At 43.7% G+C, this 143,607-nt stretch overlaps 5 protein-coding genes across 9 annotated transcripts in view; 2 read left to right on the top strand and 3 right to left on the bottom strand.

The window, feature by feature from the left end:
* Nucleotides 1–5,079, top strand: part of TP53INP1 (tumor protein p53 inducible nuclear protein 1) — an 11,085-nt gene extending 6,006 nt beyond the window's left edge. For all 3 annotated transcript variants that reach the window (XM_033155603.1, XM_033155604.1, XM_033155607.1), the window contains exons 2-4: nt 1,223–1,508; nt 2,615–3,035; nt 4,799–5,079. In XM_033155603.1, coding sequence (XP_033011494.1) covers nt 1,397–1,508; nt 2,615–3,035; nt 4,799–5,048 — 783 coding nt within the window. In that variant the 5' untranslated portion in view covers nt 1,223–1,396 and the 3' untranslated portion in view covers nt 5,049–5,079. The remainder of the gene's footprint in view (nt 1–1,222; nt 1,509–2,614; nt 3,036–4,798) is intronic.
* A 10,377-nt stretch (nt 5,080–15,456) lies between these two features.
* CCNE2 (cyclin E2) lies at nt 15,457–31,429 on the top strand. Its single transcript, XM_033155602.1, has 12 exons — nt 15,457–15,541; nt 18,149–18,186; nt 18,346–18,448; nt 19,521–19,571; nt 20,085–20,236; nt 22,495–22,630; nt 23,144–23,290; nt 25,160–25,255; nt 26,257–26,391; nt 27,688–27,799; nt 29,640–29,794; nt 30,500–31,429. Exons 2-12 carry the CDS (start codon nt 18,173–18,175, stop codon nt 30,596–30,598), a joined length of 1,200 nt encoding a protein of 399 aa, XP_033011493.1. The 5' UTR covers nt 15,457–15,541; nt 18,149–18,172; the 3' UTR covers nt 30,599–31,429.
* INTS8 (integrator complex subunit 8) lies at nt 31,276–59,078 on the bottom strand. Of its 3 annotated transcripts, none has more exons than XM_033155599.1 (28): nt 58,978–59,078; nt 57,909–58,092; nt 56,809–56,986; nt 56,191–56,331; nt 55,394–55,465; nt 54,838–54,889; nt 50,361–50,543; nt 49,891–49,998; nt 49,427–49,576; nt 48,240–48,340; nt 46,345–46,486; nt 45,244–45,314; nt 44,483–44,658; nt 42,696–42,829; nt 41,213–41,323; nt 40,013–40,214; nt 39,279–39,400; nt 38,270–38,454; nt 37,809–37,842; nt 36,646–36,702; nt 36,494–36,555; nt 33,871–33,989; nt 32,849–32,952; nt 32,488–32,538; nt 32,252–32,325; nt 32,114–32,178; nt 31,754–31,797; nt 31,276–31,619 (listed from the first exon to the last, which is right to left on the bottom strand). In XM_033155599.1, exons 2-28 carry the CDS (start codon nt 58,036–58,038, stop codon nt 31,503–31,505), a joined length of 2,985 nt encoding a protein of 994 aa, XP_033011490.1. In that variant the 5' UTR covers nt 58,039–58,092; nt 58,978–59,078; the 3' UTR covers nt 31,276–31,502. The 3 variants fall into 3 exon arrangements, with proteins under 3 accessions (XP_033011490.1, XP_033011491.1, XP_033011492.1); XM_033155600.1 differs by having other exon boundaries at nt 56,809–56,983; XM_033155601.1 differs by having other exon boundaries at nt 56,809–56,983; nt 57,909–58,090; nt 58,970–59,047.
* Nucleotides 59,079–61,028: 1,950 nt separating this feature from the next.
* LOC117050435 (neural-cadherin-like) lies at nt 61,029–115,818 on the bottom strand. The gene is made up of 34 exons (XM_033156101.1): nt 115,782–115,818; nt 113,081–114,502; nt 105,096–105,290; nt 103,265–103,490; nt 102,257–102,461; nt 100,814–100,925; nt 99,067–99,316; nt 97,614–97,756; nt 96,712–96,884; nt 96,183–96,351; nt 92,636–92,806; nt 90,428–90,600; nt 89,928–90,095; nt 89,023–89,272; nt 88,795–88,922; nt 87,084–87,270; nt 86,811–86,954; nt 84,964–85,247; nt 82,730–84,347; nt 80,879–80,972; nt 79,199–79,383; nt 77,359–77,591; nt 75,788–76,065; nt 73,784–73,998; nt 72,822–72,949; nt 72,399–72,526; nt 71,783–71,906; nt 71,499–71,679; nt 70,803–70,969; nt 69,702–69,966; nt 68,837–69,017; nt 66,445–66,698; nt 64,320–64,474; nt 61,029–61,838 (listed from the first exon to the last, which is right to left on the bottom strand). The coding sequence occupies exons 1-34, from the start codon at nt 115,816–115,818 to the stop codon at nt 61,449–61,451; spliced, it is 9,033 nt and encodes a 3,010-aa protein (XP_033011992.1). The 3' UTR covers nt 61,029–61,448.
* Nucleotides 115,819–117,621: 1,803 nt separating this feature from the next.
* On the bottom strand, nt 117,622–137,685 carry DPY19L4 (dpy-19 like 4). Its single transcript, XM_033155598.1, has 19 exons — nt 137,652–137,685; nt 135,931–136,038; nt 134,161–134,285; nt 133,215–133,305; nt 131,868–131,989; nt 131,165–131,310; nt 129,604–129,727; nt 128,790–128,924; nt 128,429–128,560; nt 127,328–127,426; nt 126,893–126,966; nt 125,596–125,754; nt 123,719–123,838; nt 123,042–123,162; nt 122,286–122,342; nt 121,579–121,661; nt 120,794–120,926; nt 120,063–120,221; nt 117,622–118,507 (listed from the first exon to the last, which is right to left on the bottom strand). The coding sequence occupies exons 1-19, from the start codon at nt 137,668–137,670 to the stop codon at nt 118,343–118,345; spliced, it is 2,172 nt and encodes a 723-aa protein (XP_033011489.1). The 5' UTR covers nt 137,671–137,685; the 3' UTR covers nt 117,622–118,342.
* Nucleotides 137,686–143,607: the final 5,922 nt, after the last annotated feature.

Raw genomic sequence — 143,607 nt, 5'->3', positions numbered from 1 at the left:
ACAATATGATGATTCAAGGGGCAGAGCTGATTACCCCTATGAGCCTGGTTTCACCTATATGGGCAAGTTTAAAGATGAGAGAGATGAGGAATTTCAATTGCCCTGCAATTTTCTCAGATTTGTTATAGTGGTATTGTTTTCTCTTTTTTTAAAAAAAACAACAACGGAACTAATGCTTTTGAAAAGCCACTGGGTGTTTTGTACCTGAAGACACCATTGGAACAAGCTCCCCTCTATAGAAATTTGAAATTACCCTTTTATTGTGTCAGTGAATCTACAGTGGTACCTCTGGTTAAGTACCGTATATACTTGAGTATAAGCCTAGTTTTTCAGCACACTTTTTGTGCTTTAAAAGCTGCCCTCGGCTTATACTCAAGTCAACCATTCCTTAAGAAGTGTACAAGAACGGTGGTTCTTTACTCTCCCCAGGCAGCTTGTTCCATTCCTGAACTGCTCACATAAATGCAAACTTTAGACCCCAGAAGGCAGAAAGCCTATCAGTTAAGGAAGTATTAAAACCCCACAGGTGCTCACTTTCCCTGGCTCCTGCTTAAACAGGACAGGATCCCAGCCTTCTCTGTATAACACAAGGGAACATTGCGCTGTGAGTTAAACCACAGAGCCCTAGGGCTTGCTGATCAGAAGAATGGCGGTTTGAGACCCTGCGACGGGGTGAGCTCCACAGCAGCAAAGAAGGAAGAGGAAGGAGCAGCCCAAAGGGCTGCTTTGGGCTGCCCGTTCCTCCTCTACCACAGTGGCAAAGGTAAACCGGCTTATACTTGAGTCAATAAGCTTTCCCACATTTTTGTAGGGAAATTAGGTGCCTCGGCTTATATTTGGGTCGACTTATACTCGAGTATATAGGTACTTAATTCGTTCCGGAGGTCCGTTCTTAACCTGAAACTGTTCTTAACCTGAAGCACCACTTTAGCTAATGGGGCCTCCTGCTGCCACTGCGCCGCCAGAGCACGATTCTGTTCCTATCCTGAAGCAAAGTTCTTAACCTGAAGCATTATTTCTGGGTTAGCAGAGTTTGTAACCTGAAGCGTATGTAACCTGAGGTACCACTGTACTTGAAAATGGTGTCTGCAGCTCCACATGGCTCAGTGGCAAATACGGGTTGCTGCCATGTAATGTGTGGAATAGCCCCTGAACAGTATATGTTTTCTGTGTTTGCCTGTAGCATTAAGACTTATTTCCCCCCCCCTATCTTTTTTTGCAGGATTTTGTAGCAACCGTTTACAAAGAAAACCATGCCTCCCCATGTTCTGTGCCTAAGCAGATAAAAGTATTTGTGCACTTTAATCTTCTACCTGCGCCCTTGGCTAGTACATTGTGAACCTGTACCTCTTGCATACGAAGACGTTCCAGCCAGAGTCTTGTTATTGCCTTAGCAATGTTCCAGAGGCTGAATAATATGTTCGTGGGAGAAATCAATAATATGCCCAGGCAAGAGCCAGAGTTCAGCGAGAAAGAAGAGGAGGAGTGGATTCTGGTGGATTTTATCGGTAAGATCTCTGTTTCAATATAATTTCCGCATCAGGAAGCAAGATTTATTTTCTGTTTACAAAGGTATTTTTTTTTAATTGCAGGGAATATTTCATGTTAAACATGAAATTGTGTGTGTGGGGGGGGGAGAATAAAAAAGCAGCTTGTTCAAGCTGGGAAAGTATCTTGCCCTCATCACAAGGCTTTTTCCTGGGCCAAGTTCCATACTGCCAACCAATTTCTACAACTCAGTAATTAATTATAAATGGTTGATCTCTCCTCTCTTCATCCCTTCCCTTGCCCCCAACTTTGTTCAGCTATTGTAGACTGTAAGCCACCCCCACCCTCTGCAAGGATTTGTGGGTTGGTTCAGATGCTTACCATAGCGTAAAACAGCCAATGACCAGTTGACACGCTATCACCAACATGCGGGTTCTTTTGGACCCAGAAGAGGATGGTGGCGGGTGTAGCAGGGCAATGCATTGGAGCTATGATTGGAACCCCCATGCAAAATGGTCGCCACCTGTATCCTTATCCCTATAGAGGAAGAGTGGGCATTTATGCCCTGCTCTACCATGGAAGGAGAATCTTCATCCCATGTAGGGATCTGAACAGGTTTTGTCATTCCTGTGTTTTTACACTGCCTATTGCACTAGTGCCCCTATTCTTGTGCTAATAAGAATTAGTGCTAGCACAATGGGATTTTGCCCCCAGGAACAGTCCCTAAACCTGCTCCAGAGTTTGGGGGAAACCCCAGGACACATTTAAGGGGGGGAGGAAAGGGAGAATATTCCATAGCACTACTAAAAAAAATTGCACTGACAACAATAATCATAGGTGAGTACAACCACTTATTATATTTATTAGACACTTGTTACCCAAGCATCCATTAGTGGTATGAAATTGTGGATATTTTGTTCCTTGCAAACTAAGACTGGGGAACCTATGGATGTTCTTGAATTCCAACTCTCAGACATGGCCAGAATGGCCAATGCTTGCGGAGTTGTAGTCCAACAATATCTTGAGGGGGGGAAATATTATTTGCACCTACTGCAAACCATCTGAACTCTGGCTGCGTCAATCAACCTCGCCCATCTATCTCAATGGCTGTTGTAACTCCCAATAGACACCTGTACTAACTTCTCAATGATTGAAGAGGAAGAGGAGGAGGTGGAGGAAGAAGAAGATACCCATAAAGCATCGCCTGTGGACAATTCACCTGTCTGCTCTTGTCTGCCTCCTTCCTTGGAATGTTTGGCTGATGCCAGTGAATCTTGCTTTATCCAGTTTGACTCGTGCCCCATGGAAGAGAGCTGGTTCATTACGCCACCTCCGTGTTTCACTGCGGGTGGCTTGACCGCTCTCAAAGTGGAAACCAGCCCCTTGGAGAACCTTCTGATCGAGCATCCCAGCATGTCTGTATATGCAGTCCATAATACCCGCCACAGCCTCAACAAGATGAGCTGTGGTGGTAATGAGGAAGAAGAGGAGGAGGAGGAAGAAGAAGAAGAAGAAGAGACACAGCCTCGTGATGTAAGCAATCCTAGGTAAGATATTTGTTCCTTGATTTGTACAGACATCAAATAATGTTCACTAGGGAGAAAATATTCCTTTAAAATTAGCACATTTTGGAATACAGTCAACTTCATCAGACGTATGAAATGTTATCCTCCATTGGTGGTGGGGTGAGCCCAAGACACCTAGCAAAACTCCCTGTGTGCAAAATAAGCTTTTCAAACATGTGCAGAACGCCCCACACATCATCCCATGACTAATCTCCTTAGTATTCTCCATTTTCCTTCTCTTTCTCTTCCCCTCACCCCCCCGATTCTTCCCACTGGTACATTTCCACTATTTCCCACCAAATTTCCCATTTGGTATATGCCCATCCTCTCCCCCTGTGATTTTTTTTCTATCCTTGGTACATCCAAGGATTTTCCTCTCTTCTCCTTATGGTACGCCCTCCTTCCTACCCACCCCTGTCATGAATGCTCCTACTACAAAGTTCTGATCTAATTTAATGAACCCCATTTCCTCTCCTGCCACATACACACAATGCATGTCCCCGTCTCTTTAACAAGCACACTCAGACAACACATCCCTCCTTTCCAGACCATATATGCATACATAAATCCATCCATCCATCCTTTTGCAGGCACACACAAAGAATACTTCTGCCCATCTATCTCAAGAGTACACCTTCACATGATGAAGAAAGAGTCCACCACCAGATGCATTCAGGCCACATGCATCCAGCGCCAGCCCAAAGGGGGTTCATGTACATTGAACTCAATAGCGAACATTGATCTGTGCAAGCCCTTTGCCTAAAGCAGAAACAGGGCACAGGTTCCTCCATATATTGTAGGATTTTATCTCCCATCCATCCTAGGGAGCTTGCACTAGTAAATCTTTTGGATGGGCAAAATACGGACTGCAAGAATAAGGATCTAATCAGCTTTCTTCTATTAGCAGCTAGTTAATTTTCACAAGATGCTGGAAATATTTGGAAAATTCCACTTTAGAATATTGGTAGGATAGAACCGTGAACTGGACCCTATCTGAATAGTTAATCCAAAGTTCATGTGTTTACATAAAGGCATAACAAGAAAGATATATTTAACATGGTGTGATTTTTAAAAAAATATATCACAGAAGAAACGAAGGCTTCAGTAATTCCAGCTAGGTATGGGAATATGCGGCACTTCACAGCAGCAACAGACCACCTCACACTTAAGTATTTCCCACTTCATTTGCTGAATAGTGCCAAAAAGATGAAACAGTCAAAACTATAAACAAGATTCATTTAACTTTATTCTTTTATGTAGTAGGATAGGATAGGATATTGGAAGGGTGTATTTGTTTTAAACATTTTGTAATGCCAATCCACAACCACCACTTTCCTTTTAAAAATCTCCCACCCGCCCTGACCATTGGCTATGCAGGCTGTGACTATGCATCCAGCAACCTCTGAAGGGCTCCATGTTAGCTCCCCGGGGCCTTTTCATTTGCCTCTCCCTCTGGACCCAATCCATAGCAACTTCCCGAGGAGAGGAGGCAAAGGCATATGTAGAGGTCCCACCTTCCCTCCGAGACACACACACACACTGGGGCATGGCAGCTATCCAACCATGCCCACCCTTGATGCTGCCCCTTAAACCCACAGGACCAGATCTTTACCACACGACAAAGAGCTACCTTTGTGCCAACCACAAACACACACTGACTTGTGTCGCTGTTGCCAGAGCGTCTTGACACGCAGGCCATCAATGGTTTTGCCATAACCACTCTCTCCTTACGCTTTGAATTCTAGATCGGAAGCCCAAAGTGAAAGGGGTCAACACATCCGATGCTATTTTGCAGCAATCACTGCTCACTCAACCTTTCTCGAACAGACCAAGAGTTTTCGTCCTTCCCAGTGGATAAAAGAACACAACAAAAGACAATATCTGAACAGAAACTGCCTCCGTCGCCAAAACCTCACCAGGGATTGCTACTCTCGGCAACTCAAGAACAACGGATTGTTTGTTCACCAGCCTTGCCACCGTCAGTATAATTACTGAGGGCATCTTGCGTTGTTGTTTTTTCTTCTTCAAAAAAATATTATCGGTTGACTTGCTGTTTGTATTTTTCATGTGTAGGCAATGAAGGCGAGATCAATCTTAGGCTGATCATCAATTATTTCTACACAATCACTAAGTGTTACATTTAGGTTGTAAACCACGTTGTAACTGTGTGCGCCTCTCAGAATGACTTTACTACATTTTATTAATGGCTCGGAAACATATTAATACAATAGTGTTTGTGTGATTGGGGGTTTGCTCTTTTGTTTTTGTACATGACTTTCTAGAAACTTTTTATGACGGATGGATGGATAGGTGGGCGGGCTTGTTTTTATATTGGTCTTTTTAACCAAGGCAAAGCAGGCGACACATCACTTTGTAGTCCAAATGCAGTTACAGAACTTCTCAGGGTCAGCCATACACTTGCAACGATCGGTGTATACTGTATATCCTCTTAACCTAATGGGCGTGGCTAACCTTTGACCTGCCAGGTGTTGCTGGGCCACACCTCCCATCATTCTTGGCCGTTGACCAACCTTGCTGGGTCTGATGGGAGGTTAGCAACTTCTGGAAGGTCACAGGTCCCCCACCCTTGCTGTTAATTTTTGAACACAGCTATTAAAATGTGATAGACTGTATGGTATTGAACTCTGAATGATGAGCGAATTGTCTATGGGGCAGGGGAAGAATGTTGTGTGACCTGACTTCCTCCCATCAACTTCTACTTAACCTCCATTGGTCAGTGTGGTTTAGCCAGCTTCCTCCACAGAACAGAGCAGAGCCTGAAGCAGGCATGCAAGTGAGGGTCATTGTGGTGTGATGGACCTTCTAGACCCAAAAGACAGCAACAAACATTTACAGTGTCTCAGGCTATAAAAATATAAGTACAGAGACAGATGATCACTTGACCAATACTCGCCTTCACTTGAAATACTACCAGCTTAACTTTTTTTAATGAGTTAAAAAAACAACCATTCTACTATAAAGTGGTCTAATTTGACCATTTAGTCCAAATAACTTAGCAGTTTTAAGAAATATGTGGTGGCAGTCTTCATCTGTCTACAAATTAATATTTGAGTCTAAAGCTTGACATCTGGAGTTCCTCAGAGCCATTTTTGTTTACTTTCATACTAGGATATCCTGAATTTCAGCCAGTTGTTAATTTTTTTAAGTTACACAAAGGTTTTACCTTATTTCAGTGGTTACCCAATACTGTTAAGCTTCTCTCGGTTTCGTGGACAAACACCACAGACATGTTTATAAACTCAGGAACGCTTCAGTGTTTGACTGTGGTTTTAGGTACACTTGTTTAGAGGTTTGCCTAACTGAAATAAAGTATTAGCAAATACGGTAGCTCTTTGTAGGTTCTTAGCCTTCATCTTTTGTCTCCAGAAACCATTCTCCTTCCTGTTTATAGGAATATTAAAATGATGATTACCTTGCCCACATTATTTGTGTATGTTAGCAAACATTTGAAGTTAGGCTTTCTAGTTGAGATATACAAATTATTCCTTACCATTATTTTACTGGATAACTTGCTAGTGATGGAAGCTTATCTTTTTTTGAGGTAGACACACAAGCTTGTTGCACAAATATATGTGCTTTTTGGTTCTTAATATTGGAAATAGTATCGTTGGGAAAGGAATGATTGCATTACATCATTATGTTTGACTGTTAATTGTCTTGCATATTTATGTTACTAGTTCTATAATGTGCCTGGAAGTCTTGGACTGTTAGAATTTTTGTGCTTTTCTAATGCTATGTGTTTTGTGAGTAGGTATGACTTTTTATATAGTGTGTGGTTTTTTTATAAAAAAAATGTATTAACTTGTAAAAGTGGGGGCCTTGTGCTGTACTGAATGGTGATTCAATAACTTTGCTTAAACTGTTTTTTCATATGTATTGTAAACAAAACTGTGCCTTTTTAAGTGACTTGTATACAGCAGACTTGAACTTGAAGACTTTAAAAAAGGGATATTTCTGTTGGGATAAATACTGTACACCAGTCTATGCATTACCAATGGCAGCTTCTTTCTAGAGACATTTTTTTGTTTTGTCCTTGTAGCAGTTCTTTAGATATTCAAGGTTCTAGCACCCTGATTCTGCAATATACAGTAATATCTCAATGTAGCTTGTGCTTGAGTAGTTACTGCAAGTCTGTTTCCTGTGCAGAAAATGAGACAGAGATACGCTATTATGGTATTTATTAAACTTAACCCCTTTGGAAATGGTTATTGCAGTATAGCAGGTGCATACTTCAGCTGGTTCTGTATACCATTTACTTTTGTGGTGGGAACCTGTCTCCTCCTGAAGTTGCTGAACTGTGACTCCCATTATACCTGACCATTACCCATGTCTGCTGGGATTGATGTCCAACAAGCAGCTCAACCGCAACCAGTTGCCTATAGACTTTGATGTGTTTATATATTTCCCCCATGTTCCATCACATCTATAGGCTCTGGTTTATACTGGGGAGGGATGTTTTCCCATTTAATTCCATATTAAGTTTCATTTTCCATTTATATTAATTGCATTCCTTTTGTTTCTTGATGGTTATTCATATTTCTTTTTCTGCATTGATTTCAATGGGAGATCCATCCAATCTTTGGCAGACTGCAACCTTTTGGTGATCACCACCTAAATGGCATAGGATTTGCCTTTGTTCATATATACAAAAAATATCAGATCTGGCACATTTCAGATAGCTTAGACTCTCCTGGCAGCTGCTGATGGGTTTGTAATTCAAAATATCTAAAGCGCACCAGGGTGGCCAAGGCTAGATGAGGAACCAGCAAATTTTTTAAAGCACCCAGTACAGACATAACATAAAAGTTATCCACATACAAGGTAGAGCTTTACAGTTTGTCTTACTTGATTTCACATGCTCTGTATGCCCCCAGAGATGCGCACATATCCATCACATTTCAGACTACGTAGCCAGTGCAAAGCAACTTGAAAATGAATGAGGGGAAAGCCCTAAGTCAGGCACCCCCAAACTCGGCCTTCCAGATGTTTTGGGACTACAACTCCCATCATCCCTAGCTAACAGGACCAGTAGTCAGGGATGATGGGAATTGTAGTCCCAAAACATCTGGAGCTCCGAGTTTGGGGATGCCTGCTCTAAATGGATTTCATCTCCCCCCCCCTTTCCCTACTTTGCAGTTTGTTTTCTCCCCCTTTCATTTTCATTATAAAAATGTTTCACTGTGAAAATCAATGCACATCTCTTACAGAATGTGCCACCACAACTTAGTGACTGCACAAACCCACAGTCTGGGTAGGATGGGGAGGGGAGAGAAATCCTTACACCTAATAAACCAGATGTGATGAGTGTTTCCAGCAGAGCAAGACTTTGGCTGGATATTCTTGTACTCTGTGCGGAGGGACTTCTACCCCATTACCGGCTGTCTGTTTTTACTGAAGCTTGCAAGCAAGAACATTCCCTTAATAGCGCCAACACATGACAGAACATTGAGTAGCACTCCTGCAGGTGGTCTGCCCCCTCACATTGAGAACTTAATTCCTTTGAAAACTCAGGTAAACATAAGCATTTCCCCAGTCATTTTGCAAGGGCTTCATCTGTAAGACTGCCTTCGAGTGGTTTGGTGCTGATATAAAACCAGACATTACCTTAACATGTCTCTTGGGACAATGAAACCTTAGCCATGCACCTGATGTTCAGCAAGGAGGGTGCTTGTCTAATTTCAGGTGGCAGAGAGTACCACAAGCTTGGGCCCACAACTCTGAATACACCGAATTTTATTTTTTTGATGGCATTAAAAATGTATTAATGAAGTTTATATCATGCCAAACTGACATTCTGAGATAGGAACAGGAGATGAGCCCTGCTGAATCAGACCACAGGCCCATCTAGTTCAGCTGCTCCTTTCCCACAATAGCCAGCTATGCATCTGGGAAGTCCACCGGGACATGGAAGGCAAGATACCTCTTCTGATTTTGCTCTGCAGCAGCTTGTATTTAGACAGGTATGCTGCATTTGAATATTTGCATACTCTGTTCCTGTAAATGGGCGTAGAGGGAAGGGATGGTGTTGCAGAACTGAAACATAACAAGATGTGTGTTTATCTCTACATTTCAGATCTAACATTGTTATCCTTATACTCTTGTCGAAAGACACCAGTATGAATCCATTGATCTTTGCAAAAATATTAAATTACTGTCTGGTTTCCACAATCATTGTTGCATTTACTATGCACCCTTCACCTGTAGGTCCCTGGGCAGAGTACAACAATTAAAAACTAAAACCAGGTGAAACAGATTACAATCACAAGGATAGGGTGGAAAACACACACCTTGGGTATCAGATAACACTTGTCAGGGTCACGAGACTAGCACAGCACAATCCTAACCATGTTTACTCCAAAGTATTCAGTGGATCTGACTCCTAGGTAAGTGGATTAGAATTGCAACCTTAGTGGGACTCAGAACTTTATGAGCTGAACTGTAAAGGTAAAGGGACCCCTGAACATTAGGTCCAGTCACGGACGACTCTGGGGTTGCGGCACTCACCTCGCTCTATAGGCTGGGGGAGCTGGTGTACAGCTTCCAGGTCATGTGGCCAGCATGACTAAGCCGCTTCTGGCAAAACCAGAGCAGCGCATGGAAATGCCGTTTACCTTCCCGCCAGAGTGGTACCTATTTATCTTCTTGCACTTTGATGTGCTTTCGAACTGCTAGGTTGGCAGGAGCAGGGACCGAGCAACGGGAGCTCACCCTGTCGTGGGAGTTGAACTGTAGTAGGGCTTAAAGCCATCTGAAAAACAAAATAAAAAATAAATAAATTCCTTCTAGTAGCACCTTAGAGACCAACTAAGTTTGTTCTTGGTATGAGCTTCCGTGTGCATGCACACTTCTTCAGATACTTCTTCAGGTATCTGAAGAAGTGTGCATGCACACAAAAGCTCATACCAAGAACAAATTTAGTTGGTCTCTAAGGTGCTACTGGAAGGAATTTTTTATTATTTATTTTGTTTTGACTATGGCAGACCAACACAGCTACCTACCTGTAGCCATCTGAAAGTTAGCCTTCTCTCCCCTAAACCTCTTCTTAATGTAAGTTGATGGAGAGCCAGTTGATGTGATGGTGGGAGGAAAATACTTCTAGCATGCATGTTTATTCTTTCTCTTCACCTGTTGCCAGCTTTCAAGGATGGTCTGTGGCTGATTCTATGACCTTATAAAACTTACACTCTTCCTTTTAACCAGCCTTCTGGCAACCAGGTGACCCCTGGATGTTTTGGATTACAAATCCTATCAGTCCTATGCAGCTGTGGTTGATGGGAGCTGTAGTATGAAGAGTGCCAGGTTGGAACAGGCTGTTTTAAAGAGAACCAGAGCCACACTGATAACTTTTTCAGTTGCTGTTTCTCTCCCAGCTATGAGTCATCACAAGTTCTTTGTAGCAGCTTATTTTTGACAGCGTTATCTTATGATTGGCCAGGCTAATCTCCTTATCTGCAAACTGAGCCACATCAATGTACTTCTTATGGCTAAGGCAATGGAATATGGGTGACCTTGATCACACCTTGCTGTAGTATTTTGGTCACACCCAGGAGGCTGAGTTCTGTTAGCATAGTTATGCAAATTGCTCTGATGGGAATGACTTCTTCACCAGCAGTTTCATGTGAAATTCAGCTGTTGTTTTTAAAAAAATGAATGTGAATTACAGAAGGGACCCTGGTAATTCAGGTCACTACCAATCTCAAAGGAGGGGCAAAAACAAAACAAAAAACCCACATGAATTTAAATGCATCCCAAAGCCAGTGTGGTGTAGTGGTTAAGAGTGGTAGACTCGTAATCTGGGGAACCGGGTTCGTGTCTCCGCTCCTCCACATGGAGCTGCTGGGTGACCTTGGGCTAGTCACACTTCTCTGAAGTCTCTCATCCCCACTCACCTCACAGAGTGTTTGTTGTGGGGGAGGAAGGGAAAGGAGAATGTTAGCTGCTTTGAGACTCCTTCAGGTAGTGAAAAGCGGGATATCAAATCCAAACTCCTCTTCCTCTTCTTCTTCTTCTACAGGTTTTGTACAGAGAAAAATTATCTGCCAGCTGCTTTCTGGTCCTTTAGAATCCTATCTTATATCCATTGCAAATACCAAGTTACTCAATTTTATCTTCACAACGGTCCTGTGAGGTAGGCTATGCTGAGAGAGCGGATAGGCTTAAGCATCTCTACGCTGGGCAGAGATTTGGGACTGGGTCTCCACATCTGGTCCATGGGGTCATGAAGAGTCAGACATGACTAAACGACTAAACAACAACTCCACATCAAAACAGAATCGTTTTGCCTCGATTCTGATCACATTATTTGGCAGCAAGTTCCACAGAGCTTTAAGGAACTTTTCTTTCTTTTCTTTTTTTGAAAACAGGTATGCTGAGGGTTGCAGCCTCAGCTCCGGGTAGGCTTTGGCAATGCAGCTTTGTGTACTTCCAGCTCAAGCTTATTAACCCTGCTTCATTTGCTCTGCTTACAACACCAGCCAGTTCTGAATTCTGTTTAAGCACACAATGGAACTGTTTCTTTAACACAGATTGGCATTGAAGCAGTTAACAATGATGGCAGTAGGTGTAATCCACACCATCCTACTATGACAAGACTTTCACTGATTGCATTTGCAGGAGGGCTGCTGTCTTAAACCAATTATGCACTCCCTAAGAACCTAGACAGCATCTTAAAAAGCAGAGACATCACCTTGCAGACAAAGGTCCATATAGTTAAAGCTATGGTTTTCCCAGTAGTAATGTAAGGAAGTGAGAGCTGGACCATAAAGAAGGCTGATCGCGGAAGAATTGATGCTTTTGAATTATGGTGCTGAAGGAGACTCTTGAGAGTCCCCATGGACTGCAAGAAGATCAAACCTTTTTTTAAAAAATAAATCATTTTTATTAAAATTTCCAAATTAACAATTCAATCAAATCATATCCAAATATTCTGCCAAATTATAAAAAAAAATTTGGGACTCCCTACGCTTCAGGTTTTGGAAGGCTCCTCATCTTCTCAATTCCACTGCATATCGTATTCTTTCCAATATTCTCCAGTTCTATCTGTTGTTATCCTTCATTCTTTCACAGCCTCTGAGTTGTTCCCACAAGCGATTTAAAATGAATAATATGTTTCAGTGTAGATTTTATATCAGTCTGATATATCTCTTCCATCTCCTTACAACCGGTATTTCTGTTGAGTCAATCCAAAAGTCCTTTCATTATTTGCAGCCGCCATCTTATCCAATTCCGATAACATCTAAACGTCCTGCTCATGCAAGAAGATCAAACCTATCCATTCTTAAGGAAATCAGGCCTGAGTGCTCACTGGAAGGACAGATCCTGAAGCTGAGGCTCCAATACTTTGGCCACCTCATGAGAAGAGAAGACTCCTTGGAAAAGACCCTGATGTTGGGAAAGATGGAGGGCACAAGGAGAAGGGGATGACAGAGGATGAGATGGTTGGACAGTGTTCTCGAAGCTACCAACATTAGTCTGACCAAACTGTGGGAGGCAGTAGAAGACAGGCGTGCCTGGCGTGCTCTGGTCCATGGGATCACGAAGAGTCGGACACGACTAAACAACAACAAGAAGAAGATGCCACAATGCCTTTTGTCTTGCTACTGTAGACTCCAAACAGCTTCATAAATTGCATTTCTTTCTCCTTTCTGGGATTTCACATCCACATATGCTGTTGGCAATGCCTGCTTGTGCTGCAAAACAGACATGCAATACTTAAGCAAACCCCACCCGCCACTTCTCTCTATCTTTCTCTTTTAAATGCTATTGTATTTTATGATTGGTTTAAATCGCTGTCAGCTTTTCTGGGTGGTGCATAGCCAACAGAATGGCAAGATAATCAGTTTTCATATGAATAAATACATTGATGAAGCAGTCCCAGCATTTATATTTGGCAACTGATTTTAATATCTGTGAAGGGTCCCAGCACTTAAAGAGGCTCAGCTGGTGCTTAGGGCACAATCATTGAAGCATCAAAGGGGTCTTCAAGGGAAAATCTGACCTTTGTTGGACTTCCTTTTTGTATTCTCATTACTTATTCCCAAGGGGCGGACTCCAAATATAGACTGAAATAATGCAAGGATGACGCGCATTAGCACCTGACATATGTACATTTACATCTCGGCATATATGTAAATTTTGTGTCTTTTTAAATATTATTTATATTTTGAATTACCTATTGGGAGGCACCATAATATTTTCAGCATTTAGGGCTTCTAATGCATGGCGTGCTCTGGTCTATGGGGTCACGAAGAGTCAAGACATGACTAAATGACTAAACAACACCAATGGTCTTAATCCAGCCCTGAATTTAATCAAAAGCAAAGGATATCAGCACCAACAGGGGCTGGTTAAAACAGGAAATGCAGAAACTATCTTGTCACTGTGCTGCTGCAGTTTGAAAGGATAATATAGGGAAAGATGAATGAAGATTATAATTTCCTAAATGGTAATTTTGCACAAAATTCATTCAAAAGCCTTGGGGTGGTATTCAAGGAACACACACACTGAAATTAATGAATTTGTTAGTAATATATATTGACTTCAACTGGTCTATTCTGAGCAAGACTAGCTTTGAATTGGTCTGATTACTCAAGCTTAAATGATCACTGTTGGGAAGTGTTTTAAACATCTAGGGAGCAAGGCCTGGTTTTGTTTGTTTTTCCCTTTCCCTTTGCAAGCCACTTGGAGGATTATTTTAAAAACAATCAAGCGCTGTATAAAATTTGGTAAATGCCAGTTGCAGGAAACTGCAGAATTGGAGAGTGCTCTCAGAATCATAGAACTGTTGAGTTAGAAGGGATCCCGTGGGTCATCTAGTCCAACCCCCTGCAATACAGGAACCTGATAGTGCATTTGGAATACTTTGTCTTTAATTAATCTTGAGTTTCAACGCCCCTAAGATGAAGAGTCTCATGCTATACGGATTGAGCTATCTCGGGTTATTCTTGCACTCAGGTCCTGCTTGAAGGCTTCCCGCAGGCAGGCATCTGCCTGGCCATTGTGAGAACAGGCTGCCGGACTAGGTGAGCTCACCTTAAGTTCTCGTCTTCCTTATAATGACTTACTCGTCGGGATACTGCCAGTATTTATTTACCTATAGATCGTATTCCATTACAGTCTCAAGCACTTTTTCCTTTCTTTTTCTCCCCACCCCTGCGAGGAAACCCCCCCCCCCCATTATATCGAACATTTCTCGTGTTCCTCACCACAGGCCAAAGCCTGGACACAGCCCTGCGCGCTGCAAGAAGGTCCAGCACCCCTTAACGGTGCTTTCACAGTCCCCCCCGCTCCCTCCATCTTTGACAGCGGCCTTCCTCCTCGCTTCCCGCGAGCCGTGTTTACATTCTGCCGACAGGTCCACGTTGCCGAGCCATTCGCCCTTCTGATTGGCCGCGGCGCGCGGCGCGGCTCCGCCCAGAGGTGGAGCCCGACGTGGCGAGCTGTCTAAGCGCGCGTGTATCTAATGCGAGGCCGAGAGCCGCGGCCGGCGCAGGAACCATTCTGGTTGCGCGGGCTCCCGGGAACGCAGCTGACACGGCTTTCCAGGGTTAACGAGCTGTCCGTGCGGCCGGTATGTGAGAGACGCGCAACAACGGGCTGAGAGGACGTTTGGGGGAGGCGGGGGCGTTTGGGGAGGGAGGAGGGCTGGTTGCTTCCCCCACCTGCCTTGGCGGGGGGCTTCTCCTCTCCCGCCTCGGCTGTCAAAGCCCCATAGGTGCCAACTCCTTGGGGCCCTGGGTGCCCCGAGCACCCACCCAATTCCCCAGGAAGGGGCCGGGCACCCACAAATTTCGGGGCCAGGGCCATCCATGCGCACTGCATGGCACCCACGGCCCTGGAGAACCAACGATTACGGGGTCAAGCTGGCACTCTTGCAAAAGCCCCGTCGCGTCTCCGAGTCGCGGGCACAGCCGGTTGCCATCTACGACGAGGAGGCCGGCCTCGGAGGTGAGCGAGCATTTGGCGGGACTGGCGGGGGAAGTGGGACGTCCTCCTCGAGGGACACTCTTACGCAATGCCCCCCCCGGAGGGGGGGAGAACACGGACGGGGCGCGGCTGATATTGGGCGCCGCGCGGGAGCGTGCACCAGACGTGCCTAAAAAGCTGCCCTGCTGTCATTGCATATATATATTTTTGGTGTATGTGTGTATATATATATTTCGTAGTGTTTCCCTCTCCGAGGGAAAAAAAACCCCCAGCAGGAACGAGTCGGGGGTTCCTAATGTCTGCCCGCGGCTGGGAATCCGCGAGGTTCGTTCTTTTTGCAACGCGTGGGGTGCCGGGCGCGCTCCACATCGGGGTTCCGGGGCGGTCGGGCGGGAGAACTCGCAGCCCGGGAACTGCAGGCGGCGACAGGAGGGCTGAGCTGGGACCCAGGCCGGCGCATGCGCAGGCGGCGCCCTATATAAGTGCCTTGGCGCCGGCGCCAGCTGAGAACAGTCCAGGTTTGGGCGGCAGCGGCGGCTGAGGTGCGGTCTTGGGGGGTCTTCTCTATGGGGCGGGAGGGCGGCATTGCTCGGGAAATAGCTGGATGGCGGGCGAGGGGAGTTTGGGCTGCTCGCGCCCTGCTGCTTCCGGCCTATATGAGGAGGGGGGCTGGCTTTTTAAAAAAAATTCCCCTCCCTGCGTGTGGTGAATGTCCTGGCGAGGAGGGGGTTGGGGGGCTAAGGGTGTCGGGGCGCTGCTTAGGGGGCTGCCCCAGAAAAGCGCTGAGGGGGGAAGGCAGCGGGCGGCAGGGCTCCAGCGCCGGCTAGAGAAGGAAGCGGAGCCAGAAGGCGGGATGCCCGCCCTCCCAGCTCGCCGGCCGGGCTTTTTTTGGAGGGAGAATGAGGCGGCGGCGAGGAAAGAGCGGGGATCCCCGACCCATCCGGCCCGGGGGGGGGCCTCTCGGGGGCCGAGGTGGGGGTGGCGAGGCGGGAAAATGAGGTGTCTCCCCTGCAGTACATTGTGGGGGGGGGGAGTTGCTCCCAGTTTTTCCTAGGGCGCCTCTGCCTTTTGGGGGGGTGGGGGCGTTGGGGGTCTCCCTATGGGGTGCAGAGGGGACCCTTTGCACCCCCACCCCCGGCAAACCTGTTCCTCTCGTCGGTGTGGTCTGGGAACTGGCTCGGTCGGCCTGCCCTTGCTGGGCGTGTGAGGCTTTTTTGGAGGGAGAGCGACTCCCTCCTCCGGGGCTGGGGGCGGGGAGCCCGCCTGGTGGCTTCCCGGGCTGCCCCGAGAGCACTTGCCTCCGTCTTTCACCCCCTGATCGTTCGGGGTTTTTTTTTGCAGGGGGAGTCTTCACGGAGGAAAAGGTGTGTTTCGGGGGGCGGAAGGGATCTTTCCCTTCCCCTGTTGGGCTGGAAGGCGGGAGAGGCAGGTTGGGGTGCGGGGTCCGTCCTGCAGAAGCTCCCCGCTTTGGCTCTGGACTCGATTTATTGGGGGACGGCGGGAAGAGGGGGGGCTTCTTGCCTGGGGAGGGGGCTGTGTTTGTGTGTCTTTCCCTCTCTTGCTGTCGTGATGCAAGGAGGGGGAGCAATCGGGGTTTCTACTCCTATCCCGTGCACCCCCTCTGTAACATTTCCTCTTTTGCAACCCCAATATATAGGGGCTCGTCTACTTAGCATGTATAAATGTAGGCGGGAAATGCTTTTCTTAGAAAGAGAGAGCGCTCTTGCCTGCCCCCCCCAAAAAAACTCCCGCCGGTATCCCTCCCCCACTTTTTTAAAAAACACTGTGCTATTTTCTTATTTTTTTTTACGTTTCACCCTCTTAGGGCCAGCGGGAGTTTCACCCGCATGCTGGATGGAGGGTGGTGGTAGAGTCCAGCCTGCTGTTGCCGCCTCCTTCATTTACCCGCTTTCTGTAAATTGGCGCGGGCCGGAGAGCCGCGTATATCTGGCTCGGCAGCTTGGGGGGGGGGGGCTTCTGAAGCTGCTGCCCCCCCCCCTTCCCGCTTGGCAGGGAGAGGGGAGAACAAATGGCAGAAAGAGGAGGGGGCAGCTCGAGTCTTTGTGGTTTACTGTACAGTACTTAGTTCACTGGAAGCAAAATGTGTGCCTTTGCAACAAGTCATCATAAGTGATAAGGTCCCAGTGAAAGTAAAGCTTGGCAATCTCCTTGCACATAGGATTTGTGTGTGTAAACTATATTCATGTACAGTAATAGCTGTTTATACACATGCAAGTAGTCTCGGTTCCTGACAGTGCTATGTATTCTGAGCACATGGGACATGCATATTTGCAAAATATGCAAACCAGCACTGCTTATGATTGATGGGGGTACAAAACCTGCAAGTTGGCAAATCTTACTTTGGGACTACATGCTCATAGCAGAGTTCTCTGAGGAAGCAAATGGAATGGTGCCTGGAGCAAGGCATGAAGTGGAACAAAATGGCTACTGGCATTGATGCTGGGAGGCAGCAGATGGAAGCTGGTTGAACCTGAAATTGACCAGTGAGCACATGGATGATGAGAAAGGGTGACCTTCAGTTTTGTGTGTGTAAAGAACTGTTGCTTTGAGCTGAGATGGAGGGAATTAACACAGACCACCCTTACTAAGAGGGATTGCGGGGTAATGTACTACCAGTTCAATTCCCCTTAATTCAGGTGTGCAGGGTTTTTCAGGGACTGGAACATGACTAATGTGGGCAGTTTGCCCAGATTTCCTGTTCCAAGCGCAGGATTGTCACGAGGTAACAGGTGCCTGCCTCCCTGTGGAACACTTGTAGACTCCTGGCTGTACAGAAAAATGCCTTGCCCACAATGTTGGGCAGTTGCCATTTGGATGTTCTTGGTCTCTGCTAATTTCTGGAAATATCTTTGGGGTTTAGGCAGCAGGCATGCACACACTGGGAGCTGGACTTAATTTGAGGGGAAGGGCTATAGCTCAGTGGTACAGTATCTGCTTTACACATTCAGTCCCAAGCATTTCTGGGTAGTGCTAGGAGACAGCCCTGCCTGAACACCTGGAGAGCCACTGCCAGTCAGTGTAGACAGTACTGAGCCAGATGGACCAATGGCCCAGCTTGATGTAAGTCATGAGCTAAACAGCACTTTGTATGTACTTTGTCTTAACCTATTGTCTTCTCTCATTTGCAGGCAACTATCTGGAACCCTAATAAGATGTCAAGGCGCAGGTAACATCACTTTTATAATACGCTAACTGTATACAGTCTGACTGAAGCCCATAAATATATGTCATCATAAAAATGATTAGTCTTTAAGGGGCCACAGTGTATGTATAGCAATGCTCTCTGCTGCTGTCTTGATGGGGAAATGTATTTACACTTCCACAGTAGCCGTTTACAAGCCAAGCTGCACCAGCCCTGCCAGGATACGTCTCCTCAAGAACAGCAGGTGCCAGAGTCTCTTCAGAACAGAAAAAGGAAAGCAATGCAGGTAAGTAGGAATTGAAACAGTCTCCTGGAGCCAGATGTGGTTAAGAATATGAGCAGGATTGCCTTGTTCAAGTTGAGACAAGAATTCACGGCATTGATACTGGTAAAACCACCTTTCTCTTGGCCTCATCCTCGCATCTGAAATGTAGAGATAATGGGTGGAATTCAGCATCACACTATTACAAATGTTCCGTCTGTGCAAGCATATCAACTTGCCAGATGGGACAGTGGCACACTTTTCTAGGGGTTCTCCCACCCACTCCAGAGCCAATTTCAGGGATGTACAGTACATGAGGGGAGAAGAGGGAAGCCCCATTGTGGAAGCCTTTGAGCAGGCCTTCTGTAGATGGGATTTGTTAGGTGAACCCCACCTAAGTAAGTAAGGCTGACATCGGCACCTGGCACTCTCAGGCAGTTGCCAAGAGCCTGCTGATGTTGAAGTCTCAAATTCCTTGGTCTGCTTCTTCCCCCACCCCATCCCAATTTTGGTTTGTGTGGAGCTTCCCCAACATTTTTTATTTTCCACAATAGCCAAAGAAAGCTCATTGTTTCGGTGGTTTGCAGGCACCTGCCACAGATCGCAGCTCTGTTGCTGCCTGTCCACACTGCTGAGTCAAGGGAAGGGGTGGTGGTTGGTGGCTGACACTAAGCAGCACTTTGTCAGGGAAGATTTTAAACCTTGTGCTGGCTCACTTTGCATATCACTTTTTAAGAATTCTGCCATAATCTGAAGGATCTGAGCAGCAAGACCACTATGCCTTTTATTTTTTGTATGATGTTGGATGCTATTAAGAGCATTCTGCTACTTGCATAATGTTTCCTCCGTTATCCCCCCCTTTTTTTGGTTAGAGCAAGTGTTTGAATTATCACTGTTTAATAGCTGTGATCGGTGGTTGTGCATATGTTGCCAATAAATGACTTTCAAAAATGAATTTGCACTGACGGCTTTAATGCTCCTATTTTTGAGGGAGGGATTTGAAATTGAGGGAGTCCTTGATGTACCAGGAGAATTTGGCTTCAATTGGTTGCTGCTTTGCTCTTAATCAAGGTGCATCTGTGTCTGTTTTCCAAAGGACCCCACGAGATCAGAAGAGATCAACATGAGACATCAGTATGAAATTAAGGTAATAATGACCTGCGTAACCATTGATTTTTAACTAAGTTGGTCTGCGTTCTTCAGTATGTATGAGAGTTTAGACTGTTAACATGGTGTCCATTGTGAGCAGAAGGTTCTTCACTTTGTCAGGGAAAGCAGCTTTTTCATTTTAACTAAATAAATAAGGGAGAATTAATGACTCCAGCTGCATAGTGTGTGATTTGTATTCCTTTTGTTGTGTTGGCTGCTGCAGTTTGTGTTCAAGGAATATTTCACCACTGAAAAACTTACTTTCAACTTCCAGGAATGTATAGTGTTAATTATGTTCCTTCCCATATCCCACCTAATGTCTTATTGCTGCAAGGGTTTGGATAAAATGCTTTGGGATTTGATTTGCAAGGCCTAGTAAACATCAGCTGATTGATAATCTATGTGACGGTGAAAAGGTTTCAAAAGGCTGGTACAAATTCTGCTACTCAAACTATCTTGTTTGGTGTTATATGTCTTTTTCTCATGCTAGCTCTTAATATCTCATTTGTAGAGTTGTTGGCCATCTACAATATCAGGCGGCATCTCCCCTTGTATTATAATAGAAACTCCTCACAAAGAAGCATCAACCACTGATTTTTCCAGATTCAAAAAATACAGGTTCAGAAACCTCTTCATAAATCCATCACCTTTACCTGAACTAAGGTAAGTTGCCTATAACCAAAAGCAATTGTGATGCTGCTATACTTTGATATGTTAGCATAGTGAATGTAGTGCAAAACCTATTTCCTGTGTTGTTCACCAATTTGTATTGGTGGGTAGTCTTTGACCTGGAGCTAGTGGCATATAGAAAACACAATTAATAACACCGCTTGTCTGGTCTTGTCCTTGGTCTGAATACTTTGCCTATCATCAAGGGCAATATGCGAGCTGTGAAATTTTGATGGACAAATTATATTCCAAGGTGTCAATTGTGTTTGATGGAAATTGCATATAAATCTGGCATTCTATGAAAAATGTTTTAAGATGATGTCTGCAAGTATTGTTGCTGTGTAGTCTCTTCTGCTAACTTTTTGGAACTGCACTGACTAGAATAGTCTTCCTCAGTAGTGCCCTCCAACTTAGATGCGCTACCTCCCCATATAGACCTCCTTTCCCCATATAAACATACCCAGACTCTGTGATTATCATACGAGGCCCTTCTTTGTGGGCCTCCTCCATGAGAGGCCCGGAGGGTGGCAACACAGGAATGGGCCATTTCTGTGGTAGCTCCCCATTTGTGGAATGTTTTCCCCTGGGAGGCTTACCTGGCGCTTTCACTACACATCTTTAGGCACCAGGTGAAAGCGTTTATAACCATGCTGTGAATATTTTATGGCCTTTGAAATGGGTTCAGGGGGAGAGGGTTATTGACTTTTGTTCTATTACATATTTTTTGTTCTCATATTTTTATGTTGTGAACCACCCTGTGAACTTCGGATGAAGGGTGGTATACAAATTTAATCAATAATGGGGGGGGAACTCATGGGAATTGTAGTCTGAAACATCTGAAGAGCATCAAATTGGGGAAGACTGGACTACAAGAAGGGGGCGAGATTGGAAACAACACATTCATGCATACAGCAAAGAGAAGCACCTATACCATATTTTTCAGTCTATAAGACGCACACATGTATAAGACACCCCCTATTTTTGGGGACTCCAAATTAAGAAAATGGGGAGGATTACCCAGAGTTGTTGAGCTTTTCTTAGTGGGGGGGATTGTTGGAAATCGCTCACCCGCCGCTGACAATTGCACACGTTGTCGAGGACACGCAGCCGCCAAATAACCGCCCTAGCAGCAAATCACGCAGCAGCAGCAAATCGCCAACAACCATTTTCACAGCTACCAATCACCCACACTATCACTGCTGTGAATCTCCTTCTCACGGCTGTGACCAATCGCACAACCACCACCACCCTGCACTACAAATGTATAAGACGAGGGCAAATTTTAAAGCTCATTTTTTAATTAAAAACCCTTGTCTTATAGACAGAAAAGTACAGTATGTGTTGGTTTCCATGTCCTTTCTCCCCACCCTGCTTGAGTGAAATTGACCAGAAATTGTGTAAGTTTCATTGTTCTGAAACTGCCCAATTGTCAACCTTGTAGTCCTAATATACGGTAGTCATTCACCGTTGTCAGTCAGAAAAATAATCTCTCATTTTACCTTGAGGGAAAACTTGTTAAAGTTTTGCTTAATGACAAAATGACAATAATTTGAAGCAATTGTTGAAAACTTATTGTCTTCTGACAAGTCTCTATATCCACTTAAAAGCTCAGTGACTTGATTCTTTTCAGTTTTTGCCCTTGAAGGCATGCAACATTGACCATCCTTGATTGGATTTATAAACCTCAAAGCAACTCCATTTGATCAGGGGCAGCAGCTGAAGGAAGAGCAAGCACCTTTAATTATGCTTGTCATTGGCATAATTAAATCATAGAAATGGTGCAGGAGTGAAGGATTGAAGCCTCATCCCAGAAATACTACCTCAGTCTCTTACCTTGTTGGGAGTAGGAAGTAACCATGTTGTGAGACCTTTCAGTTGAGAGGGGCTAAAATGCTATAAAGAAATGTTCTTCCACCCCTTCAGCTCCCTTTAAAGTCTGAAAAGTCAGATACAGCCACCTGCATCATATGTAGTCTGAAGGCAAATGGACTTTTCTTTATCTGTTCTACCTCAGATTAAAAAACAAACAAACTAACTTATTTGGCAGCTATATTTCATGAAATCCAAACAGCTTCGAGTAGAACCCCTTTGGAAAACTAAGGTCGTTAGAGTTTGGAGACTAGAAATAATACACCGAATGCACTAAATCCAAGCATTTGGCTTTATCCCACTGAAGTCCAATTTTTGCTGAGAACACATATTTTATGTCTTTTTTTAAAATAATCTGGAATTTAAAATGTCTTTGATTTTAGTTGGGGAAATTCTAAAGATGTCTGGTTCAACATTCTCAAAAAGGAGAACAAATATTCTCACTGTAAGCATTTCACATCTCTACACTCCAACTTGCAGCCGCATATGAGATCAATCCTATTGGACTGGCTTCTGGAGGTGAGTATTGAACTTATAAATGTAACGTGTATATAAAGGACAGTCCTGAGAAGTAGAAATACTGACCCAGATTGCTTCCTCCCCCCCCCTTTAAGTATTAAATTTGTTTATATTCTGATTTTCCAAATCGTGCTAAAAGCAGCTCACAAGGATAATCAGCGTATCAATATACAGTGGTACCTTGGGTTACATACGCTTCAGGTTACATACACTTCAGGTTACATACTCTGCTAACCCAGAAATAACACTTCAGGTTAAGAACTTTGCTTCAGGATAAGAACAGAAATTATGCTCTGGCGGTGCAGCGGGAGGCCCCATTAGCTAAAGTGGTGCTTCAGGTTAAGAACGGACCTCCGGAACGAATTAAGTACGTAACCAGAGGTACCACTGTATAGGCACAACAAAAACATAGGCATAAATATATCCCCTGCTGAGTTACAACTTTTAAAAAATGTTTTGTCTCACTGTTTGTAGTATAGTGACCGTGATTAAACAAAGCTTATTCTGTAACAGGTATGTGAAGTATACACGCTCCATAGGGAAACTTTCTACTTGGCACAAGACTTTTTTGACAGATTCATGCTGACTCAAAAGAATTTAAACAAAACCATGCTTCAGCTCATAGGAATTACAGCCTTGTTCATTGCTTCGAAACTTGAGGTAAGTAGCTGTCAGTGATACCATTCTACCTTTGACAATATAGCATTTTAAACCCAAAATTGTGCTGCATGTCCTTTACAGACAAAGGCCCATCCCAGCATAGCAGCTGAGGAAGAAATTGGTCTTTTTCTTTTGATTAAAGTAAAGGTAAAGGGACCCCTGACCGTTAGGTCCAATTGTGGATGACTGGGGTTGCAGTGCTCATCTCGCTCTATAGGCCGAGGGCACCGGCGTACAGCTTCCGGGTCATGTGGCCAGCATGACTAAGCCGCTTCTGACGAACCAGAGCAGCGCACGGAAATGCTGTTTACCTTACTGCCGGAGCAGTCCCTATTTATCTACTTGCACTTTGATGTGCTTTCAAACTGCTAGATTGGCAGGAGCAGGGACCAAGCAACGGGAGCTCACCCCGTCATGGGGATTCGAACCGCCAACCTTCTGATCAGCAAGCTTGGCTTATTACTGAGGAAAATGGAAGGTCTGAGTTGCAGTTTGCACACTGATATAGCAGCTCTTGGAAGTGTGTGTGTGTGCGCTCACAAATGATAGCCCTAATTGCCATTAGCAAATAGCTGCCTGTGTTCTTAACCCTCAGAGTTCTTACTAAGATTCTGATCACGGGGAAATGCATCCCTCAGTAACTGAAGGCTGGGAGTTTCCTAATACTTACCTGAGACTGAACACTTTATTTTGTATCCTGGCTGCTTTACAATTTGCCTTTTCACCAAGAACCTCAAGGTGACCTGCATCTTTCCCCCCATTTTATTCCCACAACAACCCTGTTAAGCTGAGAGGTGGTGACTGTAAGCTCCCACAGTGAACTGAATGGGGGTTTGAACCCAGGTCCTCCCAATTCTAGTCAGACACCAACCACTACACCACACTGGCTCTTGCTTAAGGTAGAGCACCGATATGTATGCCTAGCAGGCCAAATATGTCAACATCATTTGAATAATGCAACGTTTTCGTTGCAAACTTTACCATCTTTTAATGCACTCTGTGGGCCAGGCCTGTACGTCTTCATATATTTCAATTAAGCTGGCAACTGATGAGATCCCTAAAGATCTCAAGCACAGCTTAGTTACAGGTGGGTAGCCGTGTTGGTCTGCCATAGTCAAAACAAAATCGAAAATTCTTTCTAGTAGCACCTTAGAGACCAACTGAGTTTGTTCCTGGTATGAGCTTTCGTGTGCATGCACACTTCTTCAGATACTTCTTCGTATCTGAAGAAGTGTGCATGCACACGAAAGCTCATACCAGGAACAAACTCAGTTGGTCTCTAAGGTGCTACTAGAAAGAATTTTCGATTTTGTTTTAAGCACAGCTTAGGTTGGGGACACGGTAAAGGACTTGGGTCTAATGGTCTGGCTTCAAATTTCACCTCTGTCTTCTGCTTTGTGACATTGGTGCTTTGCAAGTCAGACTTGGGCAAGTGACAGTGAAGAAGCTTTTAGACTGTCCTGTGCAATTGGCCTTAGGATTTCATGGCGTTGCCAGTGGCTCATGATACGAGACATTGCATAGTAGTGCCACTTGTGCGAAGTTTCTTCTCCATGTGTGGGGATCGGTGCATAACCGTAGTGGCTGAGGATCTATCTCAGTGAGTGCTTGGCTCTTTGCTTTTTCAACTGCTTGCCTAGTCCTACATGGAAACGAGGATTTGCAGTTGAGCCTATAAGTTGGCATGCTAATGGCTGCTCTCCCATGGGTGGTAACAGGAGCCTTAAAGCACCTGAATCTAATTTGTAAAATTGAAATAGCTGTGGTATGCAGAATAGGGTTGTACGAGAATGGATCAACAAGTCTGTAAGTCCTATTGGATTTGATGTGGTTTGTTCTAACATTCTGTCTTTTTCTTTTTCCTTTAAGGAGATTTATGCTCCCAAACTACAGGAATTTGCCTATGTTACTGATGGTGCTTGTAGTGAAGATGATATTATAAGAATGGAGCTTATTATATTAAAGGTAATAAAATGAAGATGCTGACCATATTTAAGAGTCTGCATCCTAGGAATTACTCTATTGGATGGGTAGCTAACATGGTGCCTTCCAGATGTTTGAAGTGCAATTCCTGTTACTCTGACCATTGGCCATGCTGGCTGCTCCTGATGGAAGTCCAAAACATCTGGGGGGGCATCATATTGCCTCCTCCTACTCTATTGGCTTCTTAGGCAGAGCAGATCACATTTATTATTAGCAATCTCTCTAAAATCTGGAATCTGACTCTGATGTGTACCGTGAAAGCTGCTTGGATACACTCTCTGAAAAGAGTGGATCCATTTTAAGCTTTGTATTTTGCAGAATATATTTCTTGACCACCTTCTCCGGGTTGGGAAGAGTTGGAGCTATGTATAAAGCAGCTAACATCTCATGCCAGTGTATACATCCTGAAATGCTGTAACGGTACCCTCTGGGATAAGAGAATTGCCTGTGACTTGAGCAACTTTGCTTGATTTTACATAAGAACTGGTTTTGCTTGGCATTCTCAGAATGGGAGCGCTTAATCGGAGGAGGCTTGTTGCCAGTACCAGGAGAGGGCACTGGGATCTTGTACATATTTTCAGGCAGGAATGGGGAGTCTGTGGCCCTCCAGATGTGTTGATAGGAGTTGGAATCCAGCAACATCTAGAAGGCAACACAGGCTCTCCATTCCTGATTTAGGGCATTGTGCAAGGGTTTAGTCTTGCAGAGCAGTAGATGAAGAGACTGAGTGGATTTCTGTATCATAGGATGACATGAGGGGAGGGCTCACAACTTGAATTCTGCTTCATTCTACACAAAGAATGCTGAGCAAGTTGGGGAGAAGGAAAAAATAGAGAACAGTGATACAGTCCAGAAACAGATCTGCACACTAGTGTGTGAGAACTTGTGCAGGGTTTTGGGCCGCGTAAATAAAAGTTTACTTGCTAAGTTTGTAGATGTAGGTATCATGCCCTAAAGTCTTTTTGATGTTCACACACATGTAGGCTCTAAAGTGGGAGCTGTGCCCAGTAACGATCATCTCTTGGCTGAACCTTTATCTCCAAGTGGATGCTCTGAAAGATGTCCCAAAGGTGCTGCTACCTCAGTATTCTCAGGAAAAGTTTATTGAAATAGCACAGGTAAGTTCCTATTCCAGCACATCTGGTGCATAAAAGCATCATACAGATATATAGATACAAGATTTCAGCTCAGGTAGACAACTTGCAGGGTTCATGTTCGAACACCAGGAAGATGGCATTGAGGTGCAGGGCAAGAATCAAGTGCTGGAAATTATGATTGCTTGATCATACAGCTGTCTCCAGCAGTGGTCTCCCGCAGACCACTTGATAATTGTGGAGGGTCTTGGCCATGGGTAGGCAAACTAAGGCCCGGGGCCAGATCTGGCCCAATCGCCTTCTAAATCCGGCCCGCAGATGATCTGGGAATCTGCATGTTTTTACATGAGTAGAATGTGTGCTTTTATTTAAAATGCATCTCTGGGTTATTTGTGGGGCATAGGAATTCTTTTTTTTTTTTCTTTTTCAAAATATAGTCCAGCCCCCCACAAGGTCTGAGGGACAGTGGACCGTCCCCCTGCTGAAAAAGTTTGTTGACCCCTGGTCTTGGCAGACCACTTAAATTATTATTTTGCCTGTTGTAGCAGTTGTGCTAGATGCTGTATTATTTTTAATTATATTTTAAGTCCAGCTTTTCTTATATATTGCATTGTAATACAAAAAAATGCAGAATAAGAGAACATGCTTGTTGCTTTGGTTATAAAGCCTGTATGATATAACCTCCCCGCCCGCCCCCTGCTTCAGAACATATGGAGGGACCCAGTTCACCTGGTCTCTGGATGATTTAAAATGTTTCTCAAAGCAGTGCTTGGTTGCAAACAAATTATAACATGAAAAACCTTTTGTGCAGCACACTGAGCTCTTGGCAAGTAGATACATAAGACAATTGGTTTGGACTCTAAAATGTGATGAGGAATCTCATGAGCTAGCATCAGTGCAGTGTTGATCTCGAGGACTCAGTAAGATTATGTGAGACTGTAGCTTGCAAATGTTTTCTAAATACATTTGATCTTAATTCAGTTTTAATAAAATCTAGATCTTAAAATAATTTAGATTCATCCTGTGGATAGCTCTACTCAGGCGCAGTAGTCTAAGTGTTATTACTAAACTCTAAGCAACCGACAGGCATTATTTGTAATCTTGCACCCTCATAATCCAAGCAATGGACAAGCAGCCGTCCATCATGGATGCTTTAGTTGAGATTCCTGCATTGCAGGGGATTGGATTAGATGACCTTCAGCATCCCTTCCAACTCTGATTCAGTGAGTTATTTCAGCTTGTAGTGATTATTTATCTAATACAGAGATTGGTTATAACCAAGTATTTATACTAATAAATGTGGGTTTTCCTTCCTTTCAGCTTTTAGATCTATGTATTCTAGATGTCAATTCTTTGGATTTCCAGTATAGAATATTGGCGGCGGCTGCACTCTGTCACTATACCTCAGTACATGTAGTTACAAAAGTCTCAGGTAGGATGGAGCATCTTTTTTGTTGTTACTCAGGTTTTCATGTCCTGGTTATTGTGAGATGTCTGAGGCTGCAATAGATATGTGGGCATGCAAACAGGCACTTAAGATGCTGGATACCTTTTTATTTTAGAAATAAAGTACAAGCAGGGCTCCTCAACAATATTGTATCACTGGTGTGTTGCCGTGAGGGGGCTGTTGGCTCAGGATTGAAAGGGGTAGTTCTCGCTCTCTGGAGGGTTAGTTGTGGAGCCAGTGGCGTAGCAAGGGAGGGATGTAGGGGGCGGGGCACCCTGGGTTCCAGGGGAGGGGGGGATGACACTCCCCAGCCACTCCCTGCTGGATGGCCGTGGCAGCCCCACAAGTTGCCGCTTGCCCAGCAGCTCCCCTGGTCACCACGGGACCAGCAGCAAGGGGCGGGATGCACTGCGCATGCCCGTAAGTTCTGGGCATGCGCAGTGCATGCGGCCCGGCGCCACTGCTCCCGCGGCGACTGAGCGAACCGCCAAGCAGCAGCTCGTGGGGCTGCCCACATCCGTAAAGCAGCACCGGGACGGATGCACTGTGCATGTGCGGCATTTCTGCACATTCGCAGCCTGTCATGACATGCGCCGTGACGCCCCGCCCCAGGGGGGTGCCTCTATGTCGCCGCCCCGGGGGCGCAGAGGCTTCCTCCGCCACTGTGTGGAGCCTGCTCACAAATTGTGTCTGTGCACCTCTCAATAGGCTAATTTTTCCTGTTTCCTCCCTTCCACCTCGGACCTTAGCTCATGCTTTCTCATAACTTTCTGCTGCCCTATGAGCTTTCTTGCATCTGACCCCTTTTCTAGCTTAATTGTGCTACATAAAATTTTGAATTCTAGGGTTATCTCTCACTTTATTCCTGGGCATATTTAAAAGTTGCCTACCCAAACAATGGGATTTTTCCTGTCTTTTACACAAGTCTCTTCATCCTGTTCTGTTCCATTTCTCTCTTCTCCATGTGCAAACTGTGATTACTCCTGAGTCTATTAGGAGTTACCCTTGGACATGCTGTGTACTACTTTCTCCCTTTGCAATAGGAATAAGAATTGCTAGATCCCCGAGAGCCAGTGTGGTAGACTCGTAATCTGGGGAACCGGGTTCGCATCTCTGCTCCTCCACATGCAGCTGCTGGGTGACCTTGGGCTAGTCATACTTCTTTGAAGTCTCTCAGCCCCACTCACCTCACAGAGTGTTTGTTGTGGGGGAGGAAGGGAAAGGAGAATGTTTGCCACTTTGAGACTCCTTCGGGTAGTGATAAAGTGGGATATCAAATCCAAACTCTTCTCTTCTTCTTGCCAGCACACTAGCCACTACAGTATCTTGGAAATAATATTTGGGAATATCTTGCACTTATGCTCATCTAGCTTCTCTGGGCTGTGGCTATTTGTATCTGAAACAAGGCATGTTAAACTCTGCATAAGGTTCAGAGTTTCAGAAGTGCACAGTAGTGGTGATACCAATGGGTTCATGACTGTTGTTTTCTAGTTTTGAGGTTGCCTTGAGTCTGAAACTGAAACCTATTTCAGTGAGAGCAAGAATGTTAAGCTGTGAATAAGGGAAGCTAGAAACTGAAAATCTTGCCTCTGCCATGAACTCAGTAGTTGGCCTGTAACAAGCCACTGTTCCAATAGATTTGTTCTAGCATTATTGGTTTAATATATGCAAAGTGCCTATAAATACTTAAAATCTTTTACTAGTAATCATGTAATTTTATTTACATTCTGTAAGGATTCTGTCCAACTGTTTAATTCTTGTATGTTGTAGAGCAGTGAATACGCATTATGAAGACCTCAACTCAAAATTTCTCTTTTATTATTAGGTTTGGAGTGGGACAGTATTGCAGAATGTGTAGAGTGGATAAAACCATTTCTTAAGGTTGCAAAAAAATCACCAGTGAAACTAAAGAATTTTAAGAAAATTGCAGCAGAAGACAGGCATAATATACAAACCCACACAAACTACTTGGACATGCTGGTGAGTTGTTTCTCCTGCTCTGAGTTTCATGTTGTACCTCTGAGTGTTAAAGTGATGCCCTGTATCTTGCCCGCTTCCAGTGTAACAAGTTATTTGGGCTGGCAAGACATATATGTATAGCACTACAAGATGTTTAAAGAAACTGGTTCAAGGTCAGGAGCTAGTGAGTCCTGGGCCAGATCCAGCTGCTTCCTTCTCCACTTGAGATTGTCCAGGACAAACCTGTGACCCTTAGAGAGTGTTTTCAAAGACCCATCATCCCTGACAATATGGTTGCATTAGAAAGACATATTGTAAACAGAACCAATGTGCTCCCAACTCAGACTAGGTTGGCTACTGGCTTGATCCAACAGGGCTATTTTGGCCAGTCACGGGTTGTTGAAGGGCAAAGGGGTAGGGGTAGATACATGAACCGTGTATGTCCCTTTACCTCCATGGAGAAAAAGGAAGGAAATTCTTGTGTGTCATGTAAATGCTATTTGCATGAAAGATACAAACCATGAGGTGAGGAGAGGGCACCCCAGCTGTACCTTTTCAAGGAAAGGGGGACTAAGTGTAGGAATACAGGGGAGCAATTTTCTGCCTTTGAGGCCACAGGCAGAAACTCACTCATGAAGGAATGTGCTCTGAACCATAGGGGAATAGCAAAGCAGAAATTGCTTGGTTTACCATTTCAGTGCATTAATTTAAATATTAATTGAATAGGATGAAGTCAACTATGAAGTAGCTGTTGCAGCACCAGGCCAGCTATCACCGGTGTCTACAGGAGGAATAATTACCCCACCCAAGAGTTCTGAAAAATGAAATCCCGGCACAACAGGAGCGTGTGCCAACCTGAACAATATTGTAAGACTGTTGGAAAAATACATCCTGGACTTTTTACACTTGACAAGTGGTTGGGAAGACTATCAAAAAGAAACTCACATGCAACTTTGCTGCCCAGTAAAGAACAGACTGACTGCTGAACAGTTCAATTCATAATGAACTACAAATTTTTAACCTGTTGAATGGCCTCAAGTAACTTGAGTTTTTTTAATACCTGTGGGTGAGTGTGTCAGTGGTTTAGCTATGTATGAACTTAAGATATATTCTGCTGACAGCACATTGTACAGTCAACTTCTACACTCAGCATTAGAAGCCTGCATAGCAGTGTAACTGCTACTGGGAGATCAATCTTGCTTCTATACTTGTGTAGTATAGCTATGAGATAAGGTGAAACTGGTTTTAAGCATTGGCACAGGAAAGTGGGGATGAGATGAGGCTGCAGTTACACATTGAAACTACTTCTAAAATCAGCAGGCAACTTAAGCAACTGGAACAACACCTGCTTTACCGTGAATAAATGTCACATACTACCTCTTTCCTCATGAGGTGCTATCTTTCCTTTTATACAAGAAAAGCTGCCACAAAGCAAGGGTGAAAAAACAAGCAGGTGAAGTTAAGACTGTTCTGCAACAGCTTAAGTACTAGGGAGAGTCCTGCTCTGTCCAAAGTAGTTTACTGTCCCTCTTTATGCCAGCTTGCATTACAAAAGCTAACCTGCTTCTGTATAATCTTGTAAAAACAAAGGAAGAATTTTTAAATTTTCTAAATAGGAAAATGCCACACAGTATGTTTATAAATTTGTAAAAAAAAGTCTTATGTGTTAATAAAGTGTTGGAAATAACTTGCAGCTGCCATCTTTTATCTCACTCTTAGAAATGGTGCTTTAAAAGTAAAGCTTTGCCATTGCTTGAAGAAACTTCTTTTTCCGTCTTTGAGCAGCAAGCTGTAGCACTTCTTCTGGATTACTGGAATTCAGCTCAGTTTGCCCAATAGCTTTAATCTAAGTATTGAAACAAGCATCAACATAAATTAGTACTGACAGTAAGCAAGTTCTGAGAATCATTTCAATGTTTTATATGCAATGCATATTGTTTATGTAATGGCTGCACAGAAGAAACTTAAACAGCAACTTACTGCTATTTGTTTCTTGTCTGTCTCTCCTCGCTTATGATGAAGGTCTGAAATACAATTAAGGAAACCTAGAAATACAATGAGCAGGACTTTATATAGACAGTTTTCATATCCTTTAACCTCTCACAATTATTAAATGCTATGAATGGAAGTTCTGCTTTATTATCTTTTTCATATTAGTAAAATAAACCATTTAAAAATGTCATAAATACAACAAAATAGAATCGTGCAGCAGAAAAAATAAAGTGAAGTTTATATACTTTGACAGAAAGGATCATTCTGTGAGCACAATTCAACTGTATAAGCCACCCTGGTTTTCAAACCAATCCCATTTGGCTTTTTTTTTTTTTAATAAAAGGATACATGTCAAGTATTCCAAGATGGTAATATCCCAGATGTAGTCATAATAGGAGTCCATAGCATCATGGCTAAGAAAGAAATCTTTAGTTAATGTATGTCAATACATTCACATGCACAGTATGTGGAAATTTAAAATCTTACCTGTTTTGCTCCTGAAGTGCTTTAAATGCAGTTTTATAATCTATTTCTCTAAGAAACTGGCACAAAATGGCTACCTAGAAAAATTGAGAGTTGATAAAATGTAACTATGTCACTAACTCCTGATAAGGGAGGCTCATATTTCGTTTATATTATACTGTAATATATATTATATTATACAAGTCTGCTTTTTATTGTAGCAGACTTGTTTCTAGGTACACAGTGAATATATGCCTTACCTGCGTATGGCAGTTGAGCAGAGAACAACATTTTATCATTCGTTTTATCACCTGGAGAAAAATGGTTGTACCATTTTTAGTAAGTCTATATATAATGTATCCAAGCAACTAACCCCTCCACAAAGCACTCAGCCTGCTACTTTTTTTGGCTGAAGCTAGAAATAATAAAGTAACACAGAGCAAATATATCTGGCAACTATATCAATTATCCTTTAGCTCAACATGATTTCTTTGGCTCTGGAGCTGCTCAGAGCCTAGGGAAACCCATCGACTGAACTTGTGTTATCAAACTTTGAAAATTAGAGCCCTATTTTATGTTGAAGCGGAACATCTTTTGCTTGTTCGCTGACATGTAACTCACCTGATCTGTATATACATCTGGCGGTACCATTTTGGTAAAGAAATCCGAACACACGGCTCCTGCCTGAAGATAGTAGTGAAGAGCAGCAGAGTACTGATTGGTTGCTGCATTGGAGAGAGAGCAATAAAAACAAAAGCAGTAAATGCCACGCTAATTTACTAAGCATTTGTTTCAATTTCTATCCTGACTCTTTTGAAACAGCATGCAGTGGGTAAAATTAATTGAAAACTGCAGTAGTATTTATTATGACAACTAAGGAAGCAAGAAGGGTAAAAAACAAATTTTCAGTTAAGAGTCCAGCAAGCCTACATTTCTGTACTGGCAGTGGAGGAAGAAGATTGTAGTGCAGCTACAAACCTTTTAAGCAGGCTGGTAACCTGTTTATTTCTGAAGCTGCTGTACAAGACAAATGACTACAGTGGTACCATGGGTTACAATGCTTCAGGTTACAAACACTTCGGGTTACAAACTCCGCTAACCCGGAAGCAGTACCTTGGGTTACGAACTTTGCCCCAGGATAAGAACGGAAATCACGTGGCGGCAGCGGAAGGCCCCATTAGCGAAAGCGTGCCTCAGGTTGAAGAACTATTTCAGGTCAAGAATTAAGTTCGTAACCTGAGGTACCACTGTACGCATGAGACGGAACACCCCACTTGTGATTCCAGGCATTGCTTCCATAGGAGTCTCAAAAACTACTACAGTGGTACCTTGGTTTACAAACTTAATCGGTTCCGGAAGTCCATTCTTAAACCGAGGCACACTTTTCCCAATGAGGCCTCCCGCTGCCGGTGCCCTTCCACCGTTTGGATTCCGTTCTTAGACCAAGGTAAAGTTCTCAAACCAAGACACTATTTCCAGTTTGTAAATCAGAGAGTTTGTAAATCAAATCGTTCTTAAACCGGACTGTTCTTAAACCAAGGTACCACTGTATTGACCAAATCTTTCCTTATATCTTACATATCAAGATGTGTGTGAAGACAGCCAGCAACACAAATGAGTGACAGAAAGTTAATTCAACTTACCAAAATAAATATCTGCTTGAATGATTAACCAGAAGTGATTATTTGAATTTATAGTCAGTGCATAACTGACCAACTCTTTCATAGTAACAGCTACAGCTTCAAAATCCACTGACTGCAAGCTGAAAAGAAAACATTTTATAACATTTGTCACCTACTTTTAAATTGAAAGTGTAGCATTTAAATTTTAAAGATGTAATTAAACTCTCACTTCGTCATGCACTATTTAAACACATTTCCTGTGTATGATTAAAGTACCCCAGGATCACAGAAATACCACCACTTGTGTCGGGGTTTGGGTGCTGGAGCTCCTCGTGCACAAACTTGGACTGCTCATGCACGAGGTACCAGTAGCGGGGAAAGCGGCCAGCGTTCCGCGTGCTTGTGAGCACGGGCGCCGGCCAAGTCTCACAATCCGAAGGAAGCTGAGTAAGCCGGGTGATGACTCCGAAGGTGCATGAGTTCTTAATTGCCTTCTAACTAAAATATTGCCTCGAGAAATAGAGGATACCCTGACTCTGAATAGATAGATCAACTCAAGGAAATTAAGAAATTTACCTTAAACCTTTTACTCCCCTTTTTACCCCAAAGAAAGACAGACACCGGTTATATCTTTAGTGGCTTTGGCAGAACCCGCGTAGGCTCGTCCCCTAAGCTAAGTTCTCCTAAGCTCAAAGTCCCTGCGCGCCCAATCTTCCGCGAGGCTAACTAAATAATACTAAAACCGAAATATCTTCCGCAAGCCTAGCCCTAGGCTAAACCTAAAAGAAACCTAACTAAGGCTAAACCGAATGATCTTCCGCGATCTAACTCTAACTAAAGGAAAAACCCATCCAACCCATCCAGCCCGCTCCCAATACCCTTAAACTAAACTAAGGCAGAACGTCGTCTAACTGAACCAAAAGAACATAGGAAAAACATGCCTAAGCGGGGGAGCCTCAGCCTTTTATTTAGGAACAAACGTGACATCATGATCAATGCCTCAACCAATAAAACCACTGTTGCTGCCCTCCAAAAAGGCGGGAAGCAAGTTTAACGCTCATTAATAACTTTGAACATGACCGGGACTACAGAATAAAGGCGGATTAATCTCATTGGTGAACCAAACTATTCATTCTTACTTTCACTTTTGCTTTTGTGCGTAGTAATACCAAAAGTAGTTCCCGAAAACCTCATTAAACAAATAAATAAATGTGGATCCTATGGCGGATCCGTGCAACGTATTCCGACACACTTGGGCATGTTAAGTGTGATCAGGAAGAAGCAAAAGTGTTACAGCCAGGCTGCACCATGAGCCACTTCTTTTTTGTCTGCAGCTGGTGCAGAATTTGGCAGCCAGGTTGCTCACCAGAGCAAGTTGGTTTGAGCATATTGCACTGATCCTGGCCTGATTGCACTGGCTGCCAATTCATTTCTGGGCCCAATTCAACGTGTTGGTTTTGACCTATAAAGCCCCAAATGGCTCAGGACTGCAATACCTCAAGGGCTGCCTCTCCCCATATAAACTGACCCAGACTCTGCATTCATCATCTGAGGCCCTTCTTCGTGTGCCTCCGCCACAGAGGGGGGCAACATGAGAAAAGGTCTTTTCTGATTAATATTCTAGAGCCTTTTATATGTGTTTGTGGAAAGGGGGGTTACTGATTTTTTTTGTTTCTGTTTCAATTAATTATTTGTGCTTTTATCTTGTATTTTTATTTTGTGAACCGCCCTGAGATCTTTTGAAGAAGGGTGGTGTGTAAATCTAAAGAAGAAGAATGCAATCTCATTACAGTGGTCTATTCACACAGGAAAGAAGTCATGTGCAATTCTCCACTTCATTACTGTATATTCTGGTGTATAAGACTACTTTTTAATCCAGGAAAATCTTCTCAAAAGTCAGGGGTCGTCTTATACGCCGGGTGGAGAATCTGCGGACGAGTATATCTCAAACTCTATATTTTAACTGGAAAAGTTGGGGGTCGTCTTATACGCCGGTCGTCTTATACGCCGGAAAATACGGTAATTCTATTCTCCCTCACCATTATCAGATTAAATAATTCTCTTTCCAACCATTCAGAATGCATTTCACAGCCATTCCAACAAAACACCTCAAGCAGGAGATACATAGAACAGACAAGGATTCCATTATTGATGTTATACTGGATCCAGGCTTAAGGTGTACAGTTACCATCCTACATGTTGCACTGCCAAAACTGGCTTGAGCCACTATTCATTTTGCATAGTCTCTCCAGGCTGATCATTATCCAATTCCACTAACAAACCCAGAGTCCTCCTCAGGCATCACCCGCTGTCACATAAGCTTTAAGAAAGGCTCGTTAACACATGAGAGTAGTTAGTCAAGCACAACCAAAAGGCATCAAGCCCTAAATATTCTACATTTAACGTACAGGCATTGGGCTCTCCGGGGAAAACAGAATGGGAGGTGTAGTTTCTTGCATAATTGACAGGAAAGCCATTTTATTCTTTAAAATGGAAGGTTCAGAGTTGTTCCTGAAAGACTGTTAAAATATAATTAACACATAGACAACCCCTGAAACGAGACACTCAGGACCAAGAAGCAATCTGCAGATCCCCAGAAAAGCACATTTCGCAATTATAATTGGAGCAAAAACAATTTTCTTACTTAGGAATGGATGATGGCCAAATAGAAATATGTTCTGCAGTAATATCATTCACAATGTCTTCCTAGAAGAGGAAAGAATATGATATAGGAAATGAGTCCGAGAGGTAGACATCAAAGTCAAATAATTATGATAAGGAGAGTACTGCACTTACCCGAACATTATGAAGCTTGACAAATAAAGATAATATTGTTGTCAAAACTAGAGGTTCCTATAGCGGAAAAACAAAAGTACACGATACAATGCTTCTTTTCAGTGTCAGGGAAATCCAGTTTTTTTCCACAAACTTTCAAAATGCTTTGAAATGAAATCTATACACATAGCCTCTTAGATTATTGATAAGGATATTACATGTCGTAGAAAATTATACAACTTCACACACAGGTTAAGGCCATTTTGCAAGAGATGCTTGTCACTCTTTGCATTTCTCAAGTCTAAATATATTTTTAAAAAAAAAAAAAAAAAGCTGCATGGACTATGAAGCACACTTGATTAAAATGACTCTCTTCCGAATCTCCCCAACATTTTAAAATATGGCACTGTACAGAACAGGCGTTCTTGCAATTACTTGCAAAAATATATTTAAGTAGCAATTCTTAGGTAAGCTACCCAAGCTATTTATCTGTAGGGCCACACCATAGCAAAAAATTATATGGCCAGCTGCATGTTTAGGGTTGGGCTAGTTGTATTCCTTCTATTCAGAACAGGGAGCATGTTTCATATCACTGGACTGTTGTTTCTAGAAAGTCTGGTGCATATTATTGGTAATATACAATATATAGCTAAGCCTGGATAACTCAGAACATGGTGCTGATAATGCAAATGTTGCAGGTTTGATCCCCAGATGGTACAGCTGCATATTCCTACGTTGCAGGGGGCTGGACTAGATGATTCTCAGGGTCCCTTCCAACTCTACAATTCTGTGATTCTATAATTTTCATTCTATGTATTTCTCAGTTTGTGGAGTCAAAGGCAGTCTCTTTGCTAAATCAATGATAAAACAGCAACCTAAACAATAGAGGCAGAGTCAATTTGAAAAAGGGGAATGTCCACTGAGCCCACAGAAGTTGCCACCCATCTCTCTGGAGTTTGATTGGTTTGCTTCAGTTTATTACATTTATTCTAGCATCTATCTGGAATTTGACAAACTCATCCTGACAAAGGGGATGCATCTCCTGTTACAACTCCCTTTGAACGAGGATGAGGAAATAACACATTTTTCAAGAAAAAGATTATGTCTGCCTGCAAACAATTTTCCTGCAACGGTGTTTTTTTTACTGGGTTAGTCCATTGCAAAAACTTTAGTTCCAAACTCACCCGCAACTTTTTGATAAAAGAAAGCAGTTCACTCCTAAATAATAGAAGACATATGGTTACTGTATCAAATATTAAAAGTAATTCATTATTTATATTTATTCAATTTATCTGTAAAAGGTTTTAAAAGCAAATTTTAATACAACAGGAACTACAATGTACAAGCAACCATCAGACCTGAACCAAAATGCTGAAGTGTATCTTCAACCCCAGAACAGAAATGTTCCTGTTCAGGGTTCCAGCTGGCCCTGCTACCCTTCGGGGTGCTATAAACCGTAAAGGGGCTCAAATAAGCAGGCCAGTTTATATTCAATTAATCAATTAATCCTATGCAATAATTAATTTAATTAGAATCAATTTAGGGGTGGAGCAATGTTGTAGCTCTTCCTAATGGGGTACACCCATGTTCAGAAGACACCTATTTTTGCTCTGAGTTGTATTTTTAAAAAACTATAGCAACTTACCTGTACATTATGCCTAACGTTGAGTCTCTCTGCTTTATTAAGCTCACTCTGCCATCATTCCCTCGTTTGTGTTGGTTGGTTACACTGCAGATCTGTACAACCACCTCCCAAAGGTCTTTCGCTGCCCGTCTACTTTCTTTGGGTCCAGGAAGATCTTTACAAGTAGCAGCCAAAAGCTGTCCAAGCTAAGCAAAACACACCACCAAGAAGAAGGAACAGTCAGTCTTTGAAAGCTTTCAAGGCACGCTGTTTCTTTTTCCAGCAATCTGTGCCTGGTTACACCTAGGAAATCAAATCTGACAATGAAATCCTCAGCTACACCAGTGTTTTTCAACCACTGTTCCGCGGCACACTAGTGTGCCGCGAGATGTTGCCTGGTGTGCCGTGGGAAAAATTGAAAAATTACTTTATATATAGTCAATATAGGCACAGAGTTAAATTTTTAAACATTTTTTAACATTTTCTAATGGTGGTGTGCCTCGTGATTTTTTTCATGAAACAAGTGTGCCTTTGCCCACAAAAGGTTGAAAAACACTGAGCTACACAACCCAGAGAACTACTTCAGGGAAACCCAAAGTTGCTCGTGCATATTCAGAATGTTTCACTCTTTCCTGGCAGCAGACAAACTATTACACCTCATATAACACGTGCTTTTGTAATTCAGAATTTCAACAAGTTTAGCACATACCACATTTTTTGAATCTTTGTACTTTTGTCCATTTACTGTTTTTATGTTTACCAATTTGAACGATAAAATGGTGATTTTCTTGAGTCAAAATGAGAGTACCCCTAAACATTATTTTAGAAAAAAGCACTGTGTGTATGTGTATCTATAGCTATAGCTATATGTAATCTATATCTAGACAGATGAGGTAAAGCAAATGTTGTGGAAAAATAAAGCTCCATTAATTTGGGATGCATTTGAACAGAATAACAGGTACGTCTGGAGACAGTTTAGGATTTATACAATTTCAAATGTATTGGTAGTCAGTTCCGAAACATGCCTTACCTTCACGTAAGGATTGGTCTGAACCAGTGGGAGAGGAACTTGCATTGTTAAATACTCATTCTCCCTCCAATTCAACAAAAAGGCAACGCATTCCTCTGCTACAACTTGTCGAAGTGGAATATCTAAAACAATATTTTTAAAGAGCAACTGATTAGATACTTGTAACGTCTTATACGTTTACAAGCATACAATGTTTATTTGTTTGAGAAAATTTATATACCGCGTTATTGTAGCCAAACCTCCAAGTCGTTTGTTTACAAGAAACTTTAAAATTATCATTAAGAAGTTAAAATCAGTTAAAACATTTAAATATAATTTAAAAAATAGCAATAAGTATTAGTGTACATACAATAAACAAAATGGTGTACAAGTTATGTATATGACACAAGTTTAAGAGTATTCTTATTTATACAAATTTGTATATACATATATAAGTTATAAATGTTGTATATTATTGTTTAAACTATAACTATGAGAAAACTATATATATATATATATACACAATATATATATATATACACAAAATTAAAATCGACAACAAAAATGATTAAAGCGCATCAATGTTACTTCAGCATCCTGTTGACATCCTTCCCCCAAGCACCAGGATTGCAAAATACAGGTAAAATCATTCACTCTGATTGCAAGCTAAGATATATCAGTTGTGGAGTATCTCTCCCCCTCTGATTCTAAGCTTCTGAAGAGGTTTTGTCACATAATTAGCCAAGCATTCTTACCAGGAACCCTCATTTCTAAGTAGCCTCGAACTCTGCTGATCAGGTTAGAGGGGGGTGTTTCTCCCAAAAGCCCTGCTCCTGCTTCATGGGAATAAATGTCCAGAAGTAGCACCTCGTTCAGCATGACTTGGCGTAACTTTGGAGAAAACTCTGTCACAAGTTCAAGGCAAGCAGCAAAAAGCTGTTTTGCATGGACAAAATCCTGTAAAAACAAACAAACAACAAAACCCCAAAAAACCAAGTGTGAGGAGTTTGCCTACTTCTCTTCTAGTTGCATGTATGATTTTGTGTGTTGGGGGGGGGGGGAACAGTAGCTAGATTCATGTACTACAACAAAAAGTCCAGAGTCCTGTAATAAAACATTTAGCCTACAAAAGCTCATACAGCAATACATTTGCTAAAGTGGTGGTTTGTTTTGGTGGAGGCAAAGGGAATAATTAAATTCCAAACTCATGATTTTGGTTGCTGCTAAGAAGGCTGAGATAAAAATCAATGGTGTCCATGCCCCCATACCCTGTGGAGATCACTGAGCTGCATCATGACTGTCTATCACATGACTATCTCCATCCTGTCTTAAAGGGCTAGCAGGCTTTTAAAATTATTACATTTTGAACCATATAAACTGAAATCAACCCATAGAAAATAAGGAATGTAAAAGTAGTAGGATTTTTTAAAATCTAAATATTACATGGAGCACAATGTTTTCATGCTTACAATTGCCTTGCTCTGCGCAGCAATGCAGACTATGGAGCCAGCTACCCCTCTTTCTCAGTTGTGAGAATAGATCAGCTCGGATAAGGCAGAACCATTCCAGAGCACTTATTGCCGATATACAGTGGGAAAGCCGTCCACAAACCTATCCCACCCCATTTGAAGGGCCAGGAATCTTCAGGCAAAAGGAATATGGAGCAAATTAGGTGCACAGCCTACAATTACAACAATCAGCCTCATTTCCCTCTCATAAAGCTGGTGGCTATATGCGCATCTCAAATTTGCCATTCGGGCCCTAAGACCAAGACACTGGACATCACAGTGAAGGGAACAACCATGGCGAATAGGAAAGTGGCACCATCTTTTTTAAAAAAAATCCCACCTGTTTAATCTCCAACAAAATAATACTAAGTCCTAGTAATAGTTATTAGTAGCATTCCATAATGTTAACTGGCAAGATTCTTATTAGCAAGATAATGATTACCTCACCTTGACTGTACTGCAGTGTAGCCCCTTTGCCATAAGGATGTAGACCAAATCCCTGGTCAAATTATCTTTGATCCCTAGGATTACATTGCCGTAAACATTTGGCACTTCCCACTAAGAAAAAGCAACAACACAGAAATCAATAACTGTAATATAGCTCACATTTAAACAATTTACAGTATTTTTCTGTGTATTAGAACGAGGTTTTTTGACTCAAGAATCATGTCAAAAATGGATACTGTATTTAAGATATAATGGGAAAAATATGATAAAAATTACTATATGACAATACTTCTTACTGGAAATTCACAAACGAGATAACAATGTAATATAATCTGTAGGACATAAGGGAAAAACATGGAAATGGTTACCATATATACTCGAGTATAAGTCGACCCAAATATAAGCCGAGGCACCTAATTTCCCTACAAAAATGTGGGAAAGCTTATTGACTCAAGTATAAGCCGGTTCACCTTTGCCACTGTGGTAGAGGAGGAACGAGCAGCCCAAAGCAGCCCTTTGGGCTGCTCCTTCCTCTTCCTCCTTTGCTGCTGTGGAGCTCACCCTGTCGCAGGGTTTCGAACCGCCATTCTTCTGATCAGCAAGCCCTAGGGCTCTGTGGTTTAACCCACAGCGCAATGTTCCCTTGTGTTATACAGAGAAGGCTGGGATCCTGTCCTGTTTAAGCAGGAGCCAGGGAAAGTGAGCACCTGTGGGGTTTTAATACTTCCTTAACTGATAGGCTTTCTGCCTTCTGGGGTCTAAAGTTTGCATTTATGTGAGCAGTTCAGGAATGGAACAAGCTGCCTGGGGAGAGTAAAGAACCACTGTTCTTGTACACCTCTTAAGGAATGGCTGACTTGAGTATAAGCCGAGGGCAGCTTTTAAAGCACAAAAAGTGTGCTGAAAAACTAGGCTTATACTCAAGTATATACGGTATTTAGAAAATTGTAACTATTGGAATAATACCTGGCAGATGATTAATCGAATAAGGAAGATTGAACCATGCAAATTAAGAATGATTACAAAAATAACAGAAGAAGGAAGTGTGGAAGTTCTTCCCCTTTTTTCTTTTTAGTTTAGTTTCTCTTTCTAGAAACTATCTGTATATATATACACGAAATGGAAAATAAGATGTAATAATATTATGTGTAAACAATACGTTTATCTGGAAATTCAATAAAAATCATTTTTTAAAAACTGGGGTCATCCTATACATGGATAGTGGCATGGGGGGGGAGCTGTCCCCCCCCCATGCCGCTGCGGAAGGTGCACACTCTAGGGAGCTTACCGCCTGCAGTGGCGTGGGGGGAGCGGATGCCCACTTTGCCAACCCCTAGCAAAGGCACCTGCTAAAAAAAAGCTCAACAACTTTGGGCCATCTCCCCCCATTTTCTTTAAATTTAGTACCCCAAAGTAGGAGGCGTCTTATACACGGGGGCGTCTTATACACTGAAAAATACGGTAGTAAAAAAATATAAAGTACCTTGTTAGAAACTGTCCAGAACTGGCGTTCTGATGTCATGCCATGCAATTCAATTAAAATTTGGCGGATCCTCCAGGGATCAGCTGATAATATAAGCTGATGTTCAAGCTGACCAATATTCACACTTGCAGAGGCTGGAAGAAACATTATCACAGAGGTCAATGAGCAATTTAATATATTGAGTTTTCCCTGAACCAAGCTATAACTAACTGGAGGCAACAGACAAAAGATTAACATTTTTAAGGCAAGATGGATCAACTAAAGATGCTTTTATTTTACACCAAAATGAAACCACTTTAATTAATACTATCCACCATATAAATGTTTGAATGTACAGTGCTAATGTCAATGCCATACATAGACACAGTAGCCTTCAGGTGGCATCAAGACTCTTTGTAGTCATGGCCCTCAGGAGGACACATTAATTTTGGATTCCCTAAAAACGTTACACTTCTGTACCTACCTACCTACCACACATCCACACTGTGTTTGGTCATCCTTTTCAAGACGGGGAAAATGAAATTTCTGCATTGGGTTAAAACAATAAATGAATAGACTCTTGGGCTCGATAAACAGTCTCAAAGAGAATTTCAGTCTCAGAAATACTGCATGACAGCAATATCCCACTGTTTCACATAACGCCCAAGATGATGCCTCTCTCCTGCTGTAAGCTCTCCAACTCAACTCCCAAGTAAATATGGGTCATCCTAGATGCAGCTCAGAAAGCCATGTAAGCCCAATTCTGTGCCTCCCTGAATGAAGCTGAGAAGACAAGCAGAAAGATCTCTTTACTGCTCCCAGGAGCACCTTGAGAGATTGCATGCTTGGTTCTACCACTCTCATTTCTGCCCTGAAGGGCCAGTAGCCCTTAAAGCAAAAGACAATAGTACCATCTTCACAACCTAGCAGCGGCTAGTCCCATTATCTTAACTCTTTCAAGCCAGAGCGCAGCAAGCAACAGTACAGTGGTACCTCGGGTTACAGTCGCTTCATGTTACAGACTCCGCTAACCCAGAAATAATGATTCATGTTAAGAATTTTGCTTCAGGATGAGAACAGAAATTGTGTGGTGGTGGTGCAGCGGCAACGGAAGGCCCCATTAGCTAAAGTGGTACCTCAGGTTAAGAACAGTTTCAGGTTAAGAACGGACCTCTGGAAATAATTACGTTCTTAACCTGATGTACCTCTGTACTTTACTGGCTACAGGAGTGCAGTTTAGATTTCTCACTCAGACGCTTGCCAGTAAGAAGAAGATGATGATTTTGGATTTGATATCCCACTTTATCACTACCCGAAGGAGTCTCAAAGTGGCTAACATTCTCCTTTCCCTTCCTCCCCCACAACAAACACTCTGTGAGGTGAGTGGGGCTGAGAGAGACTTCAAAGAAGTGTGACTAGCCCAAGGTCACCCAGCAGCTGCATGTGGAGGAGCGGAGACGCGAACCCGGTTCACCAGATTACAAGTCTACTGCTCTTAACCACACCACCACACTGGCTCTCTGCCAGGGAGATAACTACTGCAGATTGAGCAGTGAACTGCAGGCCTGTTGATATCCCATATTGAGCTAGAAGCCCTAGCACCTGGTAGTCAGAAGAGCATGGCTTCTGAATATGCAGGTTGCAATGTTAGCCATCTGTGATGGCTAACAGGAATTTACAATAACTGCCAAAACACATACTATAGCAACTTACTTCTTCGCTCAGGGCTTAACTTACTGCAGGACTGTCATTTGTCTTCAGAAAAAAAGCTATCTATGAATATTTTAAGTGAGGAGGGGGGGAATAACCTGGAATATCATAAAATGAAGTTATAGGCTTAGTGCCTAAGTTGACTCGAGGCGACCTTTTCCTCATTTGATCAATAAGCAGCTTTCGTTCATCATCTTTCAGCAATGCTATGAAGAGCTCGTGGGAGGAAATCATGAAGACAAGTTGGAGGTCTTCCAAACCCAAACAGAGATTTCTGTAAAAAACAATCAAAGGTCTCATTAAGCAAAGATTAGCAGAAAGAGAAATTGCAGCACTTTGTGTGGTTTTGTAGTGGCATGACATTTGGAAAATTAATTCAAAGATGTTTTTAAACAAGGGGCTATTCACTAATCACTGCACTTACAGTGAATCGTGCCAGGTGTCCAACTGATCACATGAGAAGGGTAGTTGTTGAGACACTGGTATCTTGTGTAGCAATGGTTAAGGAAACCAGGAGGTCTTAATTACAACTGCCTTTTGAATCACCTACCTAGAGTGGATCATGGAAATGAACAAAAAGCATTCTCCGTAAGAGTTATTTAGCTCAGGTTTGACCACGAATTACACCAGCAGTTATCACCCCACCTTTTAGGAGTGGCATATGTGGAAATTTGTTGAAGCTGAGAAAACGTCTGAGGGCTATTTAGCTTACAGACAAACACTAATACTTGTTGTTTCTTCCTTGGTACCAATGATATTTTAGGAACTGATATACTTAGCACTTAACTACTTCCCTGAATGAAAGATGCTATTCAACTTTTTAAGAAGTACTGCAAGTAATCTAGTATTGCATACTTACTTCAGAAAATAGGCCATTTTCCTTTTTGAGGATTCTGAAGCACTTTCTACTTGTATTGATTTTGAACATACCTGCAAAGTTGAAATACTGAATTGAGCTTTAGCGAAAAATTAAGTAATCTTAAAACAAAAACAAAACTACAAACATTTAATTTTGGGATCCAGGCAGAGGGCCTTCTCGGTAGTGGCACCTGCCTTGTGGAACACCCTCCCACCAGATGTCAAAGAGAAAACCAACTACCAGACTTTTAGGAGACATCTGAAAGCAGCCCTGTTTAGGGAAGCTTTTAGTGTTTAATAGATTATTGTATTTTAACATTATTTTGGAAGCCGCCCAGAGTGGCTGGGGAAACCCAGCCAGATGGGCGGGGTATAAATAAATAAATAAATAAATAAATAAATAATAATAATAATTAATTATTATTATTATTATTTTACGCATATTGCGTATACTCCTTTAGAAAATAGACATTTTCATAAGCAAAAGAGGAGTAATAAAGATAGCATGCTAGCCACTGGGGGAAAAACATTCTAATAACAACTGTATGAAATGTTGTAAGATCCCAGATGGATTTGGTGGTTCATGAGAACAGCACCTCTACACAAATGCAGCCCTGCATGCTACTGAATGTCTGAATCAACCCCATGAAAGAGCAGATATTTACCTGAAGTAGTTGTCAAGGTAGACTTAAAGCTAGCCAGCAGATAACCCTTTTACATTCATAACATTAGTAAATACGTTCATTTGGGTGAGGGCAATCTGAAAACATACTGAGTACTGTGGCTTCCACATGCTGGTTATGAACCTTCTGAAGCAGTTAAGTGTATGCACTCAATTGTCTGATAACTAACTAATAATTAAATGGTAAGGAGATGTATCTAGTCAACCAATCTGCTACCCAATACTGTAACTGAACAGGCTAATGATTTCATAGCCACAAAACTAAGCAACACATATTTTAAAAGTAACTTCAGATGCAACACAGAAAAGCATAGCATTTTAAAAGTGCATTAGGATCAATAAGCTGTATTCAGTAGCTTTAAAAAGCAGCTTAGAAAACAGTTTAAGCAGATATGCCTAAAACTGAGGACAATTCCATACCTCTAGGAGAAAATCTATTTTTTCTTTGGTGGGTCTAAGAAACAGCTGGTTAAAGTGGACACCGACTGGTCGGCCTTGTATTACATCACAAACACTGTTGCACACACACACCTTGAAACATATCTCTTCCAAGACATCATTCCTAGAAAAATACGGAAAGTTCACGTGCTGTTAGAAGAAAAGCACATAAAAGGACACAAGGGGACAGTTCTTACACTCCAGAATGCAGCTTGACTGCCCAGAAGGGGCTATTGCAGAAGCAAGTTTGAGAAAGGCATTGATGATGGACAGTAATATATGGGGCAAAAAAATTCATCCTACGCATTCCAGCCATTTCATTTTATTTATTTATTTCCATGAAATTTATGCACCGATGGTAAAAAAAACCTCAAAGCACATTTATCATCAGGATAGAAGACTGATTATGAATGTGGTGTCATGACTGTGGATACACACTCACTCCAAAGCTTGTCAGACAGAACACCAAAGAACTAGGAAATTTCTTTATCTCAGTGCCTCGATTCCTTTTATATCGTGTCACAGCAGGATACTTCCCTGGAATCACCAAATTTTGCACCTCCTTGCTTTTGGCGTATAAAAACTTTTCCATCTTAAATCTGCACACTTCAAGTCAGAAGTTTCTACACACACACACACACACACACACACACAAGTCAGGGACATAATACAGTCAGGCTTAAGCACTCAAGAAGGGCACAGAGCAGGCCTGTTGAGGGGTGTAGTCTGAGAAGAGAGGGTATGGTCTAGGGAGAGTCTTGAGGTTGGCATTTGGCCTCTGCGCCTATGGTTCCCTAACCCTGACCTACTAGATAGCAATGACAAGGGTACATTATATTCAAGTACAGTGGTGCCCCGCTAGACGAATGCCTCGCTAGACGAAAAACTCGCTAGACGAAGGCATTTGTCTAGCAGAAGGCTACCCCGCAAGACAATTTTTTCTTTTTCTTTTTCTTTTCGTCTAGCGAAAACCGCGGTTTGCATTGCCGCTTCGCTAGATGAAAAAACCACTAGACGAAGAGATTTGCAGAACGAATTATTTTCGTCTAGCGGGGCACCACTGTACTCCTAAGGTGACTCATGTTAAGTATATGCTTCACAGGAATATGTTGCCAGGTGATACGTTTCTCCCTTCTGTTAGGGAAGCTTTTGTTTGACCGGCTATTGTATTTTAATATTTTGTTGGAAGCTGCCCAGAGTGGCTGGGAAAACCCAGCCAGATGGGTGGGGTATAAATAATAATAATAATAATAATAATAATAATAATAATAATATCCTCTTTTTTCTTATTCACTCTTGTATTCTAGAGGAAATCCAATCCTTGCCCCATTAACCATATGTAGTAGCAGTAACACGTTCGCAGTGGCAGCTCTCCCGTGCCTGAGAGGATTGCTTGTACACCCATAATTTAGTCCCCTAAAAATTGTTCCTCAATGAGGCAACATAAAATACAGCTTCTTAACTCTTTTTTGGAAGAAATAAAGACAGAAAGCGTATGCTTCAAACCTAGGGGGGGGGGAATTCCTCAAATGCATTTTGAAATGCTTACAAGTTAGCCCTGCACTGAACCAATGAAACATTTTAGTTCTTTTCACACTAAGGGAATAGTAGGGACCAGATACCTAGGATTATTCAATTCCTGCTTGAAACGCTGTTCTAATAATGAAAAGCAAGTAGTTCAACATTTTAAAAATAATGTGAACTACAAGCAAATCAGGCCAAATTACCTCAGAGTTTTAAGTTGTCAACCACGAGCTGAAAGTACCAACTGGCTTGGAACTGGTCCGAGCCAACTGCTCAGAAATCTACACCTTCTGCCTGGCCTTAACTGTTAAGCAATGTGTGCATCCGAATGATTCATTCAAGATATTTCTCACCCTTGTTGAGCTTTCTGGGAGAGTTCCCTGAGAACTGATTGCCTGAACTGAACAGGTAAACTGGGTGTTTGGTTATCTTCAAGGAAAATCTTCACTAGTTCCTGAAGCACACACAGAGAGAAGATGAATCAGTTTGACAATATATGGCATCTGGCCCAACACCAAGACAGAATAGTTTCAAAGTTAGCTGGAACTAATTTACTGGATACTGCAATGACAACTCAACCTATATAGATATTAAATTAACTTATACAGATGTGAAATTGTTTTCAACTTAAAAACATGTCAATATATAAAGTGTGCTGTGAAAATCAGAATATGAAAAGGTTTTAAAAGTATAATGAACTGCTTTTTTGTTATTTAGGTAACAAATTGATTACAATACAAACTTAAAAGAGGGACAGCTTTGGTTCTATCCGGTTTTGATTCTCATGAGAATAACAATTCCTATACGGTCATACCTCATGTTGCGTCCGCTTCAGGTTACGTCTTTTCAAGTTGTGTCTCGCGGCAACCCAGTAATACTGGAACGGTTACTTCCAGGTTTCACCGCTCACGCATGCACAGAAGTGCTAAATCGAGCCATGCATGTGCGCAGACACAGCACTTCTGGATGTAAATGCTTCGAGTTGCGGACGTGCCTCCGGGACGGATTACATCCGCAACTCGAGGTTCCACTGTACACAGTAGACTACTTAATAATATTCTGGTCAATACTAATAATATAATTGAGGAATAGGGACGCGGGTGGCACTGTGGTCTAAACCATTGAGCCTCTTAGGCTTGCTGATCGGAAGGTTGGCAGTTTGAATCTGCGCAATGGGGTGAGCTCCCATTGCTGTCCCGGCTTCTGCCAACCTAGCAGTTTGAAAGCACACCAGTGCAGGTAGATAAATAGGTACTGATGCAGTGGGAAGGTAAATGGCTCTGGCTTCCATCACAGTGTTCCATTGCACCAAAAGTGGTTTCGTCATGCTGACCACATGCCCCGGAAAGCTGTCTGTAGACAAATGCCATCTCCCTCGGCCTGAAAGCAAGATGAGCACTGCACCGAATAGTCGCCTTTGACTGGACTTAACTGCCATGGGGTCATTTACTGTTTATCTTTTTACCTTACTTGAGGAATAAACAAGCAGACTAATATAAGGATCACATGATGTGTAATTCAAGCTTTGCAAGTCCTTTACCTGATAACTGCCAGATCTTAAACAACTATGGATTTGACTGTAAGGAGTTGATGGCTGTGAAGTATTGTCAGAAGGTGCAAGAACTCCACAAGCTTGGCAGTAACCAGCTAACCTTTTTTCATCTATGATGCAATGAAGCGAAGAGCCAATCTGTAAGAAATATCCCATTTGTATCAGTAACTTTAAAATAATTCATTATTTAAGACAAATGTCTTCAAAGGTTATATATGATGAACTCATGTCCTAAATGCATATACATTAAACATTACATGTTCCAATGGGGTCATTACATGTTGCAATGGAAAACTCAGTTTTCTTGTACTTAAGACAAAGGATGAGGTAAACCCAAATAGCTGACAGGATATATCTAGTTAAAGTGAACACAAGAATGCATGGCATGAATGTGAAATATTTGCTTACACATGCAGAAACTGAAATGCGCTATCTGTTGTTGAATGGCTTACCTTCGAAATCAGTTCCTTGGTTCTAAAAAATTTCTCCCTGGCATTTCCATAAAGAGCAGAATCTGTGGAACCTTGCTGAAAATAGATAGCACCTAAATCATAGCAGACCTGAAACACAAACAAGAAGCATTTCTTTCAAAATTATACTTTTTGTTCCTTACGCTGTGGGAACATAAATATCCAAAGTGAACTTAGTAATAATTGGGAAAGGAACACAGGGCTAGAGATAATTGTGAGACACCATACCTGAAACTTACTTTTTGTAAACCACGTTGTTGTTGTTGTTTAAAAAAAACCCTCAATCAAGTGATATATACATTTTACGAAATAATTAAATATGAAATAACCTTAGAAGCCACAGGTAAATCAAGGCAGCTTGAATACAGAATAATAGTGTGCTTTGAGGCACCATGAATTGCATCATAAGCACATTTCAGCAGCTATGCATTCAGGCAAAATGTCTGGCATACCTGACACTGCAGTTCCTCAGCACTGATGTTGAATCCTGCTGTGGAACTCTCTGTTTCTCCATTAACTGCACCAGGTTCCATGGCCAGCAAATCTAGAGTCCTTATTGTGTGAATATAAAGATCTTTATTTAATTTGAGTGCTCCTTCTAAGACCAGAATGGAATCAGCAGCCTGTTCTTTTAGCTGTAACGACCCAAAGAAATGTATGTATCCAGTTATTATTGCCACTTATTTATTCAATGTGTTCATTACATTTAGAATATTTAGCAGGAAGTTCTCCTTTATTCCGTAAGCAGCATAGGATCTTACTAACTTAGTTAACACCAAACAATAACCCTTTAATTTGCTTCCGGTTCAGATTAGCTTGCACACTTCAGAAGTAGCATCACAGTCCTAAACATGCTCCCTCAGAAGCAAGTCCTACTGAATTCAATCACAATCTTCAACCAGGCCTTTGGCTGATTAAAATTATACACCAACTTTAAATGTGCCTGTGAGAAGGGAAGATCATTGTTGCTTCTGTTTCTATTATTTACTTGTGTTTTTATCTTGTATTTTATTCTGTGAACCGCCATGACAGCTTGTGATGAAGGGTGGCAAATAAATTGAATAAACAAAAAATATATATGAATGAATGAGTGAGTAAGACCAGTAACTTGTGAAAAGAGCCTGGCTCTTTCGTCTTGTGCTTTTGTGGTCCAGTTCCTTGCACCACAATACATGTACTTGAGAAAATTTCCTTTGGGGTGGGGAGCTGCATCTGTCCGGCAGACCAGATCATTATGTGTCCCACCCGCTTCCAGATAGAGTTTGACAGGTTCGTCAACTGACCTCACAAATGACACCAGACGATCTTTTAGCCCAAAGTCGTCTTCAGAAGCCCCCTTTAAAGCACTATTTCACACAGTGCTTTGCATAGGGTTCTTGAGACAGGTTTTTATCTATCCCATACCTGACATCATATATGACACAAGGTGTAGGGGCAGGTGGGAATGACTCAGCCAAAATGACCTGGCAGGCCAAATTAGGCCTGTGGGTCAGAGGTTCTCCACCCCGACCTCCTTGAACAAACTCTTTCTTTTAACATGGACCCGGAATTAGACCACAAATAGGAGGGCACCAACAGGGTCACAGGAAAGTTACGAGGAAGATGGAGACTACGATACAGCAGCGGTGAGGAAACCTCCTTAAAATCTTAAATTGTTACCTAAAGGTAAAGGTACCCCTGACCATTAGGTTCAGTCGCAGACGACTCTAGGGTTGCGGCGCTCATCTCGCACTATAGGCCGAGGGATCTGGCATTTGTCTACAGACAGCTTTCCACTTCATGTCGCCAGCATGAATGACTAAGCCGCTTCTGGCGAACCAGAGCACCGCATGGAAACTCCGTTTACCTTCCTGCCGGAGCGGTACTTATTTATCTACTTACACTTTGATGTGCTTTCGAACTGCTAGATGGGCAGGAGCTGGGACCGAACAACGGGAGCTCACTCCACCGCAGGGATTCAAACTGCCGACCTTCTGATCGGCAAGCTCTAGGCTCTGTGGTTTAGACCACAGTGCCACCTGCGTCCCAAGAATTGTTACCTACATAGCTAATTAGTTGAACTGAAGACGGTAGCTGCAGGATAATCCAGAGTGGAGAGTTTACATTCAGCCTATACTCAGTGTAAAGGTAAAGGTAAAGGGACCCCTGACAGTTAAGTCCAGTCGCGAACGACTCTGGGGTTGCGGCGCTCATCTCGGTTTACAGGTCAAGGGAGCCAGTGTTTTCTGCTCTGCAGACAGTTTTTTCCGGGTCATGTGGCCAGCATGACTAAGCCGCTTCTAGCGCAACGGAACACTGACACCAGAGCAGAGCACGGAAACGCCATTTACCTTCCCGCCGGAGCAGTACCTATTAATCTACTTGCACTTTTTGGAGTGCTTTTGAACTGCTACGTTGGCAGGAGCTGGGACCGAGCAATGGGAGCTCACCCCATCACAGGGATTCAAATCGCCGACCTTTTGATTGGCAAGCCCAAGGCTCAGTGGTTTGGACAACAGCGCCACCCGCATCCCAGCTATCTTGAAGTGTAGGCCTCCCTGAAAGGAAATTATTCAGCATTCTTGAAAATTAAGCTGGCAGTAGTCAAAACACGCCCCAGCTGCCCTAGCAGCTTCAACTACTAATGCTGATAAGAGGTTGCAGGATGTTCAACTCACTCAAAAACAACAATATTGTTTCTAGAGTAAACCTACGCTTAATTAAGCCGGCTGCTCTGTAATTTTCAATCGCCCTCTGACCAGTCTGGCACACTAACTGGTGGGAAGGATGATCAGGGGGGCCAAGCAAACGTCTTACAGAAATTGAGGACCACTCACCCCTCCCTCACACACAGCTAAACAGTCTAAGATCGGGATCCGGCCCCCCAACATGTCTTGCTACGTCTGCACATGTCCCCTTTCATAATCGCTTTGCAGTGCTAGCTGAGGTATATGAAGATTCATATGAAGATCCTATTAGGATTACCGGGGAGCCCAACAGCAAACATAATAAGGCAAATTCAGAAAACCAGAAGGCTGAGACAAACCCGTGTGCTACTAAGGAGGACCTGGCTGAGCTGATTTTAATGACAGCTAAAACAATTGATTTGTCAAACACTGAACTTACTACATTCCAAAATGGATATTTTGATCAGTAAGGTCAAGGGGACACTCGGTAGGGAGATCTACTTGAGTTGTCACAGGGTTTCAAAGGTACCTCGTCTAACGCTCCACAAGCTAAGGAGATAAACCAAAAAAACGAGTCCCAAACCTCGAGAGAACTCAAGCCAGAAGTCTGGCAGTGGAATGAAAGAGCAGCAGCCTTACGATATGCACCTATAAAGGCAGATTCCTACCTTGGTCCACATTTCAATCAGCTAAAAGACACAGGAGGTCTTTATTAGGGGAGCAAGCTGGTTATATAGACCTGGTTAATGTGGAGTCTCTGGTCTGCCCCAAAAAAACACAGAAATTTTTACTATCTTTCAGGAGTCCCAGTATCCTGACAATGTTACAACGTGCCAAGTCTATGTTGACCACTATGGGAATTTTTCCAACACAAGTTTTTTGTGTTTTTTTTTAATGACTATATTGCCATTATTAGCTAAGCCTAAAGCAGCCGGCCGTCACAACAACAACAGGACACCAATAAGGAGAATGCAAAATAGCCTAAACAAACCCCCTTCAGAGAATTTGATCAACTGCCTGGAATCAGAAGATTTAACCCAAGACAACTGCAACTGGGAGGAGAATTCGAAAGGCTCTTTTAAAGACCTCCCAATGAAAGAGCAACAACGGATTATCGGAAGGCTTGAACTTTTGAAATCTAGTCTTTTAAAGATTTCTGCAGAGTTCAAAATTCCAACAACATACCCAATCGATTTTCAATCCAAGGAGTCTTCACGAGAACCCATTATCCTCAATACCTCCCCACACAAGGAACTGCCCATCGAAATACGAAACAACACAAGCACACTCCAGTCCCCTTCGGCAAGCAACATCTCTGATTCGTGGGGGGGGGGGGGACGTTACAATGAGGCAGGTATGGTCACAACATCAGCCTGGTTCTCAATGAAGGAGCTTGAGGATCAGGAATTGGGTTCACCACATAAGGCAGAAGCATCTCTGTTTGCTGGAGTCCCTCATTTTGCTGCATTTTGCTGCATTGATTCACCCAGAAACTTGGGTGAAGGACTTAGCAGCAGACATAACAGCACATCTGCCTGCAGAGAAGATGCAGCAACCGTGTATAGTACACAGGACACTTAATAGCGGAGTGGATCAGGGACTCAGGAACTGTAGATCCTTAGCAGAGGAAATCTTCCAAACTAGTGCCCAAGAACCTGCCTTGCTGACACCGCCTACAGAGCGACAGCAGTTGCTCACTGCTATCTGCCATAATGATAATAATTTAACAACTTAATGGGGGGGGGCGTAATTAATAACCACCTGTCAGAATGAGTACTGACATCAACATAATTACTTTAAATGTGAAGGGACTGGAAAATGTGGTAAAACAGGTCAGAATGGCAACATATTTATACAAAATGGACCCACACATAGTATTATTGCAAGGAACTCATAAAGCAGACAGTTATTTACACAGTCATGGGTTGGGCAAAAATTTATAGCCCGTGTCTCCAATAAAGCAAGAGGAGTTGCTGTGTTAATACACTCACATCTTAATTTTCACTCACGTCTTAATGTATTCCTTCCTTTCAATGAGATTGGAGCACATGACGTGTTATTCTATGGTTTTTAAGAGCGTGAGAATGTTTGGAATATATGCTATGGCAAATAAACTATTAAAAAGAAAAGAAAAGCAAGTTACTAAGGGCCATATTTATCCAGGAAGGGTTTAAATTCAGTACACTGATCCAAAGTTCCACATTTTTTCCTTAAATATGTCAATCCACTCACATTCACATGTAGCAAAGAAAAAGGCACTTACTACTTTCAGGATATTTTCTGTTACTTCCTTTTCTTGCTGAATCTGATTCATTCTAAATAAAAAAGGCAAAAGCAACAATGAGCGAACCATTCAAAGCAATATTAAATGGATGCCCCTATATTTAGATTTCCAAAGCAGCTTACATCTTTTGAATTTAAGAAAACATTTTTTTTGTTTACAGCATTTTAAAATTTCTCCAACAACACTTCAGTATGGAAAATGATTGAGTTTTTAAATTTTAGGCATTTTACAAAGCTTTTTCTGAATATAATTTGCTCCAATAGGACCAGAACCTATTCTCAGCTACAATGAATTCCGTGGCAGGATTCTTTAAAAAAAAAAAAAAACTTTACCAACACACACACACACACACCCTTTTTTAAAAAAACACAGTAAAGTTTCAATTGACCATGTAACCAACAATAATATTTAACTGCTGAACAATATTTATTGTAATGATTTAAGATGTTAAACCACTGCTATGCCTTGCTAAAAATTAGGGTTAAGTTGATTAATATATTGTTTGTAAGGGTCTGAAACAGATGCACAAACTTACACATTTAATTGAGGTGGACCAGGTTTCACTTGTCTGACAGGAAAACTGCTTTTGACTATGGTCCTAATAGCCCTATTAAAAGAATGTTAATTGATAAGCATAGAGTTCAGTCATGGAAACAACCTAATCAGCTCTATCCATTACAGCTTCAAGCAAAGGTTTGTGCTACATCAAAACAGCACTCAAAGTGTGATAGAGTCACAAGTCATCAAAAAGCACCAACAGCCTATCTGATTCTAAAAAATATTAAGTTGCCAACTTTTTTCTTGCATGGCTCCTATGTATCAAACAGCTATTTTACAAGGAATAATATGTGAAACTTTATCCATGACTGGATATGCCCCACCCACGAAAAATGGCAACAAACCTCTCCTCTGATTCAATAACTTGACAGTATATCCCTATAACTTTCCTTGATCTTTTATGTAAAGTTACAAAGTACTGTTATAGTTAGGGATCTACACCAGGCATAGGCAAACTCGGCCATCCAGATGTTTTGAGATTACAATTCCCATCATCCCTGACCACTGGTCCTGTTAGCTGATGGGAGCTGTAGTCCCAAAACATCTGGAGGGCCGAGTTTGCCTACGCCTGATCTACATACACATTGAAAATAACGATGTATTACAACTGCTGGTTTAAATCTCAAAGAAAACTGCAAACCAATGTGCATATAACATTTTTTGTCATAGGACTATCAAAATAGACCAGTTTAGTTTAAGCAATATAATCAAGATTAATTTAATCTTAACACTTGTCTCCATATTTGAATTACATCAATGGCATGAAGGTCTCACCATCTATTGTAGAGTAGTATCGCCATTGCTGTGGTTGGAGGTAAACTGGCAAGGTCCACATCTACATGTTTAGTTCCTGGGGGAACCTTACTAATGCACAGCAGTTCATTCAGCAGCATGTTCAATACAGGAACCGATAAACTGAATAAAAGAACAAGGATTGTTGAAGTTACAGAATGGTACTTTGTTACAAAACTTCCTTAAAGCAATACAACTTAAGGTAGCATACATCAGGTTTCCAAGCGTTCTCCTATGCAAGCACTGACCAGACTTGTTTACTTTCAGTAGGCTTGCTGAATCATGATTAATAATTATTAATATGGCATTATAGGTCCTTTTTAAAGCATACATTTGTATTAGCAAGTGCTCCTCTAAGACAACAAAAACAATAAAAACCAGAGAGAACATGCACAACAGATGTAAAAAATAAAAATAAAAAATGAATGCTGTCTAAATCCTGGGACCCTCCAGATGATGTTGGACTACAACTCCCATCAGCCCAAGACAGTATGGCTAATGGTGGGGGATAATAAGATATTTCTGGACTACAATTCCCAAAAGCTGCAAGTTCCCCATTGATTATACGTTAACAACATTAACCAAGAAGTCCACCAATACCTTTTCTCCAGTACATCCAAATCCCACTTTAAATGTGCTGCAACTTTCAGAGCAAGCAATTTTAAAATGCGGTTTCTTTTGTTATCAGGTGGAGGCTGGACTTGGTTCTGCTCATTCACCAAAGGTTTGGAAGCTTGCTCCAAAAACTGAACGATTAGCTGAACAGGTGATGGATCTACTGGGCAAAAAAGACAGGCTTTAAAAAGTTTGATCTGGTTGAAAATGCTAGAGAAAAAGAGGTAACCAATACAAAGCAAACAGCATTTTTTCCAGGATGGCGCACAACCATGATTTTTTCTTTAGAGAAAACAAACTTGTCTGGTTATTTAATATTGATGAAGATTAAGGTAAAGGTAAAGGGACCCCTGACCATTAGGTCCAGTCGCGGACGACTCTGGGGTTGCAGCACTCATCTCACTTTATTGGCCGAGGGAGCCGGCGTACAGCTTCCAGGTCATGTGGCCAGCATGACTAAACAGCTTCTGGCAAACCAGAGCCGCGCATGGAAACGCTGTTTACCTTCCCGCCAGAGGGGTACCTATTTATCTACTTGCACTTTGACGTGCTTTCGAACTGCTAGGTTGGCAGGAGCTGGGACTGAGCAACGGGAGCTCACTCCATTGCGGGGATTCGAACTGCTGACTGTCTGATCGGCAAGCCCTAGGCTCTGTGGTTTAACCCACAGCGCCATCCGCCTCCCTTGATGAAGATTACAACTCTGCATTTATGGCCCTTCCACACACCACACAAACACAAACTCAGGTCTACCACCAAATGAACACTGTAACCAATCGTGGCTATGTTTATGATATGTGCTTGCAAATGTTTACCCTATTTCTATTCAATATGATATCTTTTATACATTTTTGCTAAACATGAGCACACATTCATAATATGAGGAATTGTTTATGCTAAAATGCCACTGATTTCAATGGGATTTAAGCAGCTTAACTGTACAGCCACATTCAAATGGTAAGTAACTAATTTAGCTCACAACAAAAGAATTCCTATACATAGAACTAAGGAGAACCCTAACCATTCCAGTAGAAACAAAACAGTCAAGCTCTCCTGTTCTCTGTAGATTTTTTGATATCACTAACCAGGCGAAACTTTTTTCAGATGTTTGTCCAGCAGAGACTCATCTAGCAAAAACTCAAACCAGGATGTTTGGGGAGGTGTGCAAGGTCGACTTGAAGTGACAGCCTCCCGGTCAGCAGCTTCTGCACTCATCTTCCTCTCTGCAGTTTCTTTCCCTTTCTTCAAGCATTTGCTGGGCCAGCAGCTGCACCAGATTTAAAAGCAACATCATGACAGAACGTGGCTGCTCCATACAATGCCATATAATCCTTCTACTGCAGAGTATCTAATCCTCATTGAGATCCACAACACAAACACAACAAATGGGGATCTGGGGTGAGCGGGGGACTTTTGTTTGTTTGTTTGTTTGTTTGTAAAACCTTGCACCAAAGCAATACACTCCAGAACCCTCAAAACAAATGCAAAATAATAAAAAAATGCAAAACAAACAAATAAACAAATAGTTATTTAATTATTGATTGATTGATTGAATTTGTCTGCAGCCCACCATCCATAGATCTCAGGGGCGAGTCACAACATGAAACGCTTCTCATTAGGCTCCATTTCCATTTCATCTGCATCCTTACATGAAAACCAGCATTAAAAAACATACATGAAGTGACGCTTTTTTGTTTTTAAAAGGATTTAATTGAGGCCCTTGTTTTTGTGCACCTGAGCTGTCTTCACCATGTGCACTAGAGCTGTTGTTATCAGCTGACACGGATACACGTACAAATGTTGCAAAGAGGAGACAAATGTTGCATACAGTGAGCTTTGCATAGAAGCGTCACCTTTCAGGTGTGTGCTGGCTACCACCCTGTTGCATTGATTACATCTCACATACGCTGGGGGCAAACCATTCCTGCATCCAGACCCCGTTTTGGAGGAGCCACGGCAGCTGTGCAAAGCGACACATTCCGGGGTCCTGCGGCAGCACAGCGCCTCCTCCTTTGCACCCCTTTTATTTTGCAACACCGCACGCCACCTATTTAAACACTCCATCCCTTCAGAGCACTCCCTCCCCCCCTCCGCCGCGCCACACTACTGGAGCCCAGCGACGCGGCAGCCCCTTCGCCCTCCTCACCTTTTTCTTTGCCTCTGACCCTTCACAGGCAAACGCCTCCGCCTCCGCCTCCTACCGCCACCAACCAAAATGGCCGCCGCCTGCTCCGCTTGCTCTTATCCTGCCCGCCTTGCCTCGGGGAAAGGGGAGGGACGGAAAGCCAGCCGGCCGGGCTTTTGCTCCGTCCCGATTGTTGGATTCCGACCAATCCAGAAGCGGCGGCAGGCCGGGCTCGGAAAGCGATTCGTCGCTTTACGGCTGGCTCCGCCTCCGTTTCCGCTCGCCTAAGCATAGTGCCTTTTGCTTGTTTGTTTGCTCGCTCGCGCAAGATTGCATCCGGGAGGTCCACGTGCGCGGCGCGAAGCAGAAATTAAACCGGTAGAGCTTCTCCCGGGGCAGCTGTGCGGAGGGTGAAAAGGGTTAATGGGTTGTCAATCCTGGGGGGAGCATGTATGCGTGTGTGTGCTTAAGACTGTGGAATCCTGCGCATTATCTTGGCGCGAGGTTCAGGCTGGTGCTGCGCTCCGTTGAGAGAAGTTGCAGGGATTTTTCTTATCATTTCATTCTACACCGCCTTATTGCAAATATACAGAGCCGTGTCATCCACTATCCAATCGCGGAGGATTTTTATAGTGGGCTGAGCTGACATTGAGCAACAGCACCGACAGGGGGGCGAGAGGCTGAGCAGGGTTTACAAACGCCTACTCCCCCCATTTATAATATTGCCTACCACACTTCCCCAGGACCCTGGTAATGGTGGTTCTCCACCTGCTCTCTCTGACCCAGGTATTTGCAGCCTTTTTCAAATGTTCTCTCTTTCCTCCAAGTGAACTGCTCAGCCCAACAGGAGAGCTCAATACCACATTCCCACCCACCAAGCATCCTCTGTATGTGTCAATGGAAGCCTTCCAAAGCAACTACTCTATTCCAAACTTAAAAATGAAAAGTGTAATGCTGGTCGTCAACAAAAGAGGTTTAAGGACTCTCTCAAGGCAAATCTTTACAAATGTAGTATAAACACCGACAACTGAGAAACACTGGCCTGTGAGCGCTCCAATTGGAGAACAGCCTTTACTAAGGTTACCAGATGTCCCCATTTCAAATCAGTCCCCATACGAAATCCTATCATTCCTTCTGAAGTTGAAAAGTGTCCCCGGATTCATAAAAAATATATATATCTGGTAACCTTAGCCATTACCAAAGGTGTCATGGACTTTGAAAGGGAAGACCATGCTAAGAGGAAGGCACGTCTAGCAAAGCGTCACCCATGTCCTCACTGTGGAAGGACATGTGGAACCAGGATTGGCCTCCACAGTCACTTACAGACTCACTGTTAAGATGGTGTTCATGGAAGACTATCTTACTCGGCTATGGGTGATCGCCAAAGAAGTTATGTGTCAATGGCTTGTATGTTCTCACCAGCTGGCCATTCCCCAGCACTCCGTATCTATGCAAGAATCTGGGTTAGTCACATAGTCTGCTTGCTTCTGGCTCTCACACAGGAACCAACCTAATTAGCATACAAACTTACGGGGTGAGGCCTCTAGAACAGGGGTCAGCAAGGTTTATCTTGCCTGGGCCATATTGGACCCACGGAGATTCCTCCGTGGGCCGGATCATGCATGCTCATGAGCGCGCGCGCGCCTGCAATTTCCGTCTGTGCATGCACGGACACAATTTCCGGCGTCTGCACAGATGCGATTTCCGGCGCCACGGAAGCGAGTCCTGTGCTGTGCCGATTTAGCACAGCGCGTGAGCGGGCAGCTAGGTTCAGGGGTGGCTTGTGGGACGGTCAAACAACCTCTGTGGGCTGCTTCCAGCCCATGGGCCTTAGGTTGCTAACCCCTGCTCTAGAAGGAACAATGTCCTTTGGTATCAAATTACTCACAGGCAAACCCAACAGCATCAGACCCACCACCCAAAGCAGTGCTTCCCATATGCCCATGGGGAGCTGTAGGTTAATTCTATACTAATTCTACATTCTATTTGTGGTTCCTGCTGTCACCCAACTGTTATTTTCTTCCCCTTATTTAGAAAAACGAGTGAAGATTTTATTGACGCCCAAGTACAAAAAGAGAGAGACAAGTAAACAAATGTATTTTACAATATCTACACAAAACATTTAGCATTAAGAGGGTTAAATAATACAATATGGTGGAAATTTACTTGCACATCTAAATTATTACTAGAGATTCGCACGTTACGGGTACTTTAAAGGCTACTCCTCAGTGCTACGGAATTCCTTCATTTCAAAGACTTTCAAAGCTCCACAACAAATATCCCTCTAATGTTATTTGTACAACAGACACTAAAATATTGTATACAGATAATTTAAGGGAAGGTGAGGAGATCAACCACACTACCGCTCCCAAATAACCAGCATTAATAAATAAAACCAAAATTGGATTGTTAAATAAAATGCTAAAATGTTTCCGAAGTGTGCTCTCCTAGGAGTAGGATCCATCACACAGTAATGTGCTAGGCTCCTGTCTCCCACATTTTACAACTGTTCAGTTGGAAGTTCATAGAGCTCTTTTAACCTTACAAACTTTGGTCTCCATTCTTGGAGGCAATTATAATTTAGATCTTCCTCTATGCTGGAGAGCTCCAAGGAACGCAAGCTTCCACTCAAAGAGTGTTGGCACTCTCGGCAATAAACTTGCACAGTATCAGCTGGAAGGCTCTGCAAATCTTTGTCTGCATCCTGTTGTATTTGAGACACATAATACTTGAGGTCTGGTACCAAAGAAGATTCTTTCAGGCATGCGTGATTCACAAGTGGGTTTCTTTGTGGTCCAGAATGTGATCTGAGGAGTGAAGCAGAGTTTCCTGAGGAAAGATGAGGTGTACGTTGTAGAGGTTGCTTCAGTGCATCTATATTATAAGCACTCTGGGGAGGAAATGGAAAGGAAACATTAAGCAAATATAATTACTACCTTTAATTACATTATCACACTTTTCATCACTTTCAAATCTTTATTCTGTTTTCTATCCTAGTGCCCTGGGAGGTCAGTCACTATTTGTCCTGTTTGACAGGTGGTGACCACGGTAGTGAGATGGTGGACTTGCTTGAGGTTTGCTCAATGTCACATTCAGACCATGGTAGAGGAAGGATGGTCTTGCACTGGGAGTTTTCCAGATCCAAGCCCATCTCTCCATTTGAGCCTTCCCCAATGTGGTGGCCTCCAGAAGCTGCTGGACTCCCAACTCCCATCAGCCCCAGCCAGCATGGCTGATGGTCACAGGTGATGTAAAGAACTGGTTTGGGAAATGCTGCTTTATCTACTGAATCACACTGATTCTCAAATAAGTGTCAAAATAAGTGACAGTGCTTTACATATTAACCCTTAGCTCCACCCACCAAATATGCACTTCTACATACAATCAAGGTCACTTCATACAAAATTTCTTGATTTCCGCCACCCCCTTCTGTAGGTCCACAGACATACTAGCCAATGAACATACAGACTCAAATCTCATGTACTGATGGTTGGGGAGAACCACTCATGCCAGACTTCTTAATTTACAGTGTCTATAGTTTTCCCCACATGAAGATCAAGCTCTAAGAAATTTTTATTATATAAAAAAGCTTTCAGAGACTTCTCATGAGGGAACGTTTTGGCAAAACGTCAGTCCTGGAGCAAGACCTCTGGCTGATTCCAGAGAAACAACACAGTTAAAATGCACAACGCCAGTTTTTTTTTTTAAGTTAATACTAATTAATATTAAACACAAGACAGGAGAGACAGTGTTAAGTACCTTTTGTACTCAGAGTTGGTTTAGCCTCAGCTGAAAGTACTGTATTCAGTTTTATCTCTTCCTTTAAATGTGGCGACCAATAAAATTTGCGAGTACTCCAGACCCGGCTCTTGGATTTTGGGGGGCGCTCAGACAAGGCGACCCTGGCCCTCTTAACCTGGAAGAAGCAGGTCACGCAAACTGAGAATCCTCTCGTGCTGCCACTGGGAGGGGGAGGGCTCCATACAAAAGGAGAATGGTGGGATGATGGGCCCTTCACCCATCTTGAAGCCTCCTCAGAAGCACACCTCATCATCCCCTGAGCCAGCCCTGGAGTACTCAAAGAGGGATTCACATAAATGTCTCCGTGCAGTAAAGGAGGGCCTGTGTGGGCTAGCACAGTTGTACATTACTACCACCACACTCTGTAACATCCATGTGTTCAGTGGCATCAGGAAGAGTTGTACCCACATATAGATGTACGCAGGTAGAACTCCTTCCAATTTCAACTGAACATGAAAACTTCAGGGGAATGTGGCAGTGACAGGTGAGGCTAGGCCCTATGACGATCCCTTCCATGTGGAGGGCTTCATGTGAACCACCCTAAAGGAAAGTGACAATGACAAAAAAGGGGAGAGACATGAAACACAAGGGAGGTCTATGGGAACTCAATGTTTACCTCAGACAAAAAAGTCTGGGCAGGTGAATGTGGTCCAGGATGCTAAGAAGTTAGGGCCTGGGTTTTTAAAATCAATGTTAATGAGAATATTTGAGGGATAGGCATCAGGGATAAAATCAAGGGCAAAGAGGGTCTTATCACAAAGGCAACATCTCTTTCCCATTACAATTCTGGAATTGGTTGTGGTTCTTACTTCCTCGCTGACCCACCCATTCCCAGCCTCCCAGTTTTGTTTTTTTTAAACTTTCATGGCTTACTACCTGTATCAAACCCACAGCCCATGCTTTGCTAGTCAATTAACCTGTTCCATTTGGAACCTCACAGCAAGAGGCTTATAAAAGATGGACTTCAGTACCTGGTCAGGTAAGTTGCATACAGCTTGGCAGGGGCTGCATTATGCAAATGTAATCACTAATCTCTTCCAGTTTTGTAAGAATGTAACTAACTTTGTTTTGTAACACAAAAACAGTAATAAAAACTAATTAAATAAAACCGGAAGCACAAATATTCTTTGCAATGATTGTTCTTGTCTGGAGAGTACATTTTTTTTTGGGGGGGAGGGTGTATTTATTTTACCCCTGATTATCTTTCCCCCTATATTCACTCTTTTCTTCATATCCCCCCCACCCCACCACACTCTTATTCATGTTGTAAACAAAACTTGAAAGCGATAAATATTAATTTTATGCAGTCCTAAACCTGCACACTAGGGAGTAATCCCCACTGAACACAGTGAGGCTTACTTTTGAGTAAACATGGACAGTATTATGCTTCAGCTATGGTTAAGTATTTCATTTACCAAACTTTCCCCCTGACAAAACAGTTCGCGATCATGCCTTCAAAATGTTTATTTTACTTCTTTTTTTATGTCTCTGATGCATATTTGCATAAGATACCCTATTAAGGAATTTAAAATGCTGTTGTGATGCCATACCAGGTCATGCAAAACCATACCAGGTCATGCTCCCCTCCACCCTCCTCATTATAATTGAAGATGTTTTCTCTAACATCTTCCCAGCTTTCGTGTTCCTCAGGGATGTGGTAAATTCCTCCTTTCCGAAACCTTGATCTCCCCCACTGACTCCACACAGTATAGGAAACTAATAAACCTGAGGAAGGAAAAAGAAAGAAAAAGAATTATTGGTTATGAGCGGCCTTCAACCTCCAGAGCATAGCTGTATACAATTTATAAAGAAGAAAAGCAAAGCATTTAAGGTTTATATTCGTATGGAGGAAAATTCCGTGTTTTAATTTAAGGGTCAATTAAACAAAAGTACATTTTTCAGGAGTGTAATGAATCATCTATATCTTAACATCAAGCTTCATTAAAAGGGTATTTTACTTACCTACAGGAATCCACTAGGACATTTAAATAGAGGGCATTTTGGCCAGTCTCTGGCCTTTCACCAATCCTGAGTAAATAAGATACCCAAAGTAAGTAAAACACTGTTTTAATGAAGATTAAAGTGGTATTATAAATTGAGTCATTACTTTTCTGAGACATGTACACAGTGGCCGCATTTGTATGCTCGTATCTTGACTTAAGCTGAGATGCATGAGCCTTTTACTCATGCATGCAGCCCCTTCCGTCCTCTCCCCTAGCTGCAAACCACGATGAAATGAGGAAGTCTGTAAATAACCATAGTTTCCCATTTCATCTAAATCATGAAACTATTGGTGCCAGCTTCAGAACAAGTCAGGATATGAAATCACGGTTTGAATTTGGTTTAATATATCTCGGCTTGTTCAATAGCTAATAGTCGCTATAGCTACATATTACTTCCAGGGTGAGACTCAGCATGTCTCTGTATACTAGTTACTGGGGAACAACAGTGGGAAAGAGCAATTGCCCTCATCTTGTGTACTTCCCACAGGCATCTGGCCACCTGCTGGGGAAAGCAGGATGCTTGGCAGATAGGCTCTGATCTAGCCTGGCTCTTCCCACATCCAAAGAGAGAAGCGATGGGGCTGCAAAAACATGGGTAAATGGCTTGTGCTTATATCAGCAGAAATATCAGCATCCAAGCGGACTCTTTATTTGATGGAGGCTTTTATTTTGCTTTATTTCCTGCCTTTCCTCCAGGCAATGCACATGATCCTCGGGCTCATTTTTATCCTTCCTGAGTTAACAATTCATTCAAAGCTGAGTTCAGTTTTGCATTTCGGTTTTCAAAGTCCTAAGCACAGGGTTAAATGCAGGGAGGCAGCCTGCATTTGAACGGAGGTTCAAGTGAGGATCTCTCACTGCCAAGCCCCATGCATCTATGGAGCGCCATTGAACACAGCAGGCAAAGAAGGGGAGCCCTGGGTACACAACCAGCTCCGGATCACAGCTTTAGCAAGACTGCTCAGCTGTTTTCCAAATGCACACAGCAGGGGAGTAGAACCATACCCATTGGCGCTTCCTTTCCCTACAGTGGTTGCCCACATAGCAGCATTCTGAGGTCCTGTGGGAAATGTAAATGCCAGGTCTCGGACCCAATTGCCCAATGCTGATCTGAGCACCAGGGCAGGGAATTTTACGGGGTGCACAGAGGAGCAGTGGGACTAGGCCTGCCATATATATTCAAAACAAGAGTTTGGATTTGATATCCCGCTTTATCACTACCCGAAGGAGTCTCAAAGCAGCTCACATTCTCCTTTCCCTTCCTCCCCCACAACAAACACTCTGTGAGGTGAGTGGGGCTGAGAGACTTCGGAGAAGTGTGACTAGCCCAAGGTCACCCAGCAGCTGCAAGTGGAGGAGCGGAGACGTGAACCCGGTTCCCCAGATTACGAGTCTACCGCTGTTAACCACTACACCACACTGGCTCTCCAATCTACAATGTAGATAAGCTTCCGTTTTGTCCAGCACGTATGCCAATCTTGACCAAGAACTACTGAAGACATAGATGGCTTGGGGGGGGGGGAGATGGGAAGAACTGGGGTGAGGGAAAGGAAGGAAGAATGTAGCCAGATCTCCATGGAGTATCTTTTACTAACAGTTGTTAAAGCAGTACAGGAAGGCAGAGGCGTTGCTAAGCATCCTCATTTCAATACAGTATTAAGATGTAGCACAAGAGAGGTGAAACTTTCCTACCTAGAAAAACAAGCAGGCACATGCTGATAGCCAAGATGGAACCAGAGCTGAGCCCCACGGGTCTTCCTGCTTTCACGGGGCCGACTTCGCACCATTTCCCTTTATAACCTTCAGGGCACTGGCAGACGTATTTGTCTCGGGACTGGGCCACACAGGTCCCTCCGTTCCTGCAGTTCCAGTGCCCGCAGGGCGACGATGTGCACTGTTTCAGGCCCGTGAGATTATCCATCACTTCCACTTTGCCAGCTGGGCACCTGGATGAAGAGAAACCCACTGTTTTTATAAAGCAGATACAACATGAAGGCGCTCAGTTATTTTGCAATGTTTAAAAATGCAAAGGAAGGATCAGAAATCCCTTGCCGGGGCAATTTAATAAGCATCTGCTTTGGAGGACCACAAGTTCCTTAAGGGGAGCGAGCAGAGCCAGTGGCTGAAATAACGGGAGGTACCTCTTGGGTCCCACCTGAGCTGCTTTTGTCTCTGGATGTCTCCAGGCTCCACTATTTTGCGGGAGGGATTCAAGCATATACTGTACCAGAAATTCAGGTTTGCATAATTAAAGTAGATACGGGCACTCTGTTGCCCTAGCACAATAAACCCAATTGAAAGCAATGGCAAATGGACTCTGATGGGGAAAATGCACTGAAAGTTGTGGGGTCAACAGGAAAATGTATTAACACTTCACGAGCAAAGCAGTGTGACTGTTCATTGTTACAGAACTGCTGCGTAAATGAATCAGAATGCATGCTCAACAAAGGCCGGGCACAGCGTAAGCTTTGTGCAAGCAAACCAGGATCGATGCAGAATAAACAGATCGCCTGGGAGGAGCACCTATCTTGTGTGGCTGCGCTCCTGAAATGATGGACCACAGGCAACACTTCCTGTGGACCCTTGGTGATGTATACAGGCCAATAAGGACCCTGGACTACTTGGTGCCCCTCTATAAGCAAGGGATGGGAATGGAGTGGTTTTTCAAAAGTGGTGCAATGCTCTCCAGCCCCCTTAAGCCAGTGCTTGCCTGCTCCTGCATCCATGTTGATGCCCTCTTCAGACAAGTTAGAACGGTTATTACAATATCTGGAACGACGCCAGGAAATGTTCTCGGGAATAGATGATGTCCCAGAAAGTAAGCTAGTCCCAGCTCCCGACTAAAGCAGAAATGCAAAGCTCCCTGGGTGCAGGTGGCGAGGTTCCTTTCTTGTCTGTGTGCAGGAGCTCATGCACACTGGTGTTGCGGCAAAAAGACTTAAGAGGGGATGCTTGCATTCTGGTGCTACATATGGTAGGGTTACTGCTGGCTTGTTTCCTTCCAGAGATATGAGAGAAGAGCCTTGGTGGATCAGCCCAATGGGCCATCATGGGGTTTGGGTTGGGTGTTCATCAGTATGCGGATGATACCCAGCTCTACCTCTCTTTCAAATCAGAACCAGTGAAGGCGGTGAAGGTCGTGTGTGAGTGCCTGGAGGCAGTTGGAGGATGGATGGCGGCTAACAGATTGAGGTTGAATCCTGACAAGACAGAAGTATTGTTTTTGGGGGACAGGGGGCAGGCGGGTGTGGAGGACTCCCTGGTCCTGAATGGGGCAACTGTGCCCCTGGAGCAGGTGCGCAGCCTGGGAGTCATTTTGGACTCACAGCTGTCCATGGAGGTGCAGGTCAATTCTGTGTCCAGGACAGCTGTTTATCAGCTCCATCTGGTACGCAGGCTGAGACCCTACCTGCCCGCAGACTGTCTCGCCAGAGTGGTGCATGCTCTAGTTATCTCTCGCTTGGATTACTGCAATGCGCTCTATGTGCAGCTAGACTGGTGACTGGGAGCGGCCGCCGAGATCACATAACACTGATCTTGAAAGACCTACATTGGCTTGCAGTATGTTTCCGAGCACAATTCAAAGTGTTGGTGCTGACCTTTAAAGCCCTAAACGGCCTCGGTCCAGTATACCTGAAGGAACGTCTCCACCCCCATCGTTCTGCCCCGACACTGAGGTCCAGTGCCAAGGGCCTTCTGGCGGTTCCCTCGCTGTGAGAAGCCAAGTTACAGGGAACCAGGCAGAGGGCCTTCTTGGTAGTGGCACCCATCCTGTGGAATGCCCTCCCATCAGATGTCAAAGGAAAAAACAACTACCAGACTTTTAGAAGACATCTGAAGGCAGCCCTGTTTAGGGAAGCTTTTTAATGTTTAATAGACTATTGTATTTTAATATTTTGTTGGAAGCCGTCCTGAGTGGCTGGGGAAACCCAGCCAGATGGGCGGAGTATAAATAATAAATTTGTTCTTGTTCTTGTTGTTGTTTAGGCTGGCATTCTGTTCTCACCGTGGCCAACCAGTTGATTTTACAAAAGAAAAGAATTCAAAAGGAAAAGAGAACAAAGCAAGAAAAGGGTATATATACCTGCACTCATACTTCCTCCAAAGGTCTACGCAGTGGAAAGGGCTGTAACAGGGCTGGCTGCTGCAAGAGCTGGAATGGCAACCTATGGTGATGCCCTGCTGCTCCACAATGAAGCTGTATTCAGTGCTTTTGCCATCCACAAGAAGAGGCTGGTCGTTCAGGCGGACATCCCTCATACAGCCTGGGGGGGGGGGCACCAGAAGGAAGAGAGGCTTAAGTGAGCTTTGCTGTAAATGGTCCTCCTTTAACAGGAGTGTAGTGCGACATCAGAAGTGGTGAAAGTGTAGTGCGACATCAGAAGTGAACCCTGGATGTAACTCAAGTCAGGAGCATTATGCTGGCGCAGCGATGCAGGAAACTGCTAGCCTTGCCAAAGCTGTGCAAAGCTGTCCCATAACAGAGAAATGGGTGCAGACCACGCGAACCACTTCCCAATGCACCATCTTGAAAGCTTATTCCATTACTATTAAACAAGCAGCAACAGCTATTACCTGTTACAATTGCATTCCATTGATACAACATGGAAAAAGCCACAGTTATGGGGAGAACAGATGATGATAAGTATTTTTTAAATGATTGGCTTCCTAGGAGTTATCCGAGGATGGCATGGCATTTTCAGTGGGGGCCCCAAACATGGAAGAAATGGGTGGTGCAAATTCTCATAAGCTGCCTCTGATCTTCTTAGATACACTGTACAAACCGGAACTGGCAGTACTGTTAGTGGTCTTGGGGTCCTGGGAAATGCCCAGTGCTGCTACCCTCTGGAGGAAGTTCTGAGCTGAACATCCTTAGTGGTTCTACAAAGGACATGAGCAATTATTACTTGGTTATCAAATTTTCCAAGTCCACCAGACACACCACTTACCTTGGAAATCGCTTTCTGAACCGTTAGCAAGGCGGTTTCCGAGCACAATGCTTGCCAAATTCATTTCAAATTGTCCGCTTGATCCCAGAATGGCCGAAGTCTCATGATCGCCTCCACCATCATTGATACGCAAATAAAATTCATTGTGATACCGCTGTAAGGCTAGTTCAACCCACTGACCGTTGTCTATGTGCACAGTGCGTAATTGAAGCGTGTGGTCTTTGTCTCCCAAACTGAAGCTCACACCAAAATGTCCACCAATTATCTGTATGGAGACACGAGAAGCATAGTCTTGATATATAATCTTACGGAAGACACAGATCTGAGTGTTTCATGGGAGCAAACTGTTGTCCTTTGCAGTGGGAAAAGTGTTCTGCTCCAATTAAGTAAGAAACGTTTCAGAAAATGCAACTTTTTAACTGGAAACCCATTTAATTGGGAAATGAAAACAAAAATAATTGTTGTGGGGTTGTCTAACATAGTCACAGGAGAAAACAGCTGTAGAATTATGGAATATGTAAAAGCAACTTTCTTTGTAAAGTATCTGGGATGGTCATGTATGCAATTTGTGCTTGAAAGATGGATGCTGGCTGCAGCCAGAATCTCAATAGCACAAAGGCAGCTGGATAGCTCAGCTGGTTAGAGCATGGTGGTGATTGAAGCCAAGGTTGACGGTTCAATCCCCGTAAGGGACAGCTGCATATTCCTGCATTGCAGGCGGCTGGAATAGATGATCCTCAGGGTCCTTTCCAACTCTATGATTCTATTATGATTCTATGAAAGGCAGAAAACACTGAAGGACTTATAGTTAACATGTTGTTACAGAAATATCCATTTCGGAGAGGATTACCCACAATATAAAGGTCTGCAATGGGTCAGAAGACCCAGATTGTTTTTATGCTTTATTTCTTGCACTTTTGGAACTGATGCAAATTATTCTCTACCTGCATTGATGAGGGAAATCTGGTTTGCCTTTTCCTTATCACCGATGTATGGTGTTACACTTACTTTTACTTAATTTTATTTTCTGTTCCTGTAATCAGGTTTTTAAAAAAATTAAAATAAAAGTGTTCGTGGAAAAACAGTGGATCAATTGTTTACCTCCACTCTAATGTGTCCGCTTCCATCTGAAGATGCCATACTGAGAAGGGTGCAGAAGGACATCCTTGTGCGTACTGCAAGTTGGACACGTGTGGTGTATGCATTAAAAAGCGTTTTCAGTTCATAGTGAATCCAACTATCCTTTCCAAAAGTCCATTCTGGAAGAGCTAAATGTGAAAGGACAGGCGAAAGTCATACTGTGTAATAATTTGGACTTTCCCACCTCCCTTTTACTACCTAAGTGTCTGGTATGAATTTATATTTTATTAAAACCAAGGAGTCTTTATTAGGACACAAGGTTTTGTGGACCACAGTCAACTACATTGCTGCAGGAAGGTGTTCTACCAAGCTGGCCAGCATAAACACAACACAGTTATTGACTAAGAATATTAGCTTTCATTTTATTTTGTTTAGGGTCAAAAATGAATCTAGTCCTCAGCACCTCCATGCTCCATTTACCCAAAGTCCCTATTCCTTGTTATGGAAGCAGAATAGATTATGCAGCGCTTAAGTAAAAAATACACAAAATTAGGGGTGGGAGCAGGGTGCAAAATGCACTCCTAACGGAAAAACTAATAAATTCATCTCATTAAAATCAAAACCGAAACCAATTCTACTCCGTGATGGGTCTACTGCCTTGTTGCCAGAGTCTTTTCCTTGGGATTACTGAGATTTCCCCCACAATGCAAACTGAACCTTTGTCACATCTTGCTCCTGTGTAGCCGGTGAAACAGTCGCAGTTAAAAGAGCCCCAGTCGCCAATGCATTTGCCGTGGGTGCCACAGGAAGACACACCAGCTTTCTGGCACAGCCCGTCAGTCAGAGAGCAGCCTGGCGCACTGTTCAAGGACTCTGCAGGATGCTCTAAATTGTATACCTATAGAAAAATAGATAAGCAAGAAGAATGGCGGTAAGCAGCTGCAGGTAGACTGGGATGGCAGGGAGCTGGGGAAGAATGTGTGATGCCTCGGTGGTCTTACCTGGCTATCGAGGACAAGATTCCGGATGCAGCCAACAAACCCTCTGAAATGCTTTTGTGACGTATGGTAGGGCTGGGCTTTCTTCACTCCACCCAGCTGGAGAGGCTGGTGGACATTGAGAAATCTACCAACAGCAGGAGAATTAGAAAGGTAGAAAGCAAAAAAGCAAAACACACCCCACAGTTCTAATAAACCTACAGCCAACCTAGATAAGGATAACCGCTAGCCTTTGGGGAAGGGAACACAGGATGATGCCCTATACTGAGTCAGACCACTGGTTCATCTAGCTGCCAACACTGACAGGCAGCAGCGCTCCATGGATTCACACTATGGCTGTGTACACACCATGCATTTAAAGCACATGACTTCCCCCAAAGGATCCTCAGAACGGTAGCTAAGCTAAGAACCCCAAGACAGAAGGCAACTGAACAGTATGATGCCTGAAGTGGCCCAAATAATCAAAGGCTATCTTTAAGCAAGTCACTAACCTGCATGTCTTGCGGCGTAATGAAATTTGCTGACTTAGCCCACGATTCAAACTGGCCTGCATCAATTAACCAACCCAAACTCAAGTTGATTGATCTACCAGTCAAAGCTTATACTTCCAGTATTTTACCTCTCACTTCCTGGAGTCTCGGAAGAAACTTTACAGGCAGATTTATCTGCCCTCGACACTCCCTGCAGGGCACCGACGCTGTTCATAACAGAGACATTTACGCAGTGGTCCAAGATCAGCTGTACTTTCTAAAGTGGGAAAGATATTTATGTTGACTCAGATTGGAGCCGGAGCACTGGAGAGTCCTCTCCCCTGTCCCCTGTGGCAATTCCCCAACCAAATTATTCCACCTGAGGAAAAAAATGCATCTACCCATGTCGCATCTAATCTCCAATCTAATTCCCCACCCCGCTTAGTTACTCTACAAATGTGACTTCCATTCAGGATAAGCTAACATTGAAAAAAAAAATTCTATGCTCAAATTAAGATTGGGTGTGAAAGCTCAAAAACTTATTGTCTTTTTGGGGTACACTTTACACTTGCCTTTCCATCGTTTATTATGTTTATGTTATGCCAGCGCCGATCAGCGACGTTGACTTTCTCCGACAGCTGCAGAAGCAGTGCCCCCGATCCATGGCTCAAAGTCAGCAATGGAACGCCCTCCGAGAGCTCTGTTTAATGAAAGAGAAAAGCATATTGGGTGGTTTTCTTCCTTGAGAATTACAATTCTGTATTTCGCTTGATCCCTGTTGACATGCACTTCTTTTGTACCATCTGAAAGTACAAGAACTGACACTACCTTCATGCAGGAGCAGCTTGCCCAGTGGAAGAGGGTTGGCCACAGCAACAGCCTCCTAAGGAGAAGCGTCACTGTCGCATACCAGGAGTGGGGAGAGGGGGGAAGGGGATGTGACTTAGAGGATGCACCAGCAGGACCGCTCAGTTGGCTCCTCCAGTGCATCTGTGCAGCCTGGACCTTGCTGCTGCCTTGCCCCTCCCTATATGTAGCACCGATGCTACTGCAGGGAGGATATTCCTGTGACTGTACCCCACCAGCCAAGCCGCTCCTGGCTTTGCATGCCCTCAGCTAGGATAGCTCAGTTGGTAGAGAACGAGACTCTTAATCTCACATGTCATGAGTTTGAGCCCCACATTGGGCAAAAGATTCCTGCATTGCAGGGGCTTGGACTAGATGACCCTTGCGATCTTTTCCAATTCTTTGATTCCATACAGTTGGAAGAGGGATATACCTTAGGTGTACAGAGCAAAATGAGCAAAATGAGAAATAATAAGTTTATTATTTATACCCTGTCCACCTGACTGGGCTGTCCCAGCCATTCTGGGAAGCTTCCAACATAATAAAACACGGCAAACAAATATCAAACATTAAAAACTTTCCTATGAAGGGCTGTGAGAAGATAAGACTCCCTGGAAAAGACCCTGATGTTGGGAAAGATGGAGGGCACAAGGAGAAGGGGACGACAGATGGTTCGATAGCCTTTTACCTAGGGCAATGAAATCCTCTGCTTCCCCTGGCTTCAGGCGTGCCATGGGCCCGTTGTAAAGCAGAAGTCCATTGGCTGCTTCGGTAATGAAATCCAGTGAGATACGGCTCTGAAAGCAAGACTTGAGGGTTGGGAACCAGGCATATCCATGTCCTCGGAAGGTGTGCTGTGTCTGCTGGCATTCAGGCCCGTGGAAAGCCATGGGGCACTTGCAGCTGCAGAAATAAACCAACGTGTTATTCCTGCCCCTCTCTCTACCCCTAGGCAGCCATACATTGCAAGTCAGAGAGTGTAGCAGCTACCCTTTGCCACCGGAAGCATGGCTTCTAGGACTCACCTTATTCTTCCTGATGTTTAATTGTTTAAACTGATTTTAGTATTTGTACATTACTTAACCTGCCTCAAGATCTTCTGGTGAAGGGCAGGCAACAAACCCCTTTACAGTGCTACCTCAGGTTAGACGCTTCAGGTTACAGACTCTGCTAACCCAGAAATAGTACCTCGGGTTAAGAACTTTGCTTCAGGATGAGAACAGAAATCGTGCGGAGGCGCAGCAGCAGCAGGAGGCCGCATTAGCTAAAGTGGTACCTCAGGTTAAGAAGCTTCAGGTTAAGAACGGACCTCTGGAACAAATTAAAGTTCTTAACCAGAGGTACCACTGTATTTTTTAAGATTATTGTTAGTAGTAGTAACTTACAGGCCGAGTTTCTTCACACAGCGCATAGTCAAAACTATGTAACTCACTCCCGCAGGAGGCAGTAAGGGCCACTAAGATGGGTGGCTTGGCTAATGACCAGGGGTGATGGGAGTTGTAGTCCAGCAACATTTAGAGGGCCACAGGTTCCCCACCTTGGGTTATGGTGTCAGATGAGGGCAGGGAAGAATTCTCCTCAGCCGTTAAGCTCAATGGGTGACCCTGAAACAGCCGTTATTTCTCAGGATTATCTACCTCACTGTGTTGTTGTGAGGATTTAAAAAGGGGGGATTGGGGGAGGGACTATGTACACTGTCTTTAGTCCCTTGGAGGGAAGGTGGTATACATCTCCTACATACACACACTAAATCTCTAACAAAACAAAAAAAATCTAAAATTCTTTAGTATAAGGGTAGATACTCGGCTGTATCTAAATGGACACCCACAAATAAAGAAATGGGAAAGTTCACCGTACAGTGAGAGGCACTCGAGAGATGGCAGACAATATTTCAGGAGGAGAAAGGAAACAAAACCCCAAAACATTTTTTTTTTTGCAGGGGAATAATTTCCTTTCAAATTTAATGGGTTCACTTCTATTCATTGGTTGCAGGAAAGAGTTGATCAGGGGATGCAAGAGGAGCTATCCTTAAGCTTGAAACCACAGAGATTTAACTTCAAAGCCCAACATTGCCATCTTGTGTCTTGGAAAAATATGACAGCCATGAAGCCATTTCAGAAACATGTCTGCAGTCAAAGATGTATAATTCTTCAAAACCTGGGATTCTCCCAAGCTTCAAGATACTTCCCTCTTGTGTGTAGATGGTGTTGTTTCAGCTACGTTAGAATTAGTTATTAGCATATAAGGTGACCCGAGTCATAATCTGCGAATGGTATTTCCTTTATTGTGCTTTTAGTTGGAATTTTTGTAATCCGCCTTGAACATTTCTTCACTATAAAGCCTCTGAGACTTGTCCGGTCTCTAAGGGCGGGTCACCAGGTCATTTTGTGTCAACCGCACCCACATTTTCTACACTTAATGTCAGGAGCAGGAAGTTCGTGATGCAAACCTTCAAGTTGTGGCTGCAAAGGAAGGAGGCGGAGCCCATTCTTCCTTTGCAGCCGTTCAAATCACATGGCTTTATATGATGTCAAGTGATTGGCAGTTGAGTGGCCCCACCCGCCTGTCAAAAGAGGCATGCAGAGGGTTGGCTACTTTTGAATACGGAGCTCTACCCTGATCCAGTTCCCCACCCCTGTTATAAAGGTTGGCACTTTTTAAAAACAACAACAACATGAGCCGATCTACTAACCTGTAGCCCAGGTCTGTGTCTGTACAGGTACCACCATTAAAGCATGGATTGATCCGGTAGGAGGAACAAGAATGGTGCTTTCTCTCCCGAGCTTCGCAAGTACACTGTGCACTGCTCAGTACTGTAATGGAGGCCAGCAAAACACTTCCGGAAGAAGTAATCGTGGGAAGAGCACTGAATTCATTTTTGCTGGTGCATCCGGCGCTATGAGAGCAGTTTTCAGTTGCACACTCATCTATGCCAACTTGTGTGATGCTGATATTCAGGATGGTTTCCAGCTGTTGTGGGTTAGATCTAGTTTTCAGCCTTTTTCTTTTTTTAAAGGAACCCCAAATGCACAAGACAACTAGACTAAAAACACCTCTTTGAAGACACTACAGGTGCCTTCACAAATGATACCTTTGGGCTCTGCTGCAGTTGCCTCATAGCAAGCAGTGTCCTGGAAGGTGTTTGTTCTTAAAAAGTCTCCTCTGGACTGAATTGGATTAAACCCAGTGTTCAGTTTAGTCTTAAGCTAGTGCAGCTTTCAGCAACCCTGGTACCCTCCAGATGTTTTGGACAACAACTACCATCAGCTCTCCTCCAATAACCCACACTGGACCCACCCTGTCAAAACTCCTTCAGCTAGCTCTAAGAAGCCAAGACAGGAAAGGGTCAAGGGGACAGGTGAATGGCCTCGCTTCTCCAAGCAGCTTCCCCACACCCTCAGGCTCCAATAACTGAAACTGCGTGTTCACTGGGCAACCTATAACTGTGGTGTCCAGCTCTGTGTGACTCTGACCATTTTGTCCCTCAGGAATTTTTTATTTATTGCATTTAGAAATCTGTAAAATTGTTACAGCAGGCTGCTGAGGACGTAAGAGCAACGCTCTCTTGGCCACATGGCAAGAGTCCACTCACCACTTGCCATCATCGCCCTACGGTAAGAACGGCAATACAGTCATACCTTGGAAGTCGAACGCCTTGCGACTTGAACCTTTTGACTCCCGAACACTGCAAACCCGGAAGTGAGTGTTCCGGTTTGAGAATGTTCTTTGGAACCCGAACGTCCAACGTGGGTTCCGCGGCTTCCGATTGGCTGCAGGAGCTTCCTGCAGCCAATCGGAAGCCGTACCTTGGCTTCTGAACTCTTTGGAAGCCAAATGTACTTCCGGAATGGATTCCATTCAACTTCCGAGGTACGACTGTATACCCTCAGGTTCAGACTGGGATTTACACTACCTATGCTCCAGCTGCCCCCTCTCCCACACCATTTTTTTTTGCCTGCACACCACCAGGTGTTTAGGAAACCATCAGATTCCACCAGTCCCCAAAGGCAGGCCATCTCAACAGGTCCACTCCCCCTGCAGAGGGGAGTTCTTTGGGGGAAAGACTATCTTCAAACCTGTTTGATCATGAAGTAGCTGCTGTGTGTGTTTCCCATGCAAAAATCGCACTCTCAACATCCGGAATAAAATTTAGAAGGAAATCCACAAAGATTCCATCACATAGGTTCTGTAGAGACTTCATTAAAAATGTTGCCTAGAATTGCAAGTTTTTTTGGGGGGGGATGACAAACAAACACAACTTACCCGTGCTTTGGACACAGCAACATTTCCGTTAAGTTTTTCTGCTTTGTAATAGGGTGATCCATGAATTGCAAACCACACATCTACTCCTTGTGTTTTGCCTGGGCTGTTCAGGACACTGAAGATGTGGACATTTTCGAGTTGGGCCGGTATGATTTCTGAAAAAAGCTTCTTCATTTGGTTGTACTTACTTTCACTCTCAGATGACTGATATATAAAATCCTCTGCAGTGATATCTGTAAATATATATATATACACACAAATTTCCAAGCCTAACACTGAAGCAACGGTGAAATAAAAACCTTCAGGCATCTCCTCTCTAAAAGGCAAGACCACTTCCAGAAAGTTCATAGGAATTCATCCTTTGAAAATTTATCCAATCTCACACCTAAACTTTAATTTTTTTAAACACATATTACTTTACCAACATCTTGGTACTCCATGGTTACCTGTGCCTCTACCAAGGGGCAAGACATGTTGTAGGAAACTTTGGGCTATTAAAATGACCTGAAATCCTGGCTCTGGGGGATGCCATGACTAGGTATGGTGGAGATATTTGATTCAGTTCATAGGTAAAGGCAGACATGCCAAATTTTGCACGCACAGAAAAAAATTAACGACCTGAAACACAGCCGCCATTTCAAATTCACACTTCTCTGAATTTTGCAATGCAGCTTTCTAGCCAAGTGATGTATACAAAGATGCATAAACCAGGGTAATATTTGCATAAAAATGCACTCTTATTAGGTAAACCACTTTGCAGTTTAGGCAAAATTGCATACAAACACGGGTATAGAAAAATGTACACTAAAATGCTGGTGAATTTTCGTAAGGAAGTTTTGTTAAAAAGGAGTAGCAGACCGATTTGGAAATGAGAATGGGAAAAATGAGAACTTGACAGAAACCATAATTGACAGTTTCCCCCATCACTAGTCATGGCAGCATCTGAGGGTGCAGACCCCTCTCCTCCTACTGATACTGGGGGCCAGTTGAGTTAGCTTGTGCTGGAATCCAACCAGGGAAGGTTGCTGACAGTGAGCAATCGCTTTCTGTCTTCTATACCAGGGGTGGGGGACCTCCGGCCCTGTGCAAAAGCGTCCTTTGAAGCAACGTGACTGCATTAGCTACTTCAAAGAGGCTTTTGCAAAGGCTTTACGACAGCTGCTCCACTCCTGTTTGTTTGAATGGGTTTGTCAAACTGCTCCCTGAAGCATCCTTCTTTGTTCTTTAAACATCACTGCAGCAATGTTTACAGGAGAGGGACACCCCTTCAGAGAGCAGCAGCTTCACAGATGTCCTCTCTCCTGCTGCTGCGCAAAGTTAGAGGGGGAACCTGCTCTTCAAACTGCAGGCTCATAAAGCCTTCAATTCCCCATCTGCATACTACTCCTTTAAACACATGTGGAAGTTTGAAAGAGAAGCATAAAGGGGGGATTTATCTGAAACCCCTTTGTAAACATCCCAGGAAAGCCAAATGCTTCACCTTAAACAAGGTTTCAAGGGAAAGCAACACTGGATGCCGCTATAATGTCAGGTGACTGACATGTCAGAGGTCCAGCCCGCCTTGTCAACATTGGACCGCCAGAGGTGGGGTAGATAAAGATCAGGCGCTCCAGCCAGAAAAAATGTTCCCCACCCCTGTCCTAGAATATCACTCTTCTGGGCCCTGGGTCAACAACCTTCCACCAAGAGAACCATGATACCCTCGTGAACCTGTTACATTGCAACCTTTGCTACCCCTGGTCATGAGTTCTTAGTGACTCAGCCGCAGGCCTTGGTGGACATTCAGGAGTCTCAACAATGTTAACTGATCTCCAGAATATGCTTACAACTCATCTTTTACCTCTTATTCGGACAGATCCTGCATTGTGGGCAGCTTCTTCCTTGATTTCTTTCACAACCACCCTTACAGTGGAGACCACATCAGGCCAGATGCCATCTGTAACTTTCACTCTTATGTCATACGTTCCTGAAGGAGTGCCTTCTTTGATACTTAGTAAGCCAGAATTGTCATTCAGGATAAAATACCTGGGAGGAAGAAACCATTCATGATATCGCCCGATCAAATTGTGGCTAGAGCTCTCTGTTGACTTAAGTGGTGTATAAATTTTGTTAAATCAGGCTTCCTCAAACTCGGCCCTCCAGTTGTTTTTGGCATACAGCTAGCTAGCAGGACCAGTGGTCAGGGACGATGGGAACTGTAGTCTCAAAACATCTGGAGGGCCGAGGTTAACGAAGCCTGCGTTAAATGGAATAACAAACGCGTGCATTCACATCATCTGCTTAATTTTCATTGCTGTGTTGGCTCGTTGCATTTCATGTGAATTTACCCTCTGGTAAATTTACCTGCTCCCCAGTATAATTGGTTATGCTCGCCTGTTGATCCTTAAAAATAAATTTATCCAGGAGCAGTAAGTGAGAAGGGGTGGCACTCACGCACCTGACCTCCTGGCAGCGAAGATACTGCCCTCCTGGAGGGAAAGGAACTAAGCACCCCGTGCTCTGTGGGCCCAGTGGAAAAGGCAACCCAGCATTCCTGCTCATGTGTCTGCACAGCGTCAACCACCTCACTGCTCCCCCCCCCCACTTCTCGGTGAGTAGCAGCGCCTCTGCTTCTGGGCAGTGGCACACCACCTTTTGGGGACTCCTGCCCTTCCCAAATCACCTTGAAGTATGAAATTTGCATATTAATGCACTGCAAAAACACACATCATCTCTTAAGGACTTCCCTTCTAAAGAAACCAAACCTGTGGCACATACTTGCACCCCTGAAATCTCTCATAGTTTGAAGCCTGGGGTGCACATAATATTATATTTTAATAGGTAGATTACATTGTCTTGTGCAAATTGCCCCGTAAGTGAAGCATAGGGCCCAGCAATTTATATCTAAGAAATCTCCTCAATAGTCCTAATAACAATAGCCGAAAATGTTTTCCTATGTCCACCCTTTCACTTTATGCATGTCACACTAACCTATAGCATAGTGCAAGGGTTGCCAATATTTTTAGGTCCACAGGCACAATTAGATTTTTGGGCATGTGGGCACTATGCCTCTGGTTACCCCCTACCTTAGCAGCCTACCTTTAAAACAAAACAAAACCCAGAAATAAAGTGTGCATACATTTCACATTTCTAAGAGCTGGGCAAAAGTCAGATTCAGCAGAATCCATTTGAGCCTTGAAAACACATAGAGCTGAAAGAGGAAGTGGGAAAGAGAGTCCCCTCCTCCAATTTCCTTCTTCAGCTCTATGTTGTTCTTAAGGTAGAAAAAGGAAACCACTCTTAGCACCTTAAAACAAAGGGGGAGGGTTGACAGCTATGGTGTGTGTTTGTGTGGGTGCTCAGAGGTATCAGCCACCATGTTGGCAACCCTGATTTAGTATGATGTGTGAATGCAGCCCATGTGTTCTGTGTGCCGTGAAGCTATACTGCATTAGTTTTCAGAACAGCTACCTGTTTCTGATGCTCGACTCTCTCATTAAGAGAGAGCTATTTTCAAAAACATAAAAAACTTGACATTTACCTGGGTGCTTTCCCTTCAAAGTGATACGTCTTGTGGTCCCAGTCATCATTATCTGGGGCATGAATCTGACCCAATACAGTTGTGGGTAGGATACCTTAAAAAAAAGAAGAAAAATGGGGGGGGGGGGAGAAAAGCTACTACTTACGTAAATGTGAGAAGGCATTCTGCATGTGTAAAAAAATTACTATTCATTTTATTCTCCTATATCATGTTTGCTTTTCAACTATTCTGTGCTGTTGAGATATCAGTGCAAGATATCAACACCTGCAACCTGACACACACCTGTCATCCAGGCTGTGGAGGCTGCATGCCTACGAAAACAAAATTTGGGGCAAGAAAACTCTTGTTGCAAAGTGAACTAGGGAAAGGCTAGTGAATTGAGACAATCAAGAAAAAAATGCATATACTTGCCTATAGCAGGCACCTGTTTTAGAAACCCAGGTTCTTTAAGTGAAGGGAATATCTCAGCAAAGGAAAATACAGAGACTCAGAAACCAGCCAGGTAAGGACCATGGGAGCTATGCCGAGCTCACCAACCATCAAAATTCCTGTTCAGGCCCTTATGCCACCTGAGGCTTGGGTCTAACAATTTCTAGGGAAGAGCAGAGGGACCTGCTTTATGCCTAGTTGGACCACTGCTCTCACTATTCTCTACATTGACTCACCATTGCTCTCCACAATTTCAGACAACAGAAGTCTTTCTCGGCCCTACTTGAAGATGCCAGGGATTGTACCTATGACCTTCTGCATGCAATGCATGAGCTCCACCACTGAGGAATGACCCATGCACTGGGGGGAGGGATGCTTTCCACTTGCCCACACATGGATCATTGGTCCCAGACCAGGATTTCAGCAGGCACTGGAATTAGATCTGCGAAGCAGCCCAGATCCTTCTCTCCTCTAACTCTCGTGGGCCAAATTTGATAGTCAATCAAATTTGACCTGTCAGTCACTTGACATGACAGTTATGCCAGGTGATAGGGGCAATCTTGCAAAGAGCCCTGCACGGTGCATTGAAACACCACCCACCAACCGATTAGCACACATGATGTCAGGGGTAAAGGGAGGTGGGTGTGGGCTAAGGGAAAACAGCCTCGTTGGCCAAATTAGGACCTAATTAGACCCATGAGTGGAAGGTTCCCCAAGCCTGGTTTACACTCATTCACACTTCTCTTAAAAAGAAGGGCTAAACATATTGCTTTTTAGAAAGGATAGATAATCAGAATGCCAAACGCCACAGCAGGTGCGAGTCCCTGCTTGCATAACAGCCTGATGGACGTGACAATCACTACTGCCATGTGGTTTAAGGGGAAGACTGATGGTAGCAGGCAAGCTGCCGGGCATTCGCCAGAACAGACTTTGGAAGACACTGCATGAAGGAACACATTCAACTCACCCGGATTTATTTAGTATTATTTTTACTCCTTCCCCAAAATGCACCCAAATTTACAATCTTTGGGAAGGACTCATCAAGCTAAAACCAACAGGAGGTGTAAAGTTGGGAGGGGATTCACCAAGAACACCTCTGTATGCATCCTAATGTTCTGAAGGTGTTCCGAAACTGATTGTGAACAGGGAATGCAGGCTATAAGAATGCAGAATACAGGCATGACCATAGATAGCTTCATGGCAAGTCACATGCTCTGCATGCAGAAGGCCTCATGTTCAATCCCTGGATTCAGAGTGTTTGTATTTTTTACAAAGGATCAAGTGGTGGGAAAGATGAGGCTGAGGCTCTGCAGAGCTGCAGCCAGTTTGAGTAGACAATACCAAAGCAGATGTACAAAACATGACCTGGAATAAGGCAGTCTCCTTTCAGCACGCAATCCAGCTTCATCGCCATCAGCTTACCATTGTAGCTGTAGATGAGGCACTCCATGAAGCCAGCAGCATGAGGGTGGTCATTTCGGTCTCCGATATTCACGGTTAATGTGTTGGTTGAGCTCATGGGAGGGCTCCCGCTGTCAGCAATGAGAATCCGCAGCTCGAATTCCTTGTGCACCTCCCTGTCGAATGTGTGCAACGCAGTTAGCATTGCACTCCCGTTGCTGAAGTCTTGCAAATTAAAGTAAGTCACGCTGCCGAAGTCGCTCAGTAAGTGAAAGGAGAAAGGCGCCCCGTTTGCTGGGCTGTCCCTGTCCTTAGCGTACAAAAGCGTCGAGGTATCGTTCATCTGGACAATCTGAGGAGAAGGAGTGTTTTCCCAAACTACTGGGTTGTACTGCGCCTCAAACTCGGGTCCGTTGTCGTTTACATCTTGAAGAGCCACGAGGACTGTGGCACTGCCGCTCAAGGGGGGCTGCCCCATATCCGTAGCGATGACCACGAGTTGGTACTGTGCCACAGTTTCATAATCCAGAAGACCTGCCACAAGGACCCAGCCATCAGTAGCCACAGAGAACTTGCTATTTGGGTCCGACTTATTTAGCAGGCGGTAAGAGAACCGTCCATTCAGCCCAGAATCTAAATCAACAGCAATAACCTGGACGACTTTAGTTCCGAGGGGGACGTCTTCAGCCAGACCTGCTACCTCATAGAATTGTGGGTAAAACAGAGGGGCGTGGTCATTGGAGTCCTCCACATAGATGACGCAGTGAGCTATGCTGAAAAAATCCAGGTCTTCTGCTTTTACGGTCAAGTTAAACACCCTCTCGTGGGGTTTCTCAAAATCTATCCGCTTCCTCAGTCGAATTACACCGCGTTTGTCTGCTTTGTCCGTCTCAATAAAGAATTTGTGGTCCTCATCTCCACCTAGGATGCTGAAAGCCACCACAGCGTTTTCTCCTTCATCCCCATCAGTAGCTGACACCACAGCAACCTCAGCGCTGAGGCTTGCACCCTCGGAGACAAAGGCCGTGTAGATCTTTTGCGTGAAGGTTGGCGTGTGGTCATTTACGTCAGTGACCAGAATAGTGGCAGTCCCTGTTCCAGTCAGGCCTCCTCCATCCTTCGCCTCAACCACCACCAGGTACCGGTCTTCTTTCTCCCTGTCTAAGGATCCCAACACAGTGTAGATGGTGCCAGTAGCTGGGTTAACTGAGAACAGGTTGAGGTTAATCTCGTTTTGGACGTTCTGAATAATACTGTAGGTTAACACAGCATTCTTCCCAGCTCTGGGGTCATCAAGGTCTACCGCCGACATCTCCATGACAGTGGAGTCAGCAGGGGCGTCTTCTGGAATTTGCCCCATAAAGCAACCGTCCGAGGCGCAAAGGAAAAGAGGCGGGTTGTCGTTCACGTCTGTCACTTCAATGATGACGTCAGCAAAGCCGGTTAGACCCTCCCCATCCTCATCCGTAGCGAGAACAAGGAAGCGCCACACGGACCGCTTTTCCCGGTCCAATTTCTCATTTGCAGTGATCTCGCCTGTGTACTCACTGATAGTGAACTCCGCTTGGGCACCCAGGCCATGCAATGAGTAGCGAAGGGCACTCTGGTCAGCTTCCTGATCGGGGTCAGTTGCAGAAACCTGAAAGCAAGCACAAAGGTTAAGCGCAAAACACCTAAACTTTGGGATTCCCTTCCTATGGAGGCCTGTTTAGTGCCTCCCACGGGTAGTCTTCTGACAACAGATACATTATTTAGAAAGGTTTTTAGCCATCAAGCTCACCTGGGTTTTTTTTCCTGCTGCTTTTAACTGACTGTTTCATTGATCTGGGGTTTTTTTAAACCTTGTCTTGTATATCAGTTTATATTTGACGATGTTTGTTTGTTTTATGTTATACTTTGTTTGTTCTTAATCAGTTTGCACTATTATCTGGATACATTGAAATAATAAAAATCAAAGCCCAAACATGATAGTTGTATTGCAACCAGCTGAGATCACTATGGAGTCTGGTAGAAACCCAACAACGATGACATGGTGTAAATGTACAGTTAGTATCCAGAAATTCACATTACTTGAATTAGGCTGCAATCCTAACCACAAACCCACACTTACTATGGAGAGTAAGCCCCACAAAGCTCCTCAAAACTGTTTTCTGAGTGAATATGCTTTGATTTCAAGAATTGCAATTCTTTTAAGTTGTTGGTGTTTTCCACCAGCGTCATTTGTATAATTTTGAACCCAAATTTACCCTGCTTACCCGTAAAACAGTTACCGGCAGATCAGTAAGTTCCTCCAAGACACTGCTGTGGTATTCGTCCTGGGAGAAGACAGGGGCTTCATCATTCTTATTGACTACATTGATGACAACAAGGGTGTGGTTCTCCCATTTTCCGTCAGAAGCTACCAACTGAAGCTCATAATGCTGTTGTTGTTCATAGTCAAGACACTGGGCAATCAATAGAGTTCCCATCTCAGGTTCCACGTAAAAATCTCCTCGCTCATTTCCTGAAGTGATCTGATATCTGAGCTTGGCGTTAGATCCTAAAAACACGAGGTTGCTACCATATTATCCTTATCACAGCCCGGGAGATCTCTGAGCACTAGGGTCTATCCCGACATTACTTTCAGAAGAATTTTGAAAAAACAAGAAAATTTAAGATACAGACTTAGTCTTGCTTAAGAGTAGACCCATTGAAATCAACTGACTTAAGAGCCATGTGGTTCAATGGGTCTACTCTCAGTATGACTAAGGCAGGCACAGGCAAACTCGGCCCTCCAGATGTTTTGGGACTACAACTCCCATGATCCCTAGCTAATGACCAGTTGTCAGGGATGATGGGAAATGTAGTCCCAAAACATCTGGAGGGTTGAGTTTGCCTATGCCTGGACTAAGGCTTCAGTTCTAACCGCACTAACTTAGAAGTAAGCCCCGCCAAATTCAATAGGACTTAGTTCTGAGTAGACAAGGTTAGGATTGCACCGTCTGCTTGGATCCAACCCAAAATGTAGAAAGGTCATGCATGCCTACTTCCAAAGTAAACTGCATGTATAGCAAGACTCTGAAGTGAATCCAGAGGCTTAGTACCTCTCTCTTATAACATTATTATTATTATTACTTTGCATTTTATTATAATGCAGTAAGGCATAAAGAACAACAGAAAAGTGTCCCAATTTAGGAGTCATGTACAAATAGGAACTGCTACTGACACGATAGTGCAATACGTTCTGTGAAAAGAGAATAGCACCATAAAGGGTATATGGCTTCCAAATATCTACAGCAAGTGCTGTTAAGTGTCTCTGTGTATTATGGTCAGAAATATACAAAATACAGTTTCATCCCCAGTGGCACAAAAGGTTTGCGGTTTTTCTCCACCTTGCAGAACTTGTGCATTGCATGTAATCTTTTCTGAGACTGCAACTGTCCAGACATTTTAATACCAAGCAGCAATATTTAGACTTTCCAAAGCTTTCCACCTTTGGAGTACAGTTCGTTAACGGCAATTAGCAAAAAAAATGCAACAAGTCCTCTAATTTAATAGCAGCATTTTGCCCCATAAATAACAACTCCTGCACGAAAATAACAAGTCCCTTTGTTATTTTAACCAACTCTTGATGGGTCCAAAATTATGATCCATCCTATTTAAATAAAAAAACCTTGGGAATGTAAGAGTGCCAGACAAAGATACTAACACATGCGAGATACTAGCAAAAATTTTTTAGCTTGGCTGTATTCTAACTCAAACGGTCCTAGTCTACTTTCCATTTAAAAAATAATAATAATGGGTGGATATAATTAGCAAATGAGAAATGCTTAAAAAAATTATCATGGTTCTCTTTACAAAACATTTTAAAAGGTCTGAATAAAGCTAGTTTCCAAATAGTCGTATTTTGAAAAGTATGTGACACACAATTTTTGTCATTACTGTTATATTTCACATTCTATAAACCCGCTCCTGTACCACATATAGAAAAAGTTCCTTTGAAGACAGAACAGTTGCCACCTCATCTTCTGGAACAGCCTGCCATAGTCTCACTACTGCTTCCAAATTAGAGAGGTTTCAGTCAAGACTGTACAACACATAAAATAAACCTGTGTTTGTGTACCTTCATCTTTGTCATCTGCTGTTGCCGTCAAAAGCACATACCCGACATCCTCGTCTTCATCTATATTAATTTCATACACTGAATGCAGGAAAGCAGGGGCATTGTCGTTTATGTCACTAATTAAAATCCTCACATACGCTGTATCTGAAAAGCAAATAATCAGCTATTTGCCTTTGGAGGCTCAGGCCACCACAACAGCAGCACATCGTTCTGAACCCTCTTTTGACCCACGGGAACCTCTTTATGTTCTTTTTGAAACCCACTGGTGTTTACCTGTGTTAGGCTGCCCATATAAACCAGGCCTGGCTGATTCAGAAGAATCCTGGGAATGAACTTCAATCAAGTAAGATCCTCTCTTCTCTCTGTCAAAAGATGCCTGGGTAGAAATGACTCCCAGCTTGGAATCAATGTTGAAGTATCGGTAATCTTCACTAGCGTCCTTCAGTATTGAATAGTGGACCTGCAATTGAGGAACATAGGAGTGGGCATTATACCCTATCCCATCTTCGTAACAGCTCAGAAACAGGAACACAACCACTCTCAAGGACATCCAACTTAGTTTAGCTCCAAGGCCATAATTATTCGAGAGTCACAGGCCTATGCCATTTGTAGCACTTACAGAAAGTTAGGTAGCAGCAGTTTGTGTGGAAGGGAAAGGTCTGTGTGGTCACAGTATAGCCACAAATATGTGGGCTGTGGTTTTCTACCCTCTAGAGTTTGAACAGCTGTGTGGACTTGCCACAAAGGGCATAACCTTTGAAGTAAGTCAATGACTGAACAATTCAGGACTCTCACCGATTGCTGCAATTTAGATTCACACACTGGTCTTTAAATCTTTGCATTGGAGAATCAGACATTCTTATGTTTGTGAATCTGCTGTTGGTTGCCGTTGATTATTGAGTAATGTGAGAACGGCTTCAGGGTCTGAGGTTGCCCTCAGCAAAGTGTCTTCTGGAGTCCTCTCATGCCAATAAGCCCTGCAGGCAGCAGCAAAAACAGTTCTGCAATCAAATCTGAGTGGCATAAAGTCCCCGTTTTAATTTGCCACAATGTCTCTGAGTAATGCGACCTCAGAGGCATTGTGGGAAGTTAAAATGGAGACTCACAGGCCCATCCACTCAGCACAAAGTGTGGGGGGGAGGGAAAGTGTCAGCACAGTCGTCCAATGGTGCCCTACAATACACTAACATGAGGTCAAGAGTAAGCGATCAGTTCAGGCTCTAGCCAGAGTTAATCTATTTCTCCCATGAAAAGAAGAGGGCGAGAAAGGGGGAAGGAGGGACAGAGAGAGAGAGAAGGGAAGGACAGAAACAGGGAAAGAGGTGGTCTCACCCACTGCCAGCATGCAGCCCCTAACAAATTACCCCCGAGAAGAATGCAACCTTTGGCAGAAAGTAAGAATTCTTCCATTCTTGTCTTAAATGATGTACGGTCTACACAAGGGCTTTAATGCATATTGGCATCCACGTTTTAACGCATGCAACAGATGGTATGTGGCGCCAGCTGAAAAGAATATGTACACTGTAACTTCCTACTTCAAGAGGCTATTACAGTCAAACCTCAGTTTTTGAACATCTGGGCTGCCAAACGTTTCAGAAGCCAAACACTGAAAACCCAGAAGTGAATGCTTCCGTTTTTGAACACGCCTTGGAAGTCAAACAGCTTCCAAGGCGCGTTTTTCATTCCCCCCCCCCCTTGACTTTGCAGCCAGCCCACTGATCAAACGGACTTCCGGAACGGATTACATTCGATAACCGAGGTTCCACCGTAATACAAAAAGTTTGGGTCTTGAGTCAATAAAATGGTACTCAGCTAGATTTTACTTGGAGCGCATGCACTAAAATTAATTGACTTAACTTAGTAATGTTCAACGGGTCTACTCTGAGCAAGACTTCGCTGACCACCACCCAGAAAGTTTGGGGATACAGAATCGCATGTTGCATTTTCTCACTCGTTTTCAGTAAAGGGAAAGGTAGCAACAAACCTCTCCGTGGAGTCCCGAGTCTGAATCTGTAGCAAGAACCTGCACGACAGAGGTACCAACCGCTGCTCCCTCAGGTACAGAAACCTCGTAAGTAGAAGATGTGAAGAACGGGACGTTATCATTGACGTCTGCAGAACAAAAAGGCAGATTTAGCGATACATGGTTCGCTGACATCAAGTACTTGTAATTTCAGTTTGATATCCTGATATTAACAAACGGATAACCAACCTGTGACATTAACACAAACCGTGGTGAAAGATGCCAATGGAATTGTAGCTACATTCTGAGCCTTGATGCTCAGTGCAAAGAACTTGGTGGTCTCAAAGTCAAGAGGTTCAGCAACCAAAAGCGAAGCAGACCCATCTGCTCTGTTCGGTTTGAGGTAGAAGCGGACAGGCATGTTTGTCTCCGGAACCTGGCCCTCCTCCAGGGTATAGGTAACCCTTGGGTCACCAAGTGGGGACGTTGCTTTGATAGTCTAGGAACAGGAATAACCAAGCACACCATTCAGTGGGGAGATGCATTTACGTGGGCCACCCCGATCCTTAAGAGTCGAAATGGGGATGATACTATTGCGGCAAACGGCCCTTAGCATCAGAGCTCTGCTTTCCTGTTAATAATAACCAACCCTCTAATTCTGCAGATGTTTTGGATCACACCTCACATTATTAGCCCCAGCCAGCAAAACTGGTGGTCGGGGATGATGGGAATTGTACTTCAAAATGCCTGGAAAGCCTGGGGAAGGATGTTCAAATTACTGCCACGCCCATTTCACACAGAAATCCACACCCAAGGAAGAACAGAAATGAGCTGTGAAGCAAAAGGAACCAATTCTTCGGTGGCACCTTAAAAAAAAAAAAAAAAGGAAATCAGAGGTGCAGACGTTATGTATTCATTTGTGGATACCGGTGTCCAGTAGGAGCAAGACTTGTCTGCACAATTTCAGAACAATTAGGGGAGGGACCATGACTCATAGAGAAGAACCATGTACACCATCTTGAGCTCCTAGGAGGAAAGGTGGGGTACTAATAGTCCCGCTCTATTTTGTGTCCAGTTCTAGGCACCACTCAGTGCAAATCAGCTTCCTTTTATCCTGAAACAAATACGTTTCCATTTTTATTTTTAAAGCGTACCACTATCTTGGTGTCTCGAATCGTGCTCTCCGGGATCGTGACCGAATAGGCACTTTCCTCCCACTGCGGCGACTGATTAAGCGTGTTCGTTACAGTGACGGTCAGTTCCACTGTGCTGCTCCGGTTCCCTCCATCTGTGGCCACGATGTATCTTGTGATCTGAAATGTCTGCAGAAGAATTTTTAGCAGCCTTTCACCAAAGCACGAATGCTCGTTTGCTAGAACGAAGGCTGCAAAAAAGCAGGTGCGGCGACTGCCAGATTATATTCTGTAAGCCAGAGCTTTCCAAACTTTTTGTGCCGGTGACGCACTTTTTTAGACACGCATCATTTCGCGACACAGCAGTTCAGTTTTCCTAGCAAACTGGAGGTTCAACTGACCCCTTTCCAGCTCTGGGAGGAGCGCAGGGAGTGGTCACATGACACACCTACACACTAAGCCAACACACTAATGTGTCGTGGCACACAGTTTGGAAAGCTCTGCTGTATGCAGAAGCATACCTGGGAGATTACGAGATTCACGTACACCCAGCCTGTGCTGGGGCTGACTTGGAAGTATTCTGGCTCCTGCAGCAACATGGAGTACGTGATGGCGGCGTTTACCCCCTGGTCGTCGTCATGAGCTGCAGCATGGAGGAAACTTGTCCCCACTGGGGTGTCCTCACGAAGGAAGTCTTTGGAAAGATGGAAGCACAGAGTTCATTCTAAACATGCCCTGGCCTAGTTAAAGTGGCATTTCAGTGATGGCAATCATGGCACATAAAAATGCAAGGAAGGCCATGCCGGATCTAGTCCAGCATCCTTTATCTTAGTGGCCAACCACGTGCCTCTGTAAGAAGCACAGAAGCAGAACATGATGGCAATAACCTCTTCCTGCTGTTTCTCCCCAGTGGACTGCTACTCAGAGGCATGTTGCCTCTGATCCTGGAGGCAATATTTAGCCCAGTGACAACTTGTGCCTGATGTGATTGGTAAGGCAGGAGGCAAGGAGACCAACAGTATGTGGAGCCAGAACCAACCCTTTGACTGACTGTATGTAAGAAGGCAGGCAGGTAGGGGCTGGCTAAGGACAGACTGAGGTTGGTGGGGCAGAGTCCAACTTGCCCTAATGGATCAGCATCTGAGGACAGCCACTGTGTGCAGCCTGGGGGTCATTTTGGACTCATAGCTGTCCACAGAGGTGCAGGCCAATTCTGTGTCCAGGGTGGCCGCCTACCAGCTCCATCTGGTACGACGAAGGAGACCCTACCTGCTTGTGCACTGCCTCGCCAGTGTGGTGTAGTGGTTAAGAGCAGTAGACTCGTTATCTGGGGAACCGGGTTCGTGTCTCCGCTCCTCCACATGCAGCTGCTGGGTGACCTTGGGCTAGTCACACTTCTCTGAAGTCTCTCAGCCCCACTCACCTCACAGAGTGTTTGTTGTGGGGGAGGAAGGGAAAGGAGAATGTTAGCCGCTTTGAGACTCCTTCGGGTAGTGAAAAGCGGGATATCAAATCCAAACTCTTCTCTTCTTCTTCTCGCCAAAGTGGTACGCACTCTGGTTATCTCCCACTTGGACTACTGCAATGCGCTCTACATGGGGCTACCTTTGAAGGTGACTCAGAAGTTACAACCAATCCAGAATGTGGCAGCTAGACTGGTAAGTGGGAGCAACCAAGACCATAGAACACCGGTCCTAAAGGATCTACATTGGCTCCCAGCACATTTCCAAGCACAATTCCAAGTGTTGCCGTTGACCTTTAAAGCCCTAAATATACCTGAAGGAGCGTCTCCATCCCCAGACACTGAGATCCAGCTCTGAGGGCCTTCTGGTGGTTCCCTTACTGTGCGAAGTGTAGTTACAGGGAACCAGGCAGGGGGCCTTTTGGGTAGTGGCACCCACCCTGTGCAATGCTCTCCCATCAGATGTCAAGGAGATGAGTAACTATATAACCTTTAGAAGACATCTGAAGGCAACCCTGCATAGAGAAGTTTTTTAACGTTTGATGTTTCATTATGTTTTTATAGTTTGCTGGAAGCCATCCAGAGTGGCTGGGGCAACCCAGTCAGATGGGTGTCATATAAATACAATGATGATGATGATGATGATGATGATGATGTTGATTTACTTCCCACCTTTCTTTCATCTTGGAACCTAAGGCAACATACACATTTGCTTCGTAACAAGTAACCCACCTAGGCCAGTGACCAGAAATGTACATTTTCCCATATAAAACAGTCTTCACATAGCTTTAGTATAGCTGGCTTCTGCACTGCTGCTCACACAGGTGAAGTAAGTATAAGCCACAATGAGAGATGTTGCAGAATTCCAATAAAAACAGAAGCAGAAATTGCCAACATTCACTCAATCATCCCGTGCCAAGAACGGAAATCAATCCAGTGAATACAATTGGAAATTGCTGCTGCTCCCCCGCCCCCAAATGATATGTAACACAAACAATATGTATTCCATTATGTTATCCCCCTTCCCATTCGCCTTGCATTTCCTTTGAATTGGAACAAATGGTGTGGAATAACGTAATGATAACTTTTTGCCAGAAACTGAAATGCAGTGGAACGGAAACATCGCTGTGTGTGATGAACATGGGCTTGAAAGGAAATTTATGCCTTCTACAGAGAAGGAATATGAACGGAAGGCTTCTGGGCTCAACACGCACCCCACAAACTTAAATCAACTCCCACAGTGCAACAACAGTTTGTGCCTACTCACATTGATAGCGGCTGTTCTCGAACTTTGGATCATTGTCATTCATATCAGCAATGAAGATGGTGATTTGACACACTCCAATCAGTGGCTCCTGAGCTTGATCTGTAGCCGTCACAGAGAGAGTATACTCCTTCTGTTTCTCTCGGTCAAAACGCCGAGTCGAAACGATAACACCTACCGGTAAACAGAAACAATACTATCAAAGGGTCAGCAGGACCACAGCTGGCTTTAATCAGACTTTTTCACAAGTCTGCAGAGCAACTCATTCCCACCCTTCAGGCTTAATAAAAGCTTCCTCCTTGTAGTGTTTGCCTGCACAGAGGGGCTCCCTTTTTCTTCCACTCTGCAATTTATTTTTGTTGTGTCTCACAAAATAGCTTAGATGGTATACAAACATTTACAGAAGAAACTGCCCAACTCCCAATGTGTTTGGATCCAATTTTTCTCTTCTTCAGGGTAAAGGGCTATTTAAAAGAAATAATGTAACTACAGAATGCATCACAAACTTCTGCTGAAATAACCAGAAGATGAGTAGTCAGCTTGAAATACATTGAGAGTCTGAAAACAAAAATTCAGTAAATACTTGTACACCCAAAGAATTTGACATCATTATTTAGAAGTGAGGCTTGAAAGAAGTACAAGGGTATACTCTTAAAAGGAAGTGACAGTACAGCAACAACCAGTTTAGATGAAGAAAAACTATTTCCAGTGGGATTGACAGGGAGGAGGGGGGTATTTAACCCCCCCAAATCACCCCTTCAAATGGTTCATCTCCATTTAAATTTGAGGACATTATTTATTGCTTTATTTCATAACAATAATTTATAGACCGTTTCCCATCCAAGGGTCCTACAGCATTTACAGCAAGCACTAAAAAGTTAAAAAACAACAACATGCAAAATAAAATGAATATTAAAATATACATAAAATCTCAGGGCAGTTCACAAGATAAAAATACACGATAAAAGCACAAGCTAACTAGCTGAAGCAAAAACAAAACAATAACCACCAGCAGCCTTTCACAAATATGAATATAATATCAGGAGCAATGTCAGGGTCAATGGGCCAATTACTTAGCCAGAGAAAGCATGAGCAAACAGTCTTCAGAAGCACTCTAGTGCAAGTGCCTCCCATTCAGAGGGGGCTGTAGAGCTCAGTGGGTGGAGCACCTGCTTTGCAACCAGAAGGTCCCAGGTGTCTCCAGGTAACGGCTGGGAGAGATCCCAGCCATGTGAAATCCTGGACAGGCCCTGCCAGTCAGGGCAGACAATGCTGAGCTACACGAACCAATGGTCTGACTTTGTATAAAGCAGTTCCCCATGTTCCTGTAGTAAGAGGGGAACAGGCTATGGAGTTAACACTTTCTGATTATGCAGGATCTGGCTCGCCCGGCATTTGAGAATGGGGAACTTCTGAAACAACAATGGGATATTAGCTCCGCCCAAGACATGATGGAGAGCAGCAACTGTTGTGATATCAGTACAAGCCGAGCTGCGAAGACGCTGAAGCAGCAAGGTCACTTGACTTGACTAAGAGTCATATTTCACTCTGTGAGAAACACACTGGCCATAGTAGCCCACTCACATGTGATGTCATTGTATTTTACTATTGTACTCCTTACTTTCAGTTCTGCATCAGGAGATGCAGAAGCATTTACAGACAGCTCTGAAATAATGAGCTGCTGCGCAGAGGCATACTCTGCTCTTTATCTACAATAAAGTAGATCTTAGCCAAATGGCTGATGTGTGTTGTTTTCAAGCTGGGAACAACCGCATATTACAATTGTGCCCCTGGACTCCAGAAGCCAGAGGGCACAGAAGCTTCGTCCGCCTTGGGGGTCAGTCTCTCAACTTGCCCCCGCGGGAAGTTTTCATAACAGCAACGGCCAGGAAAAGATAAGACATAGTATTTTACAAGGACAAGGACAAGAAGGAACACCAAGGACAGAATAATTGTCACACACAGGAGGCTATGAGAAAGGTCAATACAGAATACTATTGCCTTCCTCAGACACAGTAATTCTTACTCAGGAGGTAGAACCTACTGTAAAGCCGGAGACACGGGTTCTCCAAAGCTTTCCCATTGATGTCAATACATATGAGGACACTGACACCAGCAGTAGCAGTGCAAGCTCAACCATGGCTAGTTCCGACACAGGTGACACTGTCATTGAAAGAGGACCTCATGCTAGTTCCAGGCCATCAGATAAAGATGATGATGTGCTAGGATCTTTAGAGCCACTGTTTACAATTGGTAAAGTTTCTCCAAAAAGTCCTGTTCAGGAGAAACTCAGCAAAGAAGATCTACATCTTGTGCGTAGATCTGAGAGAGTAACAAAGGGTCAGGCGCCCAAACGTTACTCCAAAGAGTTTGCAATCTCAGCTGTTGCAAATGTAGCTGTAGTTTGCACTCAAAGCAGAGACACTCAGGCTCACTTCACAGATGTGAAAAAGCCACCACAACAGGTTGCAAAGTTCAACACTGTTTCTGCCAACACACACAGAGCAAGCGCTCTGGTCCCCTGGAGAGTTGGTTATCAAAGGCTTCAACTGGTAGAACCAGTCTCAGAGTTCCAAGGGTGGAACAAAGACAACAGATTCATACTGTGTATATGATAACTGTTTGTTTACTTCTCTTAATGATGCCTTAACTTTTGCCGCTCTTACATTGTCTAATATCGGGGGAGGATGTTGTGATATCAGTACAAGCCGAGCTGCGAAGACGCTGAAGCAGCAAGGTCACTTGACTTGACTAAGAGTCATATTTCACTCTGTGAGAAACACACTGGCCATAGTAGCCCACTCACATGTGATGTCATTGTATTTTACTATTGTACTCCTTACTTTCAGTTCTGCATCAGGAGATGCAGAAGCATTTACAGACAGCTCTGAAATAATGAGCTGCTGCGCAGAGGCATACTCTGCTCTTTATCTACAATAAAGTAGATCTTAGCCAAATGGCTGATGTGTGTTGTTTTCAAGCTGGGAACAACCGCATATTACAATTGTGCCCCTGGACTCCAGAAGCCAGAGGGCACAGAAGCTTCGTCCGCCTTGGGGGTCAGTCTCTCAACTTGCCCCCGCGGGACGTTTTCATAACAGCAACGACCAGAAAAAGATAAGACATAGTATTTTACAAGGACAAGAAGGAACACCAAGGACAGAATAATTGTCACACACAGGAGGAATAAGGATGTAGTTTGAAAGCTTCACATATAGGTTTGTAAAACATTTAATGTGTCAAGACGAATGGATGTCATTAATATTGCAGTTGTTGTATAAGGGATTGTTATTGTGACTGGAGAGATGAATAAGATTTTGGAATTCAGAAACTAAGTAAATAATCAAACCATCCATTCTAGCACATGGGAGGCCACCTAAATTATATAATTTAGCATCTGAATGATTGGGATTAGCAATTGCATTATAATTTGGCATTGTTATAATGAAGCTATCATTGGATTGTTGTAATTGAAATCTAATAAAAATTATTGTAAAAAGAAAAGAAAAAAGAATGCTGGGCTAGCTAGACTATGAATGGCGATTCTTACCTGAATCAGGATCAATACTGAAGCCTGGTGAAGCTCCATCTCTGTGCATGAGGCCATACTTCACTTCCCCATTCACTCCAAAGTCTGCATCATAGGCTTCCACCTGCAGAACGTAGGTTCCTGGAGGCTGGTTCTCTAGAACCCAGGTACTGTCACTGTAGTAAGCACACTGAAATACAAGAAATCAGCAAGTTAACTTGAGCAACTTCAGAAATCCATTATCATGTAAGGCACAGTATGCTGGCAACCAAATTAAGTGCAAGATAAAGCAGGAGGAGTCCGAGGCATTCATCTGAAAGTAAGAGAGAAAGTTTTAAGCACAAGTTATTTAGGGAGAGAATGACAGACTTCAAAGACCGACTTAAAACTGGACGGAACTTTACAGGTTTGAACTTTTCAAAATCAGCAGCAGCCAATCGTAGAGAATACCACATCCTGCAAGTTTGACAAGCAGAAGTCAAAACTACTAACAATTCTGCTGCTACATAAAAAATTAAAAACACACGGACGGGGCAGCAAGTCAACTCACCTCCCTGAAAACAGGCTTGTTGTTGTTAATGTCATTTATTTCCACCACAACTTCTGCAAAGCTGCTGAGAGATCGTGGTCCCCCTGAGGAATTGTCATCTATGGCAGAGATATTTAGAACATACTGCGGGCTTTTCAGTTTAGGCAGGGGATTTCTGCGAAGTCTAAGGATACCTGGATTCAGAAGATTGAAGGTGAATAAAAGAAAGCAAAAGAAAATTGTGGATACCTGGATTCAGGAGTAGGGAGGAAAGTGGAGTTATCAACAAGGAAAAGAAAAAGGCATCTCTCTTTACAGAGGAGGAGGAGGAGGAGGAGGAGGAGTTTGGATTTGATATCCTGCTTTATCACTACCCGAAGGAGTCTCAAAGCGGCTAACATTCTCCTTTCCCTTCCTCCCCCACAACAAACACTCTGTGAGGTGAGTGGGGCTGAGAGACTTCAAAGAAGTGTGACTAGCCCAAGGTCACCCAGCAACTGCATGTGGAGGAGCGGGGAATCGAACCCGGTTCCCCAGATTATGAGTCTACCGCTCTTAACCACTACACCACATAAGGGTCTTAAATGTGAGAAAGATAGGTCCCCATAGATTTCTGGAAAAGGTGGCAAATTGATCAGTGGAGCCATTTTCTATTTGACAGAATAACTATTTTAGCTGTGTAATATATTTTGTCTTGTACTTTTCCTTTTGAACAGCATTGGCTACACAAATAAACAAACATTACAACTTATAATAAATGAATAAATCCAATTTATTCTGGCATTGCCAGGAAAGCTATACTGAAACAATGAGGAGCCTGCACACATTTGCAAGGATTTTCCTATTTAGGTTTATCAATACAGGCAATGCCTACAGTGAAGAAGAAGATGCCACAGACTAACGTTCAGCATCTCTTTCCTTACCTTTTTGGCCATCCAATTCAAAATTGCCTTCTTCGTTCCCACCCGTAATTAAGTACAACACTCCATCTCCATCAGGATCTTTTGCGTGGATGGTAGCCACTAATGTACCAGGGCCTGCATCTTCCGAGAGGAAAGTTCTGTAACTGATGTAAGGAAAGAATAAATGCATTCTAATTCCTAACTCACCCAACAATTTCCGATTAAACAGCACTGCAAAGTTCTTTAAACTTCGTACGGAGTGGGCTGGGCATATAGCAAAGCACAGTGCTGGCAAAACTCCCAGCCACCACCTTAATTTCCCAGAGGCATATTTACACACACACACCCCAAAAAAACACCCCCACATATGTAAATCATATGTAAGTGCCTGTTATGGGACTAAGCACCTAGCAGTGCCTCTGGGGCTAGGTGGGCAAGCAGGTTGACACACCATAAAATGAAAACACTTGGCTTCCCCCACAAAATCCACAGAACTGTCAATTTACCCCTCAGAGAGCTACAATTCCCAGCACCCTTAACAAACAACAGTACCCAGGATTCTTTGCAGGAAGAAATGTACTTTATAGGCATGTTTGCACAGCCCTACTATCATTAATTTGGCCTGATTTCACTTTGTGACTAAACAGCTCTTTAGGAAAAGAGAATTTTGGCTTATAGCGCGTGGACTTGGTGGGATGCTAGAATTATTTGTACATCATTTGAGTGCCAGAATCAAGGGAAATGTTTATGTCATTTGACACTGAATAAATGTAATACATTGTTTAGCTCTGAGGAATGGAAGAGAATACATTCTGGAATTTTGAGAGAATTTTAATTTAAAACCTGCTGTAGGAACGAGCAGGAAATGGTCAGGAAATAAAGGTAAGTTAATTGGCCTCCATCTACCACACAGTCACGCCACTGCTGATTCTATGTATCCCATAATATGTGTGACTAAACAGGCCTTTACGAACCTGGTCCAATCTAGATGTTTTAGACTGCAACTGCCATCAGCCCCAGCCAGCAACTGTAGTCCAAAACAACTACCTCAAGTTGTCTTTACCGTATATTCCGGCGTATAAGACGACTGGGCGTATAAGACGACCCCCCCCCCCAACTTTTCCAGTTAAAATATAGAGTTTGAGATATATTCGACCACAGATTTTTCCACCTGGCGTATAAGACGACCCCTGACTTTTGAGAAGATTTTCCTGGGTTAAAAAGTAGTCTTATACGCCAGAATATACTGTATTTTTTAAAAAACAAAACAGCGCCCTATTTTTACATATCCTTGATCGTCCAAAAAATCAGATATTGCAGCTATTTTGTGCAATGCACCTTCAAAACACTGCATTAGTTTCTGCAGGTCGGTTTAAGACAGCTAAGGGTTAGGCCCTAACAACCATTCTGACTGGCTCAATATCTGCAATGCAAGAGTGGTACCACCGCAAAGGAAGACTGTAGCTCTGCTTACACTGACTGGGAGAACACCGGGGTTTCATCATTCACATTTGTCAAGCGAATGCGCACGGATGCCGTCCCTGTCCGAGGAGGGTGCCCTTTGTCCACGGCAATGACCACAAACTCATACATGTGGTTGGCTCGCTCATAGTCCAGCCGCTGATTGGAATTGACGACACCCTCGGGCGTGATGGAAAAATCCGCACTCTGAATGAAGTAGAGGATCTCGGCGTTGGATCCAGAGTCACAGTCCACTGCAAGAACTGCAGCCAGGAATGTTTAAAAGGGTAAAAACAATGAGGACAGATGAGCTGGGTCACAATACAGAAGACTAGTCAACACAAGTTTCAATAATTAATAAAGAACTGCTCAGACACACAAACACTTTCTGGGACCTTAAGGTGAAGAGCAGAAAATAAAGGATAGTATAACAATAGTAATAATGCTTCAGACAGGAGCCCAGGTAAATTTGGAGGCTGATTGGCAAGGGGTAGCCTCGTGGAAATAATTAAAACCTTGTCTGGTGGCAGCTGGTCTTTAAAGCGGGAGAGTGAACAGAGGGGCACACTCTGTGTTAATAATAATAATAATAATAATAATAATAATAATAATAATTTATTTGTACCCCGCCCATCTGGCTGGGTCTCCAGGGGGCCTTCAGAAGGCAGGGGGCCCACACTGGCTGGGAGACATCACAGTCTGCCAAACGCAACCTAGCAAAAAGCTGGTGTTTGCATTGCAACATGACAGGACGGAGAAGAGCTGTTCTGTGCTGTTTCTAACACCCAAGAAAGATGTTTTCACAGCTTGCCAACAGGGAGAAAACACGTTGTAAAGCCCTATGGGAGCAAACGCTTTTTTTCAGAATCCCCAGTGCAATTAAGAAGAAGAAGAAGAAGAAGAAGAGTTTGGATTTGATACCCCGCTTTTCACTACCCGAAGGAGTCTCAAAGCGGCTAACATTCTCCTTTCCCTTCCTCCCCCACTACAAACACTCTGCGAGGTGAGTGGGGCTGAGAGACTTCAGAGAAGTGTGACTAGCCCAAGGTCACCCAGCAGCTGCATGTGGAGGAGTGGCGACACGAACCCGGTTCACCAGATTACGAGTCTACCGCTCTTAACCACTACACCACACTAGAATGGAAACTCACTGAACTTTGGGCATTCATTCAAGATATTGAGGGCACGAGACCAAGAGCTGTCCAAATATTCAGCAACAGATTTTTTTTATTTTAAAAAAAATGCAAAATATAATAGTGACGGCTTATTTGTTTGAAGAGTGATAATAAAGGGGGATTGGGGGGGGGGGGAATAAGCAGAATGCCAGAATGAAATCTTATTATACATGGAGGTATTCTTTCCAAGTGTCATGACTATACCACCAGGCGTTGCCCCAGGATGAGAGGCTCTAGAGGAAGATGAGGAGGGATAGGAGGCTGGTACAGCTGTCCGCTGAGCACCCCCACACCTCGCACTCAGCCTGGCTGTAGCGGGAAGGAAGATGGAAGTCCGGAGCTGGACAGAGTGTTGTTGGAATCCGGGAAGGGCTCTGGGGGTGGGGAGGAGGGTCCCAGTGCTCCATCCCAGGACCAGGGAAGAGGCACATGTGCCCATTTTCATACTAGCTGCCCGAGCAGGTACAGAGACTCTTGTGAATAAGGGCTGCACCCGTCTCTGCTTAAAAGTAGCTCGCCTGCAGTCCTCGGCTCACCATGTGATGCTCTGCAAAGACAGGCAGGGGAATTATAGCTCTGGTTTACCTTGCAATAAAGACGTGCCTATAGGGATTGATTCAAGAATGCTTTCCCGGCTATAAATAGATTGCTGAAATTCAGGAGAGCAGTCGTTTTCATCTGTGATATGAACTATGACCTGCAAGGGGACAGAAGAGAAATACATGGGATCTGAGCACGTTTCTTTGCCAAGAGAAATTCATTCCATTTTCCATAGTCCCTGGAAAAATGTACATCCTGGAGTTCTGGTTCTAAAGCAACCAGTCAAGGTGGCTTACATAACTTAGATAATTAAACAGTTCTAGTTAACTGCTCTATATTGAGTCTGACCATTGGTCCATCTAGCCCAGTACTGTCTCCACTGACTGGCAGCGGCTCTCTCCAGGGTTTCATACAGTGGTCTCTCCCAGTCCTATCTGGAGACACTGGGGGTTGAGCCTGGGACCTTCCCCATGCAAAGCAGATGCTCTACCATTGGGCTATGGCCATTTCAATGATTTTACATGACAAGGTAATTAAACAAATAATATTTTAGATCTAAAAATATAAAGAACTGAACTTACAAAAACCACAAGACAGATTAGGAGGCAGCAGATAAACCAAACAATAAGGAACTGATGAACACATCACCTCAGGCATCCAGATTTTGGGAACAATTAACTGAAAAATGGGCACCTTTTGTTTGTTTATTATTGTTGATATTTATGCTATTCAACATAGCATTAAGCAGACTGCTCCACTGCACAAGGAGAAATCCATGCACTATCACCCCCCACTCCTCTCTCCATGTTCCCTAAATCTATTCCAGGGGGTTCCCTCAACCCTTCAGAGCAGATTTGGGGATGGCATGGGGTTTAAAGGTAAAGGTAAAGGACCCCTGGATGGTTAAGTCCAGTCAAAGGTGACTATGGGGTTGCGGCACTCATTTTGCTTTCAGGCTGAGGGAGCCAGCGTTTGTCCACAGACAGCTTTCCAGGTCATGTGGCCAGCATGACTAAACTGCTTCTGGTGCAATGGGACACAGTGACGGAAACCAGAGCACAGAGAAATGCCATTTACCCACCACAGTGGTACCTAGTTATCTACTTGCACTGGCGTGCTTTCAAACTGCTAGGCTGGCAGGAGCTAGGACAGGGCAATGGGAGCTCACTCCATCGCGGGGATTCAAACCACCGACCTTCTGATTGGCGAACCCAAGAAGCTCAGTGGTTTACACCACAGCACCACCCGCGTTCTGGGGTAACCAATGCATGGGTGGAGAAAGGGAAATCCCCTTACACAAGCGCTAATGCCTTTTTTAAAAAACCCATTTGGGGATGCCATTCTGATTCAACACCTGAACTTTTTGGGCTGGCATTGGTGGGCTAGTATTTTGATATGCTCTGTGTAATGATCTTAACATGCAACCCCCCCCCCCCTATATTGAAATGAACAGATCACCAAGTACGGAAAAGAAAACCCTGGCTCTACCTCAGTGACACTGCTGAGCAAACTCTCGGCTTCCATTGCTTTAACTAAAAAATGGTAGAGGTGATGCTCGCTCTCGTAGTCCACCGTGTGAGTCAAGCTTAGCTTGGCGGTCTCTGGGTCCATGCTGAACAGGCCACTGGGATTCATCAGCAGAGTGTAACAGAGAGGCTGGCTTTGGAAGGAGACTGCTTCAATAACGGCCACTCTGAAAAGGAAAGATTAACCACGAGACAGTTTGTTAATCCTGGGTAAGCAGAAGAGATGAAAGAGGTGAACCAGGGTCCCTTGCCAAGTTACCAGTCATTGAATAATTTCTCCTTGCAAATTTCATTTTTACACTTTCGATACATGGATTTAAAAGTAAGTCCTGAAATTAGACTTCAAGTTAGGCTGTTGCACTCAGTCCAGGTGCTCCCACTTCCCTTAGTTGGGTGGGAAAACAAAACACAGAGGCAGCTGGCTTAGCAATTACCAGCACCTATGGTTTGTTCCTCACCAAACCAACGGCGATCTGTTTCTCCCAAACAAACCACAATTGTGTAGGTGGTTGGGACATCAACGCTAAGCCAGCTGCTGCGTTGTTTGTTTCAAGCAAAGGAGGAGCAAAGCAGGAGTTGCAGGGCTGTGCGCACCACCATGCAGACTGTGCAAAGGTCGATTTGCTCATCCATAGCTAATGGCTTGGTGTTCTGTCTGATGTGGCCATTAGGTTCCTGCAGACACAAACTGGGCTCAGAAAACAAGAGGAAGCTACTAGAGCACTACTGTAGCATGCTCCCATTGACCCATTCACACCGAGAAGCAGATTTCCACATTTTTCACCAGATGAAACTTCAAAGCAGTCATCAGGGGTCGCCCCCACGTAGAGCGCAGTAGAGCAAGCTAGACCCAACTACACGTTGAAAATCTATTTTGGTTTTACAATGCAAGCTTTTTATGTTTAAACAACCTGCGTAAGTATCTACGACACAGTCTTTTAGTACAGCAGGACATTAATTCACCACTTACTTTTCACCTGCTGGAGTATTTTCTGGAACAAGCACACTGTAGGACATATTTGTGAACTGAGGAGGCCTGGAGCCAGCCAGGATAGAGATGTAAGCATATGGGCTTTTGCTGCCATATTCATCAATGGCCAGCACAGTAACCACATACTCCTGGTTCAGAGTTAAAGGCAAGCCAGTTGTCAATATGACCCCTGTGTCCATATCTATATCAAATCGTTCATCGCCACCTGTTAAGTGAAAAGAGTACAAAAAATTATTAAAAAGAGGTGTTACCTTTTACCACCAAGCTCCTCACTCACACAAATTTCTTTCCCATTACAATTTCCCACCAGCACTGACTCTTGCACATTGCAGCAGAGAGAACAGGATGCTTTTGATGGATGAGTGGCAGCTGAACCAGCAAGCAGGGTGGCTTAGCACATCCACCAAACTCAGTGCTCCACTTATAATGCCAGAGAAGGAAGACTTTGAGCTGCCACCATCAGTATTCTGAACAGGAATTCTGTTCTATTACTGGACCAAAGTTAGTAGCACACATGAGCTGCCATTGTCTCCTGCACACACCAGTGGCACAGGAAAGAGCAGGGCCTGCACACATTCCTGTGTATACTCTGAACCAATTAAAAATCCCATTTATGCAAAGCGATTTGGCACTAGTGATTAAATCAAGGAAGTCCCTAACCAATTTACCTCCCTTGACTACATTACACTATCTGCTCTGCTGCTTCTACCAAGCATATGGCACAGAAGAATGAAGGGCATAGGAAGGGAAAGTGCAAGTACAGTGGTGCCTTGCAAGACAAAATTAATTTGTTCCGCAAGTCGTTTCATATTGCGAAAATTTCATCTTGCGAAGCACGGTTTCCCATAGGGATGCATTGAAATTTAATGCCCATAGGAATGCACTGAAATTTTCATCTTGCGAAGCACGACCATAGAAAAATTCATCTTGCGAGTCACCTAAAAAATCGCAAAACCCTTTCGTCTAGCAAGTTTTTCGTTGCGCGAGGCATTCATCTTGCGAGGTACCACTGTATAGGGGAAAGCAACAGTGGGGGGGGGGAGATCATTTGCAGAGAGCATTGACGCTTCAAACTAATCTAGGACTCAGCACAGAAAGTAGTTTGGCTGTGGCTGCAGTGGGGTTTGTTGAGGTGAGGCAGTAAAGATGCAATCCCTTAGCCACTTTTCAATTAAGATATGCATAATCACAGCAACATAAGAAAGGCTTTTTAAGTCTGCCAAAAAGAAACTAGCTGGGGCAGTTTAATCTCCAGAGGTGGGTCGTAGGGCGTGTCATTTTAAGGGGTGGAACTTAATTTTTGCAAATTTCTTCAATGAAGGGTTTTAAAAATATGGTTTTGGGTGTAATGAATTCAAATCTGCTATTATTTTTGTGACTGGACAACATTTAGCTTGGTAAAGCTGCATTTGATGAAGAAGCATATAAACTGCTTTTGGAAAACCTGTGAGTTTTAATTTTACCTACTGAAAATGTCAGGTAATGTATAAATAAAATAATAAGAAAAATATAAATAAATAAATATTTAATATAACTGCAAGTACTTGGCAAACATTATTTATGATTTCTATGCAATTTTTCGCACATTTTACTTGCCAAGCCAAACCAAATTATATTAAGTTAACCCAACTATCTTTTGAATTACCCCAGTCACATTACAACTTTTTAGCACCACTCATTTTTGGAATTGGAAAGTTGAAAAATTCAAAGCACCCTAGTGGGTCAGGGCTTGAATCCTGGCAGTGCATCAATGGGTTTCAAAATAAAAAGAGGCAAAATCCATTTCAGACCGAAAGCAGCACCTATTTACCTGCAATCAGAGCATAGGATATCCCAACGCTAGAATTTTCATTACCACTGTAATGGGCAACAAGTTGATAGACCGATGTGCCTGCTCGAGCGTCAGGATCAACACGTGCCAAATAGGGGTACGGATACATTTCCCAAGAGATGAGCTCCTCTTCAACGGCTATAATCACCACACGGCACAAATACCAGTCACTGTCTGCAAGGGATACAGAAAAGGTTAAAATAAATAAGTAAATAAGAATTTGGAGGCTTACACAGAGAGGCGCAGGGAGGCCCAGCAAGGCCCTCCGCCACCACAGATATATATTGTGATATCAATATATTTAGCTGGCTATATATGATGATGTTGAAAACCAGAGATCGCCCAGCCCTACTCTTAGCTGGCAGGAGAACATGATAAGGTGGGAGCTGTCAGTAATAATTAGATCTTAAGTTCAGCAGGCAGTTAAGCTTAAGTTCAGCAGTTCAGCTGGACCATAAAGAAGACTGATCACCGAACAATTGATGCTTTTCAATTATGGTGCTGGAGGAGACTCTTGAGAGTCCCATGGACTGCAAAAAGATCAAACTTATCCATCCTTAAAGAAATCAGCCCTGAGTGCTCACTGGAAGGACAGATCCTGAAGCTGAGGCTCCAGTACTTTGGCCACCTCATGAGAAGAGAAGACTCCCTGGAAAAGACCCTGATGTTGGGGAAGATGGAGGGCACAAGGAGAAGGGGACGACAGAAGACGAGATGGTTGGACAGTGTTCTCGAAGCGACTGGCATGAGTTTGGCCAAACTGCGGGAGGCAGTGGGGGATAGGCGTGCCTGGCGTGCTCTGGTCCATGGGGTCACGAAGAGTCGGACACGACTGAACGACAACAAAAGTTCAGCAGGCACACCTTCAACCTTTTACAGCAGAAGATTAGTGGTTAACTGCCAAGATGGTTGTATTAACACCTGTAACAGCACCAAAAAAAAATCATTTGTCGGGAACAGTCATAAATAGCACCAATATCTTGGCTAATTAATTGGACAGCTAATTAACACAAATGGTGTGATAAGAATCCTTTGTCTTGGTTTAATGCATTCCTTTGGCTGCTAGGAAGGACCCCGTGTATTTCAGTGGGCATCTTAGCATGTACAGAAGATAGGTAGCTACTGAATAACTATAAATTGCATGTGTAAGAAAAAGAATTTCATAAGGAAATGGGGTAGGCAGGGAGTGAGTGCTTAATTCTTTCCCACCTATTCTCCTTCCTGAAAGCCCCGTTCCGTTTTTATTTTGACCAGAAGAGGGACTGCTTCAAGGAATATCAAAATCAACGGTGGGGTTATTTTGGGGGTGGGGGTGGGGTGGGAGAGAACCTCCCTGTTGCTCACATAATTGTAGAGCTGGAAGGGAACCAGATGGTCATCTAGTCCAATACAGGACTCTCAACTAAAGCACCCATGACTGACAGCCACCCAAACTTTGCTTAAAAACCTCCAATGAAGGAGAGTCTACCACCTTCCGAAGTTAATAAGTGACAGATTTATAATCCCAACTTTTGTTCCCATTGCAATGCAAAAACCCCTCAAGGCATTAAGCCCATCATTACAGCATACAAACAAGCTCTCAGAAACCACTCACGGAGCTCACCCACTAATTTGCACATAGGTCACTTAATAGCCAGAGGATAACAAGCTATAGCAATCGATACAAACTGGCTTATGTTTGAACTTGAGCCATTCTGCAGGGAAGGACTTTGGTAATATGGTGCCCTGAGTAAGGACAAAATTTGGTGCCCCCCCCCCTATTTCTTATTATTGCAATAATTCATTTATTACTTTGTGCTCCCTCGGCTCGGGGAAACCTCCCGCACTGTCCTAAATCCAGCACTGCTTTATGAAACCAATGAAATCCTAAACCTGGCCAGCGAACAGCGAACACCAACAGAAAACGCTATCTGTACCTTGATTAGTTTTACCTTCTGCTCAAGCAAAGAGTAGATATGGATTCGGCACAAAGAACTGGGGCTTCATCATTGTTTTCTGTAGTATTTTCAGCATCTCAAATGCCTTGCAGCCCTCCTTTAACCCCCCCCTTTTGGTTAACCCATCTGGGGTGTTCTGCTTTGTTTTTACAATCAAGCGGTATGTAAATTTTATTAAATAAATAAATATAAGTCACCTTCAAAACCATCTTGCAATGGATAATGGTCTTTGGCTAACATGGCCAACAATTAGAGATGATGGGAGCTGTTGGCCATCTTGCTAATGCCAAGCAGGTTTGGGTCTGGATGTGCCCCAATGAGAGACCACTGCATCTTTATTTCCATAACTGAAGAAAGGTGTATTTTAAATACATGAAAAGCACAGTTTTATAGGCGCTGACAAGAAAACTGAGGCTAAGAGACTTAACTTACTTGATTAAAAAGCCACTTAGAAAGAGACAACCACCTTTGCTTGACAATGGCTTTTAATAATTCCAGATGCACTCACACAAGTTTGTTATCCATACTTTCTGTGTGGCTGGCTACATCGTTCAAAATTCGCCAGGTACCAGGTGCACTTTGCACCTGGCTATCGGCCACATGCGACCAAGTGAAGATGCCTGGGCACCAGGATGGCACCTGACGTCTCCCTCATCTGGTGGTGCCATGCTTTGGATCTTGACTGTTTTCACGCACTTGCAACACATGCTGGAGAATTCTATCCATTATATTTTATCTGCATGATCAGAATGAATTTCAGGAACCAAAAACTTGTATTGAAAAATATGGCTTTCAAGCTGTCTGGCCCCAAAATGGCAACTAGGCATTCCATTTTGGTGACTGTAACCCTGGTTTAAGGAGCCTAGCTTATATAGATGAGTTTCTAACACTGGCTGGCTACTTACACAGTGCTGCCAACTTCGATAGTTGTGTTGATGGGGCTTTTGGTGAAGAAACAATTCCTGTGGTTTGTGCTCAAGACATGCTTTTCAAATGGAATAAAAGCAAACCAAATTACGGTACCTTCTTGCATTTAGAATGTTACATACTATTAGCCAAAAATCTAGAAGTACCCAAATACTTCACATCAGTGCTGCTACATCAGACGAGCATTTTACAGACTACGAAATGTGCCTCCCTGGCTCCTGATTTTCAACCAAGCCCCCACCTGACCAAAAAAAAAAAAAAGATCAGACATACAAAAGCGTTCAGCTAGTGCTGAATCAATATGACCACACAACATTTTGTTCCGTTGACATAAACAGCTTGATGTTACAGCCAAGCTATTTGTCAATACCAATCTGTCACCACAAGAAAGCGATCTGGCAAGACACAAAATCAGCAGGATGTTTAAGCCAAACTGATACCGAAGAGTGCAGGGTGGGGATATTACTACCTACTTAAGCCGCACGGGCCTGGTCTGGGCAAGTTTATTCAGCCCAAAGTAAGTGTTGAAAACTGAATACAAACCACTGCTGCTACACCTTCATCCCACCAACTTATTCCAAGAGTATACAAATCAATAACAAACATAAGCTGCTTAAAGAAGAGACATATATTTGGTTCATCATGTGAGGTACTTACTGACAGTACTGTACTTGGAACAAATTCAATGAAATGGTTCAAAAATATCTCTGACTTCTGGGTCAACTGATGAAAATTAAATTCATCTAGCAGAACGTGGGCCATTTTTAATTAAGTTCAATTTTAATTCAAATCGGTTATCATTGCACTTAACTCTGTGTTTGATGGTGGTCATGGTATATACTATTTTTATCTATCTGAAAAGTGCATTTCTTAGAATACACACTTTTAACACTCAGAGAACATCCGTTATGGGCACTATGATAAATTTTACACATAAAATTAGTTGATTTGTTGTTGTTTAGTCATTTAGTTGTGTCCGACTCTTTGTGACCCCGTAGACCAGAGCATGCCAGGCACTCCTGTCTTCCACTGCCTCCCACAGTTTGGTCAGACTCATGCCAATCGCTTCGAGAACACTGTCCAACCATCTTGTCCTCTGTCATCCCCTTCTTGTGCCCTCCATCTTTCCCAACATCAGGGTCTTTTCCAGGGAGTCATCTCGTCATGAGGTGGCCAAAGTATTGGAGCCTCAGCTTCAGGATCTGTCCTTCCAGTGAGCTCTCAGGGCTGATTTCCTTAAGAATGGATAGGTTTGATCTTCTTGCAGTCCATGGGACTCTCAAGAGCAGGGGTAGGCAACCTAAGGCCCGTGGGCTGGATGCAGCCCAATCGCTTTCTCAATCCAGCCCATGGATGGTCCATGAATCAGCATGTTTTTACATGAGTAGAATGTGTCATTTTATTTAAAACGCATCCCTGGGTTATTTGTGGGGCATAGGAATTCGTTCATTCCCCCCTCCCCCCTATAGTCCACCCCACCACATGGTGTGAGGGATGTTGGACCGGCCCATGGCTAAAAAGGGTTGCTGACCCCTGGCTCAAGAGTCTCGTACAATCAGCAGCCACCCTTCAGAAATACAGAACGTATAACTTTTTTTTTTTTACACCCTTTTCTTTTAGGCTTTCTATTTTGCTAAGAAATAAGGTGATGGAGCTCTTGGAACTCCTCTCAAACTCTCACAAAAGGTGCTTTTTTTTGCTTTCATAAAGCTGCGGCAGGGTTCAATATGCAGCTTATGGTCACTTTGTCTCTCAAGTAGGGCAGACACCAATCACCTCAGCAAGATCAAGGGAAAGGACACAAAGGATGGATTTATACTGGAAGAAAAGGAAAGCACTAACAACCAGTACAAAGAAGCAGTCCTGGGAATTTAATGGATTTTGTATTTTCCTATCTTTAAAAATTTAGACTCATTTTGAGATTAAATTGGCTTTTGTAATTACCTGTTTCCTTTGCTAATTGGGACCTCCACAGACTAAATTAGACTCCCAGGGACAAGGAGGCATAGAAAGCTTATAATCATTCATGACTGGGGGTGTTCGGAGATGACAGAGACCTTAAAAGATGGTGAGAATAGCCCACAAAATAAGGAAACCAGAGACAGCAAAGCATCAAACCTACTTTTTTGTTATCCATGGTGGGCGATAACATTGCCTGAACTACTTTATCCTTAAACAATTCTACACACTGGGTGTATTTCCATTTTATAGGTGGGAAATTGAAGTTGAGGGATAACTTCCTCAACATGTGGTTATTATGGGAGTTGCTTTATTCTGTTTTCATTATATAGCTTATTTATATTTTGTTTTAAAATGTGCTGTGAATTGTTTCGGAGACCTCTGGGTAGCGAGGGATCAACAAGTCTAATAAATAACAACCACACAGGGCAACTTTGTACTGTCCGTTTAAGTGTAATCCTACTCAAATGAACGGCAGTAAAAAAAAAAATCAGAATTCTCTTTACATTTCCTTCCTCATCTTTATAGTCCACATAACGGATGTTGGTAAAGGGCTGTTTGCTCCATGCAGTGATGAAATACATCTGGGTCAAGCTAGGCATTCCACAGTATTCCACTGTCACAAGAGCCACCAATGGGTTGGTTTTTGCCAATTCTTCCTAGTGCATTTGTAAAACTTAATAGTTCCTCCTGGAATTGCTTAACAGGTACTGTATAAGCAACCGCACATTTTTCCAGCATGTTTTATTCTGAAGTTTTCCAAATGTAATTTAATTTTGAACAGCTGCTCTGAAGGAAGTGTGGCTATGACCTTGTCCTACATGATCACTGGAATTATTTCCACCCCGAGGCGTTTTGTCTTGTCGATATTGTTATTGGGCACAGGATGAAGCAGAACACAGCTTTGCAAAGAGGATCATAGCAGAGATCATAATAAGCTCTTTTTAAAGAACAACAATGCAAAAGAGCAGTACGCCGATTGTGCTGTCGGCTTCACAAGTTAACACAGCAATACCCTTCATCGGTTTGCCTGCTTTTAACTTAATAAGCTAGATCCAGCCTGCACAAAAAGCCTTGTCTGGACTTTTAATGCAGTGGAGGTGGATGGGACTAAACTGTTTGAGGGGCTGGCGCGCCGGGGGGGGGGGGAGAACGGGGGGATGACACCACAGCTCAATATTTTATTATTTATACTTTTCATAAAATTTAGACACCACTTGGTTGTAAGAAGAAAAACTCAAAGCGGTTGACAAAAAGAACCAAACGGTAAAATCATCCATAAGTTCAATTAAAAATAGCTATTTAAAAAATTCAAGGGATGTGGTAGAGCATGCGGTTTACACCAGGAAGGGAGGATCCTGTGGCCCTCTTGGATCACGACTGCCATCATCTACGATCATTGGCCATGGTGGTTGGGTCTAGTAAGAACTGGAACCTAGGAACACCTGGAGGGCCAGAGGTTCTCTGTCGCTGTTTTGCATGGAGAAGGTCCCAGGTTCAGCCCCTGAGTTAAGTAGCAGCTGGTGGGAAAGAACATCTGCCTGGAACTCTGATGCCAGAGAGGACAATACTGGACCAGATGGAGAAATGGCGTGACCTCTGTTACCACTTCCTCATCCATGACATTTGCAAACAGAAATGTACACAGTAAGCATGAGAAAGACCTCCAGATGTTGTTGCATCAAACCTGCACATTGTCTAGATTACGTCAATGGAAAGAGTCATATGAGATGGAAACTAAGCTACCTGGAGACGCTCCACAGCTCAGTGGGGCCCTCCAACTACAACTCCCATTATCCTTAGCCATTGACCGTGCCGGCTGGGAGCTGTTGTATCTGGAGATATCTGGAGATATTGCGGCTGCACCTGTTTAATGACCTCTCTCTTTAGAAAGGAAGCTGCATTTATTCAAAAGCAAACTGCATTTTTGAAATATTTGAAATAACTGCAGTTTTGTGCAAACAAGCAACCATTTTCACACTGGTTAGGAAGGATCCCTCAGTCCACACACTGTTTGCCAAGGATAATAGGATGTACAGCTTGAAATGTGCTTCAGCATGTCTTGTTTGCTTGTGAAGGTTTGCACCATAACTCAATATTCTGCTCCAAACTGTTGAAATCTTTACAAATGATGAAATCACACAGCTAAACTATAAAATACAAAGCTGAAGAAAAATCAAAACGTCTGCCACCTGGGATCAAACAGCGTGACATCGTGTTTACCTGTCCTGACTTTTTTCTTTTAAAATAAGAAGCAGCCTCTGGAGGCTGAAATCTCAAGCAAAGAAATGAGGAAGGAGGTGGAAGAGCCTCTCAAACCATTTTTCTAATCAAATATTGCTCTCCCATGTCTTTCTTCTCTCCAAAGGGAAAACATGAAAGGATTGTGTCCCACCCTGTGGCCATTTTCATTTGAGGAAAAAGGCTGAGCAAAATTACGAACACTTGAGCATGATGTGTAGTTTGAAGCATTAGACAAGCCTCTTGTATGGAGAGTAGCTGTATCACAAGTCTGAAGAATTAGGAGGCAGAATTTCTGCTCAGTCGGTTTCTTTAGAGGCTTGATGCATTTCTAAGATATGCAATCTACCACACAAGTCAATATATGCTTTAAATAAAAATAATTCAAAAGGGAATGAGTCCGTGAACTCCAGCATCTCTTTTGAAATAATCACATGAATGCAGGCACCAATCTTTCAGTCCACATGCTGCTACAATGGTTGCTCCCACAGCACCACAAAAACATTGCTATCCCAAGAAATCATTTGGGCTGCTTATGCAACTAGAACAGCCTTAGTGGCAAAGCAATTCTCTGACCGGCTCAACATGGGACAATTTACCACACAACCCACACCTGGCACCTAGCACTGTGTTCCGTTCAGCATCAAGCCCAAGCATTTTAGAATAGGCCTATGCTGCATTTAGATAGTTAGATGGTTTCATTATTCTCAATCTTATTGCATCGCTGTGATGTTTACCTTAAATTTCTGTGTCTACAACCCCAAAAGATATACTTTGCTTAAAAGACTGGCTTATAGCTGTTGTTTTTATTAAAACCCCTAAGATGTCACTGCATCTGCTCCGCATCTGCTCAGAGACCCCCACGACTTAGCAGGCTTCCCACCTGTGAGGCAGCCTCACCTTGCCCGTCTATCCGATGCACCTTGACCACCACCTCCGTCCGGCCTCCCCTCTCCAGCTGCCGGACGAGGGACAGTCGGCCGGAGCCCCTGTCCAGCTCCACCGGGAAAGCCCCTGCCGCGGCCGGAGAGACCATCTCGAACCAGCTGCCGCCGGCCTCCTGGTAGCGGGTGTCCGGGACAGTGAAGATGAGCTCCCCCGCAGGCGCCCCGACGGGGACGCGGACTTTGTAGCCGGGGCTGGAGTAGCCGGCGCTGGAGGAGGCGGCCAGGGCGCGGGCCCTGCGCGGCGACGGAGCAGCGCCTTGGGGAGCTGTAGTCGTCGTCGTCGTCGTCGTCGTCCTCTTCCTCACCGCCAGCTCCAGGCGCCTAGCGGGGCTGCGCAAGGGCCGGGGCAGCCCGTGGTCCTGGGCCGAGACCCAGAGGCTGAGGCGGCGCAGGCCGAGCAGGGAGCCCACGGTGAGCACCTGCCCGCTGCGCGGCACCACGAAAAGGCGGCGGCCCGGGTCGGAGGCGCCGGGCCACGAGCGGTAGGTGAGGCGCGCGTTGGCGCCTTCGTCGGCGTCCAGGGCGCGCAGGCGCGCCACCTCGGATCCCAGCGGCGCCAGCTCGTCCACCTCGAGGGGCGGCGCGGGGCCCGGCGGGAAGCGAGGCCGGTGGTCGTTGCGGTCCAGCACTCGCAGCCGGAACAGCAGCGCCGCCCTCGAGGGGCCCGTCAGCGACAGGCTGTAGAGCGGACGCGCCTCCCGGTCCAAGCGCTCCGCCGTGCGCAAAAGCAGCAGCAGCGCCGGCCGCCGACGGGGAGCCCCGGCCGGGAGCAGCTGCAGGGCGAAGTGCGAGGCGCCGTCGCCCTCCAGGGCCCACGCGGCTCCCGGCGTCTGAGACGGCGCCCGCAGCAGCAGCAGCCTCCGCAGCGGCACCCGCAGCCCTTGCACCCGCGTCCCCGGAGGGCTGTTCTCGGGCACCTGCCCATAGAAGCAGAGCGCGCGCGGCGAGGCGGGCCAGCGGCACGGGGAGCCGCCCGAGCCGGCCGCGAGCCAGAGGAAGAGGAACCATCGGCGGGAAGGAGACAGGCCCCCGGCCGGCGATTCCCTCATTCTCCCCCTTGGTGCGGCGCTGAGCGATTCCCGGAGACGGGGAAAGTTCTCCAGCAGCCCGACACTGCGCGCCAGCACCGCCGACTCCACGTGGAGGGATGGACGGGACGGACGCTCCGCCCTCCGCACAAGCACCGCCAATCGGATGAGAGGAGGCGGAGTGTATTTCCCTAGAAACTTGTTCCGTGTGAGGAAACGGCCTGCGCTTTCTTCAAACCTATACGTGTTTGCAGATTCTATGCGTAAAATCACTCTCGCAGAAGCGATGACCAGAGATTTTTGGGGTGTGATGCCGCCCGCAAGGGAGGAGGAAGAGTCAGGGCAGACTTGAGACAGAGGAAGGCCCGCCAGATGTGGCAAAAGAGGAGAAAGTGGCAAAAGAGGAGAAAGTTCAGCCAACAGACGGGTCCGGACTCCGGAGGCTCCCCACTTTCCCCCGCCCCGCTGTCTCCTAGAACCAAGAGGGTTCTTCTTGATGTTTAGTCGGAATCTCCTTTCTTGTAACTTGAATCTGTTGTTTCCAGTCCTAACCTCTGGAGCAGGAGGAAACACGCTTCCTCCATCATGTGACAGCCCTTGAAATACCTGAAGATGGCTATCATATCTTCTCAGTATCCTCTTTTCCAGGCTAAGCATACCCAGTTCCCTCGACTGTTCCCCATAAGGCTTGGTTTCCAGACCCTTGATTATCATGGTTGCCCTCCTCTGCACACATTCTAGTTTGTCAATATCCTTCTTAAATTGTGGTGCTCAGAATGGGACACAGTACTCCACTTGTGGTCTGACCAAGGCAGAATAGTAGTACTATTACTTCCCTTGATTAGGACACTATACTTCTGTTGATGCAGTCTAGAATAGCAACAGTTTTTTTTTGCTGCTGCATCACTGTTACTTTAAGCTTGTGGTCTACTAAGACCCCTGGATCCTTTTCACGTGTACTACTGGCAACCCAGGTGTCCCCCATCTTATATTTGTGCAGCTAGTTCTTCCTGTCAAAGTGTTGAACCTGACATTTGTCCCTACTGAAATTCAACTGTGGATTTTAGACATAAAAAAGAATCAACAAAATGTGCAGAGGTTAAGAGTTTGTTTCTTTAATTAAAAAAAAAAAGGTTTACAAGGCACATGTTCCAACTGGACTGCAACATTGACAGCAAGAGGTTTGAATGCTTCCTTTCTTTCTTTTAAGGACTAGTTATTTCTCCATTCATTAGAACCGTAACATGTTATGCTCGAAAAACATTTAATTAGAGTGATGCTTACAAGCTTTCCAAATACAGCTCTCAAAGTCCTAAGGGAATGTTAGGAAAATGCTGCATTTTGCACAACTAATAAATATAAAAATCAAGACCTCACCCACCTCCCACTTCTGGCTATTCAACAGCTAGTCCAATAACCAACATTAGATTTGCAGTTTAATTTTTTTTTTGGGGGGGGGGGGCTACTTTTTTCTTTATAGGGGAAAAATACTACAATGGTTTGTGAAGGTTTTATCTAACCTAGATGCCATGAGAACCACCATCTCCTTTCACAGCTTCAAGTCTGTTTTCAAAAGCTCCCACAGCTCACAGAGAAAGCTTACAAAACAGAGCAATCCTACTGTACATTTGTGGCAGGGAGAATAGCCGCTGTCCACATCCATTGTCCTGAGATTTTGCTGTGGACAGGGCAAGGGGCAGCTTTTTTCTTCTACCTTCCCATTGGCTACTGTGGGGAGGAATACAATGCTTGTTCCCACCACTGTCCTGTTTCCCTCTTCTCTACAGGCATGCAGGGGACTTCCAGGTGGAGTAACTCCATCTCTACAGGTATTAGCAGAGCAGCACTTTCCACCCCTTGTTGCTGTAATAAGTTTCTGGAACTTGAGAGCTGTTGGATTTCATTTCTCTTCGAGCATGAGGAGTGGGATACGGATAAGCAACATCACTACTGGTACTTAAAAATCAGGGGTAAGTGCTTATGCGCTGTATGCTCAAAACAACATATAAAACAAAATTTCAGGCTGGAAAACAAGCTCATCTTCAACTGTGTGGAGAAGCTTAAAGTTACTCAGCACTGGAGTAAAGACTCAAAAGGAGCCCATTTCAGAAGCGGAGATATAATTGCATTTTGAGCAAGACTGTTAGAGCTGAAGTAATTCAGCCAGCGCAGAAGTGCAATAGTTAGGAGTGGAATTCATGAACATTAGAGACTACCATAGAGGTTGCTGGTTTACCTCCATGAATGATATTGTATTATAGCTGGCCAGACATATTGATGTTGCTGCATGACCTGCATCTATTTCCAAGGAAGCCTCATAGAAATCAAAGGTGCCTGGTGAAGGGAGGTCAAGTATTCAATGCCAGAAACATGTCAAAACCGCCCTTCAATCAGTACAAAACAATATTGAAGCGTAAATTCCCTTGCAGTAAATTCAAGGTAAGTGCATCTGATGCAATTTATTGCAGCATCAGAAAAGAATATTCAATGCAGAGGCATAATTGCATTTGTAAAGGAACACAGAGAATGACTGCGGCATTAAAACAAAACCTCGCGGATACAGACATTGTCGAAGTGAATGCATCTCAAGACTACTGTCATAAGGCGTTTTACATCCAATCACTCAGCAGTACAATATATACCCTCTCAGAAATCAAAACACCAATATGATTTTAAGTTCTATGAGCTGGAGTTCTTCATAAGGAATTCATTTTCAAAATACTACAACCCAGTTGTTTGACCTGCATAAAATAGGCAGCAATGAGCACCGCACATAACGTGCGTAATAAAATATATACATGCTAAATCTGCTTTGCCTGGTTATTCTCATGTTTGTGTACCTTGAATGAAAAAAATGCCAACACCTGGAATTTCAGTTCTAGTCAGTGGATAGAAGGCTTTCCATGAAGCACAGAAGGAATGCTTTCACAGCTTACACTTTTAAAAAAAAATCTCCAGGATTGTTGTTTTTGAAAGACCATAAAAATCAAGCTCAGAGGTATGGGGGGACACACACAAAAAAATCAAATAAAATTACCAAGAACAGCAGCATAAATACATGGAGAGAAATTGCTAAGGTCCCATAACAATATTTAATTTTTAAAAAAAACAACTCAACCCAAAATACAACCTGTTGTTATCAGCTTGGTCTTCAGTGTGTGGTTTTTAAAATCCAATTTGAGAAATAACTTTTAACAAGACTATAAAACCAGATCAAAATGATTAACCCCATCCATCCTATTAAAGCAGACGCACAGTTCTGCAAAGTGGCTGAAATCTGCAAAATAGTTAAGTCAAACCTCTCCAAGCCTTTTCTTGTTTAGGGACTAAATTGTGTATTTGAACCAATTAGAAGGTCTCCATCATAATATTGGATGTATACTCCTAAAACATCTACACATTTCAAAGAAAATTGTACATATTAAGAGTAAAGTCTTAGTTGGGACACTGATTTTTTTTTTTAAAAAAAGACATGTAATCCACTGTGTGCTACCTTCTTAGGATATAGCCTTTCAGCAAACGTAGGGTAAAATTGTGCCCCATTGAAGATCAATGACAGATCTGCCAGTGTATTGGAACAGAAGGCAGATCATAGCTAGCAACCATGATTAACAAGAATCAATCTCAGCCAAGCAATACCCTGTATAAAACTCATCCCCCACCCTACCCAAATAATTTCCAGCAATCTCCAAACCCTCCCGCTCCACTTCCATTCATTAAAAAAAATGCGGGAACCTGCAGCTACAAAAAGGACTGAATATCTTCCCACAACCCCAGATAAATATGCATAGCTTCAGGATCATGCCCAGAAGGTTTACACGTTCCTTTTTTATATTTAACCAAGTAAATAAAACTACTTAAAGGCAGCGGTTGCTATAAACAATGGAAAAAAGAAAATCAATGCACATTAAAATAAGGTTAAAACTGGAAAAGCTGGGAAGAGGTATTTTAAAATATGGAAGACAGTCTTCTACTCTCATGGCCTTGCAGCATCTCTCTCTTTCGCTGTGCTGTAGTCTGTCTGCAGTATTCCAGTCAGGTACCACTTTGCATGTTCTCAAGGATGTGTGTGTGTGTGTGTGTGTGTGTGTGTTTATACTGTATATGGGATATAAAAAGTACGTTCGTAAATGACCTCTTCCCATTTAGGAATTCTGCCAACTCAAGTCAGTCTTCAAAATGGCATCTCAGGACTGGAAGGATATCACAGTGTTGATTTTGTATACGTAATAGGATCTGTTCCAGTATACTCGAGTGAAGTAGTTCACGTATGGAGAATAGTTCATTTTGATCTCCTGACAAAACCGCCCGTATTTAGAGTAGCCATAGCTGTCGTTTTCTTCATAATACACCTGGGAAGAAACAAGGAAAATGTGTATTTTAACTCAATGCACACAAAGGACTGACATTAACTGATTTTTAATTTCATGATCTGAGAAACTGTCAACATCACTAGTCTAGCTGTGCTGGAGAAAGAGAGAGAGAGAGGAACATTTCATTTGTAGAGCAACAATTCTTTCTAAAAGTATATTGTAGAATGTAGGAGCAACTCATTAACAGCACAGAATCTATTATTCCATATGAGAAAATTCAATGCAAGCTACCTGTGTCATGTATAACCTAGTTGAGATTCCTGCATTGCAGGGGGTTGGACTAGATGACCCTTCAAACTCAATGATTCTATGATTAATAATATTCAAATAACCATATTCTGCCTGAAGTGATTATTAGCACTAAATGAAGTTACCCAGTCCTGCAGTAACAACAAGCAAAATATATTTTATCATTAATCCGGATAAGGAAGAAATGAACAAAAAGAGTGTGCATTTAAAAAACACCTCTGACTCAGTCTAACCTATAAAAAAAAGATTTGAGTTCACTGGCATGAGATTGGATCCATGTGTGTGGCTTTGGAAACATAATCTATCTAATTGAAAAAGCACGAAAGACAGAAAAAAAGATGTCTAAAACAGAAACAGAAGCTTGTGCACACCACTTCTTCACAAATTATTGAGTTACATTGAACCACAACGGCCCAGTCAAGGTGGTGCTTGACCACTGACTTTGAGGCCCTTGTACTCAGTGAATGCTGTTGTGATGGTCAAATAGCTACTCCATACCTACAGAAAAAGAGTCATGACAGATCAGACCAAAGATCCATCAGACTTCTGGAAAGCCTATAAGTAGGACATGAAGCCAATAGCTCTGCTTTGTTGAACCACATCCCTGTGGCTATTAGATGTTGATAAACCCATCTTCCATGAATTTGTCTAATTCCCTTCTAAAGTCACCTACACCAGTGGCCAGCAACACATTTTGTGGCAGGAAACTCCAGGTATATAAACATGGTTTGAGGGTGTAATGGGTGAAGTCAGAAAGAAATGAAATATATAAAAGTACAGATTGTTATAATTACATTCTTAACAGTGGCCGTTAAAAGAAAAGTAGTTGTGTTGAAGATAACAGACGCTCTGGCATGGGTAATCTGATTAACCCACAAAGTGTGACATAAATCCATTGTGCCAATTTAGTCCCCAAGTAATAGCACTGAATGAATTTTATTTCTACAATTTCACATTGCAGTCTCCCTCAACGCGTCTGATGAAGTGTACAGCAGTTCATGAAATGTTTTCCGTTACGAACTGGTTAGTCTTTAGCTCGTGTTTTTGCTGCAAGAGACTAACATAGTTACCCCTATGGAAATTAGGCACTTGTGTAAGTGAGGAAACAGGCTGAAATCCTATAGACACATTTGTAAGTGAGTAGTATTGAATACAGTGGGACTTCCTTCTAACAAGCAAGAAAAAGCTTAAACTGAATGTAGTATAAAGCCCTCCAGGAAACTGTATACCTTCTAAAAGGAAACTTGCAAAAGTATTTTTGACAGAAGCTCAAGGTGCTACTTACATGGCCATTGGCAATATCCAGTAAGTCTTTGACCCGGCATCCCCTCACAGGCCCCACCTCATTGCAAATGGAATCCTCTATAACCAAATAGGTGGCTTTGTATGACGTGAGTATCTTGTAAATATCTTCAGCTGATCTTTTGGAATAGATCTGAAATATCTGTAGGATTCAAATATGCAATCAAAATTTAAAAACCTTATTCATTAATTAATTTTAAACAAGACTTTTCATCATGTGTCAAACAAAAGCAGTCACCCTCAAGAATCCTTCTCTATAGGGGTGAAATGGCTGATCAACTTCCACATTGGAACGAGAGGCAAAAAAACATATAGACTGAACTCCACAAAGATATTTGGGTCAGAGCCACTAAGGCCAGTAAACAAAGGGTGCAATCGAGTGTAAATTAGGCACATGGTAAAAATCAGTGGGTTTTACTCCTGAATCCTACACAGACTTACGCCAGACCCCATTGAGTTAAATGGTTTTTATTTCCACTTGGAAGAATCATCAGCAACAATAATACAGTGTGGAGTTTAAATTTCTGTTGATTTCAGTGAACTTAACTTTCTAACTTTCTCAGCTTGTATTTAAAATACACGAGCAAGTTTCAGCTTCCATTTCCTGCCTGTGGAATGGGAATAACAGCAACATTATCCCCAGCTAAAGATTTCGAAGTACACTACAAAACGTGAGAAGCCCTTTAAAAATGATACAAACCAAAGATGACTCACATTCTCATTCCTCTTTTGCAGGTCCTCCTCATTATACAGGGGCAGATTGGTCACCATCCAGCCAGTGCACAACTTGATTGTACCCATCAGCTGTGGACTGCCGGCAAACACAGCAGCAATAGGAGCCTGTCTTCTGCGGGGGGGAGAAACCATGTCCTCGCTTATGTAATTCTATAAAATTATATAGTACAGCCTGAAAATGCTCTTGGAACCTGGCTGTGCTCCCACATAGCAGCCATGGCCAGGGGTGCTCTTGCACAGCTCAAGACTGCAGTGCTCATGGCACCTGTTCCTAGAGAGGGTGTATTGGGCCACAGACACCACCCTTTAGTTCCATGAGGATCGGAATATGATAAGGCACTGTGTGTGTTGCTGCCTCCGAAAAGTATTTGGAAACTTCAGCTGGTGCAAAATGCAGCAGTGAAGGCAAGGTTGACATCTGGCTGTCTGAGGCAAAAGATAGACGGTGCCTCAACACATCACACCACTCCAGGCTGCGCAATAGAGGAATTGACAGGAACGGGGTCCTGCACAGTTGTAATGCTGCCAATAGCAAAACATGCAATCTAGATTGGTTAAAACACACACATTCAATTCGCCAAGGTTTCTTCAACCGGGCAACAGTCCCGAGTGCAAACCCAAAAAGGTGAGTGGCAAGGCCACATGGAGCTTAGCTAGAGGCATGTGAGAGGGAAACAACTGCTGCACTGACTGCAGCTTAGGTTATAAAAAATACCCTGCGCTAAGAAGGAACACCAAAAAGTACGCAAAACAGGATGGCTTACTTGATCCAGGTCATGAGTCCGACTGTGTCAGGGTCATAAAATTCCTGCAGTTCTGAAAGTTCTGCCATTATCCTAGGAAAAAACTAAAAGGAAGCACCAAGGCTATGAACTGTGGGAAAACAAATTACAGAACTTTAAATAATGCAGGGGAGCAGACTAAAAACCACCTTTCTAGCTTTACTATCAAATTGCAGCACCATCAATGCTCAAGAGCCCTTCGCTACAGTATTAGGCTAGCTTCCATCAGAGTGGACAGAATCCATTTTATTCTTCATAATGCATTAGTAAAAGAAAAAAGGAATCCCTTTGACTCAAATACTCCCAACAAAATTATCCTCAATTTATTAATAAAATGTTTTGTTAATATAAAGTGCTCGTTTTTCTTACGAGTTCCTCATCACTGGGCTAGATTCATTTTTATTTCTATTTATTTACTTTAGCAAACCAACCAGGCCTGCATTTGAGACTCACAGTGCTACCTAGTGGCCATACACTTTTGCTGCTGCCATTTTAGCTGTGGATTTCTGGCTAAGGAGATATGTCGGAAAAGCCTATCTCAGAACACAGCAATATATGGGTAATTTGGAGAACTGCATGAGCATGAAAATAAACTACCTGCTCACCCTCGTCGAGTCCCCTTCAACCAATATTCCAACTGGATAATGCTGGCTGCTGTTAGTAATAATGGGAGTGTCATATTATCTTACCTCTTTCCATAAGCTGAAGCCTATGATAGCTGGAACTGCCATACTCAGGATAAGAGCCTGAAATATCGATCAGACACACCATAAAAGATTACAACTTGTTCTTTTAAGCCCTCAACTACGCAAGCACAGATGCCTTCTTACCACTACAGTTCACTCGTTGGGACTGCAGTAATATACACACATTTGCATGGAAGGAAGTCCCATTGGATTCAATGGGACTTACCTTGAGTAAGTGTGTACAGGATTGCACTGAAAAGGTATAAATACTACACTGGTACCTTAGTCTATGAACAGCCCTATTAATGAACTATTTGGTGAACGAACTCCGCAAAACCAGAAGCAGGTGTTACGGTTAGCGAACTTTGCCCCGGAAGCCGAATGGTGGAAGGGCACTGGCAGCGGGAGGCCTCAGTAGGGAAAGCTCGCCTCGGTTAAAGAATGCTTTGGTGTAAGAATGGACTTCCAGAACGAATTAAGTTCGTAAACCGAGGTACCACTGTACTGTCGCTCAATCAGCTTAACAAAGCAATCCTATACTTACATTATGCCACGACCAGAGATAATTGTCATGGAACAGGCACTGTACCAGTGCACGGGGTCACTGATCATTGGGGATGACTGAAAGCAGATTCAGCTGCACATGCTTATCATTCCCCTTCAGGTTTTCTCCCCCATGCAGTGGGGAAAAGGTTGCGGGTGGAGCTGGCGTGCACACAGCTCCTCCATGGATACAATTAACTAGAACTAGGAACTCACCAGCAAAATAGGGTGCACAGCCTTCAGTCGGAGCCACTTGAAGAGAGTCATCCAGAGCTCCGGAGAGCATACGCCAAACGCAGCAATCACGCAAACATAGGGAGTCCACACGTACTTCATTCTAGAAAACCACCAGGCAAATCCATAAAGAGGTGAGTTCCTACATACATTGCTCAAGAGAGATTGCAACAGCATCCAATCCCATTACCATCTCCGAGTGCCTTCGCGAAAAGCTTTGTAAGCATCTAGAACTCAAAAAGACTGCAAAGAAATCTACAGCAATGTCTCTGTGTCCTCCAGCAAACTACTTCTATGTGGGCTTTCTTTAGACTCAAACCCATTTCTAAGCCTGTTTGAGGCATCCAAAATAGGCACTTGAAGCTGCTTTCATATGAACGGAACTTCCAGAGGGTGTACATAATGGTCCTTGCAGACCCATAAGAATCCTATTCAATCATGCAATGTGAGGCTGTCCGAGGGGTTTTCTTGCCTCTATTTCCTAAGGTGCAGATAGCCCTATTCTGCACTTAAAATCTGATTCTGCAACTGAAGCCCATTTTGATCCAAGCACATATATTTGTCTGAAAGAGTTCCTCCATCCACATCCAGAAAGAAACGAAAGCAAGTTAAGAGTGATTCCTTGCCACTTCCAGGGAAAACAAACCAAGAAAACTCACCCTTCCATCATCATTGCAAGCAATCCCAGTGAAAGTGTATGAAGTACATGGTACACCACCTCTGGCCTTTCTCCAATCCTCCCGCCCTCAAGCTTCGCTGTGTCATTGACTGGTTCACCACTGCAGCATGTGGAAGACAAAGAAAAACCACAGAGTCCGTTGACAACTAAGCAGTCCATATCAAGCCCCGAGATGGAGTTCTTCCTTATGCTCATCTGTCAGAAGTAAGCTTGCATTAAACCACACCATGCAAGTTGAAGTTAAGTTTTTTTAATAGCAAGAACACGATCTGCAAAGATTTGGCAGAGCGTCAGACCTAATGAGCACAGCAGCCCACCACTGCTAAGTCTTGCCCCATGGATCAGATGCTGAGACTGAAATTCCTTCCTCTCCAGGGTTTCCCCCAAGCAATCAGAGACTGTGCCTGCATGAAGCCTACCTCTCCCCCACCCTTTTCATGCCTCTTCTGGTTCTGGGAGACTGGGAGGGAGGGGAGCTTGTCATCATAGGAGGGAGAGACAACTGTGACTCTTCACCAGCCTTTCAGGCTGCCATAAAAGCCCCTCCGTCTTTCGTCCGACGTTGTAAGCAGATTTCGCTGCAACTAACCTTTTCTTAATTGTTCTAGTCTTTTCTCAGCCCTTCATTCCTGCACTGAGAGTTGGGGAGGGGAAGGAGTTAAACCAAGACTGTATTGCAAAGGAGACACAGCCCCTGCTCCTTCTGTATCAGTGTCTGTGGCTACCACAAGCCTTTCCCCTTCGCCCTCACTCTCTGCTGATGATTCCTCCCTGTCACACAAGTCTGAACCTGCTTCAAAGTCTCCTTCCCCCTCAGGTGCCTCCTGACTACTGGCTGCCACCACTCTTCCTCATCCAGCCAATCCCAGTCTCATCTCTGCCTCTTGGCATCCCACTCTCAGGCTTCAGCTTCTGCCTCTGATTCTGGACTGCTCTCTGCCACAGACTCTCCCTGTTCACTAAGCCCTGTTACCTCTTCAGCTTCTGACACTTCCTCTTCCCAGTCTCCTCCCTCTTCTCTGACCGCGCATTGTTGCCCCACCACTGCTCTCTGGGCTCTGAGCTTCTTTCCCTTGGGGGTTCCCCAGGTGGTTCCTCCCACCATTCTTCCAACCAGTCCATGATATCAACTTAAGAGCCTTACAATAACCCAAGAACAGTCCTCTTAAGTTCCCCCTCCTCTTGGAATGTTCCCCCCAGCCCCGTCACCAACCCTTTTCGCAGCAGCATCTTTATTCAGCACAGCCACCGCTTACCCAAAACCAGCTATGATTAAAACATTAAACATATCCAATATGACAATTTCAATCTCTCTCAGTTCAGTCTTTGAGTAGATTCACACAGCCTCCAATGCTGAAGCACTCTAGGCATGATGGTGGGGCAGTGAACTAATATCACCACCGTAATGTCACCATCCTTAGCCAACCTGATGTCCTCCAGCACATGCCGGCTGGGGCTGGTGGGAGTTGTAGTCAAAAACTTCCGAGGGCACCCGGGTTAGCTAAGGGTGGTATATATTCTATGTCGTGTGCAGCACGTACTTGCCTACAATCACACCTCTATATGCAACGGCTCAGATTTATACTACTATTCTACATAATTTGTTCAGGTGGAAACACAGAAGAGGGTTAGGCATTCAAACGCAAACAGATATGCACGCATCATATATTATGTCATACGCAAAGGAAGGGGAAGTTATATGTACTACCTCAAAAACAGTCTTTTCCAGCTTGGAAGTTCTTGTACTGCAGCTGGTGTTTGCTGTTGAAGGTACGTCCTTTACATGCAGCAACTAACACGTAAGGTCATAAACAAGCTACGGACCATGCGGTTGAGAACAGAGAGAAGTTACCTTACCAAATTCTCCTGAAGGTGGCCTGGCCAACAGACACGAGGCAAATGATTAGCACTAAAATGTAGAAAGGCAATAGTGAGGACTGAGTAAGCCGCAGAAAGAAGTCTTGGGATGGTGTCTGAAGGGACTCTTGACAAAGCAGCCAGTTGATTGTGAAGTTCCTATAAATTGCAAAGGGGGGGCAGTCATGAGCTTAGCCAGTCAGTATAAGCCCTATCAATTGCATTTTCTAATATGTACAGGTAATCACCCAGTTGCTGGATCAGACCAAAGACTTGCCTACTCCCACAGTGGCCAATCTATGGGAAGCCTAGAAGCAAGGTCAGTGCTGCTTTCTAGGCAGAATGGCTCCGCTGGTGCTTCTGCACCATGCCAATCTTATCTGGTGCTCCTGCCACTGTGCCTGCCTCCCCTTCTCCCTCCCAGTTAAGTGGCAGCAACCCTGTTGCTGGGAAGCTAGGACTGCAGCTCCACCCTACTGGGTGACTTGCTTCTCCCCCACAAGCAGGACATGAGCTCAAATGCACTTTTCTGCCTGTGACACTCAGCAACTGGTATGTAGAGCCATACTGCCTCTGATCCTGGAGGTGGCAGACAGCAGCTACGTTGGCCTTATCCTTCAAATGCTCTTCGAAACCCCTGAAAGCTGTTCACCAAATTGCTGGCGTTCACCAAATCCTGTGGTAGTGAACTCCATAGCTTAGTGTATTGTGCGAAAAAAACACTTCCTTTTGTTTGGAACAGCAAACGTTCAACTCCATTGGATTACCCCAGCTTCTAGTATCATGAGAGGAAGAAAAAACTCTGTACACTTTCTCCAAGTGCCATGCAGAATTACACGCACCTCTATCATGTCCCCATTCCCTTGCTTTTTTTTTAAGCTACAGAGCTCTAAATGCTATAACATTTCCAGCTGCTCCAGCCCATTTTGACTGCCTTTTCCTGCACTTTTTAAAACTCTACAATATCCCTTCAGAAGTGCAGCAACCAGAACAGTATAGTTTTCCAAATGTGGTCACATTACGGTATCGGCAGCTTTGTTTTCCAAATGATTCCCAATGCTGAATTTGTCTTTCACAGCAGCTGCACATTGGCTGGCGTTTTCTTGCAACCTTTCCTAAGATACTGAAAATCAAGTAATAACAAGTACTCCTCATCTGAGTGTGTAAAGCTCTGCTAGTGATCCTGGACAGCTGCCACTGGGTTAGAGCTGATAAGATTCTCAAACAGACGCTATGCTCTCCTCCAGTGATCGTAATGTACAACTCCTTGCATTTTGCAATATCACTTCAGACTTACTTAGTAATATTTAAACCCAATTTTACTTCAAGCACTTTCATTAAATGTTCATTTTCTTTATGGGGAATAAAAGTCTGCAAAACAAACAGAAAGGAAACTGTGTGTTAGCACCACACTTTTGAGACAGATCGTTGCTACATATGACAAACATTTGCAACTGCAAGAGATAAACAATCTTTCAGTTAGCAGCATCACATTTTCTACTGGAAGATTTAAAAAAAAAAAACTTAGCCATGTTGAGAGATTCAAAAGATGGGTTAATTCTTTACCAGTTCTATCCATTATCTTTTTCCACTAGAAAAAGAATAAGTACAGCAGGCAGAGGAATTTTGAGATTATTATTATTTGTCTAGGCAACTAACATCTGGTTAATAAACAAACAAATGCTTTCATTATGCTGTACGATTAATTTAATAAAATAAAATAAAATCTTACCTTCACTACAAAATTCAAAGTCACTGTTATTGTGAATACCAAATAAAAGTAAATGACCTTCAGCATCCTTGAAAGAAGCGTCCCCTTTTTTGTATTCATCTAAAAAAACAGACAAGAAAGTATTAACTTTATAAAGGAGGGAGACAGGGAACATCAAGCCTGGGGGTCAAATGGAGCCCTCCAGGCCTCTCAGAACCCACTCAGACCACGTCCAACCCCTACTTCCTAAACCATGGAAGCGCTTCTGCCTGACTGGAATGTGTCCCTGAACTCACTTGCCTGCATGGAGAGATGTGTTGTGTTACAGAACACTCTGCCCTTTTCATGGCTGGAATGCATCCTGCTTAGGTTGCTCCGCCCACTTTTGCCTCAGACCCCACCCACTTTTGGCCTTTCATGCCCCACATGCAGAGATGTCAGGAGTTAGAAGAAACAAGGGTGGCTCAGTAGTGCCAGGCCTAATGACCACAGCAACTCTTCTGAATGCCCCCGCCTTCCCACAGCTGCCTAAGTCTCCTCCTTTCCCGGGTCTTGCCCAAACCATCTGAGATTACGCCGGCATGCCTGTCTTTGCTCCTTCCGCTTCATACTTCTCCTGGTTCTGGGAGACCGAGGGGTAGGGGAGCTTGTCGCAGCCAGAGGTGGAAACATCCTGCCTTCTTCACCAGCCTGACACATCTCCACCTCTTGGCCTCCATCCTCTCTTGCTTCTGATTCTGGACTTCTCTCTGCCACAAGCTCTTGCCGCTCACTAAATCCTGTTACCTCTTCAGCTTCTGACACCTCCTTCTCCCAGTCTGCTCCCTCTTCTCCCTCTGACCACTCATTGTTGTCTCAACACCAATCCCTGGGCTCTGGGCATTTTTTCCCTTGGGGGTTCCCCAGCTGGTTCCTCCCACCATTCCACTGTATCCAGCCCATCCATGACAAGAGACCATGGAAGGTTGCCCAGGGTGGAAAACAGACCTCAGGCTGAAAAAGATTCACTACCTCTGCTAGAGAGAGAGAGAGAGAGAGAGAGAGAGAGAGAGAGAGAGGGAGAGAGGGAGAAACATCAGTACAGTCAGAGGTAAAACCACCAAATGATTTCCCAGTTATTACCTGGAGGTATTTTGCCAGCAGCACCGCTGCGACAAGGCTGAGGAGTGGAGACACTAACAGAGCTGGATTCTCAAACTGTAACATGTATCCGAGAAAGAGAGAAAACAGGTAGACCTTATACACTTCATGTACCTGCGGAAGGGAAAAGCAAAAAGGTATTGACTCTCAAAGCAACAGAAGATCATGGCTGCAAGAAACAACCATCCTCTATATTTAAACTTTTGCTGCCAGCCTTTTATCTGTGCCCATTAGCAGAACGAACAGTTCACGTGTTTAGAAGGCAGGCAAAAAGAGAGGGGAAGAGCACCAAGCTAGCAATTAAACTGGTATTAAAATTAGTAAGTTTCAAGTGCCAAAATACCTTCTCTGTCTGCGTGAAACCCACAGTGTCCAACAAGAAGAGAGACACGGCCTGGACAAACAGCAGATAGTGACTGTACTCCCACATCATCATGAAAGAGTAGGTTGAAGCGCTCACCAACAGGTAGCAAAACCTCTGGGGGAATTGAAAGGGAAGTCATCTTAATCACCATGTACTTGTTTTCATACAAAGCAAGATTGGAAAATATATATATAGTATCAGTAACTTGCATTCCATCTTAAAACATACAATCCTGCATAACTCTTGAATGCATTTTTATTCTTAATATGATAGTAGCAAGAAGAAGAGGCCTTAACAGTTCTGGAAAATGAATTTTTTAAATTTTTTTTTGGTCCATTACATTTTACCTTAGGCAAAACCACCTCATTTTTTAAAGCAGGATTGGGGCACCCTTTCTAGCCAAAAGGATGCATTTGCCTCTGAGCAATTTCCCGTGGGCCACATGCCAGCGCTGGATTGGGCCAAGGGAGTGGGCGGAGCAATTCATGTAAATTTAAACCTTCGTATGGTATGAACGCTCCTCTCTTATTCTCCATCCACAGAAACAATAATGCATTATCGGGGTTTAAGGACACATGCCAGCCAGGCAAAAGTACTCAAGATGTGAAGGAATGCCAGTAGAAGGTGTGTTTATGGAGGGGGTTTGGCCTGCGGAGAGTTCAGAGGGCCAAACACATAAGCCTTCAGGGCCACATTCAGCCCCTGGCCCTAAATGGTTTATTGGATCAAGGTTCTCAAATTTGATCAGCCTATTTATACTATTATATTTTGATTGAAAACATCTTCATCTTACCTCAGCAGAAGGATTTATGTTGTTCTTTAAATAGCCAGTAATAGCTGCTACTTGACAAGCAAAATATGGCAATGCCCAATTTTCTCTTGACGGGATAGAATAGTCTATTTTTGTGGTATCTGCCCTGGAAAACATACAGGGACAACCCATTAAAATATACCAGGTTACAAGTTTAGAACATAAATATAGGCTTGACTATTGCTCTTGACAGAAACAACATATCAGGAATAAAGCCTTAAGTGATCGGCAGTTTTGGAAGGGAAGTTCTAAAAAATCCCCTGCGGTCAATGTAGGGTAAACGTCCCTGCAAATCTGGAGAGGTAGAATCAATAACTGGTGTTCTTACGTAATGCTCCTTCTATCATGATATGCATGATTTTTTATTGACCCACTTTAAACTGAAATTCCCAGGGCGATTGGATGCATTTAATGCTATTTTACTCCTTTCTGATAAGAACACATCCATCTCTTGCAGGATGGCTCAATATTGTGCTGCTGTGTGTAAAACTCTCCAGAGACTAATTTTAGCAAATTGATAATTTTGTTCTCTGTGCCGGGCATTTTATAGTACGACACTTATGGTTCTCTATTTTGTTTTTATTGTAATGGTTCTCTATTTTGTTTTGTTTGGTATTTTTTTATATATTCATTTGTATGACTTTTTTCTGAATATTTGTCACTGACCATAATGAAGAGCCTTGGAGTTTTTAGCAATTAGAACATTTGGGGGACTGATCATTATTAGCCTTGCTATTTTATCCTAGATGTCATTTTTCACCCTAACCCAACTTGGCGCCCTCTAGATTACAACACATATTGGGTCCAGGCAGCATGGCCAATAGGCCTGAATGGAGCTGCAAGCCAAAAGACCTCGTTGGGAAAGATTGTCTTCTACAGATAGAAGCGTACTCTAATGAAAGCAAGGGCAATGAGCTTCTACAGTAACATTTCGATTTCTAAATTTTAAACAGCAATACTGCAAAAGCAATGGTCTATGGTGCAATGGGTTCTTTCCCTCTCAGATGTATATATTTGATTTTATAAACAACAAAACAGCACAAAGTATAGCCACAAAACGGAGTATAAGCTACATATACAAGAATTAAATACCTTGCCCCGTCATGAAACAGCATGTGGAAAGTGTCAAGCTCCATCAGGAATCCATATGCCTATAACCTCTCCAGAGAATTTCGTATGATGGGCTTCAAGGCACTTTCCAGGCATTTAAAGCCCAACATGCAAATGTAACCAACAAAAACCACAGGACAAAAAGTATGGTGTGTGTGTGTGTGTGTGTGTGTGTGTGTGAAATATAAAGGCCATAACCAATTCTTATTCACATGATCCATTTCCCACTCTTATAATATTTCCAGTTACAGATTGAACCTTTCCTGGTAGTGTTATACATTAGCAACTAGAAACTTTCATAAAAGTTCCCTTTGGAAATAGCATAGAAGGGAAAAGGAAAAGAAAGAATTAGGAATACAGTTGGTTGTTCAGTTCAAGGCAGGGAAAGAACAGCAAATTATGGGGTGGGGTGGGTAGTAAAGATTTGCTTTACCTGTTAATAATGAACCAGACAACAGTCAGCATCCCTGCCAGCCAAGTCCCACTCATAAGCCAGCTGGTTACAAACAACGCAGTCACATAGATCCCCTGCAGTCCAAATACTATACCAATGTAAAAATATACTGGCTCAATAACCTCCTGGAAATTAAAGACATAAATATTTTCAAACACAGCTGAGTTACAACAATAAAGCACCGTTTGAAATTCACAAATGGAAAGAGAAGCCCATGAAGATGATTGGGTGGAAGATAATAACCGGGGGTGGGGAGTAGCAGCGGCACCTTATTGTTGCCACAAAACACTAACCCCTTTATAGACCAAAGGCAAAGGCTATTTGCATGGGTAACTGAGAACTCTCATAGCAGTAAACTGCAGCCATGCAGCTTTCAGCTTTTCAAAATATAAGATATGGACTTCCTTACACTCCTCAAGCTACTCTTAGGCGCACTCCCATTAACTGAGACCCCACACCCAGGGTCTCAGCTAAGGGGCTGGTTACACGCAAAGGGGTTTGCGCTTTCTCTGGGCACACAGAAAACCCTCAGTGCACAGCGTAGCAGTCCTCCGACAGCTCACCACATATTTGTTGAGCATCTGGATGCACAAATAATGCTCTAGAGGGAAATTAGGGCAGCACACTTCCCAACTACTTATCCCCCAGGACTATAAAGAAACAAGAGGGGGGCAAAGCATACTTCACTGCCAGATGCGTGGTATAAGAGGCTGGCGATCAATTCTGGATACAACGTCATTTGCCGCACGACATTCATGGTCTTCAACGAGAGAGTCCTGTTGTCGTGGGTTAATTGATTAACGCCTGAGAATGAGATTTGGGTGGGAGGGAGGGAGGGATGCCAGCATTATTTATGCAATTTCTCTAGATCAACAAAAGGAAGAGTTCTACAATGTTTGGTTTCTGCAACTTGAGCCCTGTTCAGGAGTCATGCCTAAGAATGGAGTATCTACATGAGTTTGAGGCCAGGCCAACTAGCCTCGCCACCAATGCCCTTGCATGCGCTGGCCCCACCCTTCCTGCATTGAGTAGGAAGGTCCAAAGGGTATTCAGCTGAGCAGGCTATGAAGGCTCCTTGCAATTGGGACCACAGATGGCACAGTATCCCGAGTTATTGGGAGGCTTCTAAGCATGTTCAGTTGAATGCAGACCTTCCTGCTGAACAAGAGAAGATTGGAGGTGGATGGAATAGATGGAACACCATAGGCAGGACTGATGTGTGCCTGCCAAATCCGCTACTTGTGTTGCCATTCCCTAAATGCTTGAACAGGACTACCGCGGAGGCTACTTGCAAAGGCGTAGAGCATCTCCATGGTGTGAAATATAACAATAGCCTTTAGGATTTCAGGGACATTGTGCTTTGTGAAAAGCAGCTAGATGCGATCTCGTAACATAACAAGCAAGGTTAGACAGATGTATTGGGGAGCATCTACACCCATTTGCTTGGGAGGCTAGTAACTCCCTTCCAGAACTAGTCCTGCTACAAAGCCTGCATTTGCCTCCTGCTGATGAATTTGACAGGCAGCCTCTGGCTTTGCCCCTACGCAGTGAACACTGCAGCTCCTTAGACGACACAGTGTGCAAGCTTCATTACGCCAGTCCTGAAATCTAGCTCTTTATTTACAATTCATTAGCAGCACAGGCCCTGCTCTACTCTACAGCTAGCAGCACAAAAGAGCTTTTGAAGTTCTGTGGCTCATAGGGGTTTCTCAGCTGTCTCCTGTAGGGGAACAGATCAGGTCCATAGTTCTCCTTTGCCTGACCACTGGGTTAGGGTTTCCAGACCACAAGGCGTAATAGGATTAGAAATAGGTTATCCCAGAGAACAAGGGATATAATACACAAGTGGAAGCCTTGATGAACCAACTTTGCGTTGATAAGATGTGCAAATGGAGTTACATAAGCCTGTGCTACAGCTCTGTGTAGTCTGAAAGCTTACACGCTTTCTCTCCTCCATCCCAAGAAGCTACTCAGTACTATCTTTTCTGATTTTGTCTCACTTGCTATTTAGTAAGTGTATGTGTCTTACCTCTTTTAAAGGAGGGAGCTCTTAATAAGTCTTTGTAAAATGAGTAGTAAATGGCACCATCACCCTGAAATGTGATTTCTCGTTCAAGCTCCTAGAAAACCAAAATCAAAAAACCAAAATCATATTCTCATTTTATATTCATTTGCCTGGATGACACAACCATCCAATGAGAAAGGATACATCTTTAATAAATCATAGGGGAAGTTCGACTGGAGTGCGATTTCCATTCATTAATAATCCTAACAGCAATAATGGGTGATATTCAACGAAGTCATACTCACAGCAAACTGAGTGCAGACAAGTCTAACAATTTCAGTGGGCTTGCTCTATTTACGAATGTTGGATATCACTCAATAATAATTTATTGAGCTATTTGTCAATGAACTTCCATGAGTGGCTCACTACAAAATGTTAAGAGATTTAAAAGCCCACAGCAAAAGAACAAAAAACACCTTCTCCTTGCACAGAGACTGTGAAAAATACTTCAATGGAAAAGACCTGGGGCAGCAAAAAAAACCAATTGCAGCTTCGGGCAAATGCAACAGCACACTTGTTCACCAGAATAATGGGAATTAATCTGGAGTATCTATGAGCTATAAGAAGCTGCCTTTATGTTCTTTCAGAATGACAGCCTAACTAGCTTGATACTGGTACTCCATCTGGTAGCAGCCCTTTTCCAGTAGAGAAAGGTGTCTGTCCCCACCCGTCCCACAATCTTCTCCATCCTAGCAAGCAAGATGCTTTATCACATTTCAAGGACAGACCAGCCCAATAAAGGGTGCGGAGAAGTGGGGAAAGGGGACATGGCCTGGGGAAAGTTCTGAGGGCCAGACAGAAAGGCTGAGAGGGCCACATTCAGCCCATGAGCCGGAGGCTCCTCTCCTCTGAATAAGGTAAAGGTAGAACGTTTTCCGTATTGTTTGTAATTATGATACTAATTCCTTACCGGCCTGCCAGAGAACCAGAATTTGCGCTCATGGTATGTCGAAAGGTACATGGCATACATCATTCCACTTATGACTGCTGCAAGACAGCCAAAGAAAAGCTTTGCGAAACGTGGAATGAAGACATCTGTAAAGGAATGTTATGAACGTCACATGAAGCCACCAGAAAGCTCTAGGTCTTAGCACAAAGAACAAAGCTTTCAAGGCCAAACCAATGGTCCGTCTAATCCCGTATTCTTATATCAGCCAGTTCCAGTGACCTGATCAAGAGTTTCCAACAACACACAGAAGCTACAGGCCACTGTGTGGATAGTGCCATTATATACTTTAGTCATTATATAGTTCAATCTGGAATTTCCTGTTGCTGTTTTTCCTATCTAGCTTCCTGAGGAGTGTGTCCTAGTCTAAGTCTTCCAATGCCATGACCTTCCCCTCTTTGGGGGATGAGGACTTGGAGGAAGAATTGAAGGAAGAACAGGGAACTGTTCACAGGGTGAAACACACTGGTTTCCCGTTCCCCAGAACCTCCAGCACAGAAGGAGTCCATTCTGCCATCACCTCTGTGGCCTGAGGAAGTCACATCATCACCCTCCAACTCTGCAGACTCCAGTTTAGGTGCTCCAGCAGAACCACCATTTCCACCACTCTATGAGCTGCTCAAATGGGCAGACGAACTTTAACCAGGAAAGCTTCCCTGACTGAAGACAGAGCTTGCCACCCAGACTGAGCTGCAGCATTATTTAAGGGGAAACTGCAGTTCTCGGAGTTCTTTAGGGAAAAGCATAAACTGAATCCGTTTCTAGCTACTGTACATTTCTCATGTAAATGGCCCATCAGCAGTACAGCTGTAGGCAAAGGAAGCGATGCACGAATGTGACTGCTTTTCAGAAGAGCAACTGTGAAACCAGCATGAACCACTAAGAGTCAACCACTAAGACACCCTAGCCTTTTGCTTGGCAGCGGCAAGTGGGCAGTCTGGGAGAGGAAGGGTGGATCACCCCATTCCTCATCCAACATCCCACTAGCTTTCCATACTAGCCACAGATCGAGGGAAGCCTCACCTACCACAGCCAGCACAGAAATTCAGCAGCCTGGCAGAGAAGAGACAAAATGGTCTACCAGTAATTGAATGCTAGCCCAAAACTAGCAGTCAATTACTAGGAATCAAATATCATTTACTAGTTTAAGAGGTTAGATAATATGTGTTTCTCTGCTGGTCTCAAAGAAGAGGGCTTCTCTCTTCCACAGCCAGCACAGAAATGCAGACTACTAGTTTTGTAGTCGGCTTGTATTTTATTCTTTTCCAGGCTAGTGAAACTTTTGCATGTTGATTTACAAGGCTGCACTATTACATAGTGTGCTGCAGCCACAAGTTTTGTTTTGTTTTTCCAATGTAAAGATTTTCACGTGGTCCAACAGAAGAATTGCCATGTGAATTTGCAACACAGAGAAAATATTAACCCATATACAGTGGTACCTCGCAAGACGAATGCCTCGCTAGACGAAAAACTCGCTAGACGAAAGGAATTCGCTAACGAAAGGGTGACTTGCAAGACGAATTTCCCTATGGGCACGACTCGCAAGACGAAAAATTTTCGCATTCCCCCCCCCCGTCAAACCGCGTTTCCCCCGTCCGTGCTTCGCATGATGAAATTTTCGCTAGACGACAGCACTCGCAGAACGAATTAATTTCGTCTTGCGAGGCACCACTGTACATGATTTTACAATGAAGGAAGTAGAGAGCCATGTTAAAAGGGTAGGGCACAACTTACATCTTGGAGATTTTTTTGACTTTTTTGTTTCCTCCTCCTTTTCTTCGGGAGCTTTTCCTTCAGCTTCTGTACTGTTTGGTTTCTTTCTCTGCTTCAGATCTGCAGCTCCTGACAACAGAGCCAGAAGTTATTATTGGGCTGCAATCCTACAAATTCTCTTATCTGGGAACAAGTCCCATGGAACTCAGTGGGACTTATTCCAAACAGGATTGTGTTTCATTAAGTTTTCTAATTGGGTGTGGTGCCCATATATTAGCATAATGCTGAACAATGGCAAGCGTCAGCCCCAGTAAACTGTCTGCGCCCAGGGTATTCAAAGGACAGCCTTCCTACATAAGGAGCCAGCCCACCCACTGTCATAGTCAGAGGCCCTGCTTTGCATCTCACTGACATCAACAGCAGGCTGGCTGGCATTTTCAGTTTTAGTGCCCATGTTGTGGAACTCCCTAACCTCGGAGGTCCAAGTGGAGCCCTTTCCAGGGCACTGAAGAGCACCGAGGAACAATCCCATTAATAAACAAATTGTAAAATAACAAATAATAGGTATCATAAGGCAAGTGCAGAGCGAGGGCACTTGCAGGCAGATGTTTTAATCCATCTGCCGCTGTGCCAATTCTCCCCTGCCAATTACCATCACTATCTTGGCTGATTTTAACCTGTTTTTAATTCATCCAGATTCCAAGGCCAGAAATTAAGTACATGAGGAGAGAAAGAGACGGGGGTGTGTGGAAGGAAAATCTTCAGACACAAGACTTCTGCCCACTGACACTCCTACAAAATCCCACCAACATATTCACAAGAAAAAGAACTGGGTTTTTTTGGGGGGGGGGGCTAAATTGGGAAGAATTCCCAAAAAGGGCCCAATGAGGACTGAACATGCTCAGTAGGCACTGACTGTCATTGGGGAGGGGGACTGAAAATCAAGGCAGGGCAAATGGAATGGCCAGAACCCTGAACAGCTCCACACTACATTTTCTTACAGATTCTACTTGTGATCTCCTATGAGAAGGCCTCCTGCAAATACCTGTGTGTCAGAGTTAAGACTTTTAGCTAAGTAGAGATCATTATTCCAGACTGCATCTGTACTGGAACACTTTTAAACTATTTTTATATGTGAAGCTGTTTTTTAATTATTTTTACCATTTTTTAGTTCCACCATTGTATTTATTTTCTTTGTTTTATAATTGTGCCTTTTATTGTTGCAAACTGCCTTGGGGCCTTGTGGTAAAGGGCAGGTAAGTAATCTATTTAAAAAATGATACAGCTTTGAACACTACAGTTCTATACCACTGGTTATTTTACCGCACACAGACAAGACTACGCAAATTAACATTTTTTCACATAGTTGAGCTTCAAAACCTTACAATATTTATAACAGGAAGGTCTAAATAAAAAGCATTAAAACACCCACACTGTAACACAGAGGAAGTCAGCTAAATGACGTACATGTTGATTTTACAGACTGCTGTGAACTGTGACCAAAACACACAAGCAAACTGCTTCTGTTTAGTTTCCTGCTGCTTTAAAAACAAGGAAAATGTTGTTTTCACTCCTGAATACCTTTTACCAAGGTGAAACAGAAAGTTGAGCAAGGTTAAGTGCTAAAAATAGATCTATGCTTTTCCACTCTGACACATAATTAGGATGCTTAGCATTTCAAAGGACCCCCATTATGGGGGCAGGGGAGGGGACTAGAAGCTATTAACCCCAACCTACATTACCTAAATGGAATCTCCACATCTCCAGGGGTGAAACACTTCTGAATACCAGATCCTTGGAAAAACAAGGGCTTCCAAGAGGCACCTGGCTAGTCATTGCTGCAACCAGGATACAAAGCCCCATCTCCACTATACATTTAAAGCAGTATCATAGTAATTTAAACAATCATGGCTTCCCCCAAAGAATCCTGGGAAATGTAATTTGTTAAGGGTGCTGAGAGTTCTTAGGTCCTAGGAGATCCCTATTCCCATCACAGAGCTCAGATTCCCAAAGCGGTTTAACAATCAACCCCAGGGAACTCTGGGAATAGTTAGCTCTCTAAGGGGAACAATGGTTTCCTAAAGTTTCTCAGCACCCTTAAAAAAAACTACAGTTCCCAGGATTCTTTGGGGAAAGCCTTGACTGCTTAAAGTGGTATGATACTGTTTTACATGTATGGATGGGGCCACAACTCTGTGGGTATTGGCCAAATTCAGCAAGACTCTTCATGCGTTCTGATGAAACAAGTTTGTCAGGCTAAAGGAAGCCCAATAAATGTTACAAACCTCTTGCCACAGAGAAGATAAAAATCTCACTCATCTGGCATCATTAAGAACAATCTAGATAGTCAGCATTGTAGTCCCTTGTCCAGAATTTTGGAGATTTTCAGAGATACAAATGACATTCTGAATTCTGAGCTGGTCTGTCCAGATGTTTAGGATATCTAAAATACTATATACTGATCTTTGAAGGTAAACACATTCACAAGACCGAACAAACCTGATATGAGCAGCACTATGTTGTGCAACAAAGCCAAGAATGTTATGATGTGATAAGGTCATATTTGAAGCAAAATGTTAGTTTTCCTTTCAAAAATAAGTATCTGTAAAGGAGATAAGGGGATTGTCCAAGGGTGCAAAAATAACAGTTGCTTAAGGTCACTGTCCCGCCCCACTTCTCAATCCTTTTCCAGGTTGGGGAGCGAGCAGAGTGGATGAGTAACAGAAATGGGAGGTGGAAGAGGGCAGGTGGTTTATGACTGCAGGTGTGTATGATGGTGGATGCACACTGGGGAACAGGGCACATTAAACATATTGCAAAATGAGATACGAGCAATATGTCAATGAAAAAGAAACCAGCTTGCAACGGCGGCAATAATAAATAATAGTTTCTCTAGGAGCCAATTGCTCAACTACCGGTACCTTAAAACAAGCATGATATAACCAAGCCAGTGCTTCAAGGATAACAGTGTTGGGTTGGGTTACAGGCCACCACTAATCTTTTTTCTTTAACGCACGCACATTTGGAGGATGCTTGCAAACTGCATGCATAGACTTTACCTGTTCAGGTAGGTTTAGCTTATTAGTCAAACATTAACATTTGACTGAGCACATGTACTGCATCTGAGTTTTTTATAGTGCAAAGACCACTGTTGCATTTGAGCCACATGGAAAACTCTCATCATCTATACGTATGTTGAACCTTTTACCCAGAAGTATGTTCCACAAAATTATTATAACATTAAGACAGTATGCTTCAAACAATGAAAAAAAAACAACTTAATAATATTATGTTTAGGTCATGTAAAGTAAAGGTGTAAATGGACCCCTGACCATTAGGTCCAGTCATGTCCGACTCTGGGGTTGCAGCGCTCATCTCGCATTAATGGCCAAGGAAGCCGGCATACAGCTTCCGGATCATGTGGCCAGCATGACAAAGCCGCTTCTGGCGAACCAAAGCAGCGCACGGAAACGCCGTTTACCTTCCCGCCGGAGCGATACCTATTTATCTACTTGCACTTTGACATGCTTTCAAACTGCTAGGTGGGCAGGAGCTGGGACCGAGCAACGGGAGCTCACCCCGTCGCGGGGATTCGAAACGCCAACCTTCTGATCAGCAAGCCCTAGGCTCTGTGGTTTAACCCACAGCGCCACCCACATCCCATTTAGGTCATGTAGCCTGGACCAAATTCTGCTAATCTAACTGAAGAAAAGGGGAAAGAAAGATATTCAGTAAGCCAAATATAAAAATCTGGTGGTGTGTTAAAGTTTCTGTTTTTACATTAGTTTATATAATTGTCCTTTTGGATATGAGTGTGGTTAAATATTGTGAGATTATTTGGGGGGGGCACATATTTTGAGGTAGGGATGTCACATGATACTTAAGACATATGCATGCACTTTAGTAACTCCCAGGCTCGGATACTACAATGCACTCTACATTGATCTGTCATTGAAAACTGTTCAGGAACTTCAGTTAATTCAAAATGTGGTGGCCCATTCATTATCAGCCATTGAGAACACAGTACAACTATGCTGGAAGATCTGGCACTAGCTCCCAACTGGCTTCCTGACACAATGCAAAGCACCAAAGCACTAGTTTCAACCTTTAAACCAGAGGAACCGATTCCAGTCCGAGGCCCACATTCCCCTCTGGATGTAAATTTGACCTTTGTAAGGTAGGGTAGTTTCCACATATGCTCACACACCCCTCTCTATCCTCCACACAGGAAAGCAACAAGCATTATCAGAATTCAAGGACACATCTCAACCCAGCAAAAACTCTTTAAGGAAGATGCAAAGCAGGGCTGGTTAACAGTGTGGCCAGGGTGGGTGTCCAGCCTGCAGGGAGCCCTGAGGGTCAGGCATGAAGGCCATTTCGGTCCCAGGCCAGAGATTTTCTAATCCTGCTTTAAACTTAACTCGAAACAGCCTTGGTCCTAGCAGGTGCTGGGAGAGCTGAGTCCTATCTTTGCCAGAAGCTAAAGAGCAGGACTTCTCTTTCATCAATAGATCTGGCAGACCATCTTGCTTCTGTTTCACAATGTTGGCGCAACAATATTTTTGTTGCAACAACCGTTGGAGATTGAAAGGCAAGGTCTTGCTGAACTGACATGTCTTTCTTTCTTTCTTTCTTTCTTTCTTTCTTAAAAACAAGAACCAGATAGAGGGCTGTTAATCTATTTTTGTTCCGCTCCTTCAAATGTCTATAGACCTGCCAAATTTGGTACAAAATATGCTGTTTATTTGTGCATTTAATACAATCTTGCTTAAACCTTGTTTCATCGGAAGCCACCCTGAGGGTCCCATCAAATCATACCGGCGGTTTAGACTTTTCAAAACTTTTAAAAGGCATGGAAGATGGAAGCAGAGTATGAAAGCCCATTAAAACAAACATGGGTTATACCTCCTCACACAGAAAGCTCTTCCGTGTAGGAAGACACACAAGAACCCCATATAATGCAGAGAGCATCAAAACCATCACACACCCCTGTTGGGCGCCTGCAGATTTCACTTTTCCCCCAAGTGCTTCCTGTGCAGAGAACTCCTTAACAGGCAAAGCACATTCCTTGGAAAAAACCAACCGCTTACTTTTGTCACCTGCATTTCGAAAAGCCTTGTTTCACCTGTGTCGGAACTGTTTGCAGAAACTGAGAAGCCAAAAGAGAGGAGGGGGGGGGGAAATCCACATACACACTCACTTGTACAGGGACGAAGGGGAGCTAAATACCTACCTGGTCGTCCTCGCGTTCCTAACTCCGTCCCCCACGACCCCTTTGGCTTCCCAGTGCCCACATTCCTTCTTGCATTTCAGTGAGCCCGACACACACACACGCCCCACATCCACGCCCCTCAATCTAAACCCGCAGCTCCTTCCTCCAGCCCGGCCACGGAGCCCTGAAGCCCCCGGGCGAGAGGAGGGCTGGGGGGCTGGGAAGGAGAAAGGGAAGCGCGCGGCACGTCCCAAGCGCCCACCTTCCTTCTCCATCTCCAGCCGCTGCCGCTGCCGCGAACAAGCCCCCGGAGGTGTGGAGCTGGCCTCTCCGGAGCTAGTCAGGGGCCGGCCGGGGTCTCTCGTTCCTTCTTTCCCCCGCGCCCGGCCGCACTCGAGCCCCACACGCCCCGCTCGGGCTGCAGAAGAGGCGGCCTCTCGCTTCCCGTCAGCGTCCCTCTTGCCCAGCCAGCATCTCTCTTTCTCCTTCAAGGCGGAAGCGGAACGTCCTGCTCGGGGATCGAGGGAGCAGGAGGCGCGTATTTCGCGCGCGTACCGAGGCAAAGACGCGTCTCCGCGCACGACTTCCGCCCTGGTGCCAGCCTCGGGTGCAAATCGCGGAACAAAGGCTTACCCGCCTCTCTTTTGCTCTGTATTCCTTATGATGATGCAAGTTCATCCGCACGCACAATTGCAGGCTAGGAAGCGAATTCTCCACTGTGTAGGAGGAGATTTGTTCCTGTCTCCTGCTATTACAATTTAAGTCTCAGGACTAAACCTATTCTCACATCATTGTCATTTTTTTAAGAAACACATTTGCATTTAGTCTTTCACATTCCTAACCTCCACCTAAGACAGTTTATCCGAGTCACCCCATTCTACAACAAGCCCGTAAAGTAGGTTAGGCTATAAAAGTTGTTGATTGGCCCAGGATCACTCAATGAGCTTCAATAGTGAGCAGGGATTCAAACTGGTACAGTATTGTAGTCCCAACTCACAGGACTCTTTAACTATATATGGCACTCTTTGTGAACTGCCAAGTTAGTTTAAAAAGGGAAGTTGTCTATCTAGGTTCAAAAGACAGCAACCAAAATGATCAAGGGGCTGGTGCAACTCTGAGGGAAAGTTGCAACATTTGGTGCTTTTCAGTTTAGGGGGGAAGTGAGTAAGGGGGTATACATCATGGCAGTGTATAAGATACTATGCATGGTTTGGAGAAAGTTCAAAGAAGTTTCTCTCATAATTTAATCCATGTATTCCACTTTTCTAACAACAATGTTGAGTTTGCAGCAGCTCCCATTAACCACAGCAATACAATTGCTAACACATTTGCAAAGCTAAGCAGGCTCTGGTATGGTTTCAATGTGGATGTGGAACTGTGTGTTGAGATTCCCACATATTTTGCTGTGTTAATGCTGGTGTTTATGCTTTTAAAGTTATTGTACATTGCCTGCAGATTTGATGTGAAAAGCAGCACAGAACTGTTATAGTAAATAATTGCACACAATTTACTTCTCAAAGCTAATGTATACAGATCACACACCCTCCATTTAAATGCAAACTATGTTAATCTTTCGCACTGCAGCAGCTGAAGAAAAGGCAAAAAGGAGTGCTATGGCACCTTAAAAACTAACAAATGTACCATAGCATAAAAGCCCACTTTGTAAGATGCATGAGGAGGAGGGGGAAATTATTAAAAAGGGAGACCAGAAGGCTTAGCAGTGCAAAGGAGCTATTACTTAGCAGACAAGAGCCAGGAAAGGGGCTAAAAGATTCTATTGGAGTTGGTGTGCGCCCCAGTCTCCCAACAGGTAATGAATGAATTGGCAAAGAGTGATCATTAGTGTACATGAATGCCTAACAAGGGACAATAACCTTCTTTGGTGAGCTAGTCACTCCCAGTCTCTATTCGACCCAACTTTGATAGTGTCAGATTTGCATATGAATTCCATCCCTCAGCAGTCTCACTCAGTAATGTTCAGAAAACAATGGAGAACCATTTCAGTCTCTTTGGGCATTCAGTGGCAGGCTTGAAAGTTGCCATACTTCAGCAGCAAAATTTTTCAAAGGGAGACCCCAGCTTGAGGCCACTGAATCAGAATTCATATGCAGATTTGGCACTATCAGACTTGGAATAGAGATGGGGGGAGTGCTAACTTACCACAGAAAGCAACTGCTGCTAGTTAGGTCTTCATTTGTGCTTTATATCTTGCTTTGCCAGTCTGGAGTGGGTCACCCCCCACCCTGATGGGATTCCTTTACCCATTTTTCACCCAATCTTGCTTCTGTTTGGCTCTGAACAGAGCTTTCCCCCTTGCTCTGTTTGTCTGCTGCACGTCTGAAAAAGTGGACTCTGGCCCACAAACGCTTCTGCCATTATCAGTGTCTTAATCTTCAGGATTCCTTGTCGCTTTACTGGGAAACATATTTTTATTTCTTCTTTCAGACACAATTAAAGCACATTCCCCACCCTCCAAAGAATCATGG

Source organism: Lacerta agilis, chromosome 7, assembly GCF_009819535.1.
Source record: "Lacerta agilis isolate rLacAgi1 chromosome 7, rLacAgi1.pri, whole genome shotgun sequence".
NCBI classification, from domain to species: Eukaryota; Metazoa; Chordata; class Lepidosauria; order Squamata; family Lacertidae; genus Lacerta; species Lacerta agilis.
This window is presented reverse-complemented; position numbering and strand designations above follow the sequence as displayed.

What these genes read in the sequence shown, in the direction of transcription:
- LOC117050435 (XM_033156101.1), bottom strand. Translation starts at nt 115,818, where the DNA reads ATGGATGTGGACAGCGGCTATTCTCCCTGCCACAAAT. An exon ending in TTGCTGTGTCCAAAGCACGG is followed by an intron (nt 76,066 to 77,358) that starts GTAAGTTGTGTT and finishes AACCCACAACAG; the next exon opens with CTGGAAACCATCCTGAATAT. An exon ending in AGAGGATTTCATTGCCCTAG is followed by an intron (nt 72,950 to 73,783) that starts GTAAAAGGCTAT and finishes TTCATTAAACAG; the next exon opens with AGCTCTCGGAGGGCGTTCCA.
- DPY19L4 (XM_033155598.1), bottom strand. An exon ending in ACCACGCATCTGGCAGTGAA is followed by an intron (nt 131,311 to 131,867) that starts GTATGCTTTGCC and finishes TTTAATTTCCAG; the next exon opens with GAGGTTATTGAGCCAGTATA. An exon ending in TGCTGGCAAAATACCTCCAG is followed by an intron (nt 127,427 to 128,428) that starts GTAATAACTGGG and finishes CTGTTTTTTTAG; the next exon opens with ATGAATACAAAAAAGGGGAC.
- INTS8 (XM_033155599.1), bottom strand. Translation starts at nt 58,038, where the DNA reads ATGAGTGCAGAAGCTGCTGACCGGGAGGCTGTCACTTCAAGTCGACCT. An exon ending in TACACTGCAGTACAGTCAAG is followed by an intron (nt 40,215 to 41,212) that starts GTGAGGTAATCA and finishes TTGTTTTTACAG; the next exon opens with GATTTTGTCCATGCAAAACA. An exon ending in CAGATGTATATACAGATCAG is followed by an intron (nt 32,539 to 32,848) that starts GTGAGTTACATG and finishes ATTTTTCTCCAG; the next exon opens with GTGATAAAACGAATGATAAA.
- CCNE2 (XM_033155602.1), top strand. An exon ending in TCACCTTTACCTGAACTAAG is followed by an intron (nt 20,237 to 22,494) that starts GTAAGTTGCCTA and finishes CTTTGATTTTAG; the next exon opens with TTGGGGAAATTCTAAAGATG. An exon ending in TGGAGCTTATTATATTAAAG is followed by an intron (nt 25,256 to 26,256) that starts GTAATAAAATGA and finishes ACACACATGTAG; the next exon opens with GCTCTAAAGTGGGAGCTGTG.